Source organism: Sparus aurata, chromosome 7 (genome assembly GCF_900880675.1).
Source record: "Sparus aurata chromosome 7, fSpaAur1.1, whole genome shotgun sequence".
Taxonomy (NCBI): Eukaryota; Metazoa; Chordata; class Actinopteri; order Spariformes; family Sparidae; genus Sparus; species Sparus aurata.
Window position 1 is genome coordinate 30,673,812 of NC_044193.1, and position 144,179 is coordinate 30,817,990.

General features: G+C 41.5%; 2 protein-coding genes across 5 annotated transcripts; both read left to right on the top strand.

Moving 5' to 3' along the window:
* The first annotated feature begins 2,867 nt into the window (after nt 1–2,867).
* ntsr1 (neurotensin receptor 1 (high affinity)) lies at nt 2,868–114,441 on the top strand. The gene is made up of 4 exons (XM_030423887.1): nt 2,868–3,748; nt 66,561–66,762; nt 92,769–92,853; nt 107,042–114,441. The coding sequence occupies exons 1-4, from the start codon at nt 3,053–3,055 to the stop codon at nt 107,295–107,297; spliced, it is 1,239 nt and encodes a 412-aa protein (XP_030279747.1). The 5' UTR covers nt 2,868–3,052; the 3' UTR covers nt 107,298–114,441.
* Nucleotides 114,442–136,454: 22,013 nt separating this feature from the next.
* On the top strand, nt 136,455–143,625 carry LOC115584563 (uncharacterized). 4 transcript variants are annotated; one of them, XM_030422061.1, is made up of 11 exons: nt 136,455–136,513; nt 137,856–137,944; nt 138,054–138,203; nt 138,448–138,581; nt 138,758–138,894; nt 139,029–139,122; nt 139,364–139,481; nt 139,654–139,877; nt 139,985–140,157; nt 140,260–140,387; nt 140,506–143,625. In XM_030422061.1, exons 2-9 carry the CDS (start codon nt 137,857–137,859, stop codon nt 140,105–140,107), a joined length of 1,068 nt encoding a protein of 355 aa, XP_030277921.1. In that variant the 5' UTR covers nt 136,455–136,513; nt 137,856; the 3' UTR covers nt 140,108–140,157; nt 140,260–140,387; nt 140,506–143,625. The 4 variants fall into 4 exon arrangements, with proteins under 4 accessions (XP_030277921.1, XP_030277920.1, XP_030277919.1 ...); XM_030422060.1 differs by lacking the exon at nt 136,455–136,513 and adding an exon at nt 136,625–137,205; XM_030422059.1 differs by lacking the exon at nt 136,455–136,513 and having other exon boundaries at nt 137,594–137,944.
* The last annotated feature ends 554 nt before the right edge of the window (nt 143,626–144,179 follow it).

Here is a 144,179-nt window from a genome sequence, read left to right on the forward strand (position 1 = left end):
GCTGCCTCCGTCACATATCTTTTATCATGTTAAAATGCCGACCATTAAGTAAAAGTATCTGATATTAAATGTTCTTAGGTATCAAAAGTACAGTAAAGTAAATAATACATTTACATGTATAAATGTATGTGATTATCAGATTGGCTATTCAGCATCTTTCTTGTTATCAAAATCTGTTTGTTTTTTTCATGTCGGCTGGCAGTAAAGAAACTCATTTACAGTGCACTCCTTTGGATCTAATGCAGCAAGCAATCTGCAAACTATAACTATAAAGTTGGAGGAAATGAAAATACCCAAGTAATGTACAAGTACCTCAAAATAACAATTTAAGAATTACAAATACAGTACTTGAGTAAATTAAGTTGGTTACAATTCTTCATTGATAACCACATTTGAAGAATTGTTCCAAAAATGTGTATTAATGAGTCAATATATCAATACTTGAATGTTTTGCTACCTGATGTCGATATCAGGGGTTAGTTTGGGCTCTATAAAATATCTTTATTACTAATTTTAGAAAGGCTGAATCAAAATATGAACACAAATACTGTAGGTAGCAGTTGCTGTTAGAGTAAATAAGCATTAAGACAAATGAATTAAAATGAAGTATCTGCCGTTTGTTTATTCTAAGTGGAGAGGTGAAAAGTATTTTGAGGCTTTTTTGAAGTTGGGTCCAGAAAGGACAAAACCATGTCACCCTCCACTGACAAATTATTTTAATGATTAAACTTTTGTGTCTTCTGCCTTCTGACCCCAACTGTGTCACATTTGTAAACCCTATAATTTATTTAAAAATCATCCTATACATTTTTAAATCTTTTTTTCTTGTAAATGTACAGATAATGTAATGTTCACTTGTAGCTATTACTGACCCTGATATAAGTCCTTCAAACACAGAACAAAACTTTCCAGGGAAAAAGAAAAATACTCCTAACGCTCTGGATGCACACTTTACACTGTTTTGACAAACTGTTACGCATGAACTGACTTGAACATGAATCCAGTGTGTGAGTTTGTTTTTGTCCTCTCATGTCTAGGCTAACTGTCCGCCAACCCACTGACCCCATAGGGAAGTGGACGAGATAAGGAAAAGCTATTAGTAAAAAAAGATATCCTGTCCTACAGTAAACATAATTTTTAAGGTACTGCAGAGATATAGTATGTACTATACATCCAGTTACATTACTGTATCAGGCTCAACTGTGACCAGCTGGAAGTTATTATAAGTAATGTCAGGCTATATGTTTAATTCCCCATGACGGAATGTCAGCAAAATACAATGTACTCTGGGCAGTCAGAGACACTGGCCCCGGGGCAGGAAACATAAAGAGATTTCCTATTTAAGACGACGGACATTTCCTCATGGTCTGTAGGACATCACCCGAAGCTCCCTCAATATTAATGCAGCACATTAGCGCACACATGCTAATGTTTTACAATGTGTGTGTGCCTTTGCATTCAGGACATGTGATTAATAATGAGCTCTGTGGCAGAGACATGTCCACTAAAAGAAGTGAAATCATAAAGTATAACTTGTTGTTTAGGTGAATATAAAGGAACATCATCTTTTCTAAATGCAGTACATGGCTGTTAAGGGAAAAGTTCACCCCAAAAATGAAAATGGAGTTGTTATTGACTCACTGTCATTCTGATGGAAAGTTGGGTGAAGTTTTCACAAAACGTTTCTGGAGCTTCACAGTAAAACGGCGTTGCAGTATTCTGCTAAACAGCTAAAGTAAGTTGGTACTTGTTTTAAAGCATAATATAAAAAAGATAAAATAAAATGGAAAAAAATATATATATAGCTCCATGCAGCTCGTCTGATATAGGGAAGCCCAGAGAGTCCAGACTATTTTGAAAAGACGTTATTTACATGCTCGAAAAGCATTTGAGCTCATACACTCACTCCCGACTGAGAGATGCTTAGCAGCTACAGTGAGACATTCCGTCAGCATAAGGCTGAATAGGCTACTGAATAACACATTTGGGCCAACCGGTAATTTAACAGCTATGTCCTTCACCTAAAATGAAGTGTCTGTCTTCTCTTTTTCCTTTAAAGTAACACTGCATCATTTTGGAGAACTAATTCAAATGTTAATATTAACAGTATTAATGAGGTAATAAGAAAAATTTAAATAAAACATACTTGGTTGAAGATAGAAAGTTGGGTGGGTCCACCAACCATAAACAAAGTAAAACAGTATGAATTGCGTTGTTCTTTAAGGTCAGTATATTTATTCAGTCATGAACAAAAGGAGTTTATTTAGTTTGTTTAGGCAGAAATAAATCGGTCAGTGAAGATCTTTTGATTCAAATGTCTTCCCCAGAACTACACAGTGCACCTTTAAATATGTATAGAGACATGCCCTGTGTGTGTGTGTGTGTGTGTGTGTGTATGCGTGCGTGCGTGCGCGCGCCTGCTTCTCGACATTAGTCCCAGCAGTATCAGCTCCTGTAGTGTAACCATTAGAGTAACACTTCCTCTCTGCCTGCCCAGTAATAATATTGTTCAACACTGTGACAGGATCATTAGAACTGAAGACACGGTCTAAATTGCAGCCTCCAATACGATCTGATATATTGTGTAGGTGGTCTCCAGCTGTTACTTGCACTTCTGTGCCTGAGACAGAGAGGGAAAGCGAAAGGCCGACGTGTAGATAGAGAGAGAGAGAGAGAGAGAGAGAGAGAGAGAGAGAGAGAGAGAGAGAGAGAGAGGGGAGAGAGATGTGGGGTTTTAGGCATTCATACATACAAAAACCAAAGAAGAACATACGTCTCAGAAAGTGTTTCTAAAATGAAATAATGTTCTATTTGTTGGTCCTTGTCGTTATTTTTGGTTTCCAGGGTGAAAATGACAAAGGACGCAACTGACTGAATGGCTGTGCGTCATCGCAGCTCATCCAATAGCGAACACGCCTCTTGTCGTGCCAAATATAAAAAAGCTGCTCTCCTCCGACATGTAGAATGAGACTCGACTCCGTTTTAATCCGGTGGGTGAATAAGTTACAGTCAGCACATTTCCACTGAGTTCGAACAACCTGACTTTGTGTCCATGTCTTTACACACAGGAGGCATAATGGATTTAAACTCCACGCACTCTACAGGGCGCGACTTGGCCGGCTTTGGCGCTCTGGCGCAGAGGTTGTTTGGGAATAACTCTATGTTGTCATTAGATAACGACACCGATGCTTCCAAAACAGAAGAGGAAGATTTGGAAGTGAACACGGACGTATACTCAAGGGTGATAGTCACTGTCATCTACGTTTCTCTGTTTGCTGCGGGCTCGCTTGGGAACGCCATCACCCTGTACACCCTGCTGACCAAAAAGACCCTCCAGAACCTGCAGAGCACCGTGCACTACCACCTGGCCAGCCTCGCTGTCTCCGACCTGCTTATTCTCGTGCTCTCCATGCCTATCGAGCTCTACAACTTCATCTGGTTCCACCACCCGTGGGTGTTTGGGGACGCCTTGTGCAGGGGTTACTACTTCCTTCGGGACAGCTGCTCCTATGCCACCGCGCTCAACATCGCCAGCCTGAGCGTGGAGCGCTACATGGCCATTTGCCATCCGTTCAAAGCCAAGAGCATCATGTCCCGCAGCCGCACAAAGAAGCTCATCAGCGCCATGTGGATCGCGTCCTTCGCTCTCGCCACGCCGATGCTCTTCGTCATGGGCCAGAAGATGCGTAATGGCGAGAAGATATGCACCTCTATCGTCTCCCCTGTCACCATCAAGGCTGTGCTCCAGGTAGGTGTCTGAAAAATGTCTCACATGTGTCCAAAATTTCTCTATTGCAGGTACAGATGTTTTTTATGTTCACTGGAAAACAGCAAACAAAAATAAATTACTACCCAAGCATAGAAGACGCTGATTCTATTAAAGGGGCAATATGCAGTTTCGGAGAAAAACTCAATCTCATTTTAATAATTACAATATTATACAATATATTGTTGGTAATACAAACTGCCAAATCTCTTTATAAAAGCAAGGAATCTCTGTCTGTCTGTCTGTGTGTGTGTGTGTGTGTGTGTGTGTGTGTGTGTGTGTGTGTATCTGTGCCTCAAATTTACAAATTCCGCGAGCATTGTCCACCAGAGCCAATCACTGCACACCGTAGCCATGTGCGCACGAGAGCCAATCACTGCAGAGCTCAAGCCCACAACATATCTTAAAGCTAGGGTCTACAATCCTGGAGAGCTAGCAAGAGAGCTAGCAAGATTTGAAAGTGGCACCTCCTCTAAGTTGCACCCCCCCTCCCCATCCCGTCAGTGCTCCGTCCAAAGCCACTCCCCCACAAACTTGAACGCGCATCTAGCAGTGGGACTCAGCAGGGAGAAGGAGATGCTGGAGCAAGACGCAGCAATTCAGCTGAATTTGGCACGGAGCAGACAGGAAGTCAAGCGCCAAAATAACAAACTACATCCGGTTACTTTTCAAAATAAAACACTCCGTGTTGACACTAGCACACATCGTGAGGCCAGCTGTCTACCGTACTGCGCCGTTGCAACCGGTGGGGATTGCCGGACGGCGGAGCAAAACCGGATCGGACACGCAACGCAGCGGACCCCTATCTAGTGGAAATTGGGCCGACTCATTAGCCATTCTCATGGCTAAAAAAAACACACAAAGAAGCTAACGTTAGCATTGTGCTAATACGAGCTACAAACGTAGCCAAGTTGGCAAACCTCACATATTTCATGAAAATAACAAATCCCCTTGAAACAAAACAAATAATTACCTGTCCAACAGAAAGAGAGCAACCTCTGCATCGCTTTTCAAGCCCTTCACATGCCCCAGTTGTCTCCACCGCTCAAATGCCACACTGATGTCGACTCGGTCTGACTTCTTTCTTTATCCAGAACCTTTTTCGTCGCAGCCTTTCCTGCCTCAGGCTTTCTCTTCCTTGCCTTTTTAAGGGGGTGAGCTGTTACAAGTAACGCTGGCTGCATTTTCTCTACCATTGTAACCAAATGAAGTCTTCTCCTGCAACTCGTATTTCTGCAGAGGAGTGTGCTGAATTTTTCCGGCATCAGTGAAACGTAAGGTGTGTGCGCGGGGAGGAGGGAGGGACAGAGGACGAGACATGAAGGCATCTGACCAATCCGTGCATCTGACCAATCTTGGTCAGATTTTTCTCAGTCCTAAAGCTGCCACAGAGGTCTGATTATTTTCATTCCTTTTTCTGAATACATAATGTATTGACTACTCTCAGGATAGCAGGATCATTTCACCCAGTATAACAAAACGTGTTTCTGAACAACATTACAGACCCTAGCTTTAAGAAACAAGCGGATTTATACCTGCAGCCGCGCGAGCTAGACCGGGATTTTGCCGGCAGTTCAGTCCCGTTCTGTTCTGTGCATCTAAACTGACTGTTGTGGATTAATGAGACTAAACGAGTCCGGACCGAGTCTGTTCGGGTCTGAGGAGATCCGGAGACGCGGGGACAACAAAGTGGAATCGGAATCTGTGGATGTTCGTGTGTAGCTAGCTGCTAGCCCACCCACACGGCCCATCTCCCGAGTCAACGGACCGGACCCACCGGCACGTCCAAAACTGGACTTAGGGTAAATAATGTCCGCCACGCTTTTTCGTGAACATTGCCATCACGTTTGCTTTGTGTCTGGAGCAGGAAGAAATAGTAAAACGGGCTTTTGTCATTAAAGTGTCTAAGCAGCAAGTTTGGTTGTTGAGGAATGGGGGAAGTTGTGGGAGGGATGTAGGCGGATGAATGACAGGCAACGACGGTCGGTGTAGACACAGCGATAGAGACAGCGATATTGAGAGTTGAGAGATTTGTGACATTTAGCTTGTTTGGAGTGTATAGTTAGTGTGTTATATAGTGTTCAGTGTAGTGGGTTTAGTGTGTAGTGGAATCGTTTTTTTGGTTAATGTGTCAAAACAATGAGGAGACTGCTGAATGTGGAGCAGGCAGTGCAGCTCTTCATTTAGCTGGAAGGAGCTCAGGCAGACCTGAGCATTGCCTGCATTTAAATGTAAATAATTTGTAAATTTTTAAAATCTATGCACATATTTAGCAAACAACAATTTATATTTGCATTATAAGTAATAAAAAATGGTTTGTTAAACATATTTGTGGTTTTCACAGTAAAAGAATCTAACTTTTTCTACTCAGATTTTATGGTTATTTTTGTGATTTTAGGTCCATTGTGTTAATACAGTATGGCAAAATAAAAAAATAACTGTGCAGCCACACATGTGAGGTTGTGCTGAAAATAATGACACCAAGTAAATAGTTTTTAAGGTGAAATATAATGGCAAAATCAAAAATAGTCAAAAACGGCCAATTATACCCTGGAATATTGGATTTCACAACAAACCTAAATATCCCTGACGTCCCACCTTCTAACACAGCCCCATTTGGCCATCCATGAAAAAGCTACTTAACCTCCCACTTTTCTATAGGAATACATATTTCCTACGGGCACTGCACTAGTATAAACAAAGTAAAACAGTCTGAAATTGTCTTGTCCTACATGGTCAGTTTGTGCAGACAGTCAAGAAAACAAAGATAGTTTGTTTATTTAGTTTGTTGAGGCAGAGGACAACAAAATCAGTCAATGAAGATATTCCTCTTCTCATTAAAATATCTTCCCCAAAACGACGTAGTGCACCTTTAAACTAATTAAGCTTTGATTAAGTATATTAAAATACAATTAGCCATGGGGTTGTTTGTAATACAACTTTACTTCACTCTCTCTGTCAGGAAATGAACAAGGCTGACTCTCACCAACATCAACAACATGAAGCTTGTTTCCGTGATATTAATCCAACATGATGCTGAAGGCAGGAAATGATCAGATCCTCGGTTCTTAATATCTGAACAAACATGACTTGTTTCTGAGATTATCACTGAAATCTGAAGGGAACAACCATTCAACAACCAAGCTTCTTTGACGATGTGCAAACGTGTAGCAGCACGCAGGGTGCTACAGGTGTGATATGTGCTGAAGTTGAAGAAAACTCTTTTGCACAGTGTTACATTTTGTGCATTTGCTTTAGAGCTGTAGTAATTGATGTTAAATCCATTTGTCGATTGCAAATAACTTACTATTTACTATGACTACTTTGACTCTTGGTCCATCATTGAAGATATTTTTCAAGCCAAAGGATTTGATGGTTTGAGCTTGTCAAATGTGAAGAATCACTGATTTTTGTTTCTCACATTATAGTTAATTGGATATTTTTGATTCTTGGACCATAGAGCTGGCTATATGAATGTTGTTACCAAACCCAGTTTTAGCCTCTCATGTATAAACATTAAAGATGCAATATGTAAGATGGGTAACATGTAAGTGTGTTTCATTTCATTTAGTTACTCTGTGTAACTAAATGAAATGAAACACACTTTGAGTAAATTAAAGATTTCTCTGGTTGGAACATTGTTTGAAACATTTGAGATAATGTTAAGTGCACAACGTCTTACGTACTAGTCGTACATACTACACATTTAAGCTAGTGGTTGTTATAGTGGGGGGTTGGCCACCCTTGGGGAGTGAAACTACGTGGAATTAAGTTGAATTAAAATGAATTATGTTGGGAAATTAACACAGAGCTTGCTGATGCTGTTTAAATGGCTTTTATTTCACAAAAATTCAGCTTGGATCCTTCTTATAAGTTGCTTCCATTATCATTGTGAATGACTCACAATAATTGTGGGGTGGCTTTTTAATGCCAGAAAAGGTTGAACATTATTTTAATTATGGTTAGGCTTTGGCTGAGGAGGTAGAGCAGTTGTTCATTAATCAGAAGGTTGGTGGTTCGAACCCCCGAAGTTCCATCTTTGTGTAAGTACGAATGGTAATTGCTCCCGATGAGCAGGTGGTGCCTGGCATGGCCCCCTTAAAAACGATTGCTTAATTATATTTAGAATTTCTTTTTTTTTCTTTTTCTTAAGATTTCAATGTATTGAAAAATACACACAAAAACACAAGTCCAACGTATTATTAGTAAATTTGAATTCAGTAAAGGTTTAGATTTAAACTCTCTGTGTCTCTATCAACTATGGGGTCCTGATAAACAGCCCATCTTCATTAGACAAACTAGTTTGCTGTGTTCAACAAGTTTTTCTTAACTCTTGTAGTCTAATAAATACATAAATTAACTGCTTTGCTAAATGCCATAATCAGATAAACTCAAACAAAATAGCTGTCACACTTGCTGTGCGACTGTTACTGCTTACTGCTGTAGTGTGTGGAATGGGTAATCGTGGCTATCGGGCTGCTATGTGCTTTTTTGCCACCGTTAGCGTCAAAAGGAGGCTGTTGCTGCCACCATGGCTCTGTTCTATGGCTCAGGGGCTGTGTGCTTAGTGATACTTGGTTTGCAGATGAGTTATGTCTTTCATTGCTGCCGCTCACTCGCTCTTTGGTTCAGTAGCTGTGTGCTGTGTGTGCAGGGCATTGTTGAAATCACTCACCATATCCAACTCATGTTTCACTCACATATAATACCAACATTTTCATGACAAACATAACAAACATGGGTATTCTTAAAACTACTGTCAAGCTAGTATGTTATTGTTGTAAGAATGAGTGTAAAAGGGTGAGTGCATGTATGTAGGCTGGTATGTTGGCAAACAGACAGATAGCCTCTCTAGCCTTTTATGGGGCAGAGTTTTTGACTTTTTACCCCAAATACAACATACAGCTTTACCAACACTAGCTTCAGGGGTCCGTTTCACAAAGCAGGTTCAACAAACTCTGAGTCTAATCCTGAACTCTGAGTTGATCTACTCTGAGATAGGAAACTCTGGGTTTTCGGTTCCAGAACAGCTGATTTGAGTTAGTTTGATCAACTCCGAGTAGTTTAACCTGGAGTTAAGCACGTGCACCACAAGTATAAAAAGACAGCATCAATGGAGCCCCGATTCGACGAGTCACCATGGCAACGGGGAAGAGGAGGGCTACGTTTTTCATCCCACTGAAATTGGAAATATTAATGCGCTCATACAGTTTGAGCACGTTTTTAGAAGGAAGTGTAACACCGCTGCAGCAGCAAAAGAGAGGGAGACGGCGTGGGAGAACATTGGTGCTCAGGTCAACGCGTAAGTTTAAATGTAGTCCTTTGCAATCACAATAATATTACAGGGGGAAACTTGAGTGGTAGCCTATTAATTTATTTAATTTAGGTGCTATCCAGCGGGGGAGAAGCGCACTTGGCTGCAGCTTAAGATGAAACATAAAAACATTAGACCTCGGCATAATCTCATGGGGGTACCTCATTTTGATCATGTTTTACATTGTAAAGTAAATATTAAGTGGCTGTTTGACTGTACAGTTGTTTTATCCCCAACATAATGCTGTTTTCACACATATAAATGTCTTCTCATCTATATCATGTTCTGTTAAATAATTAAGCCTATTTAAACTAACACAGACTTCTACTCAGCCAACAGAAAGAAAGCAGATGCCTGTAAAACGGGTCGTGGCCCAGCACCACCACCTCTAACGGAGGCAGAGGAGCTGAAAATGATAAAGATGGATAATAGCTGTTTCAGGGCGAGGCACACTTTTCTGACCGCTCTGCATACAGTTGCCTTGCTCAAGTGCTCTGCATCTCCGACGTTGTATAAAAAAACTCCCATTTGCAAAAAACGCAGCGCAACACACAATATCTGCTGGGATGTGAGAGCATGACTTCGGTTGGTAATGTTGGAAATGTAAGGACGGATTAGGTTGTGTATGTAAATGATGGACTGTGACGTGAAACGGTACCGCTCAAAAAGATAATTGTCTGGAAATGCAAGAACATCTATGCGCGGTCTGATAATCATCTCCCGACGAATATTTAATTCTCTGCGCAGTAGGCTAATGCTGCACCTTCATCCACGGGATCATTATCAAAAGGACATGCCATGTGAAAATAGTCGCCACCTAATATAACTTCTAATGTAGGCCTACTGACTGATTTTTGCAATGATCAATGAGAACTATACTACGGCAAAATTCGCCTGCTGACTGGATGAATGAGGAAATCAAATACCGTGTGTGGCTGAAAGAGGGCGGAGACAGAGAGAAACTCGAGGTTTGTTTAGAAAAACCTGGTCCCAACCAGGTTAGGTTCAGAGAGTATGTTACTATGGTAACTGACCGAGAGCTTAAGTTACCTCTCTCTGTGAAACAGGCTAGAGTTACCCCTCTTTCTCTGGTTTGAGTTACCTCCCTTTGTGAAACGGAAAACTCAGAGTTTCCCTCATTTCAGGGTTAACAGACTCAGAGTTTTCACTAAACCTGCTTTGTGAAACGGACCCCTGGTGACATCTTGTACAATACGTAAATTAACTTATGTGTGTGCTGTAGCTTCATTTGTACACACATACACACGTCATAAACAATATTTTAAGCCAAACCATAGTATTCTCCTAAACCCAATCAAATAGTATTGGTGCCTAAACGCAAACATCTGCGACCGTACAAAGGTCCGATATGCCTGGTGCTGGTGCACTGCAATGGTTCCATTGTTATTGTGATACTGATGTATGTTGTTTGGGAGTCCCTGGCAGTTGACCTATAAGTTGTTTGGGTATGAGGATGTGTTCGAAAAACATGTTACTTATGTATATGTATATGAAAGAAAGTGTGAAAAATAGGTAAAAAAAAGAAAAATGTAACTGCATAGCATTTTTATATCCACATGGTTATTAGGGTTGAGGTGGGGTGGCAATTGGGGAATTGTATATGAATTGAATTCAGTGATAAAGAGACACACAAACTGGGGCTGCTTGGATTGTAGGAAATTGTGATGGACACTTTTTACAATTTCCTGATGTTTCACTGTTATTCTTTTACTTACTATCTTGATTAATGAAGAAAATAATCCATTAAGAAAATAATCATTACTTGCAGCCCCATTTTACATGTTAATGAGGCATGTAGCTTAATGTAAACAGCTTGTGAGTCAGCAGCAAGTGTGTGGGTGCGTGAGAAACGAAGAGAGAGAGATACACAAACGCACACACACTTTTCTTCAATTCTCTGAGCACAGCAGGCTCCTCGGAAACAAAACGGCCATTCCTCAAGTGTGTCCCCTCTGCTTCCCAAGATAAATGGTGTTGCTCTGCGGGTCGTAGGTTGTATAAATGATTAGGCCAATCTCCTTGGCTCTGTTTACAATGCACATACTTGGCATTGACTCAGAAGCCTGTGTTATGATCCGGGTAGTGAGAGAATTGGGAACGAGTAGGTAGCTCTGTAGACACTTGGCTCGAGACAAAAGCAAAAGGAAATGTCTCATCAGCTGGTATGTGTCTTTCTTTACCTTTTGTCTAATCATTTTTTATAACCATCATTTTTCATCTGCTATCCTCCACCACACTACTGTTTTTCCCATCTGTTGTCTCGTCTAGAGTGTGTTCTTCTATGTCTCATCTCTTTTTGATCTTTTCTGCCTCCTCTATTCATCACTCCCGCATGACAGTAATCATCTGAAGCAGTGCCAAGACTGACGATTCTCATCTTCCACTGCTGTCATTTAGATTATTGGCATTTGTGAGCCAGGCTCAAGCTAATTTTTTGTTTCAGTGAAGAAACATTTTCCCATGAGCTCGTAGCCTCTAGAAATACCATAAGACCCATTTTTTTCCACTTGATGGCGTACATTGGCGAGTCTGGGGACATTATGTAAAGTACTCGATGAGAGAAAATAATCAAATTGGTCCCTTAACATTTTTCAAGTATGTGTGTGCATGTGAATACAACGCATAGTGTATGTGCATATGAACGATGCAGTATGATCTCGTCCAGCAGGCGCCCTGCTGATAAAGAGGGTCTCCAAACACTCTGCCTGTTTCGAAAACAGTGAGTGATACTGGGTGGGGAGAGGATGTGTGTGTGTGTGTGTGTGTGTGTGTGTGTGTGTTAAATAAAATATCTGAAAACCATTTTAACTGTTTAAACCCTTCAAAGGCTGTCTTTCTTAGATTGCAAAAAACTTCCTCTTACCAAGTCATTTCTGTCTTCAGTCAACCTTGAAGAAAAAAAAAATGAATTAGCCGTGGCTTCTGTTATAAATGACTACGCAAAGCAAAATGTCATCAGAAGCATATGCTTCCTCCTTCTATCCCATCCTGTAGCTGTTGATGCTAGGGTGCAGCAAATGTTACTGTTTGTGGACATCAAGGGTTTCACCTGGTTGGATGGACTGAGTTGCAGCAATGGATCTAACACCACACACTAAAAAATGTTGGGTTATTTTGGTAACCCAATTTATGGGTTGTTAGTGTTGGGTTAAATTGTTGGGTTATTTTTATAAAGAGTAACCCATTTTCTGGGTTATAGGGCTATTATTTTAACCCAGTTTCTGGGTTTTCAAGGATATGCACCATTTTTGGGTTGTTTTTCAGAGAATAACCCATTTTTTGGGTTAGAGGCTTGTTTTTTTTTTTGATTTTTGTTTTTTTAATTAAAAAGTTATTTTTTTCTCGACGGGGAGTATTTTATGAAGTAATCTCATTAACATTATTTATAATCACACACCTTATGTACATGAAATGCGTCCTTTACCTTTTAAAGAGGTACTATATACTTAAGCATGCTGTATATGAATACTGTGACCATACACAGCAATGTTGGTGGTAATAATAATAATAATAATAATGAAAAAAAAAGAAATCATTATTCGATGTGGTGAAATTGGCTCAATGGCTGTCTGCCGTTTGAAATAAATTCTCTGGAAAGGATGGGCATTCTTTGAAAGAATCCTAGAAGAAGAAGAAGAAGAAGTGCAGTGGGCGGAGTTTGGAACTTGTGGTGTAGTTCAGATCTCAACTTCTCGTTTGACTTGGATCACCGCCTTGCGCTCTGTGTTTCTCCTGATTCTCCTGTACGTGAACTCCATCGTAAAGGATTCGCCTCGTGTATTCAAGGTATGGATATGTTGTTAGCGAAGATTGTATAACATTACACGCTTGTACCCTAACCCTATGGTCAGACACACCTGGATTAATCAGTTTGTCCAATAATGTAAGACAGGAAGTAAAGGAGCCTGTTTAAGTTAAGTAAGTAGTGGAGCTCGGCATAACCCAACACTATTCAATTTAACCCAATTGCTGGGTCGAATAAGGACGAACCCCTTTTTTGGGTTATTTTAACCCAACTGGTTAGGTTATTTTTTTCGACCCAACTTTTGGGTTGAATATTTAACCCAAAAGTTGGGTTATGCTCAACTACAATGTTGGGTTATTTTAACCCAACTACTGGGTCAAAGAAGCAATAAATTGCGCAACCCAACGGTTGGGTTAAAAATAACCCAACATTGTAGTTGAGCATAACCCAACTTTTGGGTTAAATAGTCAACCCAAAAGTTGGGTCGAAAAAATAACCCAACCCGTTGGGTTAAAATAACCCAAAAAATGGGTTTGTCCTTATTCGACCCAGCAATTGGGTTAAAATTGGGTTATTTTTTAACCCAACTGTTTTTAGTGTGCAGTATCAGGGAGAGAGCAGAGATAACAATCACAATATTTTTTTAATTTTTGATCATAATGGTATACAGTATTTCACATCACCAAAATACTTAAAATAATAATCAGTAGTCAACTTAGGGCTGGGCAATATGGTTCGGGCTTTTGGGTACAACAATATTATGATATGACATAAGTGTTATATTTTGTGTCTGGCTGCATTACAGTAAAGTGATGTCATTTTGTGAACTTACCAGACTTTTCTAGCTGTTCGATCAAAACACCAATGGTCAGCCCCACAATATAACCTCACAAGTAGTCAAATAAACAGGTAGTCAAGTAAAATCTGGGTCTCCAATAAACTCCCAGTCCCTATATAATTTGCATGCCAACACAGCATAATTTATGACATTTTAGAGAATGGTTTTGTATGTTCCTCATCATATAATTCCATCCATTCAACCGTTATTAATTAGAATGTTCATTTTTATTGCCCAACCCACCCGATCCGCAGATTGGTTATAGTTTATGCCGATATAACTGCCCATCTCTAGTGTTTTGTCTCAGTGACGAACATTTACCACAAGATAACAGTAGCTAGATTTCAGTTGCTATTTTGCAACCTCGGAAGTAAATGAGTTGTCCATAACAAGTTCCTATAAATGTTTAACCATTAATAAATGAAGGGTTAGTGTCCAATGAAATACTGGACGGCTTTTAATTTCAAATGAATACAGGAAAAGTTGAGTTTGTAAATGAAAGAACACTCTCAAACACTAATTTTTGACTACTACATTAAGGCCTGTCGTGAGTTATAACCACTTGCAATATGCAAAGACAGTATTGTGTCAAGTTGAAAGAACACAGAGAGTAGGCTATATGATCATGTCTATTGTAAACAAAAAGTATTGCTTTTTAAGAACACCATTTCCAGTTCACTCTATTTCACACTACATCCAGCTGCAAAGCTATTGGTTCACTGGTCTGCATCATGAAATAATAGTTGCATAGTCAACTGATCAATGCGCATAATAACAATCACTGATTCTAGTGAGTGCCATAGGACTTGTAAATATAAGCCCCTTTTTACACAGACTGTTTAAGGTGGGAATATTGTGCTTCATCATTCTGTGTACACACACACATACTGGGATTGTGTATGATAGAAAACCTGTTTGTGTGGAATTACTCACCAACTGAATAAAGAAACAGATCCATATGCAGGCTTATGGAGAAAAACTAAAAACACCAGGACAATGCTGAGAGGAACTGGGTTGCTTTTAACTTAGCCAAGCTCAATTGCCTAACATGAAAAAAGGAAACATTTAAAAAATGTATTTCTCTATTCACAATGTAATCATTGGATTTTTTGTGAGTTGTATATCTTACCTAGAAAAGTAATAATGGAAAAAAGGAGTCAGTTGAGGACCACTCAACTTCAAGACTTCAGGACCACTTCTTCTTTTTCTTCATCTTCGTCTCTGGAGGGAAAACTGGTCAGTTCAATCAGAACACCAGTGATGAAGTAAAGAAGATGTTGATAATTGAGTCTAATCAGAAAGTCCTTGGTGCTTAGACTCTACAGGGAGATTTGTGATTGATGGGTGCCCTGAGCAGCAATACAAAAAAATCCCCCCATGGAGTCCAGGTTGATGAAACGTCTACTTGTGATACCACCTTACACCTCAAGAGGCAAATATCTGATCTACCCTGTAGTTTCAGGTTGGAGCTGTAAGAGCAGCAAGTTCCCCACTTTGGCAAATAAGTAAATAAAATAAACTCACATATGGAAGGTAAAGAAAAGGTATTATTTTCTCAACAATCGGAAACCCTCTGAATGTTTTTATTCCTCTTTTTGAGCTTAGATGTTTTATTTAAAATGCAACATTAATGAAATAAAACTAACCAAAACCGTCTTCGATTGTCTTTTTACAATCACCTCTGATGTGGTCAAATAAATGCCAGATTTTCTCTCGGACCTCTGCTGCTTCACCTTTGTCCTGTCCAAGTCCGCTGTGCATTTTTGTCCCCAGAGTCGCTGTAAATCGATCAGTTGTGTCCAGTTGTGTGCACGTCCCTTAGCCAGGTGGAGCTGAGCTCACCTAGCTTTGGTAACTCAATTGGGATCTGAAGTCATGGTGCTGGCAGGCTCCCATCAACAAACAGGGCCCCATTGCTCTACAGCTACTTGCTAATAACAGCTTGTTGCTACTGCTAAAGATAGCAGCAGCAAAGGGTATAGGAAGCAGCAGTTAGCGGGTATGCTGAAAGAAAGTGAATGAGCAAGAGGCTAAAGGACCATTGCGAATTTGTTATGAATTTCTCCAAGGCTGCAGGATTCAAAACCGAAATTAAAGTTAACTCGCTGCAGTCAACAGTCAGCTCAGATATTTCTAGTACATTACCATTTTACATGCTGTTTGTTTAGCTGTGACCACTCACCCTGGTCTGTATGCCCATGAGCTTGTTTGCTGTCACTGCATTGAGTGGTCTCCTGCTGGGCAGGACTTTCTGCTTGGGTTGTACAGGGTTGTGTTGTTTTGTGCAGCAGCATGAGTAAAATAACCTATTCATCCAAAGGAAAATCCTTTTTTTTTTTGATAGGTGGGAATGTTGCTTCCATCATTGCAAATTTATGGTCTCGCCACTTGTGTGATTATTTAACATCTGTGTGATGGAAACGTCTATTTTACAAGCTGAAGACGGGTTCATTTTCTTTGCATGGTTCAACTAATGCCACAAATAGTAAATTGACTTCGATCTACCATGTAGTGTTATTAGTCTATGGACCAGTGTTGGCAAAGTTCACTTTCTACATGAACTAGTTCAAAGTTCAGTTCACATGAAATAATTCATTCAAAATTTTGAACTAAGTTCACAGTTCCAAAAATGAACTAGTTCATAGTTCTTTTATTTTTTTTAATATGTTGCTGCAAGCTATTATTTTTCTAAATGATTGCCACAGCCCATATATAACCACAGACAGCTATTTATCAGTTTTAACACTGAAATTGCAGGTCTCCGACAATATACTGTAAAACCAGGTTGTCTAACTGTGGCTGGAAGATGAAGACAGCGGAGCGGCTACTGTATGCCGTTAATGTGATTTGGGTGGTAGAGGATCTGTTTTGGCTGCAGTGTCTTTTGATTTTTTATTTACTCGCACATACCTTGAAAGGCTGGCCTGGTGCTTTAGTTCAATGTGCCGTTTCAGGCTTGCTGTTGACGTTGCTGATGTACGGAGTTGCCTCTTGCCCAGTGGGCAAAGTTTACACAAAAGGGTCAGATTTTTCCCACCTGGATCATCACTGACCTTCTAATTAAATGCTTTTAAGTAATCATACAAAGATGCCGTATTAATGGTGGCGTCAGAGTCTGAAGTAGTGTTGCTGCCTTTGTTTGTTTTTGCCTCCATTCTTCACATGTTGATGACGTATGCTGCGGTGCGACTCTGTCGTGGCTGGTGTTGCCAGTGTTCTGTCTGTTCAGGATGAATTAATCTGTGTTCGTTTGGTAATGCCTCACTGCATGTTTGGTATGCAGCTGTTTCTGTCTGAAATAGTTAAGTTTCATTTTGATCGTAAGTAAAGCGAGTTGCACAAATCTCTCATCCAGCGTCCTTTTTATGCACAAAAGCCAGACTAGGTGTTTTTTCGCTACATAATAAGGCCTGTTCACAGTGTGTTTTAGCTGGTTTTCGCCTGGAAGGCTCGATGGAAATCTGGCACTGTCTTGAACGAAGTTAAACTGTAAGAACGCGCTATTCACAAACGCCAGAATGAACTCGTTCACAATAACGTTCATCAGGCAGAAATACGTGCGTTCAGTTCACGTTCGCCCAAAATATGAATGAGTTCATGAGCGATCGTTCATTGAACACGTTCATGCACAACACTGCTATGGACTACTTAAAGCACTGAGCAGCACTTGTCACATTTACCAAGTTGCAGACCTGCTCATCAGAAGCAATACAGCAGTTCTTATCCAAAGCGCCCCACGATATCTCTTTGCTCACCAACCATTCAAACACAGCCACCCCACAAGAACCAATCCATGCATTAGTATGGCAAGGAGTGAGAGTTGTTTGTTTCAGAAATATACACTGTATTTATATTTATATTTATATGTATCATGATTGTCCAAATACCCACATTTGATTTGACACTGAGTTGAATTATCAGGTGTAACATTTATAACTAGCTATATATAACTACTAATACAAAAATGTAATGATTTTTCTTTGACTAGAACTTGACTAAAATGTTTCAAGTTATTTTCAACTAAAACTGGACAATATAACTATGAAGGATAGAAATGACTAAAGGGACTAAAACTAATAAACATTTCCGTTTAAAGACTATGACAAGATCTAAAATAGCTTCCAAAATGAACAGTGCAACATAGTGATGTTGGCATTCCATCCCAGAGGAGCAGAAGGAAATGTTGTGCCCCAACTCCAGATCGGACTCAGTGCCTTGGTGAAGAGCACTGACTGGAGCATTAACCTTGAGTTTGGTTCAAACGATTTCAACCAAAAATAAAGTTTCTAAGGTTTTACGAAAAAAATATCATCCTCCAGTAGTTGAATAATAAACAACAAAAGATGTTCAGTTTGTTGCAAAGTTCAGTTCCTCAAATCTGTCCCAAGTAACCTTTTTACCAAACAAATCAAAAAAATCTGAAAAATAAAATAAAGCCAACATCTCTGATGCTGTTGGAGTTACTTTCAGTACCAGTACCTCCAGTGTCATCTTTGTATGTATTTTGGACATAGCCATGATTAGGGCTCACTATCTATAACTATCCCTATCCAAAGATTGTGAAGCTATATGCTTATATTAACTTGAGATTCTCTCTTGGTTCACTATCAGATGCATTGTCCCTTTAGATGAATGGAGTTGACCTGCAAGCTTCTCTGGATTACTAGATTTGCATTTAGAAGTGGCTATTGAGTCCCCAGTTCCTTGGTTCTATTATCTTCATTATGTCTGGACAAGCTCTTCATTAAACTACATTCTTGTAGTACACCAAGGTTCAGGGTTTTATATATGATTAACACACTTATAAATGGAATTCTCAAAACTAATTAAGTTATTGTACAAGCCACATTCTATATCATTAACTTGTGGTCATGGCCATTATTAGCATTTAACTCTATCTCAGGGAGATTGTATTGTATTACTCTTCTTGTGACTGCGAATTCCTGAGAACATGTTGGAGGGGATTTTTCCATCAACCCGACACTCATTTTAACACCTGCGATTGCCAAAAAAATGTCAAAACTATTTCTCAAATTGAACTGGATGATAGGCACATTCTTCCTCTTTTGTGCCAAAACCCAACCCTCTTTTTGTCTTACATGAGAATGTAAAATTGCTACATTGGTCCACATGACAGAATGTAGTAGTTACAGAATAGCTCTATTAAATTGTGAGATGTCTACAATTTTTTTGGCTTTTTGTTTTTGTTAAATGCTTGCATTCACATCAAGTGACTGTCAACTTTCTGGCTGCAAAAACAAAAAAGAAGGCTACCATTCTTTTTATTTCCAGTGAAAATGCAACATTTTCATCAGTCCTGTAGAGTTGTAGCTTTATATGTCCACACTTTTCTACTGATGGTAGGACACTTTTTTTATTAAGTAGGCTGAAGAGGCAGGGAAATGTGTTCTGACAGCCCAACATTAGAACAGGGAAACTTGTAGCTGCCAGGAATATTTATATAGATATGAACCCCCGACTGCTCATTAATCCAAAGAGGATGATGCTTCTTGGCCAAAAATACCCTAATAAATTTGCCAAGTCAGTTGATAAACATCTTAAATACTTAAAAAAACAACTTGGGCTCTTGATAAAACTCACTGCTTTGAAAATATCTTTCCTGGCAACAGTGTATCTGGCCATTTTTTGTTTGTTGTTCCTCTTCAAAAGAAGCCAGTCCAGACCCCTTTGGATCACAGGCAGAACAGACCTCCATTATGTTTACATCCTCGCAGCAGCAGTGGCTGAGCTTAGAGTGACTAACAGAGCTTTGGCTTTACAGACAAAATTCAGTACATTTGTTGAAGTAATGACCTGTCTGAAGTTCTTGCATGTGTTATGCTATTTAATGACATTCTTTCAGCTGTTTTCCCCAAAATAACTTTAAGTCATGGCCATTCACCCAGCTATAATCAACAAAGAAGTGTCCTTTAATTGAAGCCTATCTGACGAAGTTTCAGGAGTAGGACCACACCTCAACAGCGCCAATTTCTGGTATTCCTATAAATAACCACCTGACCCTGTCCTCTTCTTCGCTCTCATAATTTGCCAGAAACGAGATCAGGCGACATTGCGAACATTCAAACTTTTGTATGAGCAAACTTTTGTATGAGCAACATCAGCCTCTACACACCTCATCATGGATTTCGCTATCCCATTGCCATTGTTCTGACAACACCAGCCGAACAACTCGCAACATTACCATGCTCTGGTGAGATCTCCCGACCGGCCTTCATCTCAAAAATCACCGATTGGACATGTTGGGCCTCGTGCCCTCATGCACATGTCTCAAACAAAGAGACCAAGAGAGGCCTGTAGTTGAAGCCAGAAGCCTAACTACTAGGGCCTCACACAAGGGACTACCAAACAAAGAACAGGGAAAAAGACTAACCAGGTGTGAAAAACGTGACCAGATTGACCTGCCCCCAAGACGTCACCCGGTCCCTATTGGCTGTGAGCCCGGAAGCTCCGCCAGGATCACAATGACGTCACTCCCACGTTAGAAGGTCACGCACCCCTCCTGCTCCTTCTACTCCGGCAGCGTCCGTTGTGAAGAGACTTCGGTTTCACGCAACTGCTGCCATAAGGGTACAACTCCGAGAAACGTTTTTCATTTTCCCTTTTTGCTTGAGCTAATTTCAGTTCCCTCCTCGCTGGACAAGACAGAGACTGTTTTTGTTTCACTTTCATTTTTGTTCGGACGTTCGTCATAATTGTTTTGGGTCCCGAGAGGAACGCTGTACAACCCAGCTGTTTCCTCACTGCCTGCAGAAGGAAGAAAAGAATCTTCAGAAGGGACGAAACCGTCCCTTTCATCGAGTCGACATATCGCTGTGGACAGCCTGCCATCAGTTGTTAGGACGCTAAAGCTGATTCTGCGCCCGCGCTCCCGAACGAGTTGGAGCTTCGGGTCAGACGGACCCCACGCTACCGCAACAAGCGGCATCCAAAGTAAGAGGCTTTTGTTTGGGCAGAAACAGATAGTATATAGCGTGTTTTTCTTTGTTGTGCTTTTATTCTGTTGTGAAAGGACCGCCGAGTCCGATTTATGGTTACCCGTACTGTGTACTAACTGTGTTTGCTACGCTCGCTAGGAGCTCATTCAGGCTAATCCAGCCTGTACGGTCTTGCCGCCGTGTGTGAACACAAGACGTCGTATTCCGGCTCGATCAGCGGACGACAAACGAACCTCGATTCGCTTGGCGGCCACTTTTCGAGGGAGAGACGACCGCTGTGCGCCACATGGTTGTGTTTGTTTCTTTGTCGTCTGCTAAGCCCCGCTTAGTTTCTTCCCTCTTTTACTAACACACACACACACACACACACACACACACACACACACACACCGAGATACACGTACTCTTTGGCGATCTGTTGTGAACTTATAGTTAACAACCCCGCTATAACATAAGACGTGTGGCCAGCATATTCCCTTTATTGACTGTAAAGACGGACTTCCCCGGTAGCACGGCTACCTTTTTGGGACTGTGGCTATCATCCCTGTAAATTCACCCCTCGTGTGACCAAACCGCACACGAGATCAAAGACGGCGCAACCGCTGCCTTTATTCAAACCTCGCGCGCACGTGTAGTGATCACCTTTGGTCGATACAGTCACAGCCGCCATTTTTTAGTTCTAGGTATATGAATCAGTGAATCTGAATCCATCATCTCGGAATTCGCGCTCTCGCGTGACACTAAGTCACGTCCGGTGTTTCCCTGCAGTCTCTCCGACGAGACTTCCCAAGTCATGCCCACCAATTTGTAGTCCGGCGAACGTGACTTTCCAAGCCACGTTCGGCCATCTTTGTAGTCTTTATTGGGGACTTCCTGTCACACACACACACACACACACGCCTCCACCCAGGTACCTGTTTGGCTTGCTTATGTTTTGATGTTGCTTGCTTTGTGAAGGAAATTGTTGTTTGTTAAAGTAAGTGGTTTGTTCTGTGGAGAAAGCTTTAATAAACACTGTTGACTTTAACTGAGCAGCATCTGTGATTATTTTGCACAATCCCATATTGTAATAACTGCTGGTTGAGATGGCCAGTGCTCGGATTCACGCCTTCCCTCTTGTCTAACTATTGATAATTTCATAATATTGACAAGTTGACTAACTTTCAGGCTATGAGACTCAAAGGTAAATCATTTGATTATTGATCCCAATTCTTATGCAAAAATACAAGCATATCAGCTTTTTCTGGGAGGATTCTTGAGCGCTCTGCACTAATGGTATCTCCTGCTGTAGAGAATACCCTTTCAGAAGGAATAGATGATGCCTGAGCACACAAATATGTTTGTGCTACACTATGCAGAAGTGGCAAAGTGTCCCTTTTCTGCCACCACCACAGAACAGGGTCAGAGGACATGGGAACAGCAGGAAGGCCTCTGTACATTTTTATTTCAAAGTCAACCTGCTCACCAATGTTCTGGGTGACCTCTTGTGGTGTTACCTGCTCCATGTCTTGCTCCTCTCCAAACAGCTCCTCCAGGGCTGTCTTGGGGCACTTTACAGGTACAGTGCATGGTCTGAATTGATTATTATTAATATATCATATGGTCATTATAATAAACTGCACTTACATGGCCTTCCTCCACATCCTCCTCAGCCTGTCTCTGGCTCTGCGTGTCTTCTGGCACTGGTACCTTATGTATAAACATACTGTTTGAGTTATGGGACCAGGGAGCATCACAATGGAATTGTACCACATACTGTGATTCAAATACCTCTTCTGTTCTTGTGGCAGCACCTGCACTGCTGTGGTCTTCAGCCGGTCCCAGATGGCATCATCATTTTCCATTTTCATCTTGAACCTCGGGTCCATAACTGTTGCCTCCTCAAGGAAGGACTGGATCTCTTCATCCTTAATTTCAGAAAGGAAGAAACATTCATGTTCAAAAACCTGGGGACACTTTTGTGAGTGTCTGATATCCACCATTCATGAACTACAAATTCAATCAGTCATGGTACCTGATAACGGGCGGATAGATCAGTCCATATCTTCTCTTTAATGTTTCTTGTTAACACAGAGTCCCTTGTCTCAATGGTGTAGTGTTGCTTCAACTTCTTCAAGATGGGCAGAATCTGGCCACTGGTTGCACTTTTCTCGCTTGAGACACTGAGAGTCGATATGTAGAGCATGTGCATCAGAGGGACAAACTCCTCTGCCTTCTGGAAATCATCTGCCTGAAATTTCTCCATCAGTCTAAAACAGCAGATAATTTAAAATAAACACACAAATCCTCTTGCAGTTACATAATCCACAGTTTTAAAATAAGGCCTATTTTAATAGTTACAGAATGTATCCCTTACTTTTCCTTGTCAAACTGCCTCTTAATTTGTTGGTCCATCACTGCAGCCTGAATGGCAGGGAACTGCTCAGAGAACCTCTCTATCATGAGATAGAGAAAATTCCACCTCGTTTTAACATCAATGATCAATGCGTGCTGGGGCAAGTCTGAAAAACAAATTCAGATGCACATGATCTGCATAAGCATATATCACACACAACAATGAACATGATAATCATAAGCCATCATGACTTAATTTATTGCATATCACTAAATGTTATGCATATATACTTACTCAGGAGTTGCTGTTTTTCTTTGAGGACAGTTTTAGCCATAGTGGACTTCCTTATCCACTTCACCAGAGCACGTGCCCTTGCTGCCCAATTGGTGACAGCATTGCACTGGTGGATCTTCTGGGCAGCAAGGTTTAGGGTGTGCGCGAAGCATCCAATCTTGATCAATGGCAGCTGCTTCATTGCCACATTCATATTACTGGCATTATCCACCGTTGATGCCACAACCTTGTCACTAAGGCTGAATTCCTGGAGAATTTCCTTAATCTCCTTGGCCACAACAGCACCTGTCTGGGCTTCATATACTGCCTTAGTCCTTAGGACTTTACCTATGATCTTTCCCTGTTTTACAAAATGAACTGTGACTGTTATGTAATAATCTTGGGCAAGGCTTGTCCATCCATCTGCTGTGATGGCCGCTTTTTTCACATCTTTCAGATCGGACTGCAAGTTCTCTCTTTCCACCTGGTACCAGGCTGGGATAAGGTGGTTTGCAAGAGCTTCCCTTGATGGGGGGTTATATTTGGGATTTAAGACCCTCATCATCTCCCTAAAATCATTTGTAAATGAAATACTACAGTGGTTAGGACAGAATCAACATGTCACTTTACATCTCTCTATAAAAGCAAGGAATCTTTGTCTGTGTGTGTGTGTGTGTGTGTGTGTGTGTTCCTCAAATATCTCTGCGGATCAGGATTAGACTGACCTGAGACTTACAACATGGCTGCTGCGTGGTTCAATGGTGTGCGACTTCGCATTTGTTTGGACTGCATTGATACTGTTAATAAATTATTTCATAAATGCTTTACAAATTCGCGAGCATTGTCCACCTGAGCCACCACAGTCACGTGCGCACCAGAGCCAATAACTGCAGAGCCCACCGCGACCCCCCACCTTAAGAAACAAGCAGATTTATACCTGCAGCGGCGCGAGCTGGACCGGGATTTTGCCGGCGGTTCGGTCCCGTTCTGTTCTGTGCATCTAAACTGACTGTTGTGGATTAATGAGACTAAACGAGCCCGGACCGAGTCTGTTCGGGTCTGAGGAGATCCGGAGACGCGCGGACAACAAAGTGGAATCGGAATCTGTGGATGTTCGTGTGTAGTTAGCTGCTAGCCGCTAGCCAACCTACACGGCCCACCTTCCGAGACGTCTGTTCTGTGCGTCTAAACTGACTGTTGTGGATTAATGAGACTAAACGAGCCCGGACCGAGTCTGTTCGGGTCTGAGGAGATCCGGAGACGCGCGGACAACAAAGTGGAATCGGAATCTGTGGATGTTCGTGTGTAGCTAGCTGCTAGCCGCTAGCCAATGTACACAGCCCACCTTCCGAGGCGACGGACCAGACCCACCGGCACGTCCAGAACCGGACTTAGGGTAAATAATGTCTGCCACGCTTTTTCGCGAAAATTGCCGTCACGTTTGCTTTGTGTCTGGTGCAGAAGAAACGGTAAAAACAGGCTTTTGTCACGAAAGTGTCCAAGCAGCAAGTTTGGTTGTTGAGGAACAGGAAGTTGTGGGAGGGACGGAGGCGGATGATTGACAGGAAACAACGGTCGGTGTACAGACAGCGATATTGAGAGTTGAGAGATTTGTGACATTTAGCGTGTTTGGAGTGTATAGTTAGTGTGTTATGTAGTGTTCAGTGTAGTGTGTTTAGTGTGTAGTGGAGTCGGTTTTTTGTTTAATGAGTCAAAACAATGAGAAGATGCTGAATGTGGAGCAGGCAGTGCAGCTCTTCATTCAGCTGGACGGAGCTCAGGCAGACCTGAGCACTGCCTGCATTTAAATGTAAATAGTTACATATAACTTAGTACATTTTTAAAATGTATGCACATATTTAGCAAACAACAATTTATATTTGCATTATAAGTAATAAAAAATGGTTTTTTAAACATATCTGTGGTTTTCACAGTAAAAAAACTTTTTCTACTCAGATTTTATGGTTTTTTGTGTGATTTCATGTCCATTGTGTTAATACAGTATGTCAAAATGAAAAAAATAACTGTACAGTCACACATGTGAGGTTGTGCTGAAAATAATGACACCAAGTAAATAGTTTTTAGGGTGAAATATAATGGCAAAATCAAAAAGAGTCAAAAACGGCCAATTATACCCTGGAATATCGGATTTCACAACAAACCTAAATATCCCTGATGTCCCACCTTCAAACACAGCCTCATTTGGCCATCCATGAAAAAGCTTCTCAACCTCCCACTTTTCTATAGCAACACATATTTCCTTTGGGCAATGCACTAGTAATTATAATTCTGATGATGTATTAGCTGCCAGAAAAACACATGCTGTGACGTTATTTTTAAAAGTTAACTGTAGATAAGCCGTATGAGCTAAAATGGGCTGCAATAAACTTACATACTAGGTCTAGGCTTTATAGATCACCTACCGAAAATGGGGTTGCTCTACAGTGGAGAAGGAATGTAAGCCTTTAACCACAAACTTGGTCACTGCACGGTGACATTCTTCCTTCTTCTCCTCATTCCACCCCTGAGCAGCAAGCGTGAACAGAGTAACTTGCACCGATGTCGAGGAGCCAGCTGACTGAGAGCTATCATCATCTAAAATGCATGAAACCAGATAATATTTTTATGTAGCTCGGATCACAAACTGATCATAACAAACTGCGCATGTTGCTTGCATTTGCAAAGCAACAGTGTGCTAATGCAGGATATTTTATATGAACGTTACGTTACCGTTGTGACCGGAGGAGCTTGTTTGGCACTCAGCAACACTAGCAGCAGCAGCAGCAGCAGCACCCGTCCGCAAACGGTCAAACACATGGCACTCTTGTTTAACACTGTGCTTTGTGGACAAATGCTTCTATGTGTTGGAGGTTTTCACACCTTTGCAAGAAGGTGGATGCCCCCACTCAAAAGGGAGAGCACCCCCCCGTTCCAAAGAGCTTACACCCACAGAGTTCGCTTATGCCTTCTCTCTCTTCAGAGACGTTTCTCTGTTCCTAATTTCCGATCTGACACAACGAACTGGACAATTACTTGTCCATCGTTCTCAATCTGGCCCTTCGTTATGGTGGTAATGGTTTCTACCAATATCAAACACACTTCGCCTCCGAAGCTGCAGCCGGCCTCACACAGTTCAACGAGGCCACATACTGGGGCACTCTCGACAATGAAATATACTGTTGCATCTTCGCCGCCCCTGCAGCCCTCACATTCTCCCTTTGTGGTGCCCCATCCCACCCAGCTTCTTCCTGCTCCATCCCCACCCACACTGAGCTGCATCAAAACCGAACGAGAGCTTCAGCATTCACTCGCCTGTCGTCAGCAGCTCCACCAGCACCCATACCTTCAAAACAGGTGTCATCTGCTCCGTAACCAACGGCATAGATAAAAAAGGCAGGCCCATCATGCACCAAGGAGGTCGTTCGATCTGCATCAACTTCAACAGTACCGGATGCACCATGTCCCAGTGCCACTTCCTCCATGTCTGAACCTTCTGCGGTGGGGGCTACGCCCGCCCCGCATGCCAGCACAACCCTACCTCGCTGAAGCTAGGTGAGCACTTATCAACACACATTAATATTGCAGCTTTAGCAGAGGCACTTCGTAACCACCCTGATCAAGCTTTTGTTCAGTTTCAGTTGTTCAGTTGACCGCCTGCTCGCTAAGGAAGTTAAGGAGGGTTTCATGATTGGTTTTCATGACCGTTCGCCCCTCCTTCATTTCCTAACTTCCGCATCAGCCCCCTCGGTAGCGCAACCGGGGAATACTGCGTCATCATCAATCTTTCAGTACCCCACGGCAGTACCATTCCCAGCATCAATAGCTTGATCCCGAGTGAGGATTTCTCCCTTCATTACGCCAGCATCAACCACGCCATTGCCCTTATTAAACTCGCCGGGAAAGGTAGTGGCTCTCAAAAACAGACATCACCAGTGCCTTCAAAGTCCTCCCTATCCACCCCAACTTCTGGTGTTTCTTTGGCGTCTGCTGGCGTGGTGCATATTACTTTTCCATTAGGCTCACCTTCAGTTGCAAAAGTAGCCCTAAACTCTTCGACACCCTGTCTGAAGCCCTCTGGGATTCCATTCCTCGTCCATCTCTTGGACGATTTTGTCATCAGCCGAATGGCCCCCAGAGCTTGCAAATGAATGTCAGGTTGCTTCCTCTGTGCTCTTCAAAATCTACCCCATACTAGCCACTGCTATCCTGTGGAAGTCCATTCTCATATACTCAGACAACCTCGCAGTCATAGACGTAATTAACAAAGGACACTCCAACTCCTCATCCATCATGCCATTCACACGACGCCTAATCTGGCACTCCGTTACACACCAATTTGTTCTCCGCGCAGCTCACATTCCCGGTTACGCCAACACCGGTTCCTCCATATTCAGCGCTGACATTCAACTTGTAAATCCTGTGCTTATAACCCTGATAGACGACACTCAGAGCTCCATCATCAACAGCCCATCACCCTCAACCCCCTCTTCCTACTGGAAAGCTTGGAAAAGCTTCCATCACTTCCACGACCAATACAACATAACCTTTCCGTCGTTCGATCTCATCACCTTGACTTCTTTCATTGCTTACGGCCATTCTACCATGGCAATTAAAACACACACTATCATAGCTTACCTTAGCGGTATCAGCTTCTTTTCCAAGCTAAAGACCTGCCGTTCAGGCCTGGCCTCCAGCCATCCCCAGATGACTTCCCTTCTTAAAGGATTTTTACTTCAAGAGCCAGCCGAAAGCACTCGTTGTCTTCCTCTTACTGCCGACTTGCTGTTAATCTGCCTCCACACTATCCATTCTGGGTACAGCACTCCTCAAGTTGCCCGAACCCTGAAAGCCATATTCTTGCCTGCTTTTTTCGGTTTCCTCAGATGCTCCGAATTCACCACCTCAACCATTCACTTAGACTAAAGCCGCCATGCATGCATTTCAGACATGTCTCACTTTTCAGACGACACCATGGTATTCCATTTAAAGCAAACTAAAACCAATCTTTTTTTGTTTGTTTGTTTTTGTTTTGTTTTGTTTTGCTGTTGCTAGCAAATTGAAGCCTATCTTGCGAAGTTTCAGGAGTAGGACCACACCTCAACAGCATCAACTTCCGGTTTTCCTCTAAATAACCACCTGACCCTCTCCTCTTCTTCTCTCTCGTATTCTGCGCCCCTCCCCCCCACCCCATTTCTCTCTCCCTGTTTCTTCTTCTCTTTCTGTCAGGCCTGGACTAAACAGAGGACTCAGATGCAGGACCGAATCAAAATTCAACAGACTTTTATTCTGAAAACCATTGGGCATTCAAGACAGAGAGACAAATGAATAGGCTATCAAAACCTGACTGCACTATCAGAGAGGCAGAACAAAATAATCAAACAAATCAAAATCACTCCAAAAGGCGGAGGCAAGGCAGACACACAACAAAACCACGAAGAAGGAAAAATTCTAATAAATCAAAATCGCTCCACAAGGGAGGAAAATTAGAACCACATAAACAAAACACTGATCTAAGAACTAAGAAAATAAAGCGCTCCAAAAAGAGGAGGAAAGCAGAGGCTAAACTATCTACTCTGAGAATATCAAGAAAATAAGGCGCTTCAAATGGAGGCTGACTATGAAAACCAAATCAAAAGGCACTATCAAAATTTACAAACAAAATTCACTCTTCTCGAGGCACAAGGAAAAACAGAACAAAAATCAACATGAACTTTGAATACTTAACTAGGCAAGACTGTGACAAAGGGCTGGGGTGCACGCAGGAACGAGACACACTGGCACACAAGACAAACGAAGTCACAGACTATTTAACACATGAGGGAGAGGGGAACAGGTGGAAACAATCAGGAATCAGGGATGACATTAGACCAGGGACACGAGAGGAAGGGCAAGTGACCTGAAATGATAGGGAGGTTAGATTTTCAAAATAAAACAGGAAATTCACAAGACAAAAAACCAAGACAAGACAAGACCTCACCGCTGTGTGACACTTTCCTCTCGTTCGTAGGTTAATGAGAGGGTCCGTCATTGCCCAGGTGTGGCGGCGGATTCTCTACAGAATCCCCACAACGCACTTGAAGAACTCAAAGAACCAAGATCCTAACGATTAAAAAAATTAAATATATATTAGAGTTGAGCCGGTACGGATAAAGCACTTTTGCCGAGTACGAGTATTATACGAGTAATACGAGTCAATATCTGTGCTCGGATTGAATACCTCATTGGGTAGCTGACTGTGTCTGTGATAGGCTAGTAGTCACAGCGCCCCTTCCTTACACACATACAGATGTGTTTCTGTGTCCCGCTCTGCTCACTCACACACGGAGCAGCTGTTTGTCTCTCCCTCAGTCATTCAGGTTTGCGGTCTTTTCCGCTAACGTTTAGGGTTTATTCAGCCTCAGATTTGTTTTTACTTCGGTTTGTACTCACTTATTAATCAATAGAGTTCTGGTAAACGTGGGTTCGTTCAGACGTGGTGCTTGGTAGAATGTGACTCGCGTTGCATCTCTGCCTGTCGGAGATTTTTTTTCTTTTTTTTTTAACCGTCAGCTGGCTCTAACCAGTTTTTTTGACTTCACGCACTGAGTGTCTGACACTTTCTTGCTGTATTTCATAAAAAAATAAAGGTAGTAGTGGTATAAATATTACAAATTAATTAAGCTACACACACACACACACACACACACTCTCTCTCTCTCTCTCTCTCTCTCCCTCTCCCTCTCCCTCTCCCTCTCTCTGCTGGTCGTCCGAGTTTTTTTTTTTTTAAACAGTCAGCTGGCTCTAACCAGTTTTTTTGACATCACGCACTGAGTGTCTGACACTTTCTTGCTGTATTTCATACAAAAAATAAAGGTAGTAGTGGTATAAATAATATTACAAATTAAGCTAAACACACACACACACACACACACACACACACTCTCTCTCTCTCTCTCTCTCTCTCTCTCTCTCTCTCTCTCTCTCTCCTCCCCCCCCCCCCCCCCCCCTCCCCTCTCTCCCTCTCCCTCTCTCTCTCATGATCAGTGATACAGAATAATGAGTGATACAGAGAGTACTTCAGCTGACACTGAACCACCAGTCAGAGTTTGATTAACCTTGCAGGACAGTGAGGGTCAAATCAGTGACAATGAAAACAGTGGCAGTAGCACCCACCTTTCCCCCACTGAGACCAATATTGCATCTGGTGATGGATATAGTTTAGTTTGCTAGAAGAGTAATAGAATAGTTTGTTTGCGATCATGATCAAAACCATTGATCTGAAGCTCAGTGCTGCAATTTCTGATCAACCCATATCAATTGGATGCTTAAAATAACATACCGATTAAAACCACGCCCATTTCAAGACAACCCGACCCACATCCGGATTAAACCCCGCCCAGCTCCTTATTAAACACCGCCCACTTCCGGGTTAGGTCCCGCCCTCTCCGATTACAGATACAGATACAGATAATTCATATGGTTAACAGATACAGATGCAGATAATGCTGTACTCGCTCATCCCTAATATATATATATATATATATATATATATATATATATATATATATATATGAACAGTGGGTGATTTGTTCATTTTTAACAAAGGGGATGGCCCAACGCGAACATGACCCTGCCCCGACACACCTATGTACACACTCTTAACCATAACTATGACATTTCTAATTCTACAATTCCGTTTTATCCAGTTATCTTCCTTCTCTACCTACTACAATTGTCTTTTTATAACTGAAATAAAGTATAAAGTAAGTACACCTTTAAATTGTATGCATTGGACTGAGTTTATTCAGGCAGGGTTTTCTCATGTTTCTCACACTTGAAATTTTTTACTTTCTAAATTTCTTGAAGGACACTCAGTGAACATTGTGCAAAATAGTAGAGCCTGACCGACTTATTTGTTGGCCGATTTTATCTATTTATTATATCTATTTATACAATATTATCACAGATATATCGGTATCAGCGAATATATTGTCCGATATGAAGACCTTATATTTAAAAACTACAAATACAGAATGGAGAAAGTCACTCCTGCAGGGTGCGTTACAAAAAGTAACATTTAGTTTTAGAACATAAATAACAAACTTACTATTAATATTAAACTGTCAGAAAAAAAATCACCTCTGAAAAAATTAAACATCACTGACAATAAACATGTGCGTCTGCTACAGGTTTTATTCTGCCCTCCGCACGGCATCATAACGGGAACATTTCAGAAGCGGAGTCTTTTGCCTGCCAGACTTTGTTGATCTGGTAATTTTTCCTTTTTATACAGTCGGGAGTCTGCACAGAGTGTTTTATTTTGAAAACTGGCTGGATACTCTATGCCGTTTCCGTGTCTCTGACTTCCTGTTGGCGCGATCTGTTCTGTGCAGCTTGTTGCGGCTTTCGTCAAAAGTAAACCGGACAGCTGGATCGCAAATCCGCCGTGCCCGGCGTGACTCCACTGTGTGTCGGAGCTGATCGCAGCCACTTGTGATTTTAGCACACTATCTGCTACTAGCGGATGGAGACTGATGTCAGGTTAACAAGGGGGATGCTTTTTGGTAATTTTGCTAACAAGGGGGATGGCATCCCCCCTCATCCCCCCTTAAATCGTCTACTGTGTATATATATATATATATATATATATATATATATATGTATATATATATACAGTTGTGGTCAAAAGTTTACATACACTTGTAAAGGACATAATGTCACGGCTGTCTTGAGTTTCCAGTAATTTCTTTTTTTTTTTTTTACATTTTTTATTTTCATTTTGTGAAGGCATAACAATACAGTAGTTACTTTCAGGGAGTATACAATGTTACCTCTGCCATTCACAATTAGTTTCGTGTGGTTTTTTTTGTGTATAAAACAATAAACAAAGTACACAAAGTAAAAAAAAATAATAAATAAAAAAATTACATCTGAAGACTTTGAACTAACTGGGAAAGATAGATCTACATAAAAGAGCAAATAAAGAAATGTTACCAGGCAGTTTTGACATAAAGTGTGAGTAATACAGATTAATCCTTAGGTCCAACAAAACATTCAGAAAAATAAAATAAAATAAAAGTAAGTAACAGCATTGTAAGGTCACCCATTCCGTACTTCTGTCTGATCAAGACCAGCATATTTAACCCACTTGGCCCACCTTTTAGTAAATGTGATTTTTTGAAGGCGGAGGGAGGAGGTAATCCTTTCCATAAGGTAAATGTCATTTACGATACTTATCCACTCCTGTGTTGTGGGTGGATCTGGGAGTAACCAACGTCTTGTAAGTGCTTTTTTACCAGCAGTTATCAAAATATCAAATAAATATTCATCAGCTTTCCTGACCTGTAAGTCAAAAATTCCTAAAAATAATGTGGAAAACTGCATAGGTAGATTAGTGTTAAATAGACCACTTAATACTTTATGAAGCTCTGCCCAAAAGGATTCAACCACCGGACATCCCCAAAAGATATGCCAATGATTGGCTTCCCGGTGTCCACATTGCCTCCAACACGTAGCCTCCCCTCCTGTAAAATGTGCCTTTTGTTTTGGCGTAATGAAAAAACGGACCATACATTTCCAACCGAACTCTCGCAATGAATGAGAGCTGGTGCATTTCCACTGGGATTGGCAAATGTGGAGCCAATCCTCCTCAGATATTAGCAGATTACCCTCTCTCTCCCACCTCTTCCTAACATAATCTGTTCTGGACTTTTTAGACAATAAGCCTTTATAAATTCTGGAGATGACACCCTTGTTTGATTTTCTTTGATAAGCATCAATAAAAATTTTGGATATAGGGTCATTAAGGTCTGTTTCCTTTCTGATATGTTCAAAACGACTACGTACCTGGAGGAACCTAAAAAAATCAGTTCTGTCCAGGTCACAGTCTTCCTTCAACCTATCAAAGCTTTTAAATTGTCCCTTTTCTGTAAGAGAATAGTATGTTGTTATCCCTTTCGAAATCCATGATTTAAATCCCTTATCTATTGCGTTAGCCTTAAACTCCGGGTCATAAGCACACCATTGGATTATTTGTAACTTGTTACTTAATTTATACTCATCTTTTATCATATTCCATATTTTTAACTGCACTTTGATCCATGGGTTCTGTACCTTATCTACAAGTCCTCCCAGATGTTTGTGAGGTAGTGCTGCTTGTATTGGAGGATCAACTAGACTTGAGAGTTCTATATCTTTCCATCTAGCTTGAAAGGACGGGTTACACAAATTAATTAGGGGTCTAGTCTGAGCTGCAAAAAAATAATCTTTAAAATTAGGTAGCGACATTCCCCCTTGCTCTTTTGAAAGTTGTAAGGTCTTAAATCTAACCCTGGGTTTTTTACCCTGCCAAATAAATCTGGAAATAATTTTATCCAGTTCAGAAAATTGTTTTGGGGAAATTTCTACAGGGAGTGCCTGAAATAAGTAGAGGATCGTGGGAGAATATTCATTCTTACAGAATCAATTCAGTGACTAAGACTAAGGAAAGAAATAGAGTTCCATCTGTCTATGGCGTCTTTAATTTTCGTTAAGAGGGGGCCATAATTTATCTCTGCCAGCGTTTGAATTCTTCTCGGCAAGTTTATTCCGAGGTATTTTAACGACTTTTGATCCCAGTTAATATGAAATTTCTCTCTAAGTTGCTTTGTGGGTTGATAGTTAATGGTCAAAATTTGTGTCTTTTGGATATTTAATTTATATCCTGAGTAATTACCAAATTTTTCTAGGACGGTCATTAGTTTGGGGAGTGAATTAGGAGGGTTACTTAAGTAAACCAACACGTCATCGGCGTATAACGCCACCTTGTGGTCTTCTCCGTTAATGCAGATACCTTTAATATTCTGAGTCTGTCTTATCCACAAGGCTAGGGGCTCTATATAAAGTGCAAATAACAAGGGTGAAATTGGACAACCCTGTCTCGAGCCCCGTTCCAGTGTTATGGTATCAGAAAGGTATCCGTTTATTTTTATCCGAGCCGATGGTTTGTTATATGATGTACGGATCCCTCTAATAAAAATGTTGTCCAAGCCAAATCTTTCTAAAACTTTGTATAGGAAAGGCCAACTTACCGAATCAAAGGCCTTCTCGGCGTCTATACTAACCAAACAGGCTTCAATATTATTCTTTTGGATATGATGTAATATGTGTAATGATCGCCTAATGTTATCATGAGTCTGTCTTTGTAAAATAAATCCGGTCTGATCGTTGTGTATAAGCTGAGGAAGAACTTTGTCCAGTCTTCTGGCGAGGACGGTTGTATAAATTTTGTAGTCAACATTCAACACCGAGATGGGTCTGTATGAACTACACTCCAATTTATTTTTTCCCTCCTTAGGAATAATGGAAATCACCGCCTCATTCCAAGATGGGGGCATTTTAGCATCTGTTAATGTCGTATTACAAGCTCGGAGAAGAGTTGGCACTAGCTCAGCTTTAAATGCCTTATACCACTCTGAGGAGTAGCCATCCGGGCCAGGTGATTTGTTTGATTTTAGGGTGGAGATGGCCTTATTTAGTTCTATCTCAGTTATAGGGGCTGTTAATATTTCGTTTTTTTCTTGTGATATAGATGGTAAATTGAGAGATTTCAAAAAGTCATCAATTTGCTGATCACCCTCTAATTGAGGTTGTGTATACAAGCGCTTGTAGTATTTTCTGAAAGTTCTTTGTATTTCTTCTTGTTTGTACTGTATAGTTTTAGAGTCTATATCCCTTATTTTGTATATCGCATTGTCTGCTCGTTGCTTTTGCAGTTTTCTTGCCAAGATTTTAAGTGATTTTGCTCCAGACTCATAATAATTTTGTCTTGTGAATATCATCTTTTTTTCAACTTCCTGTGTATATATTAGATTTATTTCGTTTCTAACTGCTTTTATTTTAGTTAATATTTCTGGTTTTTGTTCTCTTTTATGTTGTGTCTCAAGATTTTTCAGTTCTTTATTAAGATCTATCAATCTTAATTGTTTTTGTTTCTTTTCATGGGCACAGAATGATATTATTCTCCCTCTAATAACAGCTTTTAAAGTATCCCATACTGTAGCTGAATCAACCTCGCCATTATCATTTTCTTCGAGAAACCTTTTTATTTCCTCTCTCATTTGGGTTTTGAATCTTGGATTATTTAAGATACTTGTATTCAACCTCCACAAAGTTCTACCCGGGTTATCAATAATATCTACAGTGCAGGAGAGGGGGGCATGGTCGGATAGATCAATGCATCCAATATCACAATCGCGAATTCGATGACGATCTCTCTTTAATATAAAAAAATAATCTATCCTGGAATAAGCATCATGTGGATGTGAATAAAAAGTATAGTCACGGCCAGATGGATAGAAGTCTCTCCACAAATCCAAAATGCCAAGCTCTGTCATTAAGACATTAATTTTCCTATGTAACAGCGTAGTAGCTGGATTTTTGGATGAATCCTGTTTTGGATTGAGACGGATATTAAAATCACCTCCACATATGACAACCCCCGTATCCTTTATCATCAAATCAAATATGTTTCTATAGAAAGCAAAAGTACTTCCGGGGGGAGCATAAACATTACAAATTGTTATAATTACATCATGTATTTTCCCTGAGACTACTACATATCTCCCTTCCTTGTCAGATATCTCTGAGACCTGTTCAAATGGTATTTGTTGTGAAATCAAGGTTGCTACACCTCTCCTGTGGCCTGATTTATAAGATGAGTAGTACACCCTTGAAAAACCCATTCTTTTAAGTTTTTCATGCTCCAGTGGGGTGAGATGTGTCTCTTGTAATAGCACAATCTGCGCATACTCCCTTTTCATTTTTGTTAGTATCTGCCTCCTCTTAGCTGGATTTAAAATCCCATTCACGTTAAATGAGATCACTTTAAGGGTTTGTCTGTTCATTATCTATTACTGTGGTCTACATTTATTGTCACACACCCACAAATCTCTCCTGGGATCCCTGGAAGTATGTATACTAAACCTATCTTTCCCGACGAACACAAGCAAAAAACAGTATAGAACAGTCTGAAACAGAACATCACCAGAGCAGTTCAGAACAGTTGCTTCCGATGCTGAGGCTCGCTTCAATGAAGCCCTGCGGGACCTTGTAAAGTCAAAGCCCTCGTAAGGGAACGTCCCACGTCGCAGCGGTGGGGCCCTGAGATGTGGCTGCACTTCAGCCAGAGTCCAAATAAAGTAAATAGTAAAAGAAAAGAAAAGAAACAAATCAAGGATGACTCGCCTAATAAGTCCTGTTAATCTGATTAAACAATAAATAAAAAATAGAAGTATGGACTATAATCAGACATGGGCCTGGGCCAGGTGAAGCAAAATTGTTGTGGCAGACTTCTGCACCTGAAATGCAAGCTACATGTTTCAAATAAGACTTATCTGGTAAGTTCGAGGATATGATCCATCAATGATCAGTTAGTGTTTTGCGAGGGCTGTCTTCTGAACTCCTTGAGTCTGTCTTTAAAATGAGTGTGTTGATGTCTCCACTGTGTGCTGCCGCCCGCAGCGGTAGGCTCCTGACTTCCGACCTGGTCGCTCTGTCCCCTCGCCACCTGCCAGGTGGACAGGAGCTGGATCTCCTCTTGTTCCGGTGTGGAGGGGGTCTTTACCACCGTAACTGGAAACCCTCGCGCCGACATGTCCCTCGTAGCCTCCGCAGCGTTCTCGAATAGCCAGGTGCCGTCATCATTGAAGATCCGCATCTTTGCAGGATACGGCGTCTGAAACTTTATTCGTTTTTCTTTCAACACCTTTCTGGCCTCGGTGTATTCGCAGCGTTTCTTAAGCACTTCAGGGGGAAAGTCATGGTCGACATAGAAACGAACTTTGTCGCAGAACACCTCCTTTTTCTGCCATGCTCTCTTTATCAAGTCCTCTTTGGTCCGCCAGCTGCCAAACCTGACCACTATGGAGCGAGGCTTTGCCTGTGAGCCGGTGGGCTTCCGGGCCAGAGCTCGGTGTGCTCGTTCAATTTTGAGGTCTCGGTCACATGGCAGGTTGAGTGAAGTTTTCAGCAACTTATCCAGAAAGCCAGCCATGTCGGTGCCTTCTTTGTCTTCGGGTATTCCGTAAATCCGCAGGTTGTCTCTCCGCGCTCGAGCCTCCTGGTCGATCAGCCTCGCTTCCAAACTAGCCTGGCACAATGTTAGCCGCTTGAGTAACGTTGATGTTGCCTGAAGCACGGTCTCCGCTTCATTTACTCTCCCTTCAACTTCGTCCAGTCTGTCGTTTGCCCTCTTTAACTCCTGTTTTATGTCGGAGAGTTGCGGCCTGTTGTCTCTTCTAAATTCACGGATTTTGTTGAGGATACTATTCAGGCTAGCTTCGGGGCCATGTTCCTCACGTGGGTTTAGCTCGTCTGGAGAGCTACTTCGGCTGTGCCTCCGTTCTGGGTCTTCTTCTGCCAGAGCCATGCTTAGTCCACTTCTATTAGTAACCCCTTTCTTCATTCTTTTTAAAAATGCCCACCAGGATTGACAAAATCAAGGTTTTGGGGGGTTAAATTGTAAAACCTTTCGGGAGCTAGAAGTTTAGGCTGTCATCCCCTCAATAGCGGAACCGGAAGTCCCCGAGTTTCCAGTAATTTCTACAACTCTTATTTTTTTGTGATAGAGTGATTGGAGCACATACTTGTTTGTCACAAAAAACATTCATGAAGTTTGGTTCTTTTATGAATTTATCATGGGTCTACTGAAAATGTGACCAAATCTGCTGGGTCAAAAGTATACATACAGCAACATACATTATCAATTTTGGTGATGTAGAAAAGTTACAATCAAATCAAATTAGCTTCATGGCATGGCCTCTTAACTTCATGTGAGTGATTATGATTGACGACACCTGTTGACTTCTCTGAGCCCATTTAAATAGGGCTCATGTGATGCAGTCATTAGGCTCGGTTACAAACGCGACAATGGGAAAGTCAAAGGAACTCAGCACAGATCTGAAAAAACGAATCATTGACTTGAACAAGTCAGGAAAGTCACTTGGAGCCATTTCAAAGCAGCTTAAGGTCCCAAGAGCAACTGTGCAGACAATTGTTCGTAAGTATAAAGTGCATGGCACAGTTATGTCACTGCCACGATCAGGAAGAAAACGCAAGCCATCACCTGCTGCTGAGAGAAAATTGGTCAGGATGATCAAGAGTCAACCGAGAACCACCAAAAAGCAGGTCTGCAATGAATTGGAAGCTGCTGGAACACAGGTGTCAGTGTCCACCGTCAAGCGTGTTTTGCATCGCCATGGACTGAGAGGCTACCATGCAAGAAGGAAGCCCTTGCTCCAGAAGCAACACCTTAAGGCTCGTCTAAAGTTTGCTGCTGATCACATGGACAAAGATAAGACCTTCTGGAGGAAAGTTCTGTGGTCAGATGAAACAAAAATTGAGCTGTTTGGCCACAATACCCAGCAATATGTTGGGAGGAGAAAAGGTGAGGCCTTTAATCCCAGGAACACCATGCCTACCGTCAAGCATGGTGGTGGTAGTATTAAGCTCTGGGCCTGTTTTGCTGCCAATGGAACTGGTGCTTTCCAGAGAGTAAATGGGACAATGAAAAAGGAGGATTACCTCCAAATTCTCCAGGACAACCTAAAATCATCAGCCCGAAGGTTGGGTCTGGGGCGCAGTTGGGTGTTCCAACAGGACAATGACCCCAAACACACGTCAAAAGTGGTAAAGGAATGGCAAAATCAGGCTAGAATTAAGGTTTTAGAATTGCCTTCCCAAAGTCCTGACTTAAACCCCATTGAGAACATGTGGACAATGCTGAAGAAACAAGTCCATGTCAGAAAACCAACAAATTTAGCTGAACTGCACCAATTTTGTCAAGAGGAGTGGTCAAAAATTCAACCAGAAGCTTGCCAGAAGCTTGTGGATGGCTACCAAAAGCGCCTTATTGCAGTGAAACTTGCCAAGGGACATGTAACCAAATATTAACATTGCTGTATGTATACTTTTGACCCAGCAGATTTGGTCACATTTTCAGTAGACCCATAATAAATTCATAAAAGAACCAAACTTCATGAATGTTTTTTGTGACAAACAAGTATGTGCTCCAATCACTCTATCACAAAAAAATAAGAGTTGTAGAAATTATTGGAAACTCAAGACAGCCATGACATTATGTCCTTTACAAGTGTATGTAAACTTTTTGACCACAACTGTATATATAATTTAAGTACTATGCATATGAGAGTTTGCGGGATTATAAGGAAAAGGAAATTTTGATTATATATATATATATATATATATATATATATATATATATATATATATATATATATATATATATATATATTAGAACCATCTGGCAGTGTTTTGAAAGTAAATTTGCCGTTCATAAGTCCTTTCTCCATTTAATTTACTTTCACTTTAGCTTTTCAGTCCACCGTGTTTTTCCCATACGCCAACCCTGCTTCTTCTTCTTCTGATTCCCTTTCTTATTCTTATTCTTTCTTATTCACTTTCAAAACACTGCCAGATGGTTTGGTAGATAGGACAAAAGTTATCTGCATGTACTGTCGACATGAAATGAGTTACCATTGAAGTACGTCGAGTCTCAAACATCATTTGCAAGCCAAACACACGGCAGATGCAGAGAGCCCACTGCCCCCTCTTGTCAAAAGCAGACATCACCATGTTTTGATCCCATTTAGGGTGAGGGGATAGCCCTGATTTAAATGAGCTAACAGATAGAGCAGACCTCAGGTATTCAGGAAGCTATTCCACAGGTGGAGCAGATAAACTAAATACTGCACCACTTTGCTTGGTTGTGTAATAAGTGGTTAACATTAGGGCTGGGCGATTAATCGAATTTTGATCGCGATTTCGATTTTGGCTTCTCACGATCATGAAAACACTGTAATCGAAGAAAAACGACTAACGTGCCGCCGCGCGTCGTGTATGCAAATTACTGCGCTGTAAAAGCACAGTGAACACACCTGTGTCGCCTGCAGCTGCAGCAGTGAGTGTGTGGATCAATTGTGGAACGAGCGATTGACAACATGGCAGAAAAGCAGCCTGAGCCTTTAGTTGAAAAGAAAGGTTGGACAACTTCGGTCATTTGGAGACATTTTGGCTTCAAATCGTCGGACGAGGAGCAGAAGGAGATTGTTTGCAAAGTCTGTCACACCGTCGTGTCTGCACCCCAGGGCAACACGACACATTTATTTAACCATAAAGTGGTCTATGACACAGTATTGAAGGAGCAAAAGACCCAAAAAAGTGCAAGAGCGTCAACTTCAGCTACAGCCACCGCCACCGCAACACAGTCCTTCATTGAGGACACTCTTTACAATGCCGCTCCATATCCCACCGGCTCCCGGCGACAGCGAGAGATAACGGAGGCTGTGACATTCATGCTAGCTGAGGACATGTGTCCTATCAGTACAGTTAGCAACCCAGGCTTCAACACACTGGTCAACACTTTGGACAAGCGGTACGTGTTGCCATCACGCAAACATACAAATATTATTATCATTTACTTTTTACTTGTTACTAATCTATCTGGTTGTTTTTCTAAAAGTTATTTTTAAAGTTGAGTTTTGGTGGCTCAATAAATCCTTTTTTTGAAATCAGTGGATAATCGTGTTTATTAATCGTGATTTCAATATCAATCAAAATAATCGTGATTATTATTTTTAGCATAATCGCCCAGCCCTAGTTAACATTCAACATTCTATATACAGTTCTCTCCATTCACATCCATAGGGTGCTCTTAAACAGCAGGGATACATGGTTTGGCTGTCTTTCTTTTCTTCTCTCTGTGATTGACACATCTTGGTGGTGCTGTCTTGTATGTGTTAGCATGTTCAACTTATTTCCAGTCACGTACAAGTGTCGAACAGCGCAAACGCACCATCCTACTCTGAGCCACCCCTCACCCCTCAAGTGTCCCACAGCTTATTTGAAATGTCGTCCTCTAGCTCAGCTGATAATTAGCCATTGGACATAGCAGCATCACAGTGTCTTCTTTGTCTTCATTTATCGCTTCCTCTTTATCTTCTTCTTTTGTTGTTTCATGGCAATTGGACAATAGCTTTTAGGTGCGTTAGTACCAGTTGCTATATTGGAGTATGTATCAGGACATGCTATAGCTTGTGCACCAAACTGTGATGTCCGTACCGACTCCGTTCAGGATGTGTACCGTTATACCCCTAATTAAATGCAATGGAAATTATGAGACAGGAGTACACAAAAGTGCTCTCAAGAATAAACGTACAGCTTTAATAGAATTTAGTGTTAGGGTTATTTATGTGAGAGTAAGGGGAAGAGCATTGATGTTAATTTTTCATGATTACTCACATTGAAAGATGTACAGATTTCAGGCCTTCATTAGAGCATGTTTGAGTCCTCTGCACTGTGAACTGTAGAGAGGACACTAGAAAAGAGTCAGATGTGTTTATGTCAGTGTTTTTATGTGTGCAGTTGTAAAAAACCCCATGACACGTGGCATGGAGCCTGTGCAGAGACCTTTGTCCAAACAATGTCACCATGATGCAAATATTTGGATTATCCCCTGCTGAAAGTGAAAAAGATGTTTGTGTGGATAAACAAACCCAGGTCATGACAACTAAAAGGGCCATGTGCCGGAGACACTAATTGTAAACAACAGGCAAACACTCACTTAATAAATAGATAGTTAAGGGTAATAATTTCAATATGTTAGAATAATTATGAATTACAATAGTTAGAAATAGAATAATAATTAATTTCATCATGTTTCTAACACATTATTGTAACGCACCCAATAGTGTAATGCTGAATTTCTACTAGAAAGTGATGCATAAACAATTAGCTTGTGATCTGAACGGATAGTAGAACATGGCAATAAATAGTCTTAATAGACCTTCTACCAGCAAAACAAGAGTTTATCCATTTTTTCACGAATAGTTAGCTCCAGTGAATAAATTAATGCCTTAAAACACATTGTTTATACATTTGTCATGTATTTAAAATGTTAAAAGTTAAATTATCTCAAAGAAATATTGAGTTTAAAGCAGAGGAGGCTCGTCCATAGAGGCAGAGGAGGTTGGTACTCCTCTATTTTTGAGAGGCAAGAGGAAGATAATTTTTTTTTTTTAAGAAAGAGTAACTGGTTGAAATAAATCATTACCAAATCTCAGTATCATTTATAAAATATTATATATATATTATATCATAAAAAAAAGTTTCTTCTTTGGAAGAAAATCCACTTAAAACAGTTCAACAGCAACAGCTGCAGACAGAGGAGACAAAGCAGTCTGTGAGAGGAGCAGGGAGCAGGAAGGTGGGGGCTAGAGGAGGACGGAGGGCTTCTGTCCTCCGTGGGAGGGATCTCCTTCCATTCACTCAATGCATTTAGGATTTTTTCATGCTGACCTATGATTGGCTAAGACACGTAAAATGACGTGCTAAGGGAGGACGTCCTCCCTTACCAATCAGCAACCAGAATACAAGATTGACAGCAGGTTGGTCCAATAACAGTTCCCAAATTTCATTCTCACATTTATACAACCGTAAACAAAAAATACTACTATGTATTTTACAGCTTTCACTGCCAGCCATGCTCGGACAAGAAATATGGAGTTTTCAGCGATATTGGAATCGGTTTCAAAGAAAATATAAGCACATTTCTGAAAGAAAAAAAACTGTTCGGAGAAATCAGTGAGAAGCAGTCAGAAAGATAATTAATAGTTTTCGTTTTGTTCGTCCTTCTGGAGGACATAACATTAGCGGCACCACCGGGACACAATACAGAGCAGCAACACAGTCGTTTTGGGCGATTGTGATGAGTGATTAGTGTGATGTAATGTGCTGTCGTGAAGTGTGTATATTGATTGCTGCAGTAGCACAGTGGCTAGAGCAGTTGCCTGCCACACAGGTGACAGGGGATCAAATCCTGGAAGGGGTACACATTGGTATATTTTTTGTCTTGTATATTAGCCAGTCATTGTTTTATTGCTTAATTTTCATTGAATATAAGAAAGTAGGGATAAGTAGTTGACTTGTATAAAATAACATGACACCGTGGACTGGTTTCCCTCCTGTCCTCCCCAATTTTATCAGTCACCAGCCGCCACTGGTTTAAAGTCCCCTGAGTTGAATATTCTGTGTACATATTCATAAAGAAAGAAAAGATGTATAAAAAAATCCCAAATGTATACTGTCTGTTGGTTGCATCACTTTTATTTATTCAGTTTCCCTACTGATAACATTCAGATCTCTTGTCCATTCCAGTGGACACATTTTTTTGTTAAGAAGGTTATTTTTAAAACCTATAAATCTTTCATATTCTACGTTGACATCTATGATTAATAGGACATCTGAAGTTTACTTCAAACACAACATAGAAACAAATGATGCCCTTTTTTTGATTAAAATGTACCTTATGCATCTTCCCTTCCTGTCACAGTTAGCCGTGTTTGCTAAAAGTGAGATGTAGATGTTAATCAAAAGTCCTTGCATTTGGGTAAAGTCAGACAACAGCAATTACAGATGTAAACCGTATGTCCATTGTAGTGGATTAGGAATGTAATTGCGTAAGCGACATTACATTTATTCATTTCAAGTTCCTGGAAACAAAAGTGTAACCAGCCCTTTTTACACAGCGTCTCCGCATTATCTCCGGAGCCTTGAGCATGTTAAGTGACAGCTCCACTCCCCTGTCCACCAAGTACTCACCCTCAGCCCTGAGATGCTGCCTGTCTACACAGCTGAAAATCATCAACTCATTAGGACTTTTGTATGTACTGTTTGGAATAACGGCATTAGAATAAACGGCGTTACTTTTGGCATTACTTTTTTTCAGTAACGGGTAATCTAATTACTATTGCCATCGGTACAACGGCGTTACCGTTACCGACTATTAAATGTGGCGCGTTACAAATTGAAGCTGATCATTGAAGCTGTTGTCATCCAACTCGGCTCTCAGCCACTGGAGCTGCAGAGCTGGTTTTTTTCCTCCGGTGAGGGAGGAGGGAGGGGTGAGACAACTGCATAAGTGATGTTGATTGGCTCTCTCAAGTTGAGAGAGAGTTTGTAAGCCAATCAGTGGCAATGTTCGGTTTACACACAAGCCACTCACGCGCACAACAGCCTCACACACACAAACTAGCAGAGGTGAACTGCAGCAATGGCGAATCCAGAGGGAAAGTTAACGATTTCAAAGTGGAAGTACAGACACTACTTTAATCTCCTTTGTCCACGCACGTTGTAAGCAACTCTGATCTAATGAAGCATCTCTCAGTGGCACACGCTTCTACAAAACTAACACTGGCTGACGCTGTTGATGATGATAGCAGGCCAGGTGTGGCTAACGTGAGCTCCGCTAACAGCTTCACAAAAACTTGTGACACAGACTGAATTGAATGCAATGATAGACAGGTATGTGGTTGAGAACATACTCCCGTTATCAACAGTTGACTCAGACTCCTTCAGAGCACTCACTGGCAAAATATCGGGGAGAGCAAGTGCCGGTCCACCATGCAGAAATACATTTTCTAAATACATATGTAGATACCGAGTACGCTAAAATGACCGCCGAGCTCAAAAGGGGGAAGAAATAAAAGTAACGCAGTAGTTACTTTTCCTGGTAACTAATTACTTTTATAGTGGAGTAATTCTGTTACTAACTCAGTTACTTTTTGGGAGAAGTAACTAGTAACTATAACGAATTACTTTTTAAAAGTAACGTGCCCAACACTGCTGTTGGGTTATGTCCCAGCAAGTCTCCTTTCTGTGCGCCATCATGAAGAATTTTCCAATGATATTCCTCTGTCTTGAGGAGAGATCCTCATGAGGCTTTAGCTAGGATACATGCGAGTACCTAAAGGGTGCATCACACGATGTGTTCTACAATGTTTATGACTGGATCTCCAGATTTTCAGTGTCATATGACTGAATGGAAATGAGGATTTACCTATCTTCAGGGACAATGTAGATAACATCACTTAGATCCACTATTAAAGTAGATTGTAAAACAGAACCACTTCTAAACATTGGGATTTAAGGTCTGGTCACCCCAGAAAGGTCCAACAGGCTTGGGTAGGTCTTCAACTACCTCTGCTATTAGCTTATCACTAACATGCCAATCAGCTGTATTATTAAGTCAAAACAAACTGTACTCAGCTAAAATATTGCAGTACATTTATTGAGTGTAAACTCCACATTGTGTGAAAGGATAAGGTGCACTGTTTACATTGATGATAATTTGAAGCACGTTATTATAGTGTTTTGGAGTGTGTGTTATACAGTCTGATAAGAGTCTTTCTTTTCTTCCTCTTTCTTTGAAGATTTTAAGCACAGAGAAAAACGTATACTTTCAGCAATGAATGTGATAACAGCTTTCTATTTTCACACATCACTCTACACTAGGCATGTCTCGTGTATCTTTGCTCTTGCTGGAGAACCAGATCATTTCTCAGGTCAAGGTGAGGAACAAGGAGCGTGACATGATCAAATTGGGAAGATGGAATCAAGCCACACATTTGGTGTGTAACATGATGAAATATCAGCATTAAGATGCACCATGTGGTGTTCTTGCCATACCTCACTGCTTATTGATTGCCTTCTTGATGACATATACTATTGGTGAGATTGTAAATGACACTAGGTCCAAGAATACAGAAAACACAGTGAGGGCAAGAGGCTATTCAATTTGCAGTGTTTCCCAAGAAAATGCCACAACAAAGAGGGATGGTTCTAAAAAATGTTGTGGTATCCACTTTAGACTTTTTTAACATGACCCTCATATTTTCAGACAAAGAAGGAGAGACACCATTTTCATACGTCAACCTAATTGGGCTTAAGTCAGTGAGAACACAGGGAGGTATTTTAAGAGAAGAATTCTGAGAAAAAGCTATTATTTCAGTGAGACAAAGGTTTGATTGAACATGTCAGTGGTAGTTAATCTAATGTTGTTCTAAGCCATTTGGGAGTAAATTCGCTTTGTTCTCTTCCCTTTATGTTCCTATTTGATTGAAAGGTGAGTAGCACAGCTGGTTCATTGCCTCACCACGGCCATTCCAATAACTGAATGTGCACACTGGAAGGAAAAATCGAGAGAAAGAGAGCGATGGCAAAGAAAGAAATAACAGACATCACATAATCACAGCAATCTTGTGTAAGAACGTCGAGGAAGAAGGTTGTGACGTCAAGCAAAGAAATAAACATTTCGAAAGAATGCACAGCATGTCCTCCCGGCCAAATGACTGGCATTAATGAAATTGTATTATTCTGCGATGGCATCAAGTCCAGAACCCTGTGACACAATGACAAAATATGTGATTAGAGACTGAATGACATACAGTACAACGTTCTTGTAAACAATATCAGTCATTACAAGACATGAAAAAGACAGTAGCGGTCCATAAAAATACTTTCGGACTTTTCCATTTTTTTTTTCAACAATGCCAGGTCGGGCTTGTGGGGGAGTGTGATCAAAAAAGGTGTTTACTTTGTCTCAGTTGTGTAAACATACTGCACTGCTGCACTGCGCTGCCAACAAAGTAGTCAGACACACAATAAGGAATTGCCTTGAACTGCCTTCAATCTAATTAGAAAAGTTGGCCCACTTTCTCAGGAGGACAACAATACTGTCATCTGCACTGTCACTACTGCCAACATGTTCCTGGAACTGATCTGCAAGATCTGTAATTAGGGCCCGAGCAGGTCATCGACCTGTGAGGTCCCTATTGTAATTGGAAGAATTATTAGGGCCCGAGCAGGTCATCGACCTGTGAGGTCCCTATTGTAATTGGAAGAATTATTCTTCGTTATTATTTTTCCTGTACCACTTTAACGGCAATTTTGGAGGCCTGGACATACCCAAAAACTCACCAAATTTGGAATATACGTCACATCTAGTGAAAAATTTGATAATTTAATGCCGTTGGGCGAGGCCGTGACCTGCGGGCTCTGTAGCGCCCCCTAATGTTTATCCCTTCGTCCTGCAAGTGCCTAGAAGAACGAAATGTGGTACGCAGATTCCTCAGGACCAGACGCACAAAAAACCTATTTGGACCCCTAGTGTCAGTCCAACAGGAAGTCAGTCATTTAGATGTGTGGCGGCATTTTTGTCCAATTCATGCCTACTTTGAAAATTATCTTGTCCTAGAGCTTAAACGCCACATTCTTCAAATTAACCCAGTAATTTTCTTCATGCCTTGGAGAACAAAAGTTATTAAAATCTTTCAGCTGCGACATACATTAGTGGGCGGGGCGATGGAAACCATTTTTTCCCCTCGCGGTCAAGCATCGAGGCTTTATAACTTCAACATACAATTTCCTATCCACACCAAACTTCTCATAAGTGTAGAGGCTGTCTCCGCGAACACATCTCAGCATCAATACTTAGTCTGCCATTTTGCTTTTGGCCGCCATGTTGAAATATTGCCAATCTTCGTACTTAAATTATCTCCTCCTACAGATGTAACACCACTGACTTCAAAGTCACTCAGTAGCATCCTCTGACCTTGAAGATGAAAAGTTATGGAAATCTTTATCCTACGTCATACCTGCTGGCCACAGTGGAGCGGTCAATTCAAATCCTTCGCCGTAAAGCATCGTGTCCTCATAACTTCTTCATACAATGTCTTATCTCGGCCAAATCTCTCAGGAATGCAGAGGGAGTCGTCCTGATGAGATCTGTGTAGTCATGGGGCTTGGCCGTGACGCGTGGGCTCTGTAGCGCCCCCTATTGTGATGCCCCGCCTCCTACTTGTAACATAGAAGGACGAAAATTGGTACGCATATTCCTCATGACCGGACACACAAAAAACCCATTTGGACTCCTAGTGTCAGTCCAACAGGAAGGCAGTCATTTAGATGTGTGGCGGCGTTTTTGTCCAAATCATGCCTACTTTGAAAATTATCTTGTCCTAGAGCTTAAACACCACAGTCTTCAAGTTAACTCAGTAATTTTCTTCATGCCTCGAAGAACAAAAGTTATGGAAATCATTCAGCTGCGCCAAGGTTAAGTTGGCGGTGCGGTGGAAAACAATTTGTCCTCACGCCGTCAAGCATCGAGGCTTTATAACTTCAACATACAATGTCCTATCCACACCAAACTGCTCGTAACTGTAGAGGCTGTCTCCCCGAACAAATCTCAGCGTCAATAATTAGTCTGCCATTTTGCTTTTGGACGCCATGTTGAATTATGCCAATCTTCGTACTTAAATTATCTCCTCCTACAGATGTAACACCACAGACTTCAAAGTCACTCAGTAGCATCCTCTGACCTTGAAGATGAAAAGTTATTGAAATCTTTATCCTACGTCATTCCTGCTGACAGTTGCGGAGCCCGCCATAACAATCCTTCATCATGAAGCATCAAGTCCTGATAACTCCTTCATACTATTTCCTATCTAGGCCAAATCTAGAGAGAATTGAGAGGGAGTCCCCATGAATAGATCTGTGCATCAATACTCTGTCATATCCATAGCCCTACCCACTGGAAACATGAATTAGTTTTAATCTCATTCCATTAGGGCTCCTACAAGCTGTGAGTGACACAAGTCGCCACTAGATGGCAGTGTTGTCTTTCAAGTCACAGGTGTCCTTTGTACTTAGCAACCTCTGGATAACCTCCTAGATAATTTCATTCCATGGCAGGAAGTCAGCCTCAAATTTATCAGATTTGATTGGAACTTCAAAATGTGGCTGCATGCACTTTATGGAATAAAAACTAGCAAACAAAGGAGAACTTAGATCAAAAGCATGACATTCATAGACAGCCATAAATACATTTTTGAAAGAAGGCAAGTGAAGCATCATTTGACACTCATTTATCTGCATTGATCACAAACATAGTCAGATGTACATGGCATTTGCAGGTAGTTTTGTCTAAATTGCACATCACAACATGGAATAATTGAAGGGTAATGTTTAGAGCCACATAATGGATAAGTCAGTGGTAGTAAGTCACAGAACACAATGTTAAATGAACCAATTTACTCAGAATGCCATTTGCGTGTTGTGTCTGCCCTGTCAATGTGGCAGAAAACAAGATGTCTGTAGTTGTGATTCTTCCCAACTTTTCTGCGATGAACGAAGTGGCTTCCCCTGCGATTTGAAACAACTGAGTGAGCTCTTTTTCACATCTAGTGAAAAATTTGATAATTTAATGCCGTTGGACGAGGCCGTGACCTGCGGGCTCTGTAGCGCCCCCTAATGTTTATCCCTTCGTCCTGCAAGTGCCTAGAAGAACGAAATGTGGTACGCAGATTCCTCAGGACCAGACGCACAAAAAACCTATTTGGACCCCTAGTGTCAGTCCAACAGAAAGTCAGTCATTTAGATGTGTGGCGGCATTTTTGTCCAAATCATGCCTACTTTGAAAATTATCTTGTCCTAGAGCTTAAATGCCACATTCTTCAAATTAACTCAGTAATTTTCTTCATGCCTTGGAGAACAAAAGTTATTAAAATCTTTCAGCTGCGACATACATTAGTGGGCGGGGCGATGGAAACCATTTTTTCCCCTCGCGGTCAAGCATCGAGGCTTTATAACTTCAACATACAATTTCCTATCCACACCAAACTTCTCATCAGTGTAGAGGCTGTCTCCCCGAACACATCTCAGCATCAATACTTAGTCTGCCATTTTGCTTTTGGCCGCCATGTTGAAATATTGCCAATCTTCGTACTTAAATTATCTCCTCCTACAGATGTAACGCCACCGACTTCAAAGTCACTCAGTAGCATCCTCTGACCTTGAAGATGAAAAGTTATGGAAATCTTTATCCTACGTCATACCTGCTGGCCACAGTGGAGCGGTCAATTCAAATCCTTCGCCGTAAAGCATCGTGTCCTCATAACTTCTTCATACAATGTCTTATCTCGGCCAAATCTCTCAGGAATGCAGAGGGAGTCGTCCTGATGAGATCTGTGTAGTCATGGGGCGTGGCCGTGACGCGTGGGCTCTGTAGCGCCCCCTATTGTGATGCCCCGCCTCCTACTTGCAACATAGAAGGACGAAAATTGGTACGCATATTCCTCATGACCGGACACACAAAGAACCCATTTGGACTCCTAGTGTCAGTCAAACAGGAAGGCAGTCATTTAGATGTGTGGCTGCGTTTTTGTCCAAATCATGCCTACTTTGAAAATTATCTTGTCCTAGAGCTTAAACACCACAGTCTTCAAGTTAACTCAGTAATTTTCTTCATGCCTCGAAGAACAAAAGTTATGGAAATCATTCTGCTGCGCCAAGGTTCAGTTGGCGGTGCGGTGGAAACCATTTTGTCCTCACGCCGTCAAGCATCGAGGCTTCATAACTTCAACATACAATGTCCTATCCACACCAAACTGCTCGTAACTGTAGAGGCTGTCTCCCCGAACAAATCTCAGCGTCAATAATTAGTCTGCCATTTTGCTTTTGGACGCCATGTTGAATTATGCCAATCTTCGTACTTAAATTATCTCCTCCTACAGATGTAACGCCACAGACTTCAAAGTCACTCAGTAGCATCCTCTGACCTTGAAGATGAAAAGTTATTGAAATCTTTATCCTACGTCATTCCTGCTGTCCTTCGTCATGAAGCATCAAGTCTTGATAACTCCTTCATACTATTTCCTATCTAGGCCAAATCTAGAGAGAATTGAGAGGGAGTCCCCATGAATAGATCTGTGCATCAATACTCTGTCATATCCATAGCCCTACCCACTGGAAACATGAATTAGTTTTAATCTCATTCCATTAGGGCTCCTACAAGCTGTGAGTGACACAAGTCACCACTAGATGGCAGTGTTGTCTTTCTGATAAGTGAGTGGTAGTGAGCCACAGCACACAATTTTCAAATGAGCCAATTTGCTAAGAATGCCATTTGCGTGTTGTGTCTGCCCTGTCAATGTGGCACACAACAAGATGTGTGTAGTTGTGATTCTGCCCAACTCTTCCGCAATGAACGAAGTGGATTCCACTGTCATATGAAACAACTGAGTGAGTTCTTTGGTTAAACACCGCTACTGCAGGACGCTGGTCAAACCTGGTCACTTGACCGCTGTCCCTTTCCAAAAGGAAGAATCACATCTGGCTGCACTCCACTACCTAAATCCACCACCTATCTAAATCTTTGGCATTCCCCTTCCATCCTCCCCTATGATGCGCTGCCTTCCTGCCTTCGCGGTGACAACAGAAGGCAGTGTCTTATCTGCGCCGGTGGTCGAGTGGTTGGAGTGCATGCCACATATGCAGTGGACCCGGGTTCGAATTTAGGGCGGAGGAAGTTTACTGCAAGCCACAACCCCCCCCTCTCTGTCCCACTTCCAATCTGTTCCCTGCAAAAACACAGGTGTCCATGCCTGAATTCCAGACAAAGGCAAAGAGAAGGCCGTAACACTTCACACAACGTAACGGTGCAGAATCGATTGTCAAAACGTACCCGATCATTAAATGTTTCAGAAAACATTCACCTGTAGTCCATTTGGATTTCTGTGGATTGCACGAAGTTGTTCTGACTTCACATGAAAGCGCTTAATACTGGCAGGGGCAACCCACCGCGTTACAAACACACGTTGGGAGAAGAGGCTGATATTCACCCCCGGCGTGCACCGTCCCAAACGCAGGCGGTTGCCGCCTCCGTGAACAAAGACTGAGCAATGGGGCTTAAGTTGCGGCGCGTTTGGACGGCAGCACGCCCCGACGCGCACGCAGACTGCGAGGGCCCGTTCATCACTGCTCGCAGTTTTAATTAGGGCCCGAGCAGGTAGACTTGCGAGGTCCCTATTGTTATTGGAAGGACAGAAATTTTCTTCTCCAAGTTTGAATGCAGTTTTGGATGCCTGAACATACCCAAAAACTCACCAAATTTGGAATATATGTTACATCTGGCGAAAATTGCGATCCTGCATTGTCATTGGGCGTGGTTGTGACCTGCGGGCTCTGTAGCGCCCCCTAATGTTCATCCCCGCCTCCCACAAGTGCGTAGAAGAACGAAATTCAATACGCAGATTCCTCATGAGCAGATGCACAAAAAAGTCTGGGGGGACCATACTGTCACTCCAACAGGAAGTCAGCTATTTAGATGTGTGGCGGCGTTTTTGTCCAATTCATGCCTACTTTGAAAATTATCTTGTCCTAGAGCTTAAACACAACAGTCTTCAAATTAGCTCAGTAATTTTCTTCATGCCTTGAAGAACAAAATTTATGGAAATCATTCAGCTGCGCCAAACTTTAGTGGGCGGTGTGGTGGAAACCATTTTTTCCTCACGCCATCAAGCATCGAGGCTTTATAACTTAAACATACAATTTCCTATCCACACCAAACTGCTTGTAACTGTAGAGGCTGTCTCCCCGAACAAATCTCAGCATCAATACTTAGTCTGGCATTTTGCTTTTGGCCGCCATGTTGAAATATTGCCAATCTTCGTACTTAAATTATCTCCTCCTACAGATGTAACAACACCGACTTCAAAGTCACTCAGTAGCATCCTCTGACCTTGAAGATGAAAAGTTATTAAAATCTTTATCCTACGTCATACCTGCTGGCCACAGTGGAGCGGGCAATTCGAATCCTTCGCCGTGAAGCATCGTGTCCTCATAATTTCTTCATACAATGTCTTATCTCGGTCAAATCTCTCAGGAATGCAGAGGGAGTCGCCCTGATGAGATCTGTGTAGTCATGGGGCGTGGCCGTGATGCGTGGGCTCTGTAGCGCCCCCTATTGTGATGCCCCGCCTCCTACTTGTAACACAGAAGGATGAAAATTGGTACGCATATTCATCATGACCAGACGCAAGGAAAACCCATTTGGATGCATACTCTCAGTCCAACAGGAAGTCAGTTATTTTGAAATTTGGCCGCATTTTTGACAAATTCATGCCTAATTTGAAAATTATCTTGTCCTAGAGCTTAAACACCACAGTCTTCAAATTAACTCAGTAATTTTCTTAATGCCTTGAAGAACAAAAGTTATTAAAATCGTTCAGCTGTGCCAAGGTTTAGTGGGCGGTGCGGTGGAAACCATTTTGTCCTCACGCCGTCAAGCATTGAGGCTTCATAACTTCAACATACAATTTCCTATCCACACCAAACTGCATGTAACTGTAGAGGCTGTCTCCCCGAACGAATTTCAGCATCAATACTTAGTCTGCCATTTTGCTTTTGGCCGCCATGTTGAATTATGCCAATGTTTGTACGTAAATTATCTCCTCCTACAGATGTAACACCAGCGACTTCAAAGTCACTCAGTAGCATCCTCTGACCTTGAAGATGAAAAGTTATTAAAATCTTTATCCCAAGTCATACCTGCTGGCAGTTGTGGAGCCTCCCATAACAATCCTTCGTCATGAAGCATCAAGTGCTGATATCTCCTTCATACTATTTCCTAGCTCGGTCAAATCTAGAGGGAATCTAGAGGGAGTGGCCCTGAATAGATCTGTGCATCAATACTGTGTCATATCCATAGCGCCACCCACTGGAAACATGAAGCAAGTTTTATTTCAGGCAATTTGGGCGTCCTACATGCATGTACATTAATGAAATGTGGCACGCATGTGTGTCATGACAAGACGCACAAATGACTCATTTACACCCACACTCTCAGTCAAACAGGAAGTGGTCAATTTTGCTTAGAAGCACATGAATTGATGGTGTAGGTGATGCAAGTCACCACTAGATGGCACTGTTGTCTTTCAAGGCACATGTATCATATTCATCAGATTTTATTGAAACTTCAAAAGGTGGAAGCATGCACTTCTTGGGATAAAAACTAGTAAACAAAGCAGAACTTAGATCAAAAGCTTGACACTGATAGACAGCCATAAATAAATTTTTTGAAAGAAGGCAAATGAAGCATTATTCTACACATATTTATGTGCAGTGATGACAAACATAGTCAGATGTACATGGCATTTGCAGATAGTTTTGTCTGAATTGCACGTTGCAACAGGGCATAGTTGAAGGGTAATGGGTTGAGCCACATAATGGATAAGTCAGTGGTAGTAAGCCACAGCACACAATTTTCAAATAAGCCAATTTGCTAAGAATGCCATTTGCGTGTTGTGTCTGCCCTGTCAAGGTGGCACACAACAAGATGTGTGTAGTTGTGATTCTGCACAACTCTTCCGCGATGAACGAAGTGGATTCCACTGCGATATGAAACAACTGAGTGGGTTCTTTGGTTAAACACCGCTACTGCAAGACACTCGTCAAACCTGGTCACTTGACCGCTGTCCCTTTTCAACAGGAAGAATCACCTCTGGCTGCACTCCACTACCTATCTTAATCTGTGGCATTCCACTTCCATCCTCCCCTATGATGCGCTGCCTTCCTGCCTTCACGGTGACAACAGAAGGCAGTGTCTTATCTGCGCCGGTAGTCGAGTGGTTGGCGTGCATGCCACATACGCAGTGGACCCGGGTTCGAATTTAGGGCGGAGGAAGTTTACTGCAAGCCACAACCCCCCCCTCTCTGTCCCACTTCCAATCAATTCCCTGCAAAAACACAGGTGTCCATGCCTGAATTCCAGACAAAGGCAAAGAGAAGGCCATAACACTTCACACAACATAACGGTGCAGAATCGATTGTCAAAACGTACCTGATTACTGACTGTTTTAGAAATCATTCACCTGCAGTCCCTTTGGATTTCTGTGGATTGCAGGAAGTTGTTCTGACTTCACCTTAAAGCGCTTGATACTGGCAGGGGCAACCCACCGCGTTACAAACACACATTGGGAGAAGAGGCTGATATTCACCCCCTGCGTGCACCGTCCCAAACGCAGGCGGTTGCCGCCTCCGTGAACAACGATTGAGCAACGGGGCTTAAGCCGCGGCGCGTTTGGACGGCGGCACGCCCTGACGCGCCCGCGGACTGCGAGGGCCCGTTCATCACTGCTTGCAGTTTTAATTGTAATTGTAATTGTTTTCCAATAGAATCTCAGTATTGTTCAGCATTAATTTACAAAAAACTTGCAAACCAGTTTTTTCATCCAGGAGACACACCAAGACGGGAATTAATTTGTTAATATGTATGTCCACCCAATGAATGCACATCCAATATCCATTCTTCTTTTAGCTCTGATTTTAGTCTCCCACAACTCCTGGCAGAAGTAGATGGTCAGGGCTCAGTAGTTGATGCCTACTGATGCTGCTGATGTTTTGTACACCAAACAAAACACAAAAGCATTTTTAATGGCTTCCTATTTGTGGTACATGTCGCTGAGTTAACTATTTCCAGTTACCATCCTTTAATGGATATTCCAGGTGAACATTGTTGCCAGAAGGCACACAATGTAAGCTGCTCAACATGTGCGTTAGAAAAAGCATTAGCACTCTTGATTGTTGTGCGCTGCTCCTTTACGTCTGCCCTCTGTAATCAAATCGCATTGTCAGCCACAGTCTCCTCTTTTACACCCACACATACAATATGAGCAGAGCATTGTACAGCTGCTGCTGTGTAGACAACACATAATTACACCCATTATGATCCAGGGCTGAAATACAGCTTTATAAACAACAAAATTATGTGGCAATATCAATTCATATCAGTAGAATTGTGTGATAAATACATTGAAACAGAGGTAAATAAATGATATTAAACAAATCTGCACAGATCCTTTGAAACACTTTAGTGGATTTTGACATGTAATTTGCGCCACCGCTAACGGTTTTGCAATTTGTCTCAAAGTCAGTTAGGTTTTTAATTGTTTTTTGGAATAGATGTTGTGTTAACCACAGATAACAATGTCTGTCGTTAACGCAAAACTGATAGATTTTCACATTTTGTTTTACAGCGTAAAATATATCACTTTATTTCCACACATTTAAATTAAAAAGCATTTACTTGTCATTAAAAAGGCAGTTGCTAACAAGTGGTTAAATGAGACAACAGAGGTAACGGGGAAAATTAAACATCTTTACTCATCTTTTCTATTTTAAAACTATTCTAACCCTAAATTTACAACTGATAGATTGATCACTTTATAGTGTGTGTAGTATAGTGTAGGAGGAAGCTTAGTGGCGTTGAAGTGGAAGTCGTGCGCCCATGATGTTGTTTGTATATATTGTTAGCTTTTTCATTCTTGTGATTTCCTTTATGTATCAAACATATTATTGTTTTTTATCTGTGAAGTTCATCTTGCAGAACAAAGCCTCAGAGTATCAAAAACTTGTGTTTGCCAAAGAGCTTATTTTATGCAGTCATCTAACATCATCTTGAAAAATCCCATTTCTGACAAGAGGACCAGGCAAACAAACATACGTCATCCCTACACCACACTACTGAGGAAATGGAGAGCCAGAGAAAGTCTAGAACAGAAGGCTGTCCTATCCTATTAATTTAGCCCTTAAGTTGGCGCACACCAGCCCGGTGACTATTCACTATTCACCTATCATAGAGTGAGATCTAGTGTGAGTGGCACTGCTTTATTTTGACCTCCTCACACACATTACTCTTGACACATGCCCTGATGCATGTGTGTTGCTTTCTGAATGCTCCACGTCTCCCCGACTATCCCTTGAACAGACAGTTCCATACAACAACCAGCTGCCTGTCATCAGATTGAATGAACCCCAGTAGGTCTCAGATAATCAATAAACCAAGAACAGCATGACCTTCACAAAGAAACGCAGGGTCGACCTGGAGAACAGCCAGTGCAGACCTGACTGGACTGATCACTTTTGTCTGATTGTTTAAACAATAATAATGGCATTATGTGGTAAATAGTCTTTTATCTGCTGTGGGTCCTATGCGTAACACTCCATCATAGTGAATGAGATAGAGAAGGAAAGTTAAGGATATAATTACAGAGCCTGCCAAATGTAAAAAAAAGATTTTTATTTACACTTAAGCAGATTAGACAGAGTAAATCAAACTGCAGCTGTGAATTGTTAGGGAGACAGCAACAGGACCACGTGACAGTAGTTACAACTTTGTTTTGACGGACTCTTTTAGTGTGTGTCCTATGAACTATTTACATGAGGCCAAAATCATTGTGCTTTATTATTTTGGCGGAATGTAAATGTCTTGAGCTACCAAAGGAAATTGAAGGTCAATTGGTAAAAGTATTGATGTCACCAGCTATTATGATATTTGCTTGAATTTTGCAATGATTGGCTGAGCTCCTTTGTTTCGTAATTTGCTGAGGCAGTGAACTCTGTGGAACATGATGTATTTAAAATGGCTGGACCATAATTTGAAGTGAATTGTCATGAAGTATTCAATGATGAGAAGATGAGGTTGTCAGGCATGGAATGGATATTTGCTCCAAAATAGGCTCTTTCATATGTTTGTTGTCTTTAGTAAGAGCATGCACCTGTTCAGTAATTAAACAGAGGTTCGTAATTCTGTTTTTTACAGTGGTCTGATGTTTTGATGGGTAAATTCCAGCCTATTGCATATCTTTTTTAAAACCAGAAGGTCCAGTATTTATTTATGCTGGTCAGCAGTCTACCCTCGTTTCCATGGTCTGTCTTTTTGCTTTTGGATCCATGTTTATTTGAAGTCTATTATGAGTCGATCCTCCACTGTGAAGTTATCCTATTTCGGGTTGGTGGAAGTAGATGGACTTTGTATGTGAACTGATTAATTTTTATTTCCTTAGAATATGTTTTGCTGTTGTTTTTGCTGTTTGCTGTGTTTCTCAGCATCAACTCCAACATCTGGCTCATGCAATACGCAATACTGCAATCGCCTCACTCGTACTCCGACCTCTTTTAAATTACATTTATTTCTTCAATGTTGCAATTACTTTATGTAATTGTATATTTTGACAAAAGTCTGACAACTAAACCACTTTGTTTAGGAGAATATTGGCACCATGTCTAGAAAAAAAGGAGAAGGGATGCATTTTCACTACACTGTAGTACAGCAGCACTGCACCATCTCTTACACTTCATGCAGTGCTGCTGTACTGCATGCATTAGGAGGTTGACTGGCCCACTGATACTGCCTCTAGCAACTTCATCACAGGACACTACTTATCAATGTGGAATGGATAGTTCTTCAATAAATCAAACAATATGTGTTTCTGTCAGTACCATCAGATATTTTTTTGTCTTTTCTTCCAAATACAAATAAGTAAACTATTAGATCAAAGCTCACTAACCTGTTGATCACAGTGAACTGGTCAATCCTTGAGACGCTCTAACTCTTTAAAGGGATAGTTTGGGTTTTTTGAAGTGGGGTCATATAAAGTACATATTTATAGTTGGTCTGTTCCTTACTGTAATTGCCGATCAGCGCAGCCTCAGTTTGGAGAAGCAGAGAGCCGCTCCAGCCCAGACGCTCAGCTTTGTACTGCAGTGAACCGCAGAACCTCCATATCCCTACCGCGGAAACTCTGACCCAAACAGGTGATCTGCGAGCAACCAAATACAGTGCAGTGCGCCCATGTGTAGGGATACGGAGGTTCTACGGTTAAGGAAATGTAATGCCAAAAGAAAGGGCGGTCTGACGGCGATGTGAAGCGGTGTCAATTTTCTCTATATAACGTACACTTAAACTGATGTATTTTTTTTTTAGGTGGGCCTTGTTTAAGGTGCGTAAAATTCGCAGACCGTCTATAGATATGTACTTTATATGATCCCACTTCAAAAAACACGAACTATCCCTTTAGCTCAGTTAGACAGCCTTGGTTAACTGTAGTGACACTAGATGGCGCTGGATTAAAATAGAAATGTGTACACCAACATTCATGGTACTACCCATAGCGTGACTCCCATTGAGTTTGATTATTCGCTGACTTTCCACCATTCATTCATTTATTTATTTATTTATTTTGTGAAATGTCGGGTAGTGTATCCGGTGCCAATACATTTGGTACATAAATTAATAGTTCACTGATGGTGAATGCTAAAGCTTCAAATTGACTTAATTTTATGGCTTACTTATCAAATGTAAGAATGCTGATGTTAAACTATGATGGTGAACATGACCTGCTCAAATCTCTAAGCATCTCTGTGCCTTAGAGAGCCACTAATGTGGCTGTTTATTCTCAGAGCTGTAATCATGTGACATTATCATCTGTTAATTTCAAAATTGTATATGTACAACACCAAACTAGATTGGGACAATGAAACAAAAATTGTTCACAAATACATGCTGAACACCAGCACACAAGCTTCTCTGCACAGATCTCATTGTGTGAATTTAAATGATTGTGTTTGTTGTATCCTTTTGAACTGAAGTTCCAAAAGGCGAAAGAGAGTTTTATTTCCTTTAGAACATATTGGTTTTCTTATCAGTGTTGGAAGACTGTGAAAATAGACTCACCAACCACCTGCAGCCACATTCCCCAAAAACAATAAGTGGGACTGGCAGATAGACGTAAATCTCAGAAGTCAGTGAAATTTCCTACACTGTTCTGTTGTCTTGGCAGATCATCATTTGAATAACACCCAAATATTAATCTCAATTGGGAATTGGGAATATTATTCATCATTTCAGAGATATTTGCCATTTCTTCTCATTCGAGCAGATGATGGAATCTTCAAAAAAATCCCCCATTTTCACACTTTTTCAAGCATTTTTAAAGCTCACCTAGAAATTCCGATTCCAGATAGAAACTACATTCAAACTCTGAAATATGTCTACCTTCAAGGTTGTATTCATCTTTCAAATCCCATTAAAACTGTTGAAAATATTCAACTTTCTTTGCTTTTCACATCGCAATTATAATTGTAGTCAATGAAAGATCGCTTCAAATCCATTAATTTTCCGACTCTTCTACCTCCTTCATACATTCTCATAAAAAACTCCATTCACATTGTGAAACGTTCACAAAGATTAAGACTTTCTCACATGAAGTCAGCATTTAAACTGTCAGGAACACTGACAACTGCCGCATTTAGTCCCATTAAACTGAGAGGAAAAATATCTGGAGGCAGGCAGACACATCCACTTCCCTGAACTGCTCCACAAGACAAATTTTCACTCATGTTTTTCACAGTCCGTTACCATGACCAACTGGTTACCATCACTGCAGCAATCGAGATCAACTTGGCCAACACAGAGAGAGACATTACTTATGTCCCTACATTACTCAGTTTTTAGATATTGTAGACATTATTCAAAGTTTTCAAAGCCAGCAATGCGTATTTGGCCTCAGCTTCACAACACGGAGAATTCACAACCACAAGTTTTTCAGAACTTGCCCTCTCTAGTATCTCAATGTTCTTGCACTACAGTCCCAATTATCAACATCTACAGCTCTGCCAGTTTTTTTGGGCTACTTATTATCTTTTTTCTTTCCACCTAAGCAGGAGTTGTGTCTCAGATGTCGAGTTTGCCTTGTTGCTTTTCTTCTGTTTTCCTTTTCATCTTAATCAGTCTTGAATGCCTTGGAGGCGGGGGATCCTCAGAAGTCAGCCAGCCGGTTCATTATCACAATTAACATTTTTCATCCCTGATTATCCCCTGGAAAACACAACAGCTCTTCATCTGTGCGTGTGTCTGTTTGAGCTTAGTGGGACAGCTGTAGGGAAGTACTGAAGTAAAGTTACAGTTAAATTAATCAAGTGAATATCTTTGCAAACCAAATGCAAATCATATAGCCATGAACGTCTTCTCCCTTCACCAGCCTCTCATACAGGCTCCACACAGTAGCTTCTGTCAGAAATCAGCTGTCATAAACAATGTCTAGCAGCACCTCCTCTCTCTTTCTTGTGTTTTCCTTTCACCTTTTCGGCTCATTCCTTTCTCTTATTAATCTTAATAGCTGACTTTCATCTCCCTCTCTTATGTTCCATCAGCAGTGAGGGAGCAAAGTGTGAAGAAAATGATTTGTGAAAAACTTTCTGTTCTGATTTTGATCAAAGTTGGCATTCATGGTGTAAAAATGTATTTCACACAGTGTCTTTGATTGTTTCTCAATGGAACTTTTGAATTGCAGGGGAAGTCAATACATTTTCATCATTCATTTGCCAGGGAAAACAAAGCTAGAGTGGGATACTATTGATTAATATACCTGCTGAATGAATTTAATGAGAGGAGGACTGCCTTAAACTGGATGCAAAAAGGTTCTGAAAAGCAGAGAAAGTGGTTCAATCAGTTTGTTTGGCTGCAGTCCTAATTTTCTCTCACAGTCGTGTGTCTGTGATTCATCCAACTGTCACCCAATTCACCTTCACCTCTTCAGTCCTGCTTGCCTGCTTGTTTTCCTCCACCACTCTTTTATACCCCGTGCATCATCATCTAGATCAGGCATCTGTTTGACATTTTCTAATGGATTTTCAGTGATTTGGCACATTGGTTGCTTTCAAGTAACAATCAGCAATATTTGCATATAAATACATGTTTCTTTTGGCATGACGATATTCATCCTACTCAATTTAAGAGAGACAGAAAAAAAATTAGGTAAGTGATGACATGCAACTGAGTTTTTACTTTAATTTATGTCAAATCATTTCTGAATGAGCCACCAGGACAGACTCATATTTTCTGTTGTTGTGTTGTGTTGAAGCTATAATCAGTCAGTCAACAGAAAATACGCTGCAACTTTTATCTCATTGATTACACTTTTTAGTTCTAATTTTGTTCAGTTTAAGTGATTAGTTATTTGAACTGTACCACAAATCAATTAGAAATTAGTAATCAAATTAATTTTTTTATTTTTCTAGATATGAGATTTGGAATTACAAATATACCAATAATTTCAATACCAATCTTTCAGATACAAGTGTCAGTCCACTTTTTATAAGGAGTACAGGAAGCAATTGTTACTTCCCAAACTACTTTTGACCCCTCGTCACAGGATACATTACTGTAGGTCATTACTGTGGTTCCACACTTCCATGTTGTTAGATTTATTTTACATTTTTACGTCATAAAACTTGGGGAAGAGTGGAAATACAGGACCTTCAAACAAAAATATCAAAATAATACAAAAAGTTCTATTTACCTATTGTACCTGACAAGACATTTAGTCCAACCAACTGTTTAGAATGTTATTTTAATTCCCTATTTTGGATTGTTTAGAAATTCATAAAAACATTGTACTACAGGTCGATAGAAACTATCCCATTCTAAAACTGTAGACCAATATATGGTTTTGGACACCAGAGGCTATCTGGAAAGGCTTTCCAGAAGATTTTTGAGTGTGTCTGTGTGTATAGGAATTTGTGCCCATTCAGCTGAAAAAGGATTTGAGAAGACCTTCCCAAGTCACTTAGCTGGAAGAGCTTGTGCCCCATATACAGAGGTTGTATCATTGCCCAAGGTTCAGTTCCCTCTCACCCATCCCTGAGTCCGTTCATACTTCAAGCTGTCTAATAAGGCTAAAATTAAACTAAATAAATAAATAAATAGATAAAGTTAAAATACTACTACTACTACTACTACTATGAAACCAAACAAAATTAAAACTGCAAGCAGTGATTAACGGGCCTCGCAGTCCGCGCGCGCGTCGGGGCGTGCTGCCGTCCAAACGCGCTCCGCCACATTGCTTGATCGTTGTTCACGGAGGCGGCAACCACCTGCGTTTGGGACAGTGCACGCGGGGGTTGAATATCAGCCTCTGTGTGTTTGTAACGCGCTGGGTTGCCCCTGCCAGTATTAAGCGCTTTCAGGTGAAGTCAGAACAACTTCCTGCAATCCACAGAAACCCAAATGGACTGCAGGTGAATGACTTCTAAAACATTTAGTAATCGGGTACGTTTTGACAATCGATTCTGCACTGTTACGTTGTGTGAAGTGTTACGGCCTTCTCTTTGCCTTTGTCTGGAATTCAGGCATGGACACCTGTGTTTTTGCAGGGAATAGATTGGAAGTGGGACAGAGGGGGGGGGTTGTGGCTTGCAGTAAACTTCCTCCGCCCTAAATTCGAACCCAGGCCCACTGCGTATGTGGCATGCACTCCAACCACTCGACCACCGGCGCAGCTAAGACACTGCCTTCTGTTGTCACTGTGAAGGCAGGAAGGCAGCGCATCACAGGGGAGGATGGAAGTGAAATGCCACAGATTTCGATAGGTAGTGGAGTGCAGCCAGATGTGATTCTTCCTTTTGGAAAGGGACAGCGGTCAGGTGACCAGGTTTGACCAGCGTCCTGCAGTAGCTGTGTTTAACCACAGAACTCACTCAGTTGTTTCATATCGCAGGGGAAGCCACTTCGTTCATCGCGGAAAAGTTGGGCAGAATGACAACTACACACATCTTGTTGTGTGCCACATTGACAGGGCAGACACAACACGCAAATGGCATTCATAGCAAATTGGCTTATTTGAAAATTGTGTGCTGTGGCTCACTACCACTCACTTATCCATTATGTGGCTCTACCCATTACCCTTCAAATATGCCCTGTTGTAATATGCAATGTAGACAAAACTACCTGCAAATGCCATGTACATCTGACTATGTTTGTCATTACTGCACATAAATGAGTGTAGAATAATGCTTCACTTGCCTTCTTTCAACAATGTATTTATGGCTGTCTATCAGTGTCAAGCTTTTGATCTAAGTTCTGCTTTGTTTGCTAGTTTTTATTCCAAGAAGTGCGTGCTGCCACCTTTTGAAGTTTCAATAAAATCTGATGAATATGCGGCTGACTTACTGGAATTGAATGGAATTACTCAGAGGTTATTCAGACAGGATACATGTGCCTTGAAAGACAACAATGCCATCTAGTGGCGACTTGCATCATGTACACCATAAATTCATGTGCTTCTAAGCAAAATTGACCACTTCCTGTTGGACTGAGAGTGTGGGTGTAAATGAGTCATTTGTGCGTCTTGTCATAACACACATGCGTGCCAAATTTCATTTATGTATATGCATGTAGGGCGCCAACATTGACTGAGATAATACTTACCTCATGTTTCCAGTGAGTTTCCAGTGGGTTACGCTATTGATATGACACAGTATTGATGCACAGATCTATTCAGGGCGACTCCCTCTAGATTCCCTCTAGATTTGGCCGAGATAGAACATTGTATGAAGAAGTTACGAGGACACGATGCTTTACGGCGAAGGATTTGAATTGACCGCTCCACTGTGGCCAGCAGGTATGACGTAGGATAAAGATTTCCATAACTTTTCATCTTCAAGGTCAGAGGATGCTACTGAGTGACTTTGAAGTCGGTGGTGTTACATCTGTAGGAGGAGATAATTTAAGTACGAAGATTGGCAATATTTCAAAATGGCAGCCAAAATCAAAATGGCCGACTTAGTATTGATGCTGAGATTTATTTGGGGAGACAGCCTCTACACTTAATAGAAGTTTGGTGTGGATAGGAAATTGTATGTTAAAGTTATAAAGCCTTGATGTTTGACCATGAGGGGAAAATTGGTTTCCACCGCCCCGCCAACTAAAGCATGTCGCAGCTGAAAGATTTTAACAACTTTTGTTCTCCAAGGCATGAAGAAAATTACTGAGTTAATGTGAAGACTGTGGTGTTTAAGCTCTAGGACAAGATCATTTTCAAAGTAGACATGAATTTGTCAAAAATTCCGCCACACATCAAAATAACTGACTTCCTGTTGGAGTGAGAGCAAGCATCCAAATGGGTTTTTTGTGTGTCTGGTCATGATGAAGGTGCGTACCAATTTTCGTCCTTCTATGTACAAGTAGGAGGCGGGGCATCACAATAGTGGGCGCTACAGAGCCCACGCGTCACCGCCACGCCCCATGACCACACAGATCTCATCAGGGCGACTCCCTCTGCATTCCTGAGAGATTTGGCCAAGATAGGAAATTGTTTGAAGAAGTTATGAGGACACGATGCTTTACGGCGAAGGATTCGAATTGCCCGCTCCACTGTGGCCAGCAGGTATGACGTAGGATAAAGATTTTAATAACTTTTCATCTTCAAGGTCAGAGGATGCTACTGAGTGACTTTGAAGTCGGTGGCGTTACATCTGTAGGAGGAGATAATTTAAGTATGAAGATGCGAAAAGCAAAATGGCCGACTTAGTATTGATGCTGAGACTTGTTCGGGGAGACAGCCTCTACAGTTACGAGCAGTTTGGTGTGGATAGGAAATTGTATGATAGAGTTATAAAGCCTCGATGCTTGACGGCGTGAGGAAAAAATGGTTTCCACCGCACCGCCCACTAAAGTTTGGCGCAGCTGAATGATTTCCATAACTGTTCTTCAAGACATGAAGAAAATTACTGAGTTAATTTGAAGACTGTGGTGTTTAAGCTCTAGGACAAGATAATTTTCAAAGTAGGCATGAATTGGACAAAAACGCCGCCACACATCTAAATAGCTGACTTCCTGTTGGAGTGACAGTATGGTCCCCACAGACTTTTTTGTGCGTCTGCTCACGATGAATCTGCGTACCGAATTTCGTTCATCTACGCACATGTGGAAGGCAGGGAAGAACATTAGGGGGCGCTACAGAGCCCGCAGGTCACGACCTCGCCCAACGGCATTAAATTATCAAATTTTTCACTAGATGTGACGTGTATTCCAAATTTGGTGAGTTTTTGGGTATGTTCAGGCCTCCAAAATTGCAGTTAAAGCGGTACACTAGTCCTTCCAATTACAATAGGGACCTCACAGGTCGATGACCTGCTCGGGCCCTAAAAAGAAGCCAAAAGGGTTTCACTGGGGTTGATGTCAGGGCTCTGTACAGGGCAATAAAGTTCCTCCCCACTAAACTTCTCTTTATGGACCATGCTTTGTGCACAGGGGCACAGTCATGCTACAACAGCAAACCACAAAGTTGGAAGCACCCACTCATCTAAAATGACTGTAACACTTCTTCATTGTAACTAAGGGGCCAAAAAGACCAGAGAAACAGCCCCAGAAAATCAGACTTTACAGTAGCCTCAGTTCATTCAGTTCGGTAGCATTTTCCTGGCATCTGCCAAACCCAGATTTGTTTATCAGACTGCTGGGTAGTAAAGTATGTTTCATCACTACATAGAAACGTGTTTCCCCTGCTCCAGAGTCAAATTGCTGTGTGCTCTACAGCTCTAGCTGATGCATGGATTTGCACATGGTATTATGAGGCTCGCCTGCAGCTGTCCAGTCATGGAAACTAATTTCATAAAGCTTGCAACACAAAGTTTGTGTGCTGACGCTGCTGCAGGGGCAGTTTGGACCACTGCAGTGAGTAATGCAAAAGATGAAAGATGATTTTAACCACTTCAGCAGCCGTTGGCCTCACTCTGTGAGTCTAGCTGGTCTACCAAATGGCTAAGCTGTCTTTGCTCCAAAGTGCTTCCAGCTCTCAACAACAGCACTAACAGATCTAGTAGAGACAATTTTGGGTTCAGTGTCTTGCCCAAAAACATTTTAACAGTAATAGGGGACCAATTCCCTATTAGTGTGATTAGTTGACAAACCACTTTACCTGTATTCCACAGGAACAAAAGGATTATATTTTATAGAAAATCAGTGTTGAGAAGGAACATGCATGTGATATTTTAAACCAGTGTGTCAGCTCTTAACAGTCTTTTGTGTTTCCGTCCTGAACAGGTTAACGCATTTCTGTCCTTTGTGGTACCCATGGTGGCCATATCTGCTCTGAATGGGGTCATAGCCAATCAGCTGCTGCGAATGTTCCGTGAGGCAGAGCAAGACAACCGTGTGTGCATCATTGGGGGAAATCCCACCACTCTGAATGTGACTGTGGAGCCCAACCGCGCTCAGTCGCTTCGCCATGGAGTTCTTGTTCTTAGTAAGTGAATACTAAAATAAATATATTTTAGGGTGATATGTCTTAAATTTTGTATTAAATGTTAATGTTTTTATGGGTCTTTTCAACTGAAAGAGTTAATGCAAATAAGTATTTCTTTGTTTTTTAGCTCCCTCTTTCTGTGATTCCAGTGTCATTGGTCTCACCCAGGTCATCATTTCACAGATTTAATTCAAAGCATGATTGGATCAAGGTGAATGTATGTGTAAATGTGTCCACTTTCGTCTGTAAGAGTCCAAGTTACGGCAGTCATTGTCAATGCCAAGTCAACTTGAATTGCAGAAAAAAGGATTTTAAGGCGATTTCTTACACTACTCTGACTGAGATAGCCTTCTTTCACACAGATGTCATGCAGAGACTGACTAATCCTCACTGTAGTGTGCTTCATATTCTGTTCTAATCAATTATGAAAGTTGAATGGGACATTGACCAGAATGGGGCACAGATTAATTCCTCCATTCTCTCTCGCTCCTGTCCTTAATTTAGACCTACACAGACGTGTGTGTGTGTGTGTGTGTGTGTGTGCTTCAGATTTCAATGGATGCCAATTCAAAATGTAGTTTGTCATAATTTTTCTTTAAAACCACAGATCAAGCTAACATTAATAAATCAAAGCAGTCCACATTCAGTGATTCCTTAAATAGCCACAGACCTGAATAAACCAGCTATCCCACACACACACAAATTGTTGGGGTCATTTAAACACCAATTGTGTGCTGCAGGAGAGTCTGTTCAAGTGGAGCATTTGCTCTGACGTCTGATTGATTCTCATGCAGTTAGTGACACACCACAACCTTTGCATGCCAAAAGAAATTCATTCATAGCATTTCATTAATCATGCAAGCCCTACATACACAGATCAGTCAGGGTAAATACTTCTGTTCTGCTTACTGGGCCCTTAAACATAGTTTAAATGAGTTTGAATATCTCTTATCTTAAAGGTGAGAGCAGTTATGCAATTTATCACATACCAGATGGAAGTAGCAGTTAGTGGTTGTAGACCCCTAACTTGACCTAAAAAAACTCAATATCATATTTGGCATGTTATTGCATTTTGAAGTAGTACTAAAGTGGCAAAACGTTTACTAATCTGCATCTTAATCTCAAAATGCATCAGTAAAGTGCATCCCATCCCACCTGACTGAAACCCTGTATGTTGCCTTGCTATTAAATAATTTCAAGCATTGAATGCTTTCATCAGCAGTGATCCTAAAAGCCACTGAGAGGACATTTGTTTTACCATTTTTACATCACACTTAATGTACAAAGAAAAACTGAAAAGCCAAAGTTCAAGGCACTACAGCTGTCAGACAACCAGCAGATTCTCCACTGAGTCATCTTTTCATCTAACTCTCAGCAAGAAGGTGAAGAAGAATTTCACTTTTTTTATTTAATGAGTTGGCCTCACTCAAATCTGTTCATCGTACCCACTTGGATTTTTCAGTTTGTAATAAGGCTCAATTTCCAGTTAAGCTGAAGGTGTTATTGATAACATTCAGTCATTAAATGTGGCATTCCATCTCCTCCTTCCATTGTATTTATGCCACAACACTGCTGTTTGAATCGTCTGACCCCTCAAGTGGTTACCTTTTTGTTCCACTCCCTACTGTTGCTAACGCCAGTGTAGCGTTAGACATCTCTGCAGCAGTCTATCGTTTGTCAGTCAACAAAGTGGTTAGCTAGCACCTTCTTATGTGCTAATATTCATGGGAGAAAAATGACAGCATTGCATGCACAAATGGCATTCCAGTGCACGCAGGCACACACGCTGAAATATGACACCACTGAGTAGGCTACTTCACATGGCTTTGCTACTACTTATTCTCATGTATGCTTAAGACTCCCACTCAAAGACATGTTTATAGCTCTCTATTGTGGTAAACAAAAAACAAAATACACAACTTCAAAGTAAGACATTTTGACACACTGGCAATATTTTGAAAACTTCAAAATACAATATTTACATCTGCCAGTTCACATTACTCTCCAAACAAATACCCTTTGAACTTCTCAAACTTAGCCTTTGTTACTGGCTTGGTAAAGACATCGGCTACCATGTGTTCAGTAGGACAATATCTTATAGATATTTTCCCTTCTGTGTGTGCAGACCATACAAAGTGATATTTTATGTCCACGTTTGCTTCTCTGTCTGCATACTGGGTTCTTGGATAGAGCTATCGCCCCCTGGTTGTCCTCATAGACCATGACTGGTACATGCTGGTTACTGCTATCTATTCCTTTAAGTAGTTGTACAAGGTACATACTCTCTTGAGTAGTAGCTGCTAGCGCCATATACACAGCTTCGCAGGTGGAAAGTGCCACTGTTGGCTGTTTCCTGCTCTTCCATGACATAACTGGACCATTCTCAGTTAAACTGAAACAGTATCCTGTTGTACTCCTCCTATCATTTTTGTCAGCTGCCCAATCAGCATCACTATATCCCTCAAGCTGTAGGCTTTTCACACATTTTTTGTAGTGTATTTCTTGATCTATAGTACCCTTTAAGTACCTCAGTATGTGTTTTGCTGTAGCCCAGTGCTGCTGCTTTGGCTCTGCTAGGTGTTGTGATAGTTTACTAACAACCCAGCTCAGGTCAGGTCTGGTACATGTCATAATGTATATCAAACTACCTACTATCTCTCGATATCCTGTTGAATCAATAACCTCTCCCTCACTGTCAAAGTTCAACTTTTGCTCACATGGGTTGGATCTCAGTTTGCATTCAGACATTGCAAATTTCACCAACATCTTTTCTATGTGTCTCTTTTGAGTCATTGTGACCTCTCCCTCAGTCTGTTTAAAGTCGATGCCCAGAAAGTGTTTAAGTGGACCCATATCCTTCATCTTAAACCTTCTTTTCAACATTTCTTTTACATCACTGAGTAAGGTGTTATTACTCGCCACAATGATTAGATCATCTACCCACACTAACAGAATCACTTTCTCATTCTCAGATTCTCTGCTGTAGACACAATGATCAGCATCATTTTGTACAAAACCATTCTCTGTGAGGTGATCATGCTGTAACATGTTCCAGTTACGCCCGGACTGTTTTAATCCATACAATGACTTATTGAGTTTACACACTAAGTGTTCTCCTGTTTTTGACTTGATCTCAAAACCTTCCGGCTGCTCCATATAGAGCATGGAGGTAAGCAGTTTTCACATCCATTTGGTGTAACGTAAGATCCTCCTGTACAGCCACCTGCATTAGTGCTCGGACAGAAGTCATGTTGGCTGTCGGTGAAAAAGTCTCTTTATAGTCAATCCCTTCCACTTGACCATATCCTTTTGCGACATATCTGGCTTTACAAGTCTCAGATCCATGTGGGCTCTCTTTCACTGCATATACCCAGCGACCTCCCACTGCTTGTTTGCCTCTGCAGTGGGGTCAGAGTGAAAGTGTCATTCTCTGTCAAAGAGTTCATCTCCTCTTTCATCGCATCAGTCCACATTTTTGACTTCTTAGAGTCCATAGCTTCTCTAAATGTTTTAGGTACGTCATAAGTCACTGTAGAAATAATCTACATTTTCACTTTCATCATTATTACACTCAGCTTTACACTGGTACTCCTTTAAGTATTCTGGAGCCTCTCTCTGTCTCGTGGGATACCTCCTCTCTCCCTGTCCTCTCTGAGTACTATCTGTCTGGGTGGGACCTGCCTCTGCAATTTCCTCAACACTAGACTCTTTACTCTCTTTAGGCTCTCCTTGACCCTGATTGACCATCTTCAGTGGTGTATCTTCATAAATCTCAACGTCAGATTCAGTCTGAGTTTGCGCTACCTTTGGTAATGAATTTTACCAGCCTATGTTTAAGGACTTTTCCTTGTCTCAGGATAATACACATTATATGCTGGACTATATTTATCATAGCCCACAAAAATCCCCTTTTCACATCTTGAATCCAGCTTCTTTTTATCCTGCTTGTATACGTAGCATTCAGAGCCAAATATCTTCATGTTAGATAGGTTAGGTGTTTTTCCTGTGAAAACACAGTAAGGTGTTTGCTCTAACCGCTTACTGTAGCACCTGTTGCGGATTTGTGCTGCTGTCTGTACATAGTTGCTTTGGGAGGTTACTCTCCAATAGCATGCAACGTGACATCTCAAATAAGGTTCTCCAACCTCTTTCAGCAGTTCCGTTCTGATGAGGTGAGTAGGGTGCACTCGTCTCATGCCTTATCCCTTTACTCCTTAGTAAAAACTGGAACTCCTGCCTGGTGAACTCTGTTCCTTTATCGGACCTCATGCATTTTATCTTTCCATATGGAGCTACATCTGCTATGAATTTTTCTGTAGCTTTTGTTGTGTCACTCTTTGCTTTTATAAAGTATGGAAAAATCATCCCACTGTAATCATCAGTAAATGCTATTGCATATTTGTATCCAACTTTATCTGCTGGTTCTATAGGACCGCACAGGTCTGTGTGTACTAGCTCTAGTACGATTGTAGCTTTGGCGTCTGCCTGTCTGTTTCTGCTTTGTCTAAACTTGCCCTGTGTGCATATTTCACAGTTTTGGTTGGACTTGTCATATTTCCCTTTTATTGACATTCCTTCAACCACCTTTTTTAATTTTGTAACATCCTCAAAATTACAATGACCAAGTATCCTGTGCCACATTTGAATGTCATGACAACCATGCACTTTATCAACATTTTCATCTTCTACTGTGCTAAGGTAATACAGCCTACCATACACATCCATTTTGAACTTGGTACCGTACTTGTGAACCAGCCAATTATCACCATCTTTGAAGCGGACCTCTGCTCCACTGGCTGTAGCTGATTTGACCGAAAAGATATTTTGTGGAAACGAGGGGATGTAGAGTGCGCCTGAGCCTCGTTTTCACCTGTCGTCCCTTGCTGTCCAGCAGGTAGACTTCGGCGTCTCCCCTCATCTTCGCCATCCCGCTCACCTTGGTCCCGTCAGCTAGCTCGATCTTGTGGTCCTCAGGTCTGAAGCTCTTGTCTACTGTCTTGAACTTTGTGGCATCGGTGATCATGTGTGTTGTTGCGCCACAGTCGACCATGAGGCCCTCTTTATTTTCACTCTGTGAAGGGCAGTCACTTAATTTGAAGAAACAGAAAGATGTGGGCTCTGTCTCTGTCTCTCCATCAGCTTTCTTCACATAGTCACGTCCTCGTCCTTGACCGCGCCCCCTTCCTCGCTGTGGTGTGTCCCATTTTCGTTCCTCTCTTCTGGTCTGGTATTCGTCAGGACATGTCCTGGCCATGTGTACCTTTTTACCACATGCGTAACACTCGACATCAGCCAGGTCCATTTTCTTTCCTCTTCCTCTTCCTCTTCCTCTTCCTCGTGACCTTGTGACCCCACTGGTCTTCATCACATTATCTTCTTCTACATTCACGTCACTCTTCCCATATTTCTCAGTACTCTCATAACTTCGCAGTTTTGTTTTAAACTCGCTGAAAGTTACCGTGCCATTTGTCTGGGTGATGTGCACGACGAATGGCTTGTATGAATCAGGTAGCCCCTTTACTACCATGGCTATCTGAAGCCCATCACTTATTTGTTCGTCTGCTCTTCTCAATGACGTGAATATAGTCTCTGCTCGAATAATATAGTCCGTGACCGTTTCATTGCTGGCCTTATGGAGTGAGGAAAGTTCACAATACAAACTCACGGCATGGGGTTTGTCGTTTCCCGCGTAGAGTTCGCGAAGAATCCCCAGTGCTCTTCTTCCATCACGTTTCGCGTCCCTCATTATCAGTGACAAACTCTTGTTGTCCAGGCACTGCACCAGCTCTGCATATGCCTCTCCGTTCTTTGCCTCGTCTTCTGCGAGGGCTGCTTCGTCCTCGTCAGGTATCACTGGCTCCTCCAGGATAACTTCTCTGAGGCCACGCAACTCCATGTGCACGAGAAACCTCGTCTCCCAAAGTTCATAATTTTTCTCATCACCGTCGAATAAAAGTCTGAACCATCTTTGTCCTGAGTGACTGGGCCCATAACCTGTAGCGTTAGACATCTCTGCAGCAGTCTATCGTTTGTCAGTCAACAAAGTGGTTAGCTAGCACCTTCCCATGTGCTAATATTCACGGGAGAAAAATGACAGACCTCCATCTCTTTGGCCTGGGAACTCACTCACTGACCGTTTATTCTGCGCATGCTCACAAATGGCATTCCAGTGCATGCAGGCACACACGCTGAAATATGACACCACTGAGTAGGCTACTTCACATGGCTTTGCTACTACTTATTCTCATGTATGCTTAACAGCCAGCTAACATTAATGATGCTAACGTAAGATGGCTAGCATAATGTACATTATCTAGTGTAATCTACATTACAGTTTGCAGCTACCAAGACGTGTTTATCGCTGACGAAACACAGATACCACACAATACAAACAGCGTAACCCTAGTGTCTCAAAAGCCTTGTTAGATGCTGGAACCAACCACCAGAATCTTTAAACAGATGTAAACAAAACAATCATTTTGGACCCAACAAACATTTTGAAATGGTTAATTCCAAATTGTAAGAATGTTGTTACGAGAAGAGATATTTTAATTATGCACCTTTCTAGAAGCTCTGTAAATGAATTTCTTTCGATTAATTTTCGATCAATATGACCTTTAAGTTTCAATTTCTATTCAGTTTTTCTCCCTAAATTAATACGTATGTGTCCCTAAGGTCTTACACATGTATTGAATGCACTGCCATCTTCATGAGTGAAAATCAATAACAGAGCCAATTTATTTGAATTATTAGTATTGTGAATTGTTTAGATTCATGCTTGTTAGCTCGTGTCTTTCTCTTTGCCTTAAATTAGACATTTCTGTGCTTTTTTGCACATTCCTGCTGCCACCTGTTGATCTGTGGAAAAGTGTATACTAAAAGTATTGTAATGGACCAGCAATAAGGAGTAGGCAGCGTTTAGTTTGGCAAGCTCTAATCAGAGTTCAGCCTTTTATTTAACACACACACCACACACCAATCAACATCTTAACAGACGGAGAGTCTCTCCTGGCAAACATCCCCTCACTCACGGTGCCAACATTTTACCATCTTTGTTACTCATCACAATTTACCCATAGAACAACCGGTGTGCATTCACCTGCAAGCGTCTTAAACCTCATCTTATTCCAAAACACATTCATGAACCACAATTAACCATAAACAATGACAACAACAGAATACCCACAAGTCCTTGTGCCACAGTCCACCAGGGGCGTTACACTGCCCTCACCCAGCTGGATTAGCTGTCCTCAGCAAGCCATGTATCAACAACAAAGTCCTGAAGGTGCAGTGGAAGCCGGCACCGCCGACGTGTTGTACGTCGAGGGCCACCTCCAGTAGGCTGTGGGGGACTGGGTGGTGAGACTGGCTGTTCCCCCTCCTCTGGATGCTCTGTGGCTGAGGCCAATGGTCGGTAAGGTGGCAGGCGGTCCCTGTGAAGGACCACCACCCGGCCCCTCCGCAGCAACTGCACCCGATACACAACATCGGACAGCGTTTTCAGGACGGTGCAGGGCCCCTCCCAGTGACTGTCTAGCTTAGGGGAGCGTCCCTTTTTCCGCACTGGGTTGTAGACCCACACGAGAGCACCAGCCACAAAGTCTTCCCCTTTTGTGCGGAGATCATAGGCTCGTTTCTGCTGCACCCCGGCCTCCGCCAATGACTGCCTGGCAAGTTCATGTACCACTCTCAGTCGCTCACAGAGGTGGTAGTAATAGTCCAGCCCCGGTTCTCCCCTCACTTCCTGTTCCGGAGGGGGCCCAAACACCAGGTCCACTGGGGTTCGCAGTTCACGCCCAAATATCAAGGCTGCAGGGGTGCACTTGGTTGATTCCTGCACTGCTGTCCGATATGACCACAGGACCAGGGGCAGATGACGGTCCCAGTCTCGCTGGTGGCGGTCAGTTAGAATAGCTAGCTGTGTAACCAGGGTCCGGTTAAAGCGCTCCACCAAGCCATCACTCTGGGGGTGCAGGGGGGTAGTCCGAGTCTTCTTCACCCCCAGGCGACGGCACACCTCCTGAAAGACACTGGCCTCAAAGTTCCGCCCCTGGTCACTGTGCAGCTCTTCAGGAACTCCAAACCGGCAGAACATCTCGTCGACTAGTTTCTCTGCAGTGGTGGTGGCACTCTGGTCAGGGACCGCGTACGCCTCCGGCCATTTTGTAAAGTAGTCCATGGCCACAAGGACGTAGCGGTTCCCCTGGTCGGTCATGGGAAATGGGCCCAGGATGTCCACGCCCACCCTCTCGAACGGTGCCCCCACCCGATACTGCTGCAAGGGGGCGTGTGACTGCCTCGTGGGGCCCTTTTCGGCAGTGCAGGCATCACAGCGGTGGACAAACTGCTCTACATCATGACGGCAGCCTGGCCAATAGAATCGCCCCCCTCAGCCGGCGTAGGGTCTTGGCTTCACCGAAATGTCCTGCCCCCGCTGAACCATGGACCAGCTTGAGGACGTGGCTCCTCAGGCTGCGAGGAACCAGAAGCTGCAGAACCTCACGATGGCCTGCCGGAGATTCCCAGCGACGGTATAGGAGGCCGTCCTGGGCTACGATGCAGGGCCACTGGGAATACAGCGCCTTGGCCTCCGGGTCTAGCGCCGATACTGCTGCCCACTCTGGTCGTTGCCCGGCCCCCATCCAGGCATGAACCTTGGAGAGGACAGGATCTCGCTGCTGGTCCCTCTGGAGCTGCTGGGGATCGAAGGTCTCACAGTAGCCGTCAACGGATGCCCCCACAACTTGTGAAGCAGCCACCCTGGGGACTGGTAGGTGACGATCTTCCACACGTTGGCAGAACCCACACCTCTCCCCCTCACATGGCCGCCGGGACAGAGTGTCTGCGTTGTTGTGGAGTCTGCCAGCCCGGTGCTGGATGTCGAAGTCGTAGTCCTGGAGGATCTCCACCCACCTGGCCAGCTGGCCCTCTGGCTCCTTGAAGTTCAGCAGCCAGGTGAATGAAGCGTGATCAGTCCGCAGGATGAACCTCTGCCCATACAGGTATGGTCGGAAGTGGCGAAGGCCCAGGACAACAGCCAGCAGCTCTCGACGAGTGACACAGTAGTTCTTCTCTGGTTTGCTGAGTGTGCGGCTAAAGTAGGGGATGACCTGTTCACCGTGCTCCCCCTCCTGGGACAGCACAGCGCCCACACCCGTGTTGCTGGCATCCGTGTCGACAATGAAGATCCTCTCTGGGTCTGGGAAAGCCAGCACTGGAGCTTCCGTCAAAGCAGAGCGAAGTTGGGAGTCTTTGCTCCACTGGAAATCCCAGCCTTTCTGAGTCAGCTGATGTTACTTGGAGCTGGCCACTCTCGAACCGCAGCCACTTTGGTCGGGTCAGTGGCGACAACTTCTCCACTGATGACATGGCCCAAGAAGGAGACCTTCCGGCGGAATAAGTGGCATTTCTTGGGGTTGAGACGAAGTCTAGCTCGACGGATGGCTTGGAGGACATCATGGAGGTTCTGTAGCGCCCCCTGGAAGTCTGCAGCATGGGCTAGGAGGTCATCGAGGTACACCACGCAGCAGTTTCGGGGGAGTCCGGCCAGGACTCTCTCCATTAAGCGTTCGAAGGTTGCAGGGGTGTTGCACAGTCCAAATGGCATCACCTTAAACTGCCACAGCCCCTGGCCGATCGAGAAAGCTGTCTGAGGGCGGAACTCTGGTGTCAGCTCCACTTGCCAATAACCACTGCGTAAATCGAGGAAGCTGAACCAGGAGGAGCCAGCAATGTAATCCAGGGCATCATCAATTCGTGGCAGAGGATAAGAGTCCTTGCATGTGACATCATTTAAGCGCCTGTAGTCCACACAAAACCGCCAGGTGCCGTCTTTCTTACGTACTAGGACTGCTGGGGCTGCCCAGGGGCTGTTCGAGGGCTCGATGATACCTGCCCGATGCATCTCTTCGACCTTTTGCTGGGCAGCCTCCCGCTTGGCAAGGGGAAGGCGCCGTGGGCGGAGGCGGATGGGGCGGGCTTCCCCCGTGTCTATATCGTGAAGGACCAGGTTGGTGTGGGTGCAGTCCTCGTCCCTGACGGCAAACGTCACTGAAGGTCTGCAGTAAGTCCTTAAGCTGACGCTGCTGCTCTCTGTTCAAATCCTGACAACTTCTTTTGAAGAGGTCGTTGATAGCCCCCTTGACCTCCGTGGTCTGTGACTGGATGGTGAAAGGGGGGTTTGCTGACACTGGAGGCCCCAGTGGTGTAGTCCTCTCTGCTGAAGCGGTCCTCACTGGCGGCTCAGATGCTTGGGTTGGGGTGTCACAGTCGCTGGACTCATGAAGGACCATGGTTTCAGTGCCCAGGGAGAGTGTTGCTCTGGACACGTCCACCACAGCCCCCCACTTGCCTAGGAGGTCGAGGCCGACGATGCAGGGATCCTGGATGTTAGCCAACCAGAACTGGTGCTGTCTCTGCTGGCCGCCCACCATCACTCAAAGCGATCTGGTTCCTATCATCTTGGCACGGTCACCGGTGACAGTAGTGATGCACTGCATTGTGGGGCTCCACCCCTGGGGCGGTGATCTGCTGGAGTTCAGCAGGATCCCTGGGTGGACCAGGGAGATAGTGGACCCGGTGTCCACTAGGGCTCGGCAGGTGACTCCCTCAAGGGCACAGTCCAGATATAGTCCATGCGACCGACCCAGGCGTCCAACTCGTGGTGAAAAGGAGTTGGGGGTAGAAACAACTCTGGTGGGCAACAGTTCCCCCGCACTGCCGCCCCGGTCTAGTTTGACGACCCTGCCGATGGCTGGTTTCTTGGTGTTGGAGCCGGGCAGTTTCGGGCAATGTGACCAGGCACCCCGCACCTATAGCAGCCTTCGTCAAACCTCCTCTGGTGGCGCTGCCGTGGAGAGGGGGTGACTTGGCGTACAACTTCCTCCTCATCGCTGTTCTCGCAGGTGGTCTGGCTCACTCTGAAGGCATCACTGCGTCGATGTCCTTCGGGGCATATGATGTGCTCCACTCGCTCGGCCTCTTCCAGAGCTGATGTCAGAGTGCTGGGGGCATGCAGTCGGAGATGTTCCTTCAGACGTTCAGGCTGGAGGCCTCTGATAAAGGCCTGGTTGGTAAGCTCCTCCTGCACAGCCTCACCAAAGTTGGGGTGTCCACGCCGGGTGTAGATGCGCAGCATAGGCGCCCAGGCTTTCACCAACTCCCCTCCTGCGCTTGGAGAGTAGATCTCTGGCGTTGTCGGCGTGGGTGCGGCGTCCAAATCGACGTTGAATTGCTGTCTTCAGCACCATCCAGTCTCTTAGCTCTTCCGGTCTGAGGTCAGTGGCCAGCTGTAAAGCCTTTCCCTCCAGGGTGAGAGCAACGTGACAGGCAATTTCTTCCGCTGTCCAGGCATTAATCTGTGCTGCTAGCTGAACCTGGATCAGATAGGTGTCTGCCGGCTCTTCTCCATTGTAGCGCCAGCGGAAGTAGTCCCGGCGATCGATGCTGGGGGCGGGGCGATGCCAGCCTCGCCGAGGCTGGGCTGCCGGCGAGTGTCACCGGCGGCTCCGACGATCGTGTCCCGCGGTGGCCGACCCGTAACATCACCGTCGGCTCCGGCGTCCCGCGGCAGCTTTTCCATACATCGCTCCCTCCGGAGATCACTCCGCCCGTCTGGCCACTCGCCGTAACTCTTCACTCGGCCGTTCTCTCTTATCAGTCCATCCTCTTCCATCTGGGCGATTAGTGCGTCAAAATCATTCCAGGAAATCATCATGTTATATCCCACTTCTGACATCAATGTAATGGACCAGCAATAAGGAGTAGGCAGCGTTTAGTTTGGCAAGTTCTAATCAGAGTTCAGCCTTTTATTTAACACACACACCACACACCAATCAACATCTTAACAGACAGAGTGTCTCTCCTGGCAAACATCCCCTCACTCACGGTGCCAACATTTTACCATCTTTGTTACTCATCACAATTTACCCACAGAACAACCGGTGTGCATTAACCTGCAAGCATCTTAAACCTCATCTTATTCCAAAACACATTCATGAACCACAATTAACCATAAACAATGACAACAACAGAATACCCACAAGTCATTGTGCCACAGTCCACCAGGGGTGTTACAGTATAATAATAATAATAATTATAATAATAATAATAATAACTAGACAATTCCCCGCCGGGAAATCGCGAGAGTGGGCTGTGCGCTTTGCCCCATGACGAAAAAGCAAACATGGCATCAGCAAAGTTTCCTCACCATCAAGCGGGAAAGGCCTTAAGGAACACACACATCAAGTTTTGTGGTCCTAGCTTCAGAAATGTGGAAATGGCAGCGAGTTAAAAAAGGGTGCAGTTTTGGAAATCCTTCTCCCGATTTACATTGGAGTAAATGGAGCATTTGAGAGCTACTCTTGTTGGTTAGCAGTCGATAATTCAAAAACCGTAAATCCTACCGATAAAGTAGACACATTGGGAGAAAGAGGACAAGTGTGGCTACAACTCTGGAAAGTATCACTGTTTTTGAGCCTAATTTGTGGCCAGGATCGTCACGGAAAGAGAAAATTTCTGAGCAAATTTTTGAGTCTCTCTCACTCTGTCAGTTGGCCCTCTCCACTCTGCTGCACGAACATTCCGCCATACACAATCATTGAAAACCCTGAATTTTTCCAAAATCACTCACCATCATTCAAGGATCTCAGTTCAAAAACTCCACATCATAGGAAAAAAGTTCAAATACAACTTAAATACTCAGGACTTGTGCCTACATTTTAAAGCTGAAATGGTGTTTCTACGTGAACGTATGCCAGAGCAGGAGATGTTTGAAAAACATCGCAGATTTGCGACTTTTTTGACCTCGCCCCATTCATTACCTTATGGGAAATTTATCGTCGCGAAAAACTGCGTATTCGTAAAGCTGAATAATAGCAACCCGAGTCCGATCGAGCCGCACATTGAATGAGTGAAAAAATAATCATTAAATGTAGTTTAAATGTTGGGAAATATACTGTGTGTGTGCGTTTGTGTGCATGTGAGTGCACGCTTAAGCATGGCTGTGTGTGTGTGTGTGTGTACATGTCTCTCTGTCTGTCTGTCCGTCTCATGTGTGTCTCCTGTCTGTCTGTCTGTCTGTCTGTCCGATGTGTGCCTCCTGTCTGTCTGTCTGTCTGATGTATGTCTCCTGCCTGTCTGTCTGATGTATGTCTCCTGTCTGTCTGTCTGTCTGTCTGTCACTCTCTCTCTTTGCCCAGCTGATTTCGGTTGCGAGGTGACAGTTGGCAGGGGCCGTAGCAACGGACTGTGAGGGAGCCAGTTGGCCCTCTCCACTCTGCTGCACGAACATTCCCCCATACACAATCATTGAAAACCCTGAATTTCTCCAAAATCACTCACCATCGTTCAAGGATCACAGTTAAAAACTACACATCATAGGAAAAAAGTTCAAATACAACAAAATTACTCAAGACCTGTGCCTACATTTTAAAGCTAGAATGGTGTTTCTAGCTGAATGTATGCCAGAGCAGGAGTTGTTTGAGAAACATCACAGATTTGCGAGTTTTTTGACCTCATCCCATGTATTCCTTATGGGAAGTATCTCGCAGCTGTTCGCGTCTTACGACGCAAAACATTAATATTCTAGAAAACTGAATAATAGCATACAGACTCCGATCAAGCCGCACATTGAATGAGTGAAAAATTGATCGTTTAATGTAGTTTAAATGTTGGGAAATATACTGTGTGTGTGTGCGTCTCTGTGCATGTGAGTGCACGCTTAAGCATGGCTGTGTGTGTGTGTGTACATTTCTCTCTGTCTGTCTGTCTGTCTGATGTGTGTCTCCTGTCTGTCTGTCTGTCTGATGTGTGTCTCCTGTCTGTCTGTCTGTCTGATGTGTGCCTACTGTCTGTCTGTCTGTCACTCTCTCTCTTGGCCCAGCTGATTTTGGTTGCTAGGTGACAGTTGGCAAGCGCCCGTAGCAACGGACTGTGAGGGAGCTCATTGAGAGCAATTTCTACCTCACATCTAGGATGTCAAACTAGTGCTATTTGGTCAAAATCATACATGATATCGGCAATTTTTTTAACGATCGAGCCAGAAAGGCCTTAAAGAACTCACTCATTAAGTTTTGTGGTCCTAGCTTCAGAAATGTGGAAATGGCAGCGAGTTAAAAAAGGGTGCAGTTTTGGAAATCCTTCTCCCGATTTACATTGGAGTAAATGGAGCATTTGAGAGCTACTCTTGTCGGTTAGCGGTCGATAATTCAAAAACCGTAAATCCTACCGATAAAGTAGACACATTGGGAGAAAGAAGACAAGTCTGGCTACAACTCTGGAAAGTATCACTGTTTTTGAGCCTAATTTGTGGCCAGGATCGTCACGGAAAAAGAAAATTTCTGAGAAAAATTTTGAGTCTCGCTCACTCTGTCAGTTGGCCCTCTCCACTCTGCTGCACGAACATTCCGCCATACACAATCATTGAAAACCCTGAATTTTTCCAAAATCACTCACCGTCATTCAAGGATCACAGTTCAAAAACTACACATCACAGGAAAAAAGTTCAAATACAACTTAAATACTCAGGACTTGTGCCTACATTTTAAAGCTGGAATGGTGTTTCTACGTGAACGTATGCCAGAGCAGGAGATGTTTGAAAAACGTCGCAGATTTGCGACTTTTTTGACCTCGTCCCATTCATTCCTTATGGGAAATTTGTCGCGAAAAGTTGATATTGTGGTGAGAAAAATAATAGCATACCGAGTCAGATCGGGCCGCACGTTTTGATATATTTTTTGTTAGTGTGCGTTCAACGTTGTGGGACGAGATAGCACCACAAATTTTGAGGAGGATGAAAATTATTAAAAAGAGGCGCGAGCACAGCCCACTATGGACACCTATAGCTCTGCTATAGAGGTGTCCATAGTGGGCTGGCGAGCACAGCCCACTAAAAAGAGGCGCGAGCAATAGCCCAATAGGAGCACAGCCCACTATGGACACCTATAGCTCTGCTATTCTGCCGCACTAAGGCAAAAGGTCGTAACTTCGATTTTGGGCGAAAATGAGTTATTGTAATTTTTGGGACAATAAACATAAGTTTTATCATGTAGACAAACATCAAGTTTCAATTCAGTAGTTTTGGGGGGGAAATAAGATTATGTTTTTGCCATAACTTCAAAAAGCCAAGGAGAAACTGTGGCAGAAGATCGTAACTTCAGATACCGCTTTCTGCCTTAGTTTCACGCTGCTCCTGAACACATGAATGAAGTTACGGTCCAGTAATAGCTAGCAGTAGCCTTAAGCTAGCGATGCAAACTAGTAGGCTAACCTGCTTCACAAACTAGACACAAACACTTTGCAAGCCATAATCAACAACTTATCCAGTAACAAGCGGTGCTTTAGAGCATTGCTTGTAGGATATCTTCATTCACAACCCGTAATACAAGGCTACACGTACAACTGAAATAAAATGTGCTTCTCATAGGCTAGCTCTCGCCTGCCAATGACGGTCCACTGACTGAAAACTGCGTGAGTTGGTTGGAGCTGAAACGACACACCTTCCACACACGCACACACACGCACACACACACACACACACACCAGCAGCAGGAATGTAGTAATTTACAGCCTACCTTTTGCTGAACCCTGGTTAAAATCCATGTCAAACATCCGACGAAAAAGCAAATCCATTAAATCCACCACGAGTTTTTTAAACTTGCTGCTGGCTAGTCAAAACTCCCAGGTTGTCAGCAACAGGCTGTCAATTCTATCTATGCAATCCTACAGTTTGTTGTAGCCGTGGGTTGATGGAGAAATTATAGCTGGTCGCAAAGATGTCACGTCTTGATTTGCCAAGAAAGAAAATAAAATTGATCATTGGACGAATCCACCATGTGACTCGTTGATGTCACAGGTGACACGTTGTAAAGACAGGAAAATATATCAATACAGTGTTTATTCATAATTTTTAAAAAGACCTACACGCGTCATCAAAGTTTATTCCTGTATTTATGATAATAATGCAAATACTGCAAGTAAAATCCCAAGAAATATTAATTCCTACTATGTTTTCAGCAGACTGGCTTTCAACATTAAGATGCTACAATGGGATGATTATAAAATATCTTTGCTGTTTTAGGCTGCTGGTTATCCACATAAACAATGAGTCTATATTAGTGCCTCATATCCAAACAGAGGTACATGTTTTATATGCATTAAAACATCAAAACACTCTCATTGTTAATGCTGACGTCTGTCAGAGAGAGTGTGCAGAAAATCATGTGACTGCCTGTGTGGTACTATGAGTATGAAATATAGAAAAAAACTTATTAATCTATCATTTTCATATGATGTTAATACATATAAAGCCATTTTATCATAGTGAGTTCAATAGGGTCAATATTGCTTACATTTTAAGTGAAAGTTGTCACTGTTATCATAACATTGTGCTATAAAATAGAAGTTAAGGTCTTTTGCCTTGGTATAACCAATTGTCATTTTATGGGCAGTGCAAAGGCAGAATACAGTAACTTCCGAAAAAGGGTCAAAGGTCAAATTTGAGTAAAAAAAAAATGTGTAGATAGATTAATACAGGTATACACTACAAACTGTGAAAATTACAATATTATACCTATAACCCAACTGTCAGGACATTAAGATAACTTTAAAGATATTTTTCTCAGTTTCACACTCTGGAGAGTTAAGGTCTTTTGCCTTAGTAGGGCAGTATAGAGGTGTCCATAGTGGGCTGGCGAGCACAGCCCACTAATAAGAAGAGACACGAGCAATAACAATAGTGGGCTGGCGAGCACAGCCCACTAAAAAGAGGCGCGAGCAATAACAATACTAACAACACTATGGACACCTATAGCTCTGCTATAGAGGTGTCCATAGTGGGCTGGCGAGCACAGCCCACTAATAATAATAATAATAATAATAATAATAATAATAATGATAATAATAATAATAATAATAATAATAGCTTGGTTTGTTGGTACAACTTCACTTTATTTTGAAATACCAATCATTCATAATTCTCAGGCCCGACACCTTGAAATCTTTGCGAATGCAGAAAAAAATTTATATTGGAATTTGATGAAAGTTTTCTATTCTATTCAAACAGAATTGTGCAGAATCACATTATTGTCATGTGACTCTGAGGGGAATATTGCTTGAAATGGCAAGATTGAACGTTGCATGCTAGGGTTGTTCTGATATCAACACAGACCAGAGAACCACGTGTTAGAATTATCTGACTTTCCAACACGAGGACACAGATCGGGTGATAATACATTTAATTAGATCATACCTCACTTGCATATTTAAACATGAAATTATTTTTTTAAAAACCTTATAATGCAAATATTTAAAGTAAGTAATTAATTAGTAAATTTCATGGTGATATCTGTTGATTAAAAGTTTTACACTGTTCCCCAGTAGTGTCTCCACTTGATTCATTTGTAAGTGATTTGAGTTGAAGTTGTAGTTAAGTCAGGTTCAGCTATCACTAAATGTCAGTGGTTAAAATGTAGGAAGCTATATATGTATTTAAAGAGCTGTGACAGTGGAGGGTAGGTTAACATGGTCATAGAATTAGCTGTGTATGTGCGTGTGTGTGTGTGTGCGTGTGTGTGCGTGTGTGTGTGTGACCGACTAGACAAATAGCTATAGGCAGAAAGCCGAGGATGGAGCTGCCACACTTGAACAGACTCCTGATAAATGAGATCCCTGTCTGCTACTGACTTATTGATGCACTACACTGATGTACACCCACACACAGAGGCAAACACACACTTGCACACACACATATACACACAGTTGGTTCCCATGCTGGCTCCGTCCTCTCCTGCAGTTTTTGCTGCTTGCCTGGGTGTGTTTAAGCATTTCTGTGTTGTATTGATGTTCTTTGATAGTTTAATGTAACCAATTTAAAGGCAATTAACCTTCAAAGATGTGTTGACATTTCAGCAAAATGAAAGCCCCAGCTGCACATCAACACCAATAACACCAATAGAGAATCTCGCCACAGAGCCACGAAAGCTACGAAGAAGAAGTATATGTTAGACCCTGATGTAATCCCTCTGGCAGGCATAACAATTGTCTCTTTGGAATATCTGTTAGATCTCTGCTGTGTAGCTGCCTTATCATGCAGTGATAAGTGCCCCTTAAAAAGTTGCACCGGATGAGTTTCCTGCAATATCTGAGACTGGACAAGGCCCCAAAATAGCAGCATCCAACCCAACCAAGGTGTTGTTCTTACAGTAGTGTCTCAGAAAAGCCCAGTCTTTTGCCTTTTGCTGCAGTGTACTTTAAAAAAAAAAACAGACACAGGCGTCTGTGCTTCCTTCTAACCGAGATTACTGTTTTGAATTCTGGGGATGGCATCAGGGTTTTTTCAAAAAGCTGTTAGGAACCTTGCAGCTACAAATTACAGCAGTGATGTATCCACCTTAAACTGCCTTTAACTTTTAGAGAAACACATGTGGCTGAGAGGCAATTACATGTTCATGTACCACAGCGCTGTTTTGCTGTAAAACAAATGTTTTGTGGCATATGAATATTCACCTCGACCTTCCATCTGTATGGGGGTTAGTACATAATGAAGGCTTTCACATTTTCGGGTATACTTAACCTTTAGGTCCATAGTCTTAAGTAATGAAATTCCCATCAGTCTCAGCCCTATTTCATGTTCAGTGTAAATTAGCAAATGTAAGCATTACGATCTTGATTCATAGTTTTCAGTCACAAGACCAGCTCACTGATGTGGAGGCCAAAACAGCAGACCAAGATAGCGACTCATACCAGACTTCCCGTAGAGACACAGCAAAATTTGGTAAAATTTCCCCCCACAGTTATTTAGATCACCTGTCAACCATAGAAAAGGAAGTTATTGACATAAACTGCAAGTCTTGGGCACTTGTGATTCATACAAACCATCCGCTGCGGTATTTCAGCCATTAAAAAACGGCAAGTCCCTGCCAGAGCTTGATTTCAGTGACATTTATGTGTACGTCATGGAGAATCCCTGACCTTATACGGCTGCCAGGCTGAAAGCTTATAGAAGTACGGACAGTTATATGTATTTCCGATCTGGATGGGTGAATAATGCCGCAGTTTGGGAGGTGAAGATGAAGTTCTTCATTGTTAAAGCAAAGGTCAGTACTAATTAACTATCACTAGATATTGTATTAATATTATTATTGTATATGTACACTGGACATAACCAAAAAAAATCACCAACAAAATGTATCAGTCTAAACACAAGCTTAAAGGTGGAAAGGGATTTCCAAATCATTGCATTTTGAGTTTATTTGCAGCTAACGCGGCATCCCAAGTATTCAGCTAACTAGCTACCTTTAATTCATTAACACCACTGCAGTTGGTCGCCTCAATACACGACAACTATTAAAAACAGATGTGAATGATGGCTAAAAATACAATAATTAATTATAGAAATATACACTTGTGTTTAATTGAGCTTAACTTTGATCAAGTGTTTGCTGCAAATATGTGTGTATTTGGCAGCATTGTTTGCCCTCCCCGGGGACAGAAGTACGAATCCACAATCTCCTCCTCTCTTTCTATTCTTTTTTAGACGGAATCTGGTAGAAGCATAGCCTGGGCTTGTTTCCTCGTCTGTTTGTGCATCTGATAGCACTACAGCTATCTGGCATTTTGGCTAAATGAAACTTGTTGTCACGTACCCAGTGTCACATCCGGCAGGTATGCCAGGAAGGGGGAAAAACACGCAGCTTGTCGTAGCGCTGCAAGTAGATTCACATTGGATCCAGCGCTGTGTCGAAAAAGCAGGTTTTCCCATTTATTTTAGTGAGGGTATTCTGTCTTGGTTGTGGTGGTGCATGCCAAAAAAGTTGAGACAGAGTCAACTTTTGGAGAAACGCAGCCTAACACGATGTTACAGTTGTTGCATGTTGCACATGAGCTAGCAATCAGACTTCGACTGAAGCCACAGTGGAGTGTAAAGTAATGTGTTGTGTGAATTCACACAGTTTAGCTTTGTGCACCAGTTTAAAGCACATCTGTGGATGCTGACGAAGAGTATGCATGTTTAACCTATTGTGGCAGAGACATGACAGCAGATCATAAACAGAATCGAACGTGTCAGTAGGAGGGCATTTTATTTAGCATGGATAAATACTACAGAGGGAACATAACAGACGTTTCTCTGTATAGCATTAAGTTTCACTTTAACTATGGTTCGACCTTGGTTCAGTTTAAAACACATAGTAATGACTTTACTGTTATTTTGAGCATGTTAGAAGCAGAAAAATATAGCTTTGTATTTTGTTGTGTGTGTGCGTGTGTATGTGTGTATAAAGAAATATATACTGTACATATACATATATACATCTATACATACATATATATACATACATATGTATACATATATACATACATATATACATGTATACATACATATAAATATATAGATTTATTTTCTCTACAAATACAACACAACACTTACACATTCACAAATTCTTAATTACAGGTGCACAAATCTTATTTTACAAGTCACAGACTAAAAAACTGATACGCTCACATTTTTGCTCCTATTGTTGTAGTATATTTGGTGCAAAACATATTTGTGTACCAGTGAGAAGGTGTGGACAAAATTTGAATATCAGAAAATGCTGTTGTACTCAAAATTTGAGTACAACTGCTCGAATCTTCCCCACAAATCACAGATTCTGTCTCCTTCAACTAAAAATCACAAACAGATATATGTAGCTGAAGAGGTGCTGGTTCACAGAGAGAGGGAACAGTTTTGCTGCTGCTCTGGTCCGCCACCGGAGGTAGTAAAGGCGCATCTGTGTAAATGGAAGTCGGAGGCGCCGATCAGGGGCGTGTCGATCTGATAGTGTTCTCAGTCTGACAGATAAACAGATCCTTCACTCATCAAATAAAAGAGAAATGACCTGCGAAGCAACGTTACAGGACTAAACAACAGTAATGTGTCAACTGTACCACAGTTAAATGTGGAAAGTGTCTGTCATCCTGTCTGTCCAACCGACTCTTCATTTGCAGTTGAATGGCAGTGACTATGTGACACAATTTTAAGCAAAAAACTTTTAACTCACCATGTCATTGTCTCCTTCCACTACTGTGTTGTTGTTACTGTCTCTGGCAACTTGTATAGAAAGAAAAACTATTTTGTCACCAAAAACACAGCTGTAGATGTCCCAGAGTCTCATTAAAAAAAACCTGGTTTGGTCACCACAAACATTTTACTCCTATCTATATTCTGAAGGTTTTCTGCTCTCTGCTCACTGTTCTTCAAACTCGCCGACAAAACCTTTCACTGACTTCCCAGCAAACATTTCAATGTCTATTTCACGTCTAATCAACGTCGGTCAGGCAGGTCGATTCAACATCTACCAGAGGTGCTGAAATGAAAGTTTTTCTGACGTTGTTCTCATGACCGACATCATTTCGACGGCTAATAGACAGCATCATTTTACATTGTTTCAAAGTCGAATAGACGAAATTTCAACCTTTGTCAAAATACACATGTATTGCATTTAAAAAGATGTTTGCCTAAACAGAGGGTTTCAACTTGTGCCTACAAAACTGGCATTACCACATCCATAAATTCTATGACAAGCACAGCTCTTGTGCTGTATACATGTGCAATTCTCAGTGCTCTAATGTACAACTATTTGAATTGACTTCTCAATTTCAGCAAACAATTCCTCAAACTGCATCGAGGTCAAAAAGTCCAATAGACAACAGCAAATTTCACTTTTGCCAACTTAAAATATCACAGGAATGGTGAACCTGGTTGAAACTTTGATAGCAAATAAACTCACCTGTGATAAGGTTAAAAATACCCGAGTGATGTTCACCCATACTGTAAAATAAAAGTCGTACATGGACTAATCTTAGGTAAAAAGGCAGCATTCAGGAACAGATACATGTATCGAGTTATCTATATATTGAATACTTGAATAAAAAATGAACATATTTAATGTAACAAATGTTTTATTGAATTAAAGTCCAGTGGGGGTCTGCCCCTTGTCCCCACTCCTTGCTGGGGCATGTGTCAGGTGGGTCTGGATAATACTTTCTATTTCTGTGTCCGTGGCCTTCACGCTCTATCTCTTCACAGCAGCTGGAGAGAGGGCATAAGGAAAACATTTTTACAGAGCGCCTATTTAGATGTTAAATGCACTTTATAGATTGCAGGAACACTTTGTTTTGGGAGTTGAAAGAGTAATGAAAGAACCACTTCTTAGAGCCACACTGTAGCCTGAATGTGATAGTTCTTAATAAAGCCAGTAGCCATTAACAGTCTGTGCTATGGTAGCCCAGCTGAGCCCAGGATAGCCACATGCAAATGAAGCCCATTCAGTAATTTCAGTTATATCAATCTTAGTTTCTTACTCTTGATCACATGACACAGCTTTGTCGCCTTAAAGGAGAACTTCGGTCGATTTAAACATGCAGCTTCATTGCTCAAGCTACCCTTGACTTGCCAGTACCGAAGACGCAAACACATTTGGTCCAACCATTACAGAGCTCTGTGAACGGAGACTTAGCATTGAAAGCTAACAGCATGGGGTCAGAACTTTACACTGTGTTTTAAGCATCTTAACATGCTCCACATCTCACACCAAAAGTTATGCAACATCAGCAGACACCTTAGCACACAGCACTGTAGCGTGTATGACTCAAACTGAATAAGAAAGTAGTTAAAACAGTGTGTTTGTGCAAGGAGCTACTTACCTGTTTGTTGACATCCGTGTGTTCCGGTAGCTAGACCTAACTAGTCAATCCGTCGAGCGTGCGCTTACTCCCTCACTGGCGGAGACGGAAACGTATTCCAGCATTTTCGTGTTTATGTTCATAATGTACATGTCCATGTTACAGCCTGTCATGAGCCATGAGCCTTACAATAGCCTGTTAAGCCTGTTAAGTGCACACTCGATGGACATGCTAGTTTGGTCTAGCTACCGGAACACACGGATGTCAACAAACAGGTAAGTAGCTCCTTGCACAAACACACTGTTTTAACTACTTTTTTATTCATTTTGAGTCATACAAACTACAGTGCTGTGTGCTAAGGTGTCTGCTGATGTTGCATAACATTCGGTGTGAGATGTGGAGCATGTTAAGACGCTTAAAACACAGTGTAAAGTTCTGACCCCATGCTGTTAGCTGTCTATGCTAAGTCTCCGTTCACGGAGCTCTGTAATGGTTGGACCAAATGTGTCCGCGTCTTCGGTACTAGCAAGTCAAGGGTAGCTTGAGCAATGAAGCTGCATGTTTAAATCGACCGAAGTTCTCCTTTAAAAGGCAGTTTGTCACGTTATCCCCCTCCATGCATGTTGTATTTCGCCATGACTCCATTCGTCATAAGCCTGTAACACAAAATTCCTTTAAGCGTTTTGTACATATAACAAAATAAAAACAGCACCAAGAGTTTGTCATTTACATCATTGGATCAGTTTCCGATGTCTACTTGACAAAAATTCTGCACCTGCACCATATAAAATATTAAGTGTTCTCAATCTTTCAGTATTTATAGTCTGACATTTTTAAATTGGTATATTCCTTTGATTTACCTGTGTTTCAAATGACACATCAAATTAACAGTTGTTTTGGTGCATGTGTGTGATAGCTAATCCAGATGGTGGTGCTGTTTTGGGTGTAAAATCTTGGGTTTTCGCAGGGCTTGGTCATTGACCTGGAATTATTTTTGTCTTCAGTGGGTAGGGCTATGCTTGCTCTGTGGTAATGTTTTCCACCTGTCAGAAGTTCCTGGTGCTTGTGACTGATGCAGTGCTAAACCAGCAGAGACATACCTGTTCATGCACTTTGTAGTGCCAGCCCTGAGGTTTTTGTCGCCGACTCTGGACAACAAGGTTATCCGTAATGACAGAACACAAATGCTTTACCTGAGACAATACTAGTGTGGTCCAAAAACATAACATCTTTCACACAGGTGCCTGGCTGTTCACATAGCGAGCACAAAAGCACATTAGAGGTTTTTTTTAAAGGACAATTCCATTTCATTTCAAACATGTGCCACAGTTTTGTAATACATTTACTCTAAAAGAATGAATTTAAAGATATTCCTCACCGTTGCTGCTGTTATTCATAAGCTTCTCTGTCCAAGCATCATCACTACAGCGTAAAACAGGGGTGGACGGCTCTGAGGCTCTGATTTTAGTACGCCTAAAATAAAAAATGCGTTTCAGGATGAATAACTGCTTGTGGCTTCATCTGAGCATGTCAATGATATTAAGAGGCTGTAGCCACACTATCAGTGAACACTTGTTTCAAATTTGAAGAAGATGGCACAAAGTATGACCATTCTACAGTCTTTAGTCCATGTAAAGATCCAGTCGAGCTCCATTTTAAGACACTAAATGAATATGATGTTTTGAGACACTACAGGACTTTTTTCTTTACATTTTGATATATTTAATTAGTTGGACTAAGAATATTCACACACTTTGAGCCATACAAAGTGTTATTTCTGGGTGGACACGTACTTCTCTGTCAATCTGACAGGTGGCTGTGTAATAGAGCTGCACTGCTCGATGCTAGGCTCGGTTTAGCATCAATGCAGGCTCAGTTTAGCATCGATGCTAGGCTCAGTTTAGCATCGATGCTAGGCTCGGTTTGGCATCTGTTCCCGTACAAGTTACATGATTACACAGAACCTATACCTACCGTAAACGGTTCAGGAGTAATTTAATGTTTTGTAAAACATGTTTTAGAGGGTTATGGGATTGAAAACAGTACGAGGCCTAGTCGAAAATTGTTTGTCCTCGCCTCACGTAGCCTGTGAGCTAACTCTCGGCTAGTCCATTTAGCTCGAAGCTATCATCCCTGTCGCTTTCAAAGTCTGAAATACTAAAAAAAGAAGACCGGGCACAACATATATTCCAAAAGGTCACTGCACAATGCACTGGAAAAGGCTCTTGGACACACGGCTGTCTCACATGGCAGCCATTTCGGCTTTTAGCCGCCGCTCGGTTACGAATAAAAGCAAAAACCAGCTATCTGTAACAATACACGATGCAGCAACAAAATCAAAAGTTTAACATGCAATTGATAAACGTATAATGTCTTACCAAACACAGTTTCATTTTAAATTAGAGTACATTTCGTAACTCACCTTTCACACATCTCGGTCTCAGTCTCTCCTCATCAACTGCCACTGCCAAGTTCTCATTCTTGCGCATGTGTCGGAAACTGCTAGGTGCGCTAACTACGCGAGGAAAAATAGTTCCTAGATTGATTCTAGAATCACAAACATTTCAGCCCACATTGCCAATATACATGATACTACATTGTTTTCTTTAATTCACAAACATATTTCCATAATTTTAAATAGTCTTTAACATTCGTGTGCGTTGATATGTCGTCTAAACAACATTGAAACAAAATAATTGATGCTGTCTAAGAGCTGTGGAAATGATGTTGGTCATTTAAGCCCTTCAGATAGACGTCAAATCAACCTGCCTGCCCGACAATAATCAGACGTGAAATAAACATCCCAACATGACTGGTTATCTTCATCTAAACACAGCAGTAGGTAGAGGAAAAAATTATTGACTGTTTTTTCAGTTAAATATGTATTCTTTGAAATTGTATTCCCCCTAATGTTATCATGTCGAAAAACAGTCGAATTAAAGTCACAACGTGACGCAACGTCGATTGGACGTCTACATCTCGACGCAGGTCGAGAAAATGTTTGCTGGGTTATGTCAATAAATATAATTTTCAGCCTCACTTTAAAAAAAAAAAAAAATAATTAAAAATAAGAAACATAATTTGTACAATTTTACAAAAAAAAAACAATTTTTTTAAAATAATCGTCTTAATGTCAGTAATCAGCTGGGACAGTCTGATGTCTGGTGGTCTCTATTAGATAAAGATGGTTAAATATTTACATTATTATCATTTGAACAGTATAAACACATTTTTCACTCTCTACATCAATTTGATCTTTGTTGTGAATATTGTCTCTCATCTGTCTCTTAATATTTTTGGTTTCTTCTCAGCGTCTGAATGCTTTCTCTCTCCCTTGTGTCCAGGAGTGGTGGTCATAGCCTTTGTGGTCTGCTGGCTGCCCTATCACGCTCGCCGCCTCATGTTTTGCTACATCTCTGACTGGTCCGAGTGAGTAACGATTCTTTTCAGCATCTCATGCGAGAGAACCTCCAGTGGCTTATTTGCTCATTTGAATTCTGCAGAAGCACACCAATGCTGCACACATACTACACACACATAGACCTCCACATGCATGATCATTTACACACATGCACACACATTGGTTATAGCAGTCATTTAGATGGTCATCAGTTAAGAGTGGCTGCCAAAAAGGAGGAGGACAGATATATCTTTCTGATTAGATGGCTTCATTTAACATTCTTATCTTCTCTCTCTCTCTCTCTAGCATTTAACCCTTTCAAAATACATACTGTTTCTCAAATTAAATCAAACAGACATGGTTTCAGTAAATGGATCTTAGCTCTAAATGTAGTTAGTAAATATGGAAATGGAGATTTATACATTTTCTTTAAACACACTGTCTATTCATTCATACACATAAACCACAAGGTCTGACACTGAACCAGAGTTGGGTACATTTTATGCAAAAATGTCAACATATTTAAAGGTGTTATTGATGACATTCAGCCACTAAATTTGTCATTCCAACCCCCTTTCACTACAATCACATCACAGCACGGTCCCTCAAGTGGTTGCCAGTTTGTTGCAATAGCCAATGTTGTTAACATAGCTAGCAAATGTTAAAGTTGGTAACACAGCTAGCTCATGATAATGTTTCTCACACTAGCTAATGGTGGTGTTGCTAATGCTAGTAAGTGTTTACGTTGCTTATGCAAGCTACGTTAAGGCATTTTAGTATACCTCTCAGACTCTTGATGCAGATACCCACTGACTTTGACTGAGTGACCACATTTCATTACTCAGAATAGTAAAGGGGCTCTGTGGAGTTTATGTGCTATGCTATAAGCCAGTCGATGTTAGTGGACTCCCTGTCTAAACATTAGCTTCTGTTGCTCTCTGTCAGCGAGGCAGAGAGAGTCAGTCAGTGCGTTTACATGCACAGCTTATTCAGATTACAGCCATAGTTCGACTATGCTACTCAATCAGACAACTGCAATTGTCCGAATATACATTCTGGTGAGAAAATCGAATTACTGGCCGAAACATGTCATACGCCACGATAGGTGGCGCTGTACCCATTTCAACTAGTGGCAACAAAGCCACCTCTGGCTGACCTCTTTACGTCACCAGCAACAAAAAAATCTGCCTTGGCATTCGGGAAAGATGGCATACGAAGAGCAAGACGAAGCTACTTCTTTGTACATTTCATATATGGTGTACATGATGCACAATGGCGCTCTTGCTTGCGGTTATTTCGGAGGATTTCTTGAGTGTCATGTAAACACCCTGACTGACACAACTATTCCAAAATATGCATATAGTCTCAAACCCTTGGACTGGTGTGGAAAATCTACCCAAGTCCTTCACGAAGAAATCACAAACTGGAGCTCCAAAATTTCTCACAGTGCAGTTTAAAGGAAACAAAGATTGCTGGCTCTCAGGGACATGCACTTGATTATAGAGAGGCAGGGGCTCAAAGTCAGAAAAGGGCAGTGTGTGCGCGCACACCAATTTTTTTTTTTTCAGGCCTTAATAACACAATATGTAGATTAATGTAAAATTAATAAACAAAGTACTTATAGAAAGTTACCTACTTAGCTGTGTGTCCTGTGTAGCTGTAAGTGATATGCAATTGCCATTTCTTTTGTGTCAACAAATTATTGTCAGCATGAGTTTATTCACATTATCATAATACTTAGGTTTAGAAGACATGCAATTCAGCTGCAATTCTTAAAAAGCAATAAAACACTGGTTTATTGTTAGGCTATTTATTGGAGGGCAAGTGCAAACTATAAATACAAGCTACACATCTAAAAATTTGACAAAACCAAGAAGTGACTACTGTGATTGTTGGTAGGAACAGCATGTTTACAACAGCAAAGTCACAATAAACTCAATATCTGGAAGAAGTTTAAGATTTGTGGCAAGATAAACAGCTGACACAGACAGCTGTCAGATTATTCTTAACTCTCATTAACCAGCAGTTAGCTTAACAAGCACAAATGGGCGCTCTTCTGAAATGTGACACATATTTAAGCATGTTGAATAAGTGGAAGGCAACTTGTTAGCCCCCACAAGGAAGTTATGTTAATGGGTTTATAACTCACAAAGGTTTAAGTCGCTCCACTGTCATGTCTCATCTCATATGTGCGTGGTGGAGTTCTCCATGAGGCAGCGACCTCTCTCTCTCTCTCTCTCTCTCTCTCTCTCTCTCTCTCTCTCTCTCTCTCTCTCTCTCTCCCTCTCTCTCTCTCTCTCTCTCTCTCTCTCTCTCTCTCTCTCTCTCTCTCTCTCTCTCTTCTTTCTCTCTCTCTCCCCTCTCTGAGAGACAGAGCGGAGCCGCAGCGGACAGAGAAGCGGCTTTATAGGCTCAACACACACTCCACAGAGATGCGTACGTTAGATAATTGTGGCGTTTTTATACAGCCGTTTTTTCACATCCCTATGCACAACAGGAATTTATTTATTCATTAATAACACATACAAAAAGGGCACTTATTAATCCGAGGCAAAAAGTGCAGGGGCTCAAGCACCCCTTGGGCCCTATGTGTGCACCTGCCTGTTGACTCCCTCCTTGTAAAAATGAGAAAATTGCAGATGTTCAGCTGAGCGCAAACAGAAGCCCATAATAGACTGAGAAGAGCTAAGCTCTGATCTAAAGTTGCAGGCAGACAAGCAATATGTTTGAGCTCTTCCTCAGGCAGCAATGGAGAGGAAGAGAGGGAATTCTAGAAATATGAAATATGAAACATGAAACGGTCTTATCCAAGGTACGCTCTGATTACAAACCAATATTACATTATTCATTCATGCATATCAAAAGCATACAAATTGAATTCTGTTTTTACAATGATTTTTTTGTTTTTTTTTTGTTACTAAATGTTTGAAACAGCTACTGTTCCTTTTTTTACCAAAGAGTTCTCTTATTTGACTTAAGTGCTATTATGTAGAGCTGATAGTTAAATTCTCTATAATGATACAGCAGCTGTTGTGCACATTGTTACATTTTTCAAAAGAGGATAAAGTACTTATTATATTTGTGGGAACATTGTCTGGGCCTCAGGCAAGACATTTGTAGAGATTGACTGACATTTGGAGACACTCCTGTTCATGAATGTGTCATAGGAACTGGTTACCGGACTGCAAAGATGGTGCCCACTGACTTGGATGAAAAATTGCTCAGTCACTGCAAAAGCCAAAAGGTTTTCCTGCTTATTGGTTTGCTTACGAATTGTGTGTCTAGACACGTGGTGTAGTGCGGACATAAGCAGAGTAGCAGCAGTAGCTTCAGTCCTCTGTCTGTGTCACAGGATGCATTCAGGCAAAATATCGCTTGTAGGTCGCAACATTTGGGTAACGCTTAGAGCTTAAAGAGGTCATATTCTGCTTTTTTTTTCAGTTTTTGCCTTTCCTTTATTATGTTCCGTAGCATTTTTGTGCATGTGAAAGTTTTACAAAATGAAAAAGCCCAAAGTCCCAGCCAAAGGGACGCCTGAAACGCCTGGTTTTGAGTTGAGCTTTTACTTTCATAACTTATCCAATGAGCTATACATAGTTATATATACATTATAAAATAGAAACACTGCAGTCAGTCAGTAGACATACAGTTGCCACCAGTGTTGGGAAAGTTCACTTTCTACATGAACTAGTTCAAAGTACAGTTCACACATTTTAAAATGTATTAGTTCAGTTCATAGTTCATAATTCAAAATTTTGAACTAAGTTCACAGTTCCAAAAATGAACTAGTTCATAGTCATTTATTTTTTTTAATATGTTGCTGCAAGCTATGATTTTTCTAAATGATTGCCACAGCCCATATAGAACCACAGACAGCTATTTATCAGTTTTAACAATGAAACTGCAGGTCTCCGACAATATACTGCAAAACCAGGTTGTCTAACTGCAGCCGGGAGATGAAGACAACGGAGCCGCTACTGTACGCTGTTAATGTGATTTGGGTGGTAGAGGATCTGTTCTGGCTGCAGTGTCTTTTGATTTTTTATTTACTCGCACATACCTTGAAAGGCTGGCCTGGTGCTTTAGTTCAGTGTGCCGTTTCAGGCTTGCTGTTGACGTTGTTGATGTATGGAGTTGCTTCTTGCCCGGTGGGCAAAGTTTATACAAAAGGGTCAGATTTTTCCCACCTGGATCATCACTGACCTTCTCATTAAATAGTAGTAATCATAAAGTAAGCATACAAAGATGCCGTATTAATGGTGGCGGCAGAGTCTGAGGTAGTGCTGCTGCCTTCATTTGTATGTATTTGACAATCTTGCTATTTGTGAAAGAAGCATGAAACTTTCAGGGTTTATTCTTGATGACATAAGCTTTAATTTAAGATGTGGAGGCATTCTCAATTTGACCTCTGAGGTCAGCTAGAGGTCACTGACCTCTATAATATGTCATTTTCATGCACAAAATTGTAAATGTGTGTATCTTAGGATCTAAATGTGATAAAAATTTAAACCAAATATGTATTTTTAAGCTTCTGGGCATGAGGAACTCATTTATGCCATTGATGGCGCTCTAAGGGGTCAGCATCATTAAGTTCAGTGAAGGTTACTAGGAATGTGAGTGGCTTAAGGTGAGGCACTATAAGTGAATAGGTAAAATAAATTAAATAATAAATATCACCATGAAACTCTCTCAGTTTATTACTCATGTTAAGCTTAGAAAAAAAATGTGAGTGGCTTCCTAAGCTTAGGAACGTGAGTGGCTTAAGGCGAGACACTATAGGTGAATAGGGTAAAAAAAATCAAAAATAGATATCACCATGAAACTTTCTCAGCTGATTACTCATGTTAAGCTTAGAAAAAAAATGTATTGCAAGTTTTTTGTATTTTAATGTGTAAATATGCAAATGAGGTCTTATCTCGTTAAAAATGCGCCAATTTGCATACATTTTAAAAAATGAAACCAGATCGTGTGATAAGGCAAGGTAAAAAATATTTTTTTCATTTTGTTGTCATATAAGATGGGAAAATAATAACAGAGGGGTTTATGGACATCTACTTCTGTTATCCTGTAAATACTGTCATTAGCAATAGTTTTTAGTATTAATCGTTTTCCCTGATAAAATCGGGGTTTTCTTGTAAATGAGAGGCCGAACCATGTGGAAATATCTGTGTTTTCCCTTCATGTAAATGGTAACTTATTTTTCCACAGTATGTATGTTACGTGTGTGTTAGGGCTAGAATGTGAGGTGTGTGTTGTAGCCTGTAAACAGCAGACTCAGTCGTACAATTGTGCCATTGAATCTTTTCTTGAAGCCCATTTAAAATACATTTGCTAACCTCAACTAAAAATCATCTGCTAACCTTTCTTTCTTGGAGTGTTAGCTATGTGTCAGCTGTGTGTCAGCTGTGTTACGTGTGTGTTACAGGTGTGATAGGTTGTGTGTTAGGGTTAGCCAGAGTGTGAGGTGTGTGTTGTAGCCTGTAGTGTTGAGGTACTAATCATGGCTATGTGCTAGTAGATTTAGACAAATGTCCTATGCCCGAGAAACCCAAATCACAAATGAATTGGCATATTTGTGCTTTGTACATCAATGAGGTACTACTAGTCTGCTGTTTATCACTCTGTACTGTTGGACAGTCAAAGGAGAAAGTGAGAGAGAGAGAGAGAGATCAGCAAACAACCTTTTAGGTTCCCAAGTGCTGGAACTTCTGAAACCACACCGATGCCACACCCTGTACCCCAGAACTGTGGGAAAATAATATCCTGTTTACACCAAGGGAAAATGCAGATATTTCCATGTGGTTCGGCCTCTCATTTACACGAAAACCCAGATTTTATCAGGGAAAACGATTATTTCTAAAAACTATGGCTATTGACAGTATATTCTGATTTACAGGATAACAGAAGTAGATGTCCATAAACCCCTCTGTAATTATTTCCCATCTAATATGACAACAAAATGAAAAAAATATTTTGAGCCTGGCTATATTACATGATCTGATTCAGTTTTTTTAAAAGGAATGCAAATTGGCGCAAATAAGGCCTAATTTGCATATTTAACATTAAAATACAAAAAACTTGCAATACATTTTTTTTCTAAGCTTAACATGAGCTGAGAAAGTTTCATGGTGATATCTATTTTTTTTTTTTTTTTACCCTATTCACCTATAGTGTCTCGCCTTAAGCCACTCACATTCCTAGTAACCTTCACTGCACTTAATGATGTTGACCTCTTAGAGTGCTATCAATGGCATAAATGAGTTCCTCATGCCCAGAAGCTTAGAAGTACATATTTGCTTTACATTTCTATCACATTTAGATCCTAAGATACACACATTTACAATTTTGTGCATGGAAATGTCATATTACAGAGGTCAGTGACCTCTAGCTGACCTCAGAGGTCAAATTGATAATGCCTCCACATCTTAGTTAAAGCTTATGTCATCAAGAACAAACCCTGAAAGTTTCATGCTTCTTTCACAAAAAGCAAGATTATTGAGCTTAACAGCTCCACTATCTGTGTTTGTTTGGTAATGCCTCACTGCATGTTTGGAATGCAGCTGTTTCTGTCTGAAATAGTTATGTTTCGTTTTGATCGAAAGTAAAGCGAGTTGCACAAACCTCTCGTCCAGTGTCGTTTTTATACACAAAAGCCAGACTGGGTGTTTTTATTTGCTACATATTAAGGCCTGTTCAAGGTGTGTTTTAGCCAGTTTTCGCCTGGAAGGCTCAATGGAAATCTGGCACTGTCTTGAACGAAGTTAAACTGTAAGAACTCGCCATTCACAAACGCCAGAATGAACTTGTTCACAATAACGTTCATCAGGCAGAAATACGTGCGTTCAGTTCACGTTCGCCCAAAATATGAACGAGTTCATAAACGATCCTTCATTGAACGCGTTCATGCACAACACTGGTTGCTGCTGTGATGTAGAGAAATTGCAAAGTTACAGCGTTATATTTGAAAAAATATAGAATTACAAAATAATAACTTAGCACTCTGAAACACCCCGCTCCAGTCATGGTTGCAAAAGTGGTTCGGTTTGTTCTGCCTGTGTTTCTGTACCAGAATTGGGCTCAAACACGTATGGCTGTATCGCTGTAGCAACATTATTTTAGATCACCCTACATTAGTGATGTGTCGGTCGCGAACGAAACGGCTCTTATTTTTTGTAGCACTCTGTTCCATGTTGAGTATAATAAGCCATATAAATAATAAACATGTGATATAATGTATGTTTTGTACATTAGTAATTCATTTTACACACCATGTTTCATTATTTTTGGTAATAAATTAATTAAAGCAACAAAAAAATCTGAGGAGCCACTTCGGAGCCGAAAGAGCCGGCTTTTTTAGTGAGCCGAGCCATAAGAACCGGCTCTCTTAAAAGAGCTGGAATTCCCATCACTACCCTACATTCTTGGTATGATCCGCCCTACTCTATCTCCTGTTGGCTACATCCTGCCCGTAAATAATGTGCATATGCAACTCTCACCAAAGATTGAACTGATACGAGATGTCTCACTCCGTAGCTAAAACAAAGCGTTCAAGACATGGTGAGAAGCATAATTTGACCTCTTTTAAGTAACATTATGAAACTTTTTCTACCTTTTAAATAACACTTTCAGAATAATTTTGATGGTATAGTGTGTTGTAATAGGGTTAATAGTGTTTTGCCGAAGTCCAGCATTGAAGTTGTTGCAGTTTGTACCATTCCTCTGATATCAGTGTAGACCGGCAGGGTAGGTGCATGGGTTGCTAAAGTTAGCTTTTAAAGCTAATATGTCATATTGGAAAGTCCGGTCATAGGGGTAACTTTGAACCACTTCCCTTTGTAAATGTGTTCTATGGGGCCAGAGGTTTAGTCAAAACGAGGGGTATGGTTACAAATTGGAGGATTGGGCCTTAAAAATAAAGATTGGGCCTTGGGCCTTAAAAATAAAGATTGGGCTCTATGAGTTTCTTCATCAGCAGTTAGTTTTATTAAGTCACCCAAAAAAAACACCTCATGTTTTAGATTTCTTTCACCCCAATTCCTTTATCACAACAGCAGGTGAGCCTCGTGTGGGGGAAGTTGTTGTCAATTGTGCAGCCTATCGAAACCAATTTGTGAGCAACTGATATTGCAGCAACCATGTGCACTTAAAAGCTTTTACGAAACAACAGCAAAATTAGGTCCAAATGGTCACATTACAATCAGTGTGTTTGCAGGAGCCATGTAATACCAAAGAACATCTGCCTCTGTGTTTCTCTGCAGAGCATGTCCCAATGTTAGCAGAGGGAGGGGTAGAGGGGATAAATAAGTTAAAGTAAAAGATGATAAAATAGGTCTCCAGACTTGGGTGGCCATTAATGGAGCAACGCCTTCCAGCTTGTTCAGGCAGACAATTCGAGCAGCACTGATATACACATTACGAGCTCCACGCTCCACAATCATTTACCAAATGCACCCAGTCAATTTGTCAAAAAAGAAATCTCCTAACACTCCAGCTGCCTGTCACTGCCACCACTACCCTGTTAAATACTGGCACAGGCATATTATTAACACAATGTATTTGAATAAAATGGGGATTTATTTATATTTTAACTTTCTGTTGCGACTGAAACATGACAGGCCTCCTGCATAGACAAACTGTTCTTGAGCGGTTGTTGTCAACATGACAAAAAGGTTACTCAGTCGGGGAGTTAGCCATCTGTCAGGACTCAGCAGAGAGCACAGTGAGGTCCGACTATCTTTCATCTTCAGAGAGCAGTGAAAGAAGTGTGCTGTATTCTTACATACAAATGATTAGTAAAAAACCTGTAACTGCATCTGTTTACACAGACAGAGGCGCCTCTAAGCACTTCACCATGACAACAGTACATTTTCTAACAATGCTGCACATCCCTCGTCTTCTATGTTGTAAATTTTTTTTATTGTTTAAATTACTGATGGTAATTAACTGATAATTGATTAAACAATTCCATCCTCTCTAAACACACATTCATACTATTTTATGAATGTAATGTGAAAAATATATAACACTTTATTTATTGTATTATTTATGCTCAGATAGAAAATAGGAATACAAATAATTAAAAAAATGTTTTTTTGAATTTAATATTTAATTTCTCAGATCACCTGGCAGTTATTCATTAAGGCTTAATTGATTCACACAGTAGGTCTGGCTCATGAACTGCTCTGTTAATAGCATTTATCCATAGCTGTGCAGGTATACCCAACAATCTCTTTGGCCCTTCTCTCGGTCTTCGGCTGCTCCTCTTGGGTCACTCATCCTCTGGAGCTGCTCTTTGCTGCAACTGCAGTGTCTCTGGGCTTTATGGTTAGAGCAGATGGGGCGGATGGCGGAGGAGCTGCTCCAGATTTTCATTTTCTAAATTTGGATTCTCATCCCTTCCTTTTTATACTGCCATATCTCAAATTGAAAGAGATACAAAGACAATACTTAAATCAAATCAAATTCTGGACAAGGCTTTGGCAGTCCACCACCTGATGATTGGGACATAGTACTTCAATTTAAATGGTAAAGATTATTTCCAAATATCTGTCCACTGTAGTTGACACCCTGCTTGAAAGGTCTTAATCAGTTGTGTTGAAATACAAATATAATAGTATACAGAAATAAAATTATTGCAAGAATGTGTTTCACATGATGTTCAGGGCATGTTCACTGAAGTTATTTTTCAATTTAACTCCAAGAAGTACCCCTTTCATATGGATGTGGATTGGGATTAGGGGGCATCAGTTAATGCTGTTTGCAGCAGTCTGTTACTGGTCATGACCAGCCAAATATTTGGCTTTTCTCTCCTGGTAATAGCAGTCCTCTTTGATTAATTCATGACAGTGATATTCCTCCTCTGTGATTCTAACACGAGGAAACAGATTAATTTGCATGACACACAGAATCACCATATTTGAAATGCAGCACCTGTGGTCCATAATGTCCTGTGTTATTAGAATGAAAAAATTCAGTACTGGAGGGATTCCAATCAAATTTCTACCAGAGCAAAGACGAGCTCATGTGTCATCCTCCATTACCTAAACACAGCTCACAGAATTACCTAAGTATATATAATGAAAAGGTCATGCTCAATACAATGTCTGTTGTCCCTTTCAATCTTCCCCTCATTCATCTTTAATGGTGTCCCTGTATGCAGACAGACACACACATCATTGACTTTCTACACCCTTCGGTGACCCTTGACCACTACGAGAAAAGAACAGATCAATACACAAAATTCAGGTAACTGAGAGGACACTGGAGAGTATCTACACTATGTGTTAGGACATATTGATGTGTTAAGACTTAATCTTTTAGTTTGCCTTCACTGTCTCTGTTTGCTTGTGTGAAGTTGTCTTATTCTCTCTCCTTTTTCCATGATACATAGCCTCCTATATAGTAGAAGTAAAATACTGTATGATCTTATGAGAGCCTTGTATGTATGTACAGTATTTTCACTTGGAAACAATTTGCTCTGGTGCTCCACCAATATAACACAAGTCAAACTAAATATAAAACGGTTTTGATAAGAAATCAGCATACTGTTCATAACTGTTTTTATAATTAGTTTTCCCATACACTATTGTTCTCAAGGCTGTGTTTTTGATGATGGCACTGTGATTTGATTGGTGCATTACCTGTACTAGCAGAATTAAGAATAACTTTATAAATGTACAAGATGTAAAGTTAGAGTCTGTAACTACAGTCAGCATGTAAAGACGGACTCATGAGTAGATGAGTCTCTGTGTTCAGTGTGATGACGTTTAATGTGCCCAACAACCTCTATCGTCTTATTTAGACACTTGGCAGCACCCACCTTTTTTGAGACACATAAGTGCTTGATAATTAATGTGTAGGATGTACACAGATGTATTTTATTTCATAGAGCAAAACATGAAAATATCTTAAGCTTGTGTTAACCACATATCTTATTTCATGCATTTAACCAAAAATCCATGAAAAAAAAAACTCACTGCCTTACAGACGGTATGTGGCATGTTTGAAAAGCGGGGCAGTCAATGCTATCAGTATTCATAGGTAAAACATTATATGACGTGCTCCAGTCAGTGGCGCACCATGGAAGTTTACTGTTTGGCTCCTGGTGCCAGCTTTCAAATGCCAATCAACTGCTGAAATGGGAAACATCCACCCTCACACTCACAGCTTACATACTGTTTCATCAAATGTATCCAAAACTGGTTTATATACTCTTGAAAAATGGAAATAAACAGCAGCTGTAGACTTGAAGTAGGTGCTTTCTGAAGAATTGTCCCATTTTAGTTTATTCTTTACGTTGACTTGCATGGTTTCGTAAGCACTTATACCGTCTCTTTCATTCTCCCCTTATCCTCAACTTGTTTCTTTCCTTACCTTCTCTTTACCCCTCCTATCTCATATGCCATTTATGTAATCTTTATATCCGTAATGGCCCCTCCTCTCCTGCTGTGTGGTTTAATCTCCCTCTTCCTTCTCCTCTACGACAGCAACCAGAGGGACAGAGCCAAATAGGTTCAAGGCATGCGTGTAGCACAGAGCTTGCACTAACAAGTGTATATAATAACTTCTGAAAGATTTAAGGGTTTAATTGTTTATTTTATTCATTGCATTGGTAATACAAATAAATATGCTCGAAAGGATCATCGCTCAGCTGCAGTAAGGCTTTTATAAGGTTCCCTATATGCAGAGAAAAATCTACTTTTATATACCCTTAACAGCTGAAGATTTGATCTATACCACGTGGACTTCAAAGATCTGTCTTTCTCCTCAGTATCTGTCTGTTTAATTTCAGCACAGAAAATCCCAGAGGAAAATGTTACTGTTCAAAGCTTGCTCCTTTATGGCTATGGAGTCGTAAAGGAGCTTAATGAGAGTCCTCATTTCAGTCTCGTTGTAGTCTTTTTTGGTCTCAAACATTTCTCATTTGTTTCTCCTAAAATTCCTTAGGAGCCGTAGGTGAGACTTAAGGCTTTACCGCTTAAACCTTGCTCCTTTCCAGGACTGGGGAGACATTCTGAAACTTCATTGAGAGCTTGATGAGATCTCCTTTGAAACTTACAGGGAGCCCAAGTTGAGATTTTCTGCACCTGTTTCTCAGGAGAAACAATTGAGAAACAGGAGAAATCAGCCACAGCCTCACTTAGGTCTCACATAGATCTCATAGTTGTCTAGGAGAAATGAATGAGACACTACCAAGATCTCTTTTCCAATTTTCGTTTCCTCTGGAATGTGTCTTCCTTCCTCCATCTTTCTGTAGCCTTGACAGTATTGATAAAACCAGAGGCTGGTTTGGAGCCCACACTACAAACTTGGAAAATATTCTTCAATACTTGACCTTTTAAGCTTGTTGGAAGCATTAGTGGTTTCGGATCAGCAAGGCCTAAAGCAGTGATCTAAGTAGAATATTATTGGTTTAGTCTAATACATGGACACAAACCGTGGGTATTTGACTTGAACAGCCAGAGTACTTGACTGAACATTAGCCATTAGCTAGCAGGCAATGGCAAGCATCAAGGGTGTCTGTGTGTTTGAATTCAGGTCAACCTGTCACTGAACTCAGCACACAACAGAGAGTTATCGTAGTACACAGTCACCCAACAACGGAGGTTACCCTGCAGGTTACTTCTGCAGTCAGGTTGATAAATGGGATTGAAGATAAATCTACTTTTTGATCACAAAAGTTGAATAGTTTCTGCTTGCGCAGCTTGGTGAATAATGGTAATTTTGCATGTTTAAATGTCTATTTGCATCTGTTCATTGACCCATCGACATGCAAAAAATGTCCTTCCCATAGATTCAAACTCACACAAAGTTCAATCAGTTAAAATACCAATTACTTTGCAGTAACTTGGCAGACTAGACTTAACATATTTAACGGAGAACTTCGGTCGATTTAAACATGCAGCTTCATTGCTCAAGCTACCCTTGACTTGCGAGTACCGAAGACGCGAACAAATTTGGTCCAGCCATTACAGAGCTCCGTGAACGGAGATGTAGCATTGAACACTCGATGGATACGCTAGTTTGGTCTAGCTACCGGAAGACGCGGATGTCAACAAACAGGTAAGTAGCTGCTTGCACAAACACACTATTTTAACTACTTTTTTATTCATTTTGAGTCATACACGCTACAATGCTGTGTGCTAAGGTGTCTGCTGATGTTGCATTACTTCTGGTGTGAGATGTGGAGCATGTTAAGATGCTTAAAACACAGCGTGAAGTTCTGACCCCATGCAGTTAGCGTTCAATGCTACATCTCCGTTCACGGAGCTCTGTAATGGCTGGACCAAATTTGTTCGCGTCTTCGGTAATCGCAAGTCAAGGGTAGCTTGAGCAATGAAGCTGCATGTTTAAATCGACCGAAGTTCTCCTTTAACTGAACAACCACTCTGTCTGCTAATAAGGGGAAGAGTTGGAGGATGGCAGGCTATCAAGGGGGATGATATCCTCCTTCATCCCCCCTCAAATCACCTAATGGTCACAATAGCACATATAGCTCGCTAACTGACAGTAAACATACCGGGCAGCTTGGTCAGCTAAGAGTTTAAAAATTATTAAGCCAAGAGATGCCATTACAAGATACCATTAACTCTCATAAATGTCTACAAGCTGTCACATGATTAAAATGGTGCAAAACAACCAATAAAACAAGTTAGCTTCTTCTGTTTTCAACTATCCAGCCTGCGTCTTCTTATCGGAAGGTTGCTGGTTTTGAAGGTCACTGTTTGATTTGTTTCCTTTGGTCTGCATGTCAAAGTGTCCTTGGGCAAGATACTGAACCCCAAACTGCTGTTGATGTGCTGGTCAGCACCTTGCATGGCAGCCACCGCCATCAGTGTATGAATGTATGTATGAATTACTGTAAGTTGCTTTGGACAAAAGCTTCTACTAAACCTAAAATCTAAATGTAAAATGTAAATAACTTTGCCGCTATGAGAAAATCCTCTGATTGTGGCAAATCCAGTATAATGACTTTGCTGCAGTATTTTACCGTTTTAAATACTGGCGTAACTGTGCCTTTTTTTTCCTTTTTTTTTTTATAAAAAAAAACTAAAAAACAAAATACATCAAATATTTTATATTTGTTTTTCAGGCTACATATGCCACAATTCAACATACACAAAAAACATATTTATACAGTACAATGGAATAAATATGCTACATCTCTATATTAAACAAATAGCTTAACATATAACAATGTCTTCTTTTTTCTCGCAGTAACTTGTATGACTTCTACCACTATTTCTACATGCTGACAAACGTCCTGTTCTACGTTAGCTCGGCCATCAATCCAATCCTCTACAACCTGGTGTCAGCCACCTACCGCCAGATCTTCTTCTCCACGCTACGCTACTTCTGCATGCCCTGCCATCGTACACCCAGGAGGCATCCCCACCCCCTGACCCGCCACTCTATCAGCATCTCCAGCAACCACACCCTCTCCACTAACATCATCAAAGAGACGGCGTACTGATTGGGCTTGTATGGAGTACGCTTTCTCATACTATTAAGCAGCCACCTTGTGATTACCAGTCCAACTTTGTCAAGGGAACTCTGATACTGGTTTGGAGACTGTTAGCATAGGCCAATCCAGCACTGGGGTAACCATCATTGTCATGTGGGGTCGAGTGCCCACTCTGAGACCATTATGATTTTATTTCCAAATGCACATTTTATTATGTGATATTGTGTGATATGTCTTGATTCTCTACATATGTGTTTGTGAAATAAAAAACTAAATATGAAAAAAGGAGGAATGATGGACACAAACAGAGTGAAAGAACATTTTTTTTTAAATGTTAACTGAAATGTAAATGTTTTATTCAGTATATTTCTATGTTCTGTTTCAGTGTTCTTAAGCATCAACTCATAAAACCCCTTATCTATATAAAAAAAATCCCTCTTGATACCACTACTTTCATCACTGTAAAAGTTCAGATGTAACCCTCTGTCTGTTATTTAGAATGAGCATCTGTGGATAAACTAGGCTTTCTATGTTGAAAAGAAGAGGTGCAAAGCATAGGTGATTCTCTGTCTTGAATGGTAGTGACACTGACAGCTGTTTTTCTTGCATCATTACCTCTTAGTTCTCGTCATTCTTGACTTTGTTACAAGCAGCCGCAAAAACTTTGATGTACAAAGGATGAGTTTAAATAAAAGTGGGTTCTTGTCACACTGCTTAGTCACATAACACACTGTTAAAATGTGAGGCATGTGTGTAGACAGGATTGCAAATTGATTTTTTGAATTATTTGTACATGACAGTAGTGACCATTTGCAGCCAAAATTGGAAATGAGTTGATACATAGACACAAGTTAAATGTAACTTTGAGCCTGTGGGAGCACTATAACAGACACAGTCTCTCTCTAATGCCTCTCCACCACTTACTGTTGAGGGATCAGAGGAAGGCAAATATCTGGGGGCCTCCAATGTTTAATTTAGGAGCAGGACAAAGATATGAAAAAATCTGGACTCTGCTTGGCCTAAGGAATGCAAAAAGTAATCATCAGCATAAAATGTTGACCAGAAGAAGTTTTATAAATGATTTACAAATTATGATGATCAGTATCAGAGGACTTAATGACCATACTGGGTGATACCGTACCTAATGGTCTATGTCAGGCGGCAATGCTTGTGTCAGTGTGACAAGGGGTCTCTTAATGTAGTGAGACAGAAACAAGAGCTCAAGGTTGTCACATCCTGCAGTAAATGTTAGTCATTTTACTAACTGTAGCAGCAATACCTGTTACCTGACCCAGTGATTCCTTAACTTTTTCTTTAGGGTCTCGCTTTTGTAGATAACCATATTTTACAGCTGAATAGAATTTTAACTCTTTTTTTGTTCTTGCCATCTTAGATGAGCTAGATCATAACAAATGGAGCAAATGAGATGAGTGACAAGACAGCACTTTTAATAAGTGAGAGGAGGTGAGGCTATGTGGACACTGCAGCAGTGTGTGCATCAGCTGGTTGTCAGAGATGAGAGAAAATTAGAAAATGCAGCTGGTATTGGTGGATCGATGCTGCAGAAAATGTATATTGTATATTATTGTATATAAATCAGTTCTAGTATTTAAAAACCAAATGAAATGATAAATGGATATCAATTTAACCACATTGGGTTTGTTTTGGGAAGCGAGTCTCTCACAGTTGGAATTTGCTTTGATATAAACAATTGGGATCAATGGTCTGCAACAAGTTCACAGCATCTGAGACATTCAGTGTTTCTGCTTATCTCTACTTATTGATTTTGAGCTTGCAACTTGTTGTTATGTTTGCCACAGTGGATGTACCACAAGGAAATGTAGTCAGTTTAACAGTCTTGAATATGAAGTATTCTTAAGCGCTGCTAGTGACTTTGTGAAACTGTGCTTAGGCACAGTGATGCTTTGAGCTAAATGTTATTCCTATCATCATCAGAGAAACATTCTCTCATTCTTTCACAGTAATCATTATAGCAGTAAAGGCGGAAGTCAGGTAAAGTTTTATAAAGAGTGATTATCTATATAGAAAGAAGGTGAAGATGGTGGTCTGGTCAAACAATCAGGCTTTCATCAAGAAGACCACTCTTTGTGTCCAGTGTGAAACTAATAGCCAACGCTGTGTTATTTTAACTTATCAATGTCGTAAAGTGATGTCACATACATAATGCAACTGAAGTTACCTATGTAATGTAGGTACAATGTCATGTTGATAAATGACATTACATATCTATCATAGTTATTTTAACCCATTTTTATCCCATTTCAATCCATTTCTTGAATCTAACCAAGTAGTTTTCTTGCCTAAACCAAGCTAACTAAACTGCGTACGATTGAGGTCCTATGGCTGGTATCCTGCAACAGTCATGTCATACCAGGAATGGAGATATACACTACCAGGCAAAAGTTAGGACACATCTTCTTATTAAATGGTTTTTGTTTATTTTTATCATTTTCTATATTGTAGATCAATACTGAAGACATCAAAACTATGAGGGAACATATATGGATTTATGCAGTAAACAAAAAACTAAAACAGTTAAACAAACCAGAAGATGTTTCATATTTTATATTCTTCAAAGTAGCAGCCTTTTGCTTTGATGACATCTTTGCACACTTTTAGCATTCTCTCAATCAGATCCATGAGGTAGTCACCTGGAATTGATTTCCAACAGTCTTGAAGGAGTTCCCAGGGGTGCTGAGCCCTTGTTGGCTGCTTTGCCTTCACTTTCTGGTCCAACTTATCCCAAACCATCTCAATTGGGTTAAGGTTGGGTGATTGTAGAGGACAGGTCATCTGACACAGCACTTATTCACTCTCCTTCTAGGTCAGATAGCTATTAAAAGCATCGAGATGTGTTTGGGGTGACTGACCTGTTGAAAAAACACATTATCAAACCATCAAACCTCCTTTTTGGACAGATTTTCACTGGTCTAATGTACATTCCTTGCATTTATTGGCCCAAGCACTTTTCTTCTTGTTCTTCCTAAATAGTGGCTTCTTGCAGCAATTCAACCATGAAGGCCTGATTCACGCAGTCTCGTATGAACATGTTGCTACTTGAACTCTGTGAAGTATTTATGTGGGCCCTAATCTGAGGTGTTAATTTGAGGTTTCTGAGTCTGTTAACTCTGATGAGGTTCCTCTTGGTCTTCCTTTCCTGGAGTGGTACTCATAAGAGCCAGTTTTTCATCATGTGTTTGATGGTTTTCACGACTGCACTTGAAGATACATTAAATTCTTGAAATTATTTGTATTGACTAACCTTCATGTCTGAAAGTAATGATGGACTGTTGTTTCTCTTTACTTAGCTGAGTGGTTCTTGCCATAATATGGATATGAACATATGAATGTAAATGTTACAGCTACAGCTTTAAGAACTGTGTACCAACCGTAGCTCTGCACAACAAAACTAATGGTATCAAACACTTTAAGAACAAATTAACTCTTGACAAGCCATGCTTGTTAATTGAAAACCATTCTAGGTGTCTACCTCATGAATGTGATTAAGAGAATGCCACAAGTGTGCAAAGAAGTCAAGAAAAAAGCAAAAGGTGTCTACTTTTAAGAATAGAAAAATGTTAACCATATTCTCATTTGTTTAACACTTTCACTAGTTACTACATAATTCCATATGTGTGCTTTCTTAGTTTGGATGTCTTCAATATGGATCTACAATTTAGAAAATAATACAAATAAAGAAAAACCATGAATGAGAAGGTGTGTCTAAATTTTTGACTGGTAGTTTATATAAGAAAGATTGTTAAAAATACTAAAAATACCAGTTGTGCAGAATGATCAGCATTTTCACTTTTGGTTTCAGTGTTCACCACCTTGACACATCACACCTGCAATGTGCCTCAGCACTATCATTGTACTGTAAAAACACTTGACAGTGCTACCACCTTCTCGATGCATATCACATCAGCACATTTTCATAAACCTCTGTATATTGGTTTGTTAAACCACGACTTGTCGTATTTAAAATAGTGCACTTAGTTCTTCGTGGTGACAGTCACTACCTGTTTGTGTTGGTTGATATGGCTCAGTGTTCCTGTACAGTATTTGTGTAGTTGTTGAATCTGTAGAGGCTTTAGTTGCCATCAGTCCTTAGTCCTTGCCAAACCTCGCCTCTCCGGCCGAGGGGGAGGCGTTGCCGTTCTTCATAAACAGTCCCTGTCCATCACTGAACTGAATCTCAACCTCCCATCTATCTCATCCTTCAAACACCTTGCCCTCTCCCTCCCCAACTCTATCACTGCTGTTCTAATTTACCGTCCCCCGAAGCCACACCTATCTTTTCTCTCTGAACTGTCTGAACTCCTCACTATTGCGTCCTCTCTGTCTTCCCGCCTCCTACTTACTGGTGACTTCAACATCCAGATTGATCAGCCCAACACCCCACTGACATCTGACTTTCTCTCCTTTCTTGACTGTTTCCACCTTACCCAACATATTAACTTCCCCACCCATACCAAAGGCCATATCCTCGACTTAGTCTGCTCCGCCTCCCTACCCGTATCTAACCCCCATCCCCTCCCCTTCCCACTCTCTGATCATCATCTTCTCCGCTCCTCTACCCTCCCCCATAATCCCAAAAGGCGCTCCATCTCCTACCGCAACATTGAATCAGTCAACGCACTCACTGTCCCAGCTCATATCCTTTGCCTCCCCCCCCCCCCCGACTCTGCCCCCTCTTCCCCTGACGACTACGCCATCATGCTGAACTCCTTCCTTTCGGACTCCCAGGACTCCCTTGCCCCCTGGAAAACTTCCTCTGTCTCATTCACCAACTCCGCCCCCTGGTACACCCCCAAACTCATGCACCATGAAACAGACTGGCCGCCAACTTGAAAGACCACACAAACGAACCCGCCTCACCATTCACACCGAAGCCCACCAACATCACATCACCTCCTACCGTGATGCTCTCCAAGCTGTTCTCCACCGTCAACAAACTACTCCAGCCACCGGACATCAGTCCACCCTCCTTACCTGACCTCTGCAACTCTTTCCTCCTCGCCTTTAACAATAAAATCTCCCAAATCAACAGCCCCCTGACTGCCGCCGTCAGCAACTCCTCCACCACCGCCTTTCCAGTTCCCTCTTGCCTCCATCACCCCCATCCTCAAAAAGCCCACCCTTGGTTCAGCCAACCTCTCCAACTACCGTCCCATCTCCAATCTGCCGTTCCTCTCCAAAACTCTGGAACGCATTGTCACCGTCCAACTCCACATGCACTTCCAGTCAAACAACCTCTATGAACCCCTCCAGTCTGGTTTCCGCCCACTTCACAACACTGAAACTGCCTTTGTCAAAGTCATCAATGATCTCCTCACCTTGGCAGACTCCGGTGCCCTCAACATCCTGCTATTACTAGACCTCAGCGCAGCCTTTGACACTGTCAACCATTCCATCCTCCTTAAAAGGCTGCGCCAACAGGGTGTTGAGGGCACTGCACTCAACTGGCTTACCTCCTACCTCACTGACAGGCAACAGTTCGTCTCCCTCTCTTGCCACACATCCACCCTTTAACCTGTTACGCAGGGGGTCCCTCAGGGCTCAGTCCTCGGCCCCCTTTTTTTCATCTGCTACCTATTCCCCCTTCGTCACATCATCCGCTAACTCAGCCTGGACTTCCACTGTTACGTCGATGACACCCAGATCTACATCAGCACCAAACCCACCCAAAATCCTCCCCTCAACCACATCGAAACCTGCATCTCTACAAAAAAAACATGGTTGTCCCAGAAGTTCCTTAAACTCAACAGTGACAAAACAGAGCTCCTCCTCATTGGCACCAAATCCACTCTCAAAAAAACTGGACCCATCTCACTCACCATTGACAGCTCAACCATGTCTCCCTCCCCCCTGGCACGCAATCTTGGCTTTACCCTGGACCCCACCCTCTCCTTTGATCCCCATGTCAACTCCATTGTCAAGACCTCCTATTTCCACCTCCGCCGCATCGCCAAAATCAGACACTGCCTCTCCCCCCCTGCTGCTGAATCCCTTATCCACGCCTTCATCTCCTCACGTCTTGACTATTGCAACTCCCTTCTCACTGGCATCACCTCTCATTCCCTCCATAGACTCCAAATGGTCCAAAACTCTGCTGCTCGCCCTTTAATCACACCCGGTCCCGTGAACACATCACCCCCCTTCTCTCCACTCTCCACTGGCTCCCCATCAAACAACACATCGATTTCAAAATACTCCTACTGACCTTTAAGGCTCTCCATCACCTGACCCCACCCTACCTGTCTGACCTCCTTATCCCCCATCGCCCCTCCCGAGCCCTCCAATCCTCCACCACTCTCACTCTAACCATACCACCATCCAGAATTAAAACCTTTGGAGACAGAGCCTTCTCCAGAACAGCACCCCGACTCTGGAACTCTCTCCCCCAACCAGTCTGCAACTCTTCCTCACTTTCCACATTCAAATCCGGTCTAAAAACCTACCTCTTTTCCCATGCTTACGACCTCCACTACCCATAACCACCTTCATTCCTGCCCTCTTCCCTTGACCTGCCCCTCTACACTCTCCTTCTACCCTCCTCACCGATTCAGCCCTCCACCCCTCTTCAATCCATCCCTGCCACCTTTTAGACGGCTGTTGTACCTGTTTTGTCTGTTTGTCTGTAACAACGCCATCTATCTCACACTCCACCATTGCTTCTATTCTCTGTTGTGCTTTGTGTTTATTATCTTTTTGTGTCTTTACCTCTGTAAGCGACTTTGAGTCATTGAAAAGTGCTATATAAAATAAATGAATTATTATTATTATTATTATTATTATTATTAGTTCACATCAGATTCTTTAGCCCACAGTTCCACCTGACAGCCATACTGAATGAAATATGTGAAAAAAAACCTATATATCCCTTTAATGTTGCAAACTGAACATGCAGTTAGAAACCTGTTTTCTGTACTCCTCTGTAAAGAACTACACATGGATATTTTACCCTGAATGTGTCTCAGCCGTGTTCGTTTTGTTTAAATCAAAGAAATATTTTGCTTATTTCAACTGATGATTCAGATGAGCAATGTATAACTGCATATCATGTTTCTCTAACAGAATGTTATTTCATTTCACAACAAAAAAGAAGTAATAAAAGAACGGATATATAATGCAGTGACGTAATGACTTTGCTGTTTACACTCTGTCTTACTGCTGTCACACAAGGTCTGCCACAGGTATGCAAAGACATCCAAACAATGAGAAGTACACACATTTGTGCATGCACACACACACACACACACACACACAGACCAATTAGCAGAACAGTGTCTGACCTTTGCGTAAATACACTCATGAAAATTAACATGTAGGTGCTTGAAAAAATAAATGTCATTCACAGAGCACATGCAGGTAGAAACAGCACATAGGCCATATGCCTCACTTAGCATGTCAACTGAGTATAACATGGGACATTACTATGTCCTCTGTTTATGCTGGATATAAGATTGTAAGGTGCTGTTGAATTAGTAGCTTCAGACACACTTCGATGCCAGGCCAACACAAGGTTTGTTAGATTCAATGTGTACAGTATTAAAGCATTTTCTTTTCTAGTTCTATTAATCATTTTTTTCTGTTTCTACCCAGCCAGTATTTCAACCTTTTAAATGGTTAAAACTTTTTCTTAAATGGTGGTGTTGATAATAGCAGAAAGTAATCTATTATCAAGCAATGAGCCATTCCAACAAATCAACATTATTAACATAACATGACATGGATGTTAGCGTGACTAACGATAGGATGAATATTAGCAGGGATTGTCATTGCTGTCACTCAAACATAAGGGGATCTATCTTGCACTAAGCGCAATTGACTTGGAATTTTCCCTCCACAGACGCATGTCCTTAAATTAGGGAATGAATTTGCGCTCCCGGGGGCGGTTCAGTGAAAAGAGGAGGCGTGTTCCGGCGCAAACGTTCACTGGTGCTATTTCGCTGTTTCAGAAAACAATTCCGCAACAGACCAGGAAAAACCTAGTCTAAAGTCAGTGGCGCTTATTTAGATGCTATTTTAAAGGCGCATGCTTGGCCATAATTTAGCATGTGCTCAACGTGCATACACTTTGCTTCTCTCATCTACAAGGAAGCAGTTCCCATTTTTGCAAACCATACAAAAATAGCTGAAAAGATTGAAACAGAAGAACTAATTTTTTTTCCCTCTGATATGCAACGCGCATAGCCGTGAGGGTCCGGGAGTGGCAATGCGCGATGTGCTCCTAGTGGAGCGGATGGACGGAGATGGAGTTGGGTGGAGGAGGAAGGGGCACAACAGGAGCAGGTGGTGCGTTTGGAGACTTGAGGCAATGCGCAAACTGTAATCGAACTGTACATTTACTGCCACAAGACAACACCACTGCTAAACTTTCCCTTCGTTCCTTCTCTGTCTAATCTGAGCTTAGCCATGGATATATATAAAAAAGATGTAAAGATGACGCTGACCAAAACCATTGAGAATTGCTTGCCCAGCACAAACACCAAAAAACATTTCTGACTTCCAGGTGTACGTGGGCCGCATGGGAATTTTCCGCTGCAATACTGTGAGTGGACACAGGTCGGGTTTGGGTTTGGAGGCTGAGCAGCTCCATCTGGGAGCCTGGCTCAGCCACTGTTGCTCTCTCTCTTTCTATCACTCACCCATCCACACTAGTTGGTGCCCTCGTTTTAACGAGCCTCGTCCTCTCACTACAACATTTTGACAAATAGCTTGGCCAATAAACCTTAACAGGAAATGACACAGAAAAATATGAAATATGAAAATGCCAAAATACACTGAAGTACCCTTATCATGGTCGAAATTTGGAACGTCAGCTGTTTCCTTTTGTGCCCCAAACACTTGTAAAGAGTTTGGAACAAATCAATACAACATGGTCACAAAATCCCTTCTTCAAATTCTATCTGTTAACTCATTTAATGTGTGTTTTGACCTATTTTAAACTTATTTGTAACTCAACAACATTGAAATTAAGGGCAACATCAATGACTCCTCAAGGTTTGAATTGAATTGTAGGGGAGACCGGGTATGGTTGAAACACGAGGATGGTTGTAACATCACCAATTCCACCAATCAGGGATAAGATACAAGTCATGTGACAGTTTCAGTCTCCTCAGACGTCCTATACAATCACACATGGTGATTTTCAACACGTTGGCGCCATTTTCCCCAGTCTTAGGAGAAAAAATCAAGTTCTGAGGTTAGAAAGTAACTTTTTTTGGGGGGTTATTTTTTTTTCTAGTGCCCAAATGAAAAATTGAGCACATGGCCAAAAACAGTTTACCAGTCTGTTCAGTCACTTCTGAGAGGGAAAATACTTTAACGAACAACTGTGGAACAAGAGGCAGGATTTGAATTGGTTTATCACAGCAGGCAGACATTCATCCACACACACTGAACTTGATGCTTGGAGACATCAGGAGAAGAGCTGTGTGTTATGTCAAGCATAGCTAATGAAACCATTTGGTCCAAAATCAAAAACAGCTTCCCACTTTTTATGATCCAAAAATGTTTATCATGCAGTGCCTGTCGAAGTAAAAAACATAGATAGATAGATAGATAGATAGATAGAATTACTTTAATAATCCCAGACTGGGAAATTATTTTGTTACAGCAGCAGTAGACAGTAACATACTGTATGATGCGTTATTATTCATTTAAAGCTGCAGTCTGGAGTTTTGAGAATAAAGTGTACTTGCCAGAATATTTGAATGATACAGCTCCCAGGTCCCTCCTTCAAAGCCCCTCCCCACAGAGGAGCCTGCTGTGCAGGAGCATGCCCATCACTGTATATATCTCGAGTAACAAACAATATTACTCACGTAACTGTCGACAAAGTTACCAGCTAATCATTCCCCAGTGCAGCGCCATTCTGCCTTTCTGATGCATGAGTAACGTTATTTCTCTAAACCGATTCAACCACTTCAGAGTGTCCTGAATACAAACTAACATTATTATAACTGCTTGGTAACTTTAAAGACACTTTTGCAAACCAGTAGCCATAAAAAAAAAATCTAAACACTGGAGTAGCATACAAGCTAACAAGCTAGATTTAGCAGCAAGCTACGTAGCTCAACTGCAACATTGTACGGCGATACGCGCCACTGCCAGTATTACTGTAACTGCCGCCACCATTGCCTTGGTGGTGGTTAAAACATAAAATGAAACATCAAGCAGGGGTCCTTACTTGTCCAGCAGAAAAATCCTTACCAATTCCATAGCTCCCTCCACCTCTAAAATGACGCTCTGATATTTAGGGGGCCAAGCCCGAGAGGCCGAGGGAACGCATATGCAAGCATACACGTTTCCTAGGACCAGCGGTGCTAGGAACCCTATTGTAATTGTAAAGACTTTTATTTTTATTTTTCTCCGGCTAAAAGTGGTGCTGCAGGCTAAACCGTGCAAGGGAGGGCGGTGCAATTTGGAGGGTTGGTCCAGACTTCTGCAAATATCTCAGACATAAAAAACTACATTTATCCGCCTGCAGGGGGCGCTATTACCTTAGGCCAACACCCCACATTTCCTGAATGGAGCTGAATCACTTTGCGATGGGCCGCGCCCATTTCCGGTTAGAAAGTTTTTTCGCAAAATCGCAAAAACTGAAAATCCGACTTTTTCGAACTCCGCCTTGGGATTTTGTCCGGTCTGCGTGAAACTAAAGTTATCAAAAGAATTGTGTTGGTCAAAAATTCGCAAATTATTCACAAACATATTTCTGTAGCTAGCTATAAAAATGTAAACTGTTTGATATCTCGGTCAAACTAAATGCTGTTAACACCAAATTTGAGATCCTTGGTTGCCATAACACTGGGAAGGGATGAGCCCAATTTGGCGAATTTTGGCCACTAGGTGGCGCTAAAAATGTGGGAAGTTTATATCTCTTGAACAGCTACACTGATTTTTACGAAATTTTGTCAGTATGATGTAGGGCCAATCCTGAGGCCATATCTTGAAGGTGGTCATGGCTGCTCAATGTGGGCATGGCTTATTACAAGATAAACAACAAACATTAATTTCAGCCAAACTATTATGCTGAGAGCTTTGAAATTTATATGGTACAGATAGAATAGGACACAGTTCTTCCATACCAAAAATTGCACATGTACTCCAGTAGGTGGCGCCATAATGGATGTAATCACATTTTTGCCTGTAACTTCCACATTATAAATAACACATTTGCAAATCTTATATCCATATGTTTCCTGAATAGAGCTGAGTTTTCTGACATAGGACACGCCCACTTCTGCTGCACATTTCGTTTGCTAAATCGCCACATATGCAAAACCTACTTTTTCTAACTCCTCCTTGGGATTTTGTCCGATCTGCCTGAAACTTGGCATGTACACTCTTCAGCTGGACCTGATCTAAAGTTCTCAAAAGAATTTTGCTCGGTCAAAAAATGCGCAAATTATTAACAAACAAATTTCTATAGCTAGCTATAAAAATGTAAACTGTTTCATAACTCGGTCAAACTAAATGCTATTAACACCATTTTTGGCCACTAGGGGGCGCTAAAAAGATGGGAAGTTTTTATCTCTTGAACAGCTTCACCGATTTTTACGAAATTTGGTCGGTATGATGTAGGGCCATATCTTTAAGGTGGTCATGACTGGTCAATGTGGGCGTGCCTTATTACAACAAATCCAAATCGGCACACATTCAGCCTTTTGCACTTCCAGTGCACTTCCCATTACAGCGAATACCACGGCTCAGACGTTGGCCTGTGTCCTCACTTTTGCCCCGAGCCCATCATCCTTTGTGGCCAGCGTGGGGTCCGAGTTGCGCGGGGGGGCTTGGCCCCCGTTCATAACTGCTTGCAGTTCTAGTTATCCTTGTTTTCTCTCTGGCTCTGTCCAATTCTTTGTCTTTCCACTGCTTTCTTCGTCAGTCTTCTTGTTTCTTCTCTTCGACGTGGGCAATGGTGGGGCATGTTTCGGCTCTGTTGTTGTTGTCTGTTCTCTGCCATTGTTTACAGTCTGGGCTAGTCTTTGAACGTATCTGACCAGGTAAGAGCAGACACTGCTTTGACACTGAGTTTGGTGAGCAGTGTGGGTTGAGTTGATGCTGATCTTTGCATTAGTGGCAGTCAATGACATATAATTATACTTTAGTACACATCTGTAATGCTGTTAAGCTTACTGCATGCAGTGAGCAAAGTTACTAATTTCTAAATAGGTATATTAGTCACTTGTGATGACATAACCTCAGTGGCCATAAAGAATAGCATGTATTTAACTAGGTATTTTACCAGTACCATAATTAGTGTTCTAAAATAATTTGGCAAATAATGTATGTTTCAATGGTGCTGCTTCTGCAGGCTGTCCAGTTGTAATACCAGTCCCAATGTTCATCACAAATTATCTGGTAATGTGTGGGGTTTTCAGCAGTCTTAATCCTCCTGAGCTGCTAAAAGACTCATCAGGGCTGCATGATAACATCAAGCATGTTTGATATTTAGTTTTAACATCTGGATGATTAATAATAATTAAATAATAATGCATTTTATTTATAGGCGCCTTTCAGGACTCCCTTACAAAAAAAACAAAAAAACATTACAAAACAACAACAATAATAAAAACAATTAAAACAATTAGAATACAAATAGTGAAACAATTCAATACAAAATGGTAAGAGAAAACAGCAACAATAAAATCAGATATATTATGAGGGGAAGGCCAGTCTGAACAGGTGTGTTTTGAGATGTGACTTGAAGGTTGACAGTGTTGTTAAGGACCGGATGTCCTGAGGGAGTGTGTTCCAAAGCCGAGGGGCAGAGCAGCTAAAAGATCTTAGTCCCATTGTTGATAAATGTGCAGAAGGGGTGAAGAGGAGCGAAGCAGAGGAGGTCCTGAGTGTACAGGAAGGTATGTATGTTTGAAGGAGTTCGGTGAGGTATGGAGTTGCAAGGTTATGGAGGGCCTTAAATGTGAGAAGGAGAATCTTATAGTCGATGCGGAGAAGGACCGGAAGCCAGTGAAGCTGTTTGAGGATAGGAGAGATGTGCTGTGTGGATGGCGTTCTGGAAATGACACGTGCAGCTGAATTTGGACCAACTGGAGTTTATTGAGGGATTTCTGTGGTAGACCATGTAGAAGAGCATTGCAGTAATCTAGGCGGGATGTGACAAGGGCGTTAACCAGTATGGAAGTGCTATTAAGGGAGAGTGATGGACGAAAGCGATTGATGTTGCGAAGATGAAAGTATGCAGACCGGGTGATGTTATTAATGTGGGCAGTAAAGGAGAGGGTGCTGTCCAGGATGACACCCAGACTTTTGACCTGAGGGGAAGGATAAACAGCAGTGTTGTCAATGTGAAGTGAGAAACTAGTGTTAGATTTGGACAGTGTGGATTTTGCGCCAACCAGAAGGAATTCTGTTTTATTTCCGTTGAGTTTGAGAAAATTGTGTGAAAACCAGGTTTTGACATCTTGCAGACAGTCAAGGAGGGAGGGTGGAGGAAGTGAAGAACCGGGTTTGCAGGAGAGATAGAGCTGGGTGTCGTCTGCATAGCAATGAAAATTGAGTCCATGATTCCTGAAGATATTACCGAGAGGGAGTAGGTAGATGATGAAAAGAAGAGGACCAAGGACAGAACCCTGCGGCACACCACTATTGACTGGGGAAGGATGGGATTTGTAGTTCTTCAGCTGTACCAATTGTGTGCAACCAGAGAGGTAGGAGGTGAACCAGGAGAGAGTGGTGTGATTTAGTCCAATGGAGATTAGGTGGTTAAGGAGGATGCTATGGGAGATTGTGTCGAAAGCTGCAGTAAGGTGAAGGAGGATGAGTAAGGTGAGATGTCCGGAATCTGCTGCCATGAGAAGGTCGTTGGTAATATTTGCCAGCGCTGTTTCGGTGCTGTGATGAGGACGGAAACCAGATTGAAACTGTTCATAGAGGGTATTGTGAGTGATATGATTATGGACCTGTGCAGCAACCACTTTTTCCAGAACTTTGGACAGAAACGGAAGGTTTGAAATTGGTCGGAAATTGTTGAGATCATTGGGGTCCAGGCCAGGTTTTTTGAGTATTGGTGTGATTATTGCTGATTTGAGGGGGGCTGGAATTGAGCCAGAGGAGAGGGAGGAGTGTATGATGTCGGTAATGAGTGGGAAAAGAGAAGGGAGATGGAGTTTAACAAGATTTGTAGGTAGAGGGTCGAGACTACAGGTGGAGGACTTAAATTTCTGAATGATGGTGGATATTTCAGTAGTGGTTGGGAGATCGAAATTAGAGAGAGGGGATATAAGAGGTGGAGCAGGAAAAATGCAGTATTTACAGTTATTCCTCTTGCATGGGGGAGGTAGTTGTTTATGAATATTAGCAATTTTGCTGGTGAAGAAGTCCATGAAATTATTGCAAAGGGTAGTAGAGTACATGTGGGAGGCAAGAGTGTCAGGGGGCTGTAATATATTGTTGAGTGTGGTGAACAGAGTGCGTGTGTTTCCTTCAGCAGTCCCGATGACAGTGGCGTAGTATTCCATTTTGGCCTTGGCTATGGCATCTTTATATTTCAGCAGGTGGTTATGGTACATGTTATTGTGAATAATGAGACCGGTTTTTCTTGAGAGGCGTTCCAGTCGGCGTCCTTCAGTTTTGAGTCCATGGAGTTCCGGGGTGTACCAAGGGGCAGAGCATGTGAAGGTAACAGACCGTGTTTTCAATGGTGCCAGTGTGTCCAGGAGGTTGTTGAGTCCGTAGTTATAGTGAGATACCAGATCCTCGGGTGTGGTTAAGTGGTCAGTGCTAGGGAGAGAATGTATTGCAGCTGAGAGAGTTGATGGATTGATGTTCTTGATGTTTCTGAATGTAATGTAACGGGGTGCTTTCATTCTGGATAAGGGTAGGTTAACAGTAAAAGATATAAGCTTGTGATCTGACAAGGGAAAATCTGATATAGTGTATTTGAGTGGTGATACGCCAGTGCAACAGATGAGATCCAGAATATGTCCTCTTGAGTGGGTGGGAGTGTTAATAGACTGATGGATACCAAAACTGTCCAGGCAAGATGTGAATTCTTTTGTAAGAGAGCTGTCTATGTTGTCCATGTGAATATAAAAGTCCCCTAGAAGTATTATGTTGGGTGACAGAGAGCATAAAATAGCAACAAAGTTCGAGAATTCATTTATAAAACCAGAGTTATGTTTAGGTGGACGGTAAATAACAGCTAAAGTAGTGGGAGTGGTTCCATGGATTTTCAGTGTAGTGGATTCAAATGACGTGTGAGGTGTGACTGGGAGAGAGGAGACCTTGTATTTCTTGTTGTAGAGTATTGCCAGACCGCCCCCGCGTCCTGAGGCACAGGCTTGACAGGTGTAGATGAAGCCTTGTGGGGTACATAGGTTGAGTTCAGTGTAATCGCTGGGTTGCTGCCATGTCTCAGTTAAGCACAGAAAATCAAATTTGTGATCATTCACTATATTGTGAATGAGCTGTCCCTTGTTAGAGATGGAGCAGACATTAAGCAGGCCCATGGAGATGTTACTTTCACTGGGACCAGTGCTAGTCGTCGCAACTAGGCTAGTCAGCAGTGAGTTATCTCTGCCTCTGCTACTGATGGTTTTAGGGCAATGATGTCTGTTGGTGACATGGACGGAGATGGGGAGAGGCCGAGCAGTAGCATGCTCAGCCCACAAGGGGGAGGGAGGGGTAGCCTGCTGCCAGTTGGTTATCCCAACAGGAATAGGTAAAACAGAAAGGTTAAAAGCATCAACAGCATCTGGGACGCCGTTTAGCTCAGTGGGTAGAGCACGCGTCCCATGTGCCAAGGCTCTGCAGCGGACCCGGGTTCGACTCCCGGCCTGGGTCCCTTTGCTGCGTGACACTCCCCCTCTCTCTCTCCCTCTTTCCTGTCATATCTTCAGCTGTTCTATCAATAAAGCCATAAAAGGCCAAAAAAATCTTTAAAAATAAAAAAAGCATCAACAGCATCAGCAGGACCCGCATTGTCGGGGACAGGGCTTTGTGGGGTGGAGCCAGTGGTCTGGGCAGGGTCCTGCTGGAGAGACCATCAATTGGTGTTAAAAGCAATGAAGTTTATGAAGTTTTGGGTTAGTATGCCTGTTCCTTTCCTCTTAAGATGTAGCCCATCATGCTTAACAAGTCCGACTTAGTCCAGAAGGAGTTAAAATTACTGATAAAACCAAGAACATTGGCAGTGGTAAAATTTTCCATCCACCGGTGGAGACTAAAAAGACGGCTAAAACGCTCAGAGCTCTTTGTCAGAGAGGGGGTGGGACCAGATGAAATAAACCTCCTCCCCAGACTTTCAACTGAGGTAGCCAGAGACTCAAGGTCATAGTGAAGTTTAATTGACTGCCTGGACATGACGTCATTTGTGCCAGAGTGTGAAATTACAGTGTGAACAGAGGGATGAATGTCCAGGAGAGCTGGGATCAGTTCAATAAAATCGGCCGTTTTACCTCCAGAGTGACAGTATGTTATTGCACCAGAGAGCCTTAAAAATCTAACAATGGAGTCGCCGACAATTAAAATCTCAGGTTGGACTGTACCGAGGTTATTGTTGTAGACGGCAAGCTTTGAACTCAGGTGATGTCCAATAGGAAGCGAGCTGGTCGCGGTCAGGGGGGGTGGATGATTGCGCACCTGGTCCGAAGCCCGCACATCAACAGGTGAAGAAGCAGAGGACGCCGGTGCTGACACGGAGGTCTCCGAGTCCGCGGGTGACAGACGGGGTCGGGGAAGGGGAGCCTGAGGAAGAGGTGGAAGTGACAGGTGCATGGCGCTTTCTCAATGCAGGCTGGGCCAGGATAGTTCTGTGAGCCAACTGAGGGGGAGCGGAATCTGTCGTGTCAGGCTCGGCGAGCAGGGAGAAAAAGTTACTGAGCAGGAGGTCAGCATCAGGTGGGTCGTAGAAGGGAAGGGAAAGGCGCTTGGTGCCTTTTACTATCGAGGCCCAGGTGGGGGACTGCGGTGAAGACGGGCCGGGGACATCGTGAGGAGTAGTGGATGAATTTTGTGTCCAAGGCGGCTGGTCGACCGGAGGCTCAAGACGCACCAGCCGGGAACACAGGTCGGATTGCCGCTGAAGGAGTTCTCCAATGAGCCGCTCTATGGACCTGAGTTCAGACTTCAGCTCCATGGACACAGCATTATCCATAATCTCTGACGGAGCCATCAGAGGAGCTGAAAACAGAGAGAAACACAGAGCCAGCAAGACGCGGACAGACGGAGGTAGAGTTTTGCAGGAACTATCAGCTGGAGAGTGCAGGGCTCGGAGCGGAGACTTACACGCCAGGGCTCCGTGAAAGGAGCCCGAACCGGAGAAATCAACTCAGAAAGTGGATAAGGTAGGCTGAATGGAAGGAAACTTACCGGCAGGGGCCTGAGTCAGGCCTGCTGTGGTGAGATCGGCTCGGGTAGAAATTCCGGTATTCGCTGATAAATTACAGCAGGTTGAAAAGTTAGCAGTAGTCTAGCTTGTTCCGCTAGCCGCCGTTGTGAGTCATCCCTTTGTCAGACTTGATTATAAAATTGCTGATTGTAAAAATAACTGAATACACAAGCCTCTACACTGAGGGTCAACTTGTGGAAAACTGTGACAGGCAAATACAGTGCCTGTAAAAATAAACAGGACTTTTACTTCTCCAACCGTGACAGCGGTCGCCTGAGCCAGACAAAACACAATAATAAACATTCTAGCCTGTGATGCTTACATTAACTAGCACATTCCTGTTGACAGAAAATTAAAATCTCACCTCATTTTTCAGAAGAATACATGTTGACTGTGTCCTCCCCACTTGTCGCTTTCCCGTCAGTTCACGTGACAGGATCACATGTGAGCTCAGCTTCAGTCTGCACAGCCCTGAAGCTACTCCCCTGCTGCTGCTCAGAGCACTGTTTGCTGTTTATTCAAAATATATTGATATTGAACATGTCGAATGTCCAATTTACAACAAATGTGACACTATACCCCCTAGGGTCCCCAACAACATACCAGCCAAGTGTGAAGTGTATCAGCTGAATACTTCTTGAGATATTTGACTAACATTCAGGCAGGCTTTTCTTGCTTTATAGTTCAATTCAATGTCCACAGAGGAGCTGGCATTGTGTATGAACAAGGTTTGCTTCATATACAACATGCGACGTGGAGAGTCCACTGCTTCCTTTATGAACCATCTTCTCATAGCTGACCTTCAACATAAATTCCACCTGCCTCTCTGGAAATTATCCGTACTGGGGAAATTTTGAAAATCCCACAATAATGGAATGTGGATCAAAGCTTTGGGGCTCTGGGAAGAACCTGCTTCTGTGTTTGACAGAAGGAACTATAATCCCTCCATTCTAAGTCCATCACTTGCATGGCTGGTCCTACTCACCCAGCTCTGGGGAACACCTTAACACATTCCTACACGGTAAGGTGCTGTACAGTAGAGACCAGTGTTTGGCCTGCTGGATAGAATAAACGGTACAACAGTTTACAAAGCAGCCTTGCAGGCAGTCAGCAGAGATGCATTTCCTTTTATAACATTACCAACACTGAGGCTTGACGCTCATGATGCCGCGTTGTAAGTCAGTGGTACAAATCCATCACAGAGGATTACCACAGAGAACCCACATTACAGAGGACTGTAGCACAAGTTTTTTTTCCCCATTCTCTCACTGACTGAATCTTTGGCTGTTGATTTCCTTGGGTGTTTTTTGTATCATGTATTTTTGTATCTTGTATTATTTGAAATAAAAATATGTATTCTTGTTGCCAAAATATATTTACAAAAGCAACATTTTATTCATGAACTGTAAAAGTGTGCTTGCTAGCACAGATTAATGTTATTTCTCTGCATGATAAAACTTTGCACATATGTTGAAGCACTTCAAAGACTTAAGGTGTCAGTTGAACTGCAGGGTTGAAATGTGTTGCGTCTTGATTTTCAGTTCCTTCCCTCACTTGTCCTTTTCCCACCTCACTCCATCTGTTCCTCATCCCTTCATTAGTGTGTGTGTGTGTGTGTGTATATTATCTGTGTTCTACCTCATGTCTTTGTCAGTTTGTTCCGTGTTTCTCCTGTGATGCCACCCTGTGTTTCCCACCCGCATCATCTCCAGTGTCGTGTCATGTCTCCCCGTGATATGTTTCTGGTTTTTGTGTGACCCCGCCTCCTCTGTGAACCTCCATTGGCCTCCTGTTGCGGCCTGAATCCAATTCAAGACAATGGTGCTGGCCTTCAAGGCCATTAACGGATCTGCACCCATCTACGTCCAAACACTGGTCAGACCACACTACATCAGCTAGTTGGCTGCTACCGCCATCGCTGAGAGCAAACAGAGGCAGCTCAGCAAAGTCGCGACTCTGTCTTGGCGCCTCAGTGGTAGAATGAACTCCCGACCAATGTCAGGACAACAGAGTCACTCGCTATTTTCCGTAAAAGACTAAAAGCCGTTTCACACCGGTACAACACAAAAATGAGACACAGAATATCGGAATATCCGTGCGGCAATTTTCCGCATGTAAAGGATGCACACTGAGTCCAATGCGAAATGTTCGCATTCTTGTGTTCTAATTTCGCACTAAAGGAAAAAAAAGTCACGGTCCATTATCTGGCAGAAAATGGACGTAGTAAGCGGCAGCGACAACGTTATTATTTTCATTCTTTTAAACAGAAAAAAGAAGAGAAAGTTTTGGGTCCATCCTATTTTGGAAAGGCGGGCGGAACATGGAGAGTTCCATAGGCTCATCCAAGAGCTCCGCCTGTATCTGCCATGCTTCAGACAATATTTCAGGATGTCGATCATACAGTATGAAGCCCTTCTCAAGATACTGGGTCCTCACCTCAGGAGAACACAAACAAACTACCGTGCCCGGGTCTTGGCTGCAGTTTCCAGATAGACAAGTCAAATTTGCTGCGGCTGTCCACCCACCAGGTACAGCTACCGTCTGGGAAATCCACCAATATGCTATTGAAATCACCATGTCCAAGCGCAAGAAAAAGGGCTCTGTTGTTGGTTGCAAGGATCAGCACAAAACATTCCATCGTCTCCCAGCTGCAGCAGACAAAAGAGCGGCATGGATTGAATTTATTTTTGGAGGGCAATGTCCCTGCTGAAGTTGGCAAAAAACTGTTGATGTGTGCGAACCACTTTGACGCTGACTGTTTCACCAACTTGGGCCAGTACAATGCACCCACTAAACATTAGACGTATGATGGATGTGCAGATCATATCTATATTGCATCCGTCAGTCCAAGACCAATTCTGGACCTCTTCACGACGTGCAAACTAGGTCCGCAATTTGGACGTCTAATCATGACCCCACTTGGACGTCAATATGCAGTTGAAACATTTGAACGTCGGGCTAGGTCACTTTTTTGGACGTCTAAGACAGGTGCAGGGAATTGACATGATGTTTATTTATTTATTATTATTATTATTATTATTATTATTATTATTATCATAGGAGTAGTACTAGTAGTATGGACATGATTATTTTGTGATTAAATATTATTTTTGAATAAAAGTTATGTTTTTGTTTGTTTACATTTTCCTGTTTTTCTTTTCTAAAACAGTGTAATAAAAATAAATAAATAAATACAGTCAACGCCATTGTGATTGGCTGAGGCATTGCGTCATTACAACGTACATCCTAAGAGCCACTCCCATGGACTGTGTTTGGCCAGCTAATCTGGGTAGGCCGAAAACTTTTCCTGGAAATGTGAGAAATTTACATAGAATTCCTTTTGTTTATCAAATGTATTGTAAGGACAGGAAGGAGAGAGAGATTGTCACACTGCCTGAGGTGTCACATGAGCCACAGGAGGGGGCACATCCCCACATTGAAATGTATACATAGTTTAGATAAGATGACATTTACTGTCCCATCTGTTAGATCAAAGGGTCACTGTCCTGGGAAGACAGGACACATCAAAATATCAAAGAGTCCTTTATCTGTAAAGAAGATGTTTTATGACTGTTTGTAAATGAACGTAACCTCCTCTCTGTGCTGTACTTAAGGGGTAACAATTTAGAGTTTGTCAGAGAATGCTTTTGCCTTCTCTCCACGCTGCGTGTATTAAATGACATCTGATTCATACGCTGAGATCTGAAATTCTTCGGAGATTTAGCACTCTCTACTCAAAGGAGATTTTCCACGACATTTTGGCGACGAGGATGGGATGGACGCTTCGCTGACTGCCGCCTGCGCCTGAACTGAAGGAAACTGCCGGCAGGAAAAGTTCCACTCCGACAAACGGAGGATTGGATTCCACCTGAAATTCGGGCGCAGACGTGGACAGCGGACGCTCCACAAATAAGTGAGTACAGCGTTTGAATCATTTGCTCAAATTCTAAAAGCCTAGGTTGACTTTTGTAATACCTGTGTGGTTGAAAGTCATATTCCCCATGTAAAACCTGTGTGGTCGTGGGTGATAAAAACGTCAGTGTAACGAGACGTTCATTCCATAGCTGTGTGATTGGAATGTTTTTTAAGGTAAAGGGCTCAAGGAGGAGCACCTTTTTCTTTCCCTTGTAATACCTGTGTGGTTTTGGGTAAAAACGAGAAACCCTTGTAATTCCTGTGTGGTTTTGGGTGAAAACGAAAAAAAAAAAAAAAAAACTGAAACGCAGCGCAAGGCTGTTAGCACTTAACGAGTACAACAGGCGAAATGAATTGATTATTATACCTACGGTGTGAAGAAAATTTCAAGGGATTGTAGATTTTCAGATGCTACTTACTGATGAGTAGATATTAAATAGTGGTCGACCGAAAACCTGATAACAGGTAAAATAAAAATATAATAGAATATAATATAATAATATGATCTTATGTGAGCTACTGTAATAATGATATGATACAGTATACAATTATACGAGGCCCCACTATGATAAAATGGGCATATGAGTGATATAAATATACGAAATAAGTATAAAGAATAAACTTTGTTGTGACGTTCAGTGAGTATACAGATTATATGCTATAAAAGGGTGCGTTGCTCGGAACGAATGTGTCATACAAACCACCTCGCTGAATAAGTTGCTCAAAGTTAGTGTGTGATTTGATGAGATCCAACCATACACTGTATGGAAAGATCAGTGTGATTGTGAAGTTTTGTGTGAATGATAAGCCCATTGAAAGTTTAAGCAAATCTGTCCCAGTGAGTCACTAAAAAATATGAGGAACAAAATGGGGAAATTAATAAATATATCTGACCCTTTTACAGGCTCTGCTGAATTAAGAGCAGACAAATGGGGAAAATGTGGTTCAGGATTTCAACTTTGGCATTTTATCACCTTTGAGGTTTTCCATTAAAAGGCAAATTAAGCACAGAATGTTTTGAGATGGTGTAGAGTATGTTGAAAGAAAAGGTAAAATGAAAGTAGGGAAGAAACAGATGGACTGATAAATTGTTTTTTCAAAAATCAGTAGCATGATTGAAAGAAATGTGAAAAGAGGGTTTGAGTAAGAAAAAGAAAGAGAGAAAAGAATGTAGGGCTAGAATTTATGAAATGGACCTCCTCCCTGCTGTCTCCACACCTACATCCTTTCAGCGACACCTTCTCCACATGTGGTCAAACACCCCAAGATGACTTCAAGAAAGAAGGGGAGGAACAAATACACCCTGACTTTTCAGCCATCTTCCTATCTCCTAAACAGCAACAAATTAACCTGCTTCTCCAAGAAAGACTTTTCTCCAATAGCAGATTCTGCTGACTGCTGGGTGCGGAGTGAAGATCACAGAAGGATGATGTTTCCCTAACTCCATGCCGAGGCAAACAGGAAAGCAGACTGTCATTGAGATCCAGAAGTGTTTGTATACAGGCCATACCAACTGAATGAAATGAAGGAGGTTGCAGAGGAGGCACCTGACAAAGACTGGAGTTTTGGTCTGCCACAGAATCCTGGACAGAGATTACAGTCTAATAACAAAAAGCAAGAGGAGACGAAGACTGAATCCACATCCATCAATGAGAATGTAACAACACTGGAAGAAAACTGATGATACAAAGGGAAGCTGATGGGAGCCCTGAGTTTAATCGGCAAGAAAGGCGAGATCCAGAAGAATCCTGACCACATGAAGGTGTCTGCTCATTCACCAGGACACAACCAGAGGAGACAGTGGAGGAAGGTTAGAGAATTTGAACAAGCACGTAGACATGAGCACAATTAGACACAAGTACTGATGACACACACACACACACACCCACACCCACACACACACACACACACACACACAGAAACACTGATTTGACTGATAAAGACTAAAAAAATTGCTTCTAACACTATTAATAGCTTGAGGCTGTAAGCAAGTTAAATTTCTGGGGATAAAAGATGCAAAATTCCCTAAAACTGTTGAAGTCAGTATTTTGTCATTCAGCCTACCATAAATTAAGGTGCCATTGTTGACTTCCTAAATCTTACCATGTACCTCCCCCATCTTGCCTAAAAGGAAAACAAATGGGGGGTGAAGATCATTAAAACACCTTAGGGTCATAAATGAAGCTGGTCAGCATCCAGCAGATGTTCTAACACTAATGTTAAACATTCTATCAGACTGGGTTTTTGAGTTATTGATTTAACAAATGCATATTCTAGCATTCCTATTCATCCTGACTCACAGTTCTGGGTTGCTTTCACTGTCAATGGGGAAAATGTTATACTTGGATGCAGATGCCATAGGGTTTTTCTTCTCCAATTTTCACTTTGGATGGCTGTAGAGCTGAAAACTTAGCATTAGCGGCCATTGTGTGTTATTACACTTTTCAGTAGTTGACAATGTTTGTGCATATGTTTTTCTATGCAGGAGCATTGTCAAACTGAGACAGTGTATCCAATTTTAGTTTTCTGGCAGAAAATGATCCAAAATTTTTGTTGCAAATTCTCTGTTAAAATGAAATGCGTTATTTTACTCCGGAAGCTCGTGAATTGGGCACCGACTACATCCACAATCTTGGATGTTTCAAAATATCTGCGAATGAAAATAATAAAAACAAAAAACGATTGCCTTATTGAATTTAGCAGGCTATTGTTGTCCATGGATTTGATAAAAAATTGTGGAGATCTCCCAACCCCTATATAATCACATATGGGGGTAGACAATTGGCCATGACTGACTTTTTGACTTGGACTCCTGACGCAGAGAAAGATTTTACTGACTTAAAACAAGTTTTATCGAGTTCCCTCTGCCCACAACTACCAGACACTCTCAAATTTTTTAAATCTTTTTGTTTTTCTGAATGTAATGAGTTTTTGTGAAAGAAAATTCTAACTCAGTCACATGGTGACAACCGACCTGTGGGATACTATTCAAAAAGAATGTCCACAACACAGTGAGATATGGTTGCATACCACAAGGCTGTAGCAGCTGCTACTGAAGCAGTGCTGGCCACAATTGATATTTTTGTTATGTGCCATTTTTAATGTACATGCCCCACATGCTGTAACGTCCTTTATTTACAGGAAAACCCGCCTACCTTAACCCAGCTAAACTGCTACACTAGCAAAATGTGTTTCTGACAATGACTCACGCAACTTTATAAAAAAGTTCTGTCTTTTAACCCATAAATTTTGGTCCTGACAGCTCAAGATGGAGAATTACACCCCTGTCTGAAAGTGGTCGTCACGGTGTCAAAACCAACAGATGCACTCTGTGACACTTTCCCTCATTAACCTTAACTCTGTTTTTTCTTTGTAGATGATTCTGCTGTGAGAAATCCAACAGATGGATCCCCTTGTGTGTCATATGAAATATGTACTAACTATGATATAGTTTGAACGTACTCATATTCTAAATAACCTGTCTGCTCTGGCAGCTGTTTTTTCTTTTCAATTTTTAGGACCGGGAATAATATCACGGTTTATACTGACTCTCAGTATGCATTTAATATGTCATGATTTCACACATTATAGGAAATCCAAATTTCTTACGTCTACAGGAAGATCTAATGCTCCTAGAAGTAAAATCATTACCCTTTTGTCTGCATTACTTCTACCTATGCTAATGTAAAGTTCATACAAGTGCTAATGACCCAGTGTCACTGGGAAATGCAGCTGCTAAGACAGCTCATCAGAATCAAAATCAAAATACTGTATTACACCCCAAGAAAAAATGTTTTTGTTTTCAGACACTCCGTGCAAAGTAAAATAGAAATACAGCATGAGTGGAAACAAGTGCTAAGATAAGGGGTAAATAAAACAGTAAAATACACTATAAAATGAAATTAGATAAAATATACAATAAAATAGTAAAGTAATAAAGTAGACAATCTGAGCATATATACAATATACAATGAAATGGTTAGCGTTTATAAATGAAAATGAGAATAAGTAATTAATATTTGTTTGTCTGTTTTCTATAAATAACCATATGAGTCCAATCATCAAGACAAGGAGTGATACAGTTTTAATGACCACAGGCAAACATGACTTCCTGCTACTTTTTCACCTGTGTCCCCACTCTACAAATGCTTTTATCTGTCCTTTAATAAAATCTATCTGCTTCAAACAGAAGCTGATGATGTAAAAAAAAAAAAAAAAAAAAAAATTAGATGAAAGTAGGAAAACGTTTATTGAACTCCCATCTGACCTCTGGGTTGGTGTAAACGGCCTCCCAGTACTGCCAAAAGCCATACTTCCTTCTTTGCAAAGTTTGACACATGGTCTTGACCATGTATCAAAAGGGAGGATGTAGAATATTGTAAATAGATTATGGCATACGCCAGGATTTTTTCAACTTTTTGTTAAAAGCTTTGTTAAAAATTGTGTGATTTGTTAAACTTAAAATGTCGGCAGAGGCATAGCCTCTGTCATCCCATCCTGAACATTAAGATCTTTTTTGAGCATTAAATAATGGATTTTATTCAACTCACTCCATGTAGTACGTATAAATATTATTACATTATTGTGAAAACATTTTTTCAAAAGGGACTGAATGATTTCCACATAAATATGTAACAGCGATCTAAATCGCTAAATAATTGCTGAGGGAAATAATTGCCTGTAGATTTCTCCCCTAAATAAATAAGTAAATAAGAAATAAACAATTAATAATGAATCACACTTACAAATAATTATTATTAATAATAATAATAATAATAATGAGTAAAAATACAACATAATAAATAAAAGTAAATAATTTTTTTTATTCAAAACATCTCAAAAAACCTGCACATAAACCTAAAAATCACATTGTGTTAGCTAGTGGAGGTGCAGTGGCACACGCTAACCAGACCTTAAAAACAAAATTGACTAAATTGATAGCAGAAACAGATATGTCACATAAGATGACTAGACTGTCTCCTTACGAGATAATCACTGGCTGTCCTTTGAAAATAATTAACACCCCGCTTCCTCAAAACAGGTTAACCCTCACCAAATTGGATGCTGATAGTTTTAAGATAGTGTTGTGCATTTAACCATGTTTTTTGAAGATAATCTTCTATAGGTGAAAGCAGTCCTTCTGGAGCCTACTATGGTGCAAACTCCACAATAACCAGCCTGAAGACTGGACAGTGTTAAAAGAACCTGAGGAGGAAGCACTGGAGTCAACCACGGTGGACAGGACCACACCTGCCCACTGCTGTCCGGATAGCTGAGAGGGACACCTGCATACATGGATCGTAGTGCAAGCCTTTTCCAAGCCATGCCTCTGAAGGAAGGACAACGACCTAACCTGCAGAGTGCTGAGAGAGGACACCGTTGGACGAGTATGACTGTGGTTCTCATCCTTGTTTTTGGTCACCACAATGGCCATTATCCTATCCTGTTTTTCAACGGAGAAAAAAAATTTCAAACCACCAACTGATTCACCTGCAGTCATCAAACACACTAAAATCATCCATATTGATACTCAGACACCCCATCTCTTACAGAAGGGTAAAAATGGACTGGTTGCAAGAGCAGAAGAAGACACAGAAGAACCGATGCAGGATCAAACAATCCTGAAAGGACATAAAACTAAAACTTGACACAGAGCAAGTGATCAGGAGAAGAAGCGAACTGTTTTGAGAAAGAAAATGAGTGGAAGCCCTGGGTTTTTGATGCTGACGAACTCTTGGATGGAATGGGCTCCAGGAAACCCATATGATTTAAATGATGAGTTGATATAATTCTGTTCTTTAATACTAATGGTTTGAATGAATTTGTTTGTGTGTTTGTATTTTGTTTTTGTTTTTGTTATTCACAGTAGAAACTGATAGCTGTAAACATTTTGAAGCTGTTAAAAATTTATTTTCCTATTTTTGAAACTTTCAATGTAATTTCTCAAAATGTTGTGTTGACACTTTTGTGTCAAAAGGGAGGAATGTGAGAAATTTACATAGAATTCCTTTTGTTTATCAAATGTATTGTAAGGACAGGAAGGAGAGAGAGATTGTCACACTGCCTGAGGTGTCACATGAGCCACAGGAGGGGGCACATCCCCACATTGAAATGTATACATAGTTTAGATAAGATGACATTTACTGTCCCATCTGTTAGATCAAAGGGTCACTGTCCTGGGAAGACAGGACACATCAAAATATCAAAGAGTCCTTTATCTGTAAAGAAGATGTTTTATGACTGTTTGTAAATGAACGTAACCTCCTCTCTGTGCTGTACTTAAGGGGTAACAATTTAGAGTTTGTCAGAGAATGCTTTTGCCTTCTCTCCACGCTGCGTGTATTAAATGACATCTGATTCATACGCTGAGATCTGAAATTCTTCGGAGATTTAGCACTCTCTACTCAAAGGAGATTTTCCACGACAGATATTAAGCTGTGAGTGGAAGGAGCGGATCTGTAATCTATCGAGTGGAAGAGCGAGTGGAAGAACATAGGACGTCTTGCTTGGGACAGGAGGATGGCGGCGACGTCAACAGGACATAAACGGGGGAAAAGTAATCGGCAAAATGCGGGAAATTCAAACCGAATTGAAGATACTTTCTTGGCGGTTGAGCACGACTACTCGGTGAATGGATCAGAAGTAGACAGTTGGGCAGACATGGATTAGATGAAGGGAGAAATGGAAGGAACGAGAGGAATATGAGGGGACGGATGAATGAAAGCAAACAAGGTAAAGGGTATAAAAGAATAAGAGATGATGATGGTGAGAGATCTGAAAGTGAGGAAGAAGTTCATGAGCAAATTCAGAGGGAAAGAACTGAGAAATGTATTGTCATTATAAGGTTCAATGAAAAGGGTCAAGAAAGCATGAAGAAAATCAACCCATTTGTGCTAACAACAGCTCTGGCAAGCAAGATAGGGGAGATAATATATGCCAAGATCCTTAATGATGGCAACCTATTGGTGAGATGTGCGAATGAAGAACAACTTGAGAAAGCACTCAAACTAAAAGAGATAGGAAAACTTAAGGTGGCAAGCACAGGGAGGGTGGGAGCACAAAATGGTGGTGGATGTAAAGGAGTAATTACTGGGATGCCAATGAGTGTGAGTATGGAGGAACTAAAGAGAAATCTCAAAGGAGGAAAAATAATGAGTGCACTAAGAATGAAAACGACAAAAAAAGGAGTGAAAAAGAATAGTGAAACAGTACTGATTGAATTTGAAGGAGAGAATATATCAAAGAAGGTATTTCTGGGCTTTATGAGTTACCCGGTGAGAGTGTCTGTGCCAAAGCCACTGAGGTGCTTTAATTGCCAAAGGTTTGGACACACAGCCAAAAACTGTAAAGAGCAGAGGAGATGTGCTAGGTGTGTGGGTGACCATGAATATGGAAAGTGTGGAACAGGGGTGCAACCAAAATGCTGTAGCTGTGGAGGTGCTCATAATGTGGCATATGGTGGATGTGAGGTTATGAGACGGGAAAATAAAATCCAAAAAGTAAGAGTGGAAAGAAGGATCACATATGCAGAAGCTGTGAGGGTGTCAAGAGATCAGAACAATGTTACAAATGAACAAGGAGAAAGAGCTACAACAAAGTACAGATGACAGGGTTTATGTGGACAAAAGGGCTTTAGTAACATTCATTGCACACAGGAAATTCTTGAGAGTGTTTTTCCCAGAGTAACTATTATTTTCCTCTGAAAGAGTAATAGAAAATCATTTTGGTGCACAATTTTACCAGAAGCCAATAGAGTGGGATTGAAGTTACAGAGCAAATTCTATTGGAGTAAAACAAACCACGCCCACCAATTTGCTGAGTTGAGTTTCGTTTCAGCCGCCATTAGACTCGCGCTCAATCGCGGTAGTCACAGACGTTAGAGGAGCGGAAAGTACTGCGTTCGTGGAGGTCGAATATAGAATGCCAGGTAAGTTCATTATTTTTTGCTTCATTTAATGTGATCGATAATAATTTTACTCAGTGCATTATCGGGGTTTAATGTCATTAATACATATTGTAGCTTGGGCTAACACCACTTTTATATATCAACGGAGATATGGTTAAAATATAAGACAGTGTAGGTTTCGTAAGCTAGTGCGTTAGCAAGAGAGCAGCGGTGCAACACCTGTATTTGACTCTGAACAGAATGCCTAAATTGGCATGGAGGACGCCCATCACTTGCTAAAGTTGACTGTACAACCAGCATGTCTTACTTTGAACAAATAGCAGCCTTTAATAGATAGATGAATCGTGTATTAACGGGAGAGCGACGGTTTTGTGAGCAATTGTGTTAGCAAGAGAGCGGTCGGTGCAACACGTGTATTTGACTCTGAACAGAATATCTAAATTGGCGCGGACCAACGCTAGTCACTTCCAAAGCAGTTTGTGTGGACAACCAGAGTGTTTGACTCGGTTTAGCGGTAAGGCGATGGTCTATCAGCGCGGGTTTCGTTAGCTCTTGTGTTAGTGAGAATGGAGGTGTAACACGTGTATTTGACTCTGAACAGAATGCCTCAATTTGCGCTGAACATTTTTGCTGTATCTTAAATGGAAAGCCTTGTTTTAATGTGAGCAGATAGCCCTTTGTTGTGAGATGGATAGCATGGAGCTGCACTTTTGGTAGGTCAAACATCAAATTAAATTGATATCTGTCGATGTGGCTTGTGTAGTACTTTTTTCCATGTATTACTCTGATCAGAACAATTCACTGTTTACTGCTAAAATTACTGCACATAAGAAGTCATGTGTCGTCTAGTTGACTGAGGCATGAAACTTGGCGTATGAAGTCTACGATCATTAACGTTAGCGTCCATTGTGATAACTGATGTATGTATGTGTGTGTGTGTGTGTGTGTGTATAACTGAAAACATTTGGTTACTGGCAAACCTCAGTCCACATACTAAGAGGCACGTGTGATCTGTGACGGATTGGTGGTGTTAGTGAAGCAAGCTAGTAATGGTAATTTATACAGTCATGTGTTTATAAATACCAAACAGTTAATGTCGGTTGTCATTGATGGTTTCTTGTTTTGACCATAATTTTATAACTGTATTCTGAATAAAGTAACCTCATTAGAGGCACAACACCATATTGCTGTTATCTGTTTTAATATTTGCATATTCTGGGATAGTAGTTTGTAGTTACCTTGGGACTGTGCATCTAATTAGTTGACATTACATTCTCTCAACTTGTCACTGGTGAAATTAGCAAATGGCTGTGTATATGTGTGATTATATAATTGACATTAACTTTCTTCCCTTGTCATCAAGGATGCAGGCCGTACGAGTGAAGTACAGAGATCGCCAAAAGTACATTTGTTATGAGGGGCAACTGACTTTCAAATGCTTTTTGGAATGTGGTGAGTGAAATATGTTCTTTTGGTATGTGAAATATATTGATCTGTTTGTTGTCTACTAAACTCAGTAAATCCATCAATAAGGTTGTGCAATCTTACTTTGTCATCACAGTTGCCAAGAAATTTGACATTCCAACCCTGGACGTCAAAGTTTATGATGACTCCAAAACTGAAATTGATGAGGAAGCGTTTGAGTTTCTTGTAAAGAGTCAAGACCTTGGAGTGCTGGAGATATGTTTGCCTGTAAACCCAAGTCTTGATGGTGAGTTAAGCCATATATATATTTCTGCCTTTCTAAACATGTTCTGAAGTAGGGCTGGACATTATATTGTACAATTGGTATCATGTTGAAATTTGAAGCAGTAAATCTAAACTGAATAGTCTCATTTAATTTTGAAGTCATATTTTCTGTGCTAACCTGTCCCTTCCAATCCCAAACCTGAATTACACGCACTTTGTGTAATTGTTTGTGTTAATGACAGCTGTTAAATCTGAATGTTTGCTAGATTCATTGAGCTCCTCTGCAAGTTGCTCTTTTGAAAGCATCAGCGGAGACAAGGAGGGGGACTCTGATAGCACCATCATTTTGCAGCCTAGTCCTACTACAAGGCGTGCAAATGAGGATGCTTCTCTAGCTCAGGTAAGCTCAGCAGATTTTCTTCCATGTTTGAAGAATGTTTTTAAACAGTTATTTAAAAATTTAAGATTGACAAGTAGTCAAAAAAATCCTAGAAAAAGAAAAAATTCAACCTGAGCATCATCACACTATTTGTTCCTTGATTACATAAAAATGTAAAAAATCTGACTTTTATTTAGAAAATTGAAAACATTCTGAGTAACAAACCTGGAGGAGAGAGGATCCTTAATGATTATGCCCAGACAAAAAGCCTAACTGATTCCAGAAGACGTGATATGGTCAAGATATTGGTTGCACATATGACAAGTGAACATGGGTATGTTAACACACCTAAACGTTTGGTTTGACTCAGTAGCACAACATCCCTCCTTTTAACATGTGTCAGTTGCATCTAATTCTAAAATGTTATCTCATGAAGTGACGTCTGTGTATCTGTGTGTGCATGTCTAGGACAAGTCCTTCAAGGCGTGTGAAAGAGGAGTACGCAAGGGGCATTACTGCCTTGTTTCCATACTTGGCTGATCCTAGGAGCAGGTTTGGCTATGTAAGTGAATCAAGACTAAGTCTAACCCATTTCTCCTTCACCTCTCTGTTCTCTGGGACTCTGAACGTTCCTATTAGGTGGCTTAGTCCAACTTAAGATTTTTTTTTTAATGCTCATCCTCACTTTCACAAAAAAGCCAAATATTAGTCGACCTCTTTATCTGTGGATATGTATGTTACAAAGGAAAAGTATGAACATATATTTAACCTGCTACCCAAAACTGAATGTCTTTTTACTTTAGGAGCATTTTTACAATGCACAAGATGGGAGTGGGTATCTGGCATGGAGACTGAAATTTGTCCAAAAGGAAGCATCAGAGGGACCAAAGAGGACCGGCAGACAGTCCCCCACACAAAGAAGTATGTTTATTTTAATTGTACGCTGACTGAAAGTCTAGTTCATGACATATGTTTGGAGAATGATTATATGAGGGGTTTGTTGGTGTGCAAGAAATCATTCAAAGCACTTAAATTTGGGTCAGATCAGTGCTTGATTTTGTCAGTAATCTGTAAAATGTCTACAATGTTACAGGTGGTCCAGAAGGTGATCGAGAACCCTTTGTGGAGGAAAACTGGCTAAACACAGACACCCTGTGTTCAGAGGCTACTGCACTGATGAAGCATACAGTCGATGAAGCAGTTGTCAAGGAGAAGATGAAGCAGACCTTCACCTATCGCCAAAAGATGGTTCATGACCCAGTGAAGTCTTCCGACATATTCACAGCGTTTCCAAGATTTCTAGACATTGCAGGATTGGTATGTGGATCTTCAACTCCCTCACTTTGAAACTGTGAATATCCTTCAAAACAATAGTATTAGTAATATTCACTGCTCTGTCTTTACTTATTTCATCTTGTCTGCAGATTGAGCAAGATTTCAGTCTGATGTTTGGTGATGCCGTCTCTGCAAGGTTCCTGGAGAAGTGGCCCACAGTCTACAAGAGGAAAAATCCTTCAGCAAAGCCGTGGCCTCACGCAGACAGCTGAACTTCAAGACCTGGTACAAAATGCTGAATCGACTGAAGAAGTAGAAAATGGTAAGCTGGAAAGTACTATAATAATAGAAGTGGTGATTGTTTTTGCTAGAGAAATGGAATGACTGTTATTATTAAAAACATTCCTGAATTTTCTTTTTTTAGGATGGGACAGTGAAATATCAGCCATTTTGGTCCTTGTCCACCTTCTGCCACCATCACCTCATGGTCGCAAGAGACCAGGAACGCTCTCTGCCAGAGAAGCCAGTGACCATCTTGTGAAGTTCATTAAGGTGAGGTTATAGTTTAATGCAATCTGGAAAATTTGCGCTCAAGATCAAAGATATATTCTCAAGCTGTTAGTGAACTGCTACTCATCTTAATAAACTAAATGAAGTTGTCATGTCACAGACTGGGACCAGCATCCAAGGGCATCTAGACAGCATCACAGAAAGCCGTCAACCGTATCTACTGGCTGTGGGAACCCAGAAAAACGTGATACGCAAGTACTTCATCATCATTGACAAACATGCCATACCATGCAAGTCACCGGACTCTCTTGCCTGTTTTGATGAGCTTTTCAAAGCTCATTTTGTCTTTGGTACATCATACAACCACGATCTGGCAAATGTGTACAACTTCTTGCAAACCACCATCTATGAAATAGATGTTGCTACCACTAAAGTGAGTCCCAGGGTTGCTGAAGTTAGGGCTCGGATGCTGCACTGAGTTTAGATGAGATGTTATGTTTTCTCTGCAGATGTCACCAGGTGGATGTTAATTCCCTAATAAAGCACTTTAAGTTGGTTCATGGACTTTGCTCAGGAAAGACTCTTCGTCTTAAGTGTGATCAAGCTGGTTGTTTACAGGTTTATGGAACATTCTCTGGTTTCCGAAAGCACCTTAATATAGCACATAATGATCATTGTTCTGATTCTGGATTTGACCCTGGCGAAGGCCCCTCTACAACTGAAGATGTAATATCTAGTAATTTAGAAGATTTGCCATCAGCAATTCCCCCTTCTTACCCCCTTCTTGTCAGTAAGAATCTTGTAGACAGCTTTGCTACAACAGTAGCTGAACTTAAAGAGGCAGGTGTAGCTGAAACGGTCATTAACTCTTTGGTGACTTCAATGGAAGAGATTGTTGATGATGTCTACAATCAAGCAAAAGAATCTGTGAAGAAGTGTCTTTCATTACAAGAGCCTAACAAAAGTGAAGTTGAGTGTAAAATCGATGAGTGTTTTGAAAAAATGGAAAATCCTTTTTGTGTGTTGAACTCTGAAAGTAAGAGAACTAAGTATTTCAAAATGAAGTGGGGAAGTGTCGACCCAGTTGAATACGTTCTTGGTACAAGATTTGATACCCTGCGCAATCGGACTAGTGGAGGCTATGATCAAGTGGTCGTTACTAATAAATTTATGTACATTCCAATTTTGAAAACACTACAGTTCATTTACAGTCACCCTAATATAAAGGAGATGGTGCAGGCTGATTCCAGTCCAGGGGAAGATGTTCTCAAGGACTTGTGTGATGGGGAACTTTTCAAAAGTCATCCTCTGTTTTCAAAACACAAGAATGCCATTCAGATTTAGATTTTCTATGATGATTTTGAAACTTCAAATCCTTTAGGATCCAAACGGGGAATATATAAAGTAGGTGCAATCTATTTCACCTTGCGAAATTTTTCTCAAATACAATTCAAGTTTAAGCAATATTCATTTGGTTGCTTTATTTCATGCCCAAGATATCAAAACATATGGCTTTTCTAAAATACTAGATCCGATTGTGCAGGATATTAAAATACTGGAGAGGGATGGCATTAAGCTTCCCCTTTATGATCAGCCAGTATATGGAACTATTGTTCAAGTTACAGGTGACAACCTGGGTCTTCACTGTTTGTTTGGTTTTGTTGAGTCATTCAGTGTCAGATATTGTTGCCGCTTTTGTCTTGCTGAGAAAGAGGACTTTCAGACAGAGTTTGATGAAGATTCACCTAAGATAGTTTTGCGAACTCGAGTACTTCATGAGGAACACTGCCAACAAATAGAGACAAATCCCAGGCTTCCCTATGTGATGGGTGTTAAACGGTCTTGCATTCTGAATTCCTTGCAGTATTTCAATACTTGTGATAATTTCTCTGTTGACATTATACACGATATATTGGAGGGGGTGGCACAATATGAAATTAAGCTGCTTTCACATCACTTGATGGACAGCTACACAACATTGGGGGAAATACACACAAGAATAAAGAATTTTAACTGTGGCTATGTTGAGCAAGCCAACAAACCACCTGAAGTGAAGTTGGTACAGGACACAAATGACTTGGGGTTGAATGCCATCCAATCCTGGAGTTTACTTCGCAATCTACCACTCATTTTTGGAGATTTAGTCTGTCCAACTGACCAGCACTGGTATTTGTTTTTGCTTTTACTCCAAATTGTAAACATCGTATTTTCCCCAATGTTATCAAAAGGTATTACAATTTTTTTGAAACACTTGATCGCAGAACACCACAGGTTATTCAAACATTTGTATCCAAACAAGAGGCTGATACCAAAGCATCATTTCATGGTGCATTACCCCATGTGTATTTTGAAAATCTGACCTCTTTTGCATACCTGGTGTATGCGCTATGAAGCGAAACATAATTTCTTTAAAAAACGAGTTAACAGCTTCAAAAATATAACTAAAACATTGGCAAGGAAACACCAAACACAAATGGCATACAAGTGGCAGACATTTGACCCCAGCAGAGTGACGACAGGCCCTGGTAAAGTGTTGTCTTTACAAGTGATGGAATGGGGCTATGAGATGGCAGAGATGCTTCAGGTACCTGTTGACACCAAGGTATTAAATGTGAGATGGGCCAAACACAGTGGAACTGTGTATCGTCCAGGTTTAGTTGTTTGTGTGAGAGTTCATTGTGAGATGCCAGTTTTTCAGAGAATCCACCATGTTGTTGTCAAAGATGGGAAGTTGCTTTTGGTAACTCTTTCCTTACAAACAATATGTCTTGATGAGCATTTCAATGCTTTTAAAGTTGTGTGCACAAAAGTTGGACCTCATGTAGTTGATGTCAAAGAGCTTTTTGTCATAAAGCACTTGATATACAGACATCATATGGTAGTGATAATTCAAATCTGTTGATTGTTCCATACCATTTTCTGTGAAATGTAAAAGTGCACAATAACGATGAGCTTCCCACCCTTGGCGTCACATCAAGGGAATATGGCTGTTGTGTGATTAAGGTCCATTGGCTTTTTTTTCTGTCTTATACACTTTTTATGCAGTTTCATTATATTTTATTTGAATATATGGATTTTATTTGTTGTTGAACAGGCCACAATTTTGATTTCTGATGGTATGACGTGGTGCTTCTTCAAACAAATCTGCTGGAATTGACTGGTAACATGGTGGATGTGTTTTGTAAATGTCTTGCAATGTGTTTATCTGTTGCATTAGTTTGTGTAATGCAAACATGTTTTGATTTTGTGATTAATAAATGTGCTAAGGTGCTTTGCTAAATTGTTTCTGATTTATTGAGTTCAGAGAAACTTCACAAATGTCACTCCAGACAAGTGATAAGCATTTCTGAATGGAGTAACATACCATTTTGTATTGAGAAGAAAACAGTTGGATAATATTAAACTATATAGTGTTGAATATAATCATATTTTGAGTGAAATAGATTCTATTTTGAGTGACATTATTCTAATAAGAGTATCATACTATTGTATATGGAGCAGAATACAATCTGATGAAGAGCAGAATATAAATCAGTATGGAGTAGAATATCATTCTTTCTAGAGTGAATTGTAATTCTATTTTGAGTGAAATATTATTCAATATAGAGTAAAATACATCACCACATTGAGGAAAGTGACTGTAGAGTTATTTTGATTTTATACAACATAGAGTAAATTATCATCATGTAGAGTAAATTATGGACACTAAATAGAGTAAAAACTACTCTGTAAAATTCACTCTGTGGGAAGAGTAATTTTTACTCTATCTAGACTGGGATCAAATGTTATCTTTTTTAGAGTAAAATTTTCTTCAATTTGAGTAAAATGTACTCT

Bases quoted from the DNA above. Each gene is read 5' to 3' on its own strand.
- ntsr1 (XM_030423887.1), top strand. From the start codon at position 3,053: ATGTCTTTACACACAGGAGGCATAATGGATTTAAACTCCACGCACTCT. The intron at 3,749-66,560 runs GTAGGTGTCTGA...CGTCCTGAACAG, and splicing joins CCATCAAGGCTGTGCTCCAG to GTTAACGCATTTCTGTCCTT. The intron at 92,854-107,041 runs GTGAGTAACGAT...TTTTTCTCGCAG, and splicing joins TACATCTCTGACTGGTCCGA to TAACTTGTATGACTTCTACC.
- LOC115584563 (XM_030422059.1), top strand. From the start codon at position 137,797: ATGGCTGTGTATATGTGTGATTATATAATTGACATTAACTTTCTTCCC. The intron at 137,945-138,053 runs GTGAGTGAAATA...TTGTCATCACAG, and splicing joins CAAATGCTTTTTGGAATGTG to TTGCCAAGAAATTTGACATT. The intron at 139,482-139,653 runs GTATGTTTATTT...ACAATGTTACAG, and splicing joins ACAGTCCCCCACACAAAGAA to GTGGTCCAGAAGGTGATCGA.